This window comes from Pinus tabuliformis, chromosome 3_2, assembly GCF_031772625.1.
Source record: "Pinus tabuliformis cultivar Carrire ecotype Pingquan chromosome 3_2, CPIR1, whole genome shotgun sequence".
NCBI lineage: Eukaryota > Viridiplantae > Streptophyta > Pinopsida > Pinales > Pinaceae > Pinus > Pinus tabuliformis.
In genome coordinates this window covers 481,196,060-481,340,238 of record NC_142302.1, presented here as the reverse complement: position 1 = coordinate 481,340,238, position 144,179 = coordinate 481,196,060, and the positions used below count along the sequence as shown (strand labels likewise).

General features: G+C 40.9%; 1 protein-coding gene across 1 annotated transcript; it reads left to right on the top strand.

The window, feature by feature from the left end:
• The first annotated feature begins 35,178 nt into the window (after positions 1–35,178).
• On the top strand, positions 35,179–140,297 carry LOC149181384 (citrate synthase, mitochondrial-like). Its single transcript, XM_089416603.1, has 11 exons — positions 35,179–35,249; positions 35,368–35,445; positions 35,785–35,913; positions 36,113–36,155; positions 70,147–70,233; positions 135,470–135,571; positions 138,076–138,183; positions 138,317–138,367; positions 139,286–139,359; positions 139,636–139,687; positions 139,782–140,297. Exons 1-11 carry the CDS (start codon positions 35,185–35,187, stop codon positions 139,884–139,886), a joined length of 894 nt encoding a protein of 297 aa, XP_089272729.1. The 5' UTR covers positions 35,179–35,184; the 3' UTR covers positions 139,887–140,297.
• Positions 140,298–144,179: the final 3,882 nt, after the last annotated feature.

Below are 144,179 nucleotides of genomic sequence, written 5' to 3'. Positions count from 1 at the left end.
TGGCCTTCCAGACTACTAAGTTTGAGGCTCCGTCCAATCTGTCTTGATCTCTTACCCCATTCACTACCATTTTGCTGCTCCTCTTTCGACTCTTCCGAGTCTCTCTACTTCCCTCCTGGAAGTTCTCGGTGTGACTCCCTCTGAGCCTCGATTTCCCTCCTGGAAACCCCTCTACCAATGTCGAGATGCCCCCACTCCGATCGTTAGTGCAACTGCACCACTGATCCGGATTTCTTGGCTAGAAATCCTCGACAACAACTCCCTCCTCCTTGGTCTTGCCCTGTTAGGTACTGTTCTGACCACAGTACCCCACCAGCTTCACTCCGCAACTTACCCACAACCTCCTATGCCCCAGCAAACTGAAGGTTAGAGCCTCTAGGCTCTGCGCAATCCTGACACCAGCAAAATGCGCAACTCTTGGCCACGGGCGTCAATCTTTCCTGACTGAAAAAGATGACTGGGCATTGCGTAGGTCCAGTTTTCTCTTCTTTGCCACTGCGCTGATCCTCTTCCCATGTTGCACTGATGACGCAGGCACTGCGTCACCCCTTCCTTGTTGCTTTTCCGCTAGGAACAACTTCTGTCACTCGGGACAACTGTTTCTGCTCTGCTCGGCTGATGCCCTCAGTTATCTTGTGATCTGCAACCACCCTCTGATACCATGTTGGAATTTCTAAGTCTATCTGTTAGAAATCCTTCTTGTACTTTCTGATTTATTTCTTCCTACTTGTTTTGTTAATTAACAAGTTATTTACCATGTAAATACTGAAAATAAATACAAGTACAGTCTCAACCAATGTTACTTGGGAGCGGGAGCGAAAACGGGAGCAGGAGCGACATTTTCAAAAGCTCCCGGTTTGGGAGCGAATCCCGGAGCGTTTTTTATATAATATATATATTTTTTATATTTTTTATATTTTGCTACATATATGTCAACAAAAACATGTAGAATAATGAATTAGATATAAAAAACATAAAAAAACATAGATTGAACGATATAACAACAATCATCTAGAAGTTATAATCTTCATCAACCACGTCCACAAGTTAGTAACATGGTAACATACAACATATTGAGTCTCATGATTCATCAATCTTAAAGTTTCAAGCTTTCAAAATTCAATATATAACATTTATCATCATTGATCACCAAAGTTGTACTTGTAAGCTAAGTGTAACCATTACAACAAATAATATCTAACATGAAATGAAATGTTATAAAATGAAATGAAATGAAACAACTTTCAACTTTCATGAAGCATCATATTCATAATTCATTACTAATGAGTTATAATTGCCAACTTCAAATTTAAATTGTCATATATTGTTTAAAAAAATATCATAATAAATATGAAAGAGTCAAAAGTTATAAAATATTAAAAACTACCAGAAACGAGAAAAGAAAAGTAAATCTATTATCTATTTCTTATGCTTGGGCCTCTTGCCACCACGAGAAATGTCTAATTTTTTAGTCTTGTTGGAAAATCAGGATCTTTGTCATTAATATCACCCTCTAAGCATTAATATCTAGAGGTATCTTTGTCATTACCTCTGTATCTGTATAGGGATATTTGTCATTAATATCAGCCTCTAAGCATTAACATAAGATAGAAAAAGGATAGCATGTCAAGTCAAGATTTTGTTTGAGTGATGCGTACATTTTTAGGAGGGTCATGATAGAGGAGTTCGACAACCAATGTCACTAACATCAAGGTACATAGAGGGATTGGTGCTCTTGATTAAATACGAGTTCCATACCCTAATACATGGCAAAATTCAATGGAAACATTGCAATCCCCCAATCCTGAAATCCTAAAAAATTGATAAGATTGCTGGATTTTGAATGAAATCTAAAATTCTACTTTCTCGATATGAAATCCATTGAGGCCGGAACCACTCTCAAACATCCCGAGTCATTTCATGGTAATGTTAAAAATTTAAGTAATGCACCAATACTAGGACCATAGACTTGATCATGAAGCTGCCCCACTCAAAAATTATTTGTTTCTTTAAAAAAAAATGCGTTTCGAACATTACTATAAAAAAAAAGTTGCAAAAAGGCAAAACGCTCTTGAAAAGGCAGCGAGCGAAATTTTTTTTAGGGAGCGCCCTCCCGAAATCGCTCCCTTTTCGAGAGCAATTTCGGGAGCGCGCTCCCGCCCAGAGCGCAGATTGGGAGCGGGATCGAGGGGGGGGGGGGCGCTCCCCCGCAACTATGGTCTCAACACATGCAGATCATCAACTGAAGGAAAAACAAGCACACAAGTGACGCCATTATTTTTGGACTAATGTCCTCAGAAAAATCCAATGCGGGAAAACCAATGCAACTATCTGAGAGTTTTATTATTAAGCAGTTTTAGAGTACAATATGGGTGCCAGGAATGGCTCACCCAACAGAGAATGCCCTTAGCAGTAGTACCTCTCAGTTGGAGACAGATATCAACCCCAATCTACCCCACGAAATCTCCCAGTGTCAACCTCTAGGGTTTGCACCAGCCTCTCTGGGCTTTGCGTCTCCCACACTGGCCCTCCTCATGCTCGGCGCAGCTCCTGGCTGCCTCTGCGTGGCCTCTGGTTGCTTCTGCGTGGCCTCTGGTTGGCTCTACGTCAACCCTCTCCCGACTTATGCGCTGATGCTCCCGGTACTCTCTTTGCCTCTTTGCTACTATATTCACTGCCCCTCAGCTGCAACTCTGATCACTCCTTCGATTTCCTCAGCAAGCCCTCCCCCAGAAAATCGAATTCTTGATCAACTCGGTGTGTTCTCCAAGTGACCCTCAGGCCTCCTCTTATACTTTTCTCATTGACAATTCAACGACCGAGATTAATTCCCTAATAAACGACTAAGATTAGATCTGGCTTGATCCATGACTTTTGGACCATTCTAACTCAGTTTTATATTAATTTAGATTAATATTCTATTTTTCCTAAGTTTAGACTTAGGAACTCCATTAAAAATATTAATTATTTTAATATCTCCCAAACTGGTTAGATTTTGCCCAAACCATTTCTGGGTATTGGAGGGCTCATGTGCTTTAGCCTCGTGGCTAGAGCACATCCGATGCTACCCCAAATCAACAGGTGATGTATTTATTGGTATCAAACACATAAATATATTGGGGCATTTATAAAAGAACTAGTCTCAAGCCAACTGCTGGTATGTCATCTCATACACAAAAATTTATAGCATCATTAACAAACTCATATCAATATCGTATTAGACAATACACGATAATTTACTCCACATATATCTCCAATAATTGCATAACAAAAATATAAGAGGAGCTTGGTATGTATCGATTGTTGCAGAAGCCACCTTCCCAAAGAAATTTCCACCATATGTGAAGCAAAGCATGCTATCCCAAAATGCAGCTGCTAGTTCTGACCTTTAAATGCTGCCCATGAACTTATGGCCAACGCAACACTAAAACAATCTTTTCCTCTACTCAAAATATGAACATACAGTGAGCAGGTAAGAGCGATTAAACCTGATAGTTACGCTGTCCAGAAGGCCTGGAACACAGATACTCCAGCGAGGCTTCACACAGGTTCGAATCAGCTACAACAGTAAGTTTCCACGGTAGTTCGAAGTGATAAACTCAACCAATCAAGGATTGCGTTCTCCTCGAAGCCCGAATCTTTGTGACAGGGACACCCATATGACCAATGAGAGAAAAACTCTATTCTAGAAAATATAATGAAATCCAGCCTTCAATTAATTCCTCCAGAGGATATATTCGCCTTTCAAAAATGCCCTCGGCCTTTCTCAGCAAGACTACACAGCCATCACAACACAATCGCCCTTCAGGCAATTGTGAATGTGCATGGCCAGCCTCAGAACGCAATTCAGCGCCTCCAGATCATGCAACCATTCGACTTCTTCAATGTGCCATTCGATCTACGGGTTGGTCTTCTGCAAAGACATGCGGCCTTTCTTGTCATAATAAATAGTCGGCTCCCTTGAATTTTAATTCGATTTTATGAAAAGTTAATAAGTTTGGCTTTGATACAGCCTCAACCAATCAAGAAAATACGACCCCCAACAGTCGCAGTTAGGCCTCCAAATTTTGAGAAAGTGGGTGCTCTACCTTCCCAAAAATAAATACATTGTTCTTCGATTGAAAATTCTCCAGTAGAGACGATAGCACCCAGGTTTCGACCTTGGTGCTTCACGACAATGTAATCTCAGTCCGACGATACGGAGAATTTGGTTGCTTGCCGAATCGTGGTTCTTCCATAATCAACTTGCGACTTTGGCCAAGCAATGGTCCTCGAATCTTAATTTTTCAATGCGGTCCCCTTTTTTTAAATTTAACACGTCCTTTCCACATGTCCGCTTGAATTAATCCATATCCCAATTAATACCTTCAACGCTTTGATTACTGTCGACATTCATAATATTTGTGGCTGCTTATAAAATGATCCAAAATGGATTTTGGATAGACTCCTAAGTCTAAGTGTTCCTCACAAAGGAAAATGAAAGTCCAAGGAAGTTCCTGGACATAGTCTCATTGTAGAGATCTCCATTTTGAATCTACTGCAACTTGAATGGGCAAAAATGGACTTAGGATGCAAAAGTTATGGCAGAAAGAAGATGCCCTTTGTTTTTTGAGAAAAAGAGGCAAAATCCCCTAAAAATGGTTTAAAAACCCTTATAAAGGGAAAATCGCATTGGAGGAGGTCCAAAAGGCGGACTTAAGTGGAAAGGGGAAGCACCCCCGATCGTCGATCCCCGACATATCGGGTCGGAGGCAAGCATATGTGAAATATATATATGGAAAGACCCCTGGGCCGATGCGATATCGTGATCGCCGATATCGGCATCGGCAAATCGGCATCGGCGATGGCATGAGACAAGGGATGGACCCTTGGGCCAATGCGACTTGCGATTGCGACATATCGCATCACAACATCGCGTCGCAGCGATGTAAAGGGGCCGATGTATAGGCGATATGCGATTGTGGATCCGTGGCGTGCGATCTCAGCGGTCAGATCGGGAAAGGAATGGACAACCACGATTAAATCGGCGATCGGTAGTCGGTGATCCCCGATGGCGATAAAAAGGCCAGACCCGATAAGTTTTCAAAGCCCGATTGTATAAAATTTTAGGTCCGGGAATTCAGATTTTCACGTATTTCCCGTGTATTTGGGATTTTACCCAAAACACATATGCGATGCGATAAGCGATGAATCCGGACCCGAAAGGGTTTGTTAATGCAAATATATATTATTTCAAGTCCAGTAAAGCGAGATTTTCATGTTTTAATGTATTTTTAAATACAAAGGGAAATCACGATACAAGAGGGATTTCAAACGGGCCAAAGGTGGTAAGTGGTTTTGGCCGGGCTTCGCTCGAGCCCATACATTGGCTGCCACGTGTCCAGGGCATGGAGAGAGAAAACCACCCGTATCGGGCGGTTAACCCCCGTACGAAAGGGCTGCCCGAAATGAACCTCAGTTGTTGGATCTAGACCTCTCATATCAATGGTGGAGATGTGATAAGCAATCAAAAGGCGGATTTATGGATATTTGAAGTCCGATAGACTGCGTTTGGAGGATTTTCCCGTGTTATACAGTGTTTTTCTGTGTCAACAGGGAACGACTGTTTCTGGGGATTTCAAGCGCCGATGGTTCCTTCCGTTACAAAACAGGTGGCCACCATACCTTGGGACGTTAGCAATGATTGTTAAACGCTACAGAGGGAAGATGAAGGGACAACGACAGAGAGCCTGAGAGCTGAAACAAACAGATAAGCGACAATAGGCTTAAAAGCCGTTTAATGACAGGGACGGAGGGGTTGCTGACTCTGAGAGCACGATTGAGAGGCATAAGCAGGCAGCGCAGAGAGCTGAAGGGGCGAGAAACCCTGAGAGTGTGATTGACAGGCAGCAACGCTGCAACAAGGTCGCCAGAAGGTTGCCGAGGATTGCTTGGAGGTCAAGTGGATCACAAAGGCATGCAGACGCAGAGAGATAGAGCTAGCGCGATAACCTAAGAGCCAAAGCCAGAGCAAGAAGGCTGAGAGCTTCAGAGTTGGGGACAAAATGGCATTCTAAACCCATTGTTTTTGTGTTAAACCGTGGAGTTGAGCCAGAGAGCTTGTAAAAAGATTGTTGCCATAATCCCAGAGAGCCTAGTCGAGTTGACTAGAGCTCAAGGAGATGTAGCCCAAGAGTTTTGGGTGAACTCCTCATTAAATTGATGTCTTATGTGTGTTGTTTTATTGCTGCATTATATCTGCTGCTTTAGTTACTGTTATATGTATTTATATATCAGCTGAAGCACATTAACTTAAAACACATAAACAATCAACAATAAACATAAGCATACACCTTATTTCAAGCACATATTCAATTTTGCATTGGTTAATCATAAAGACTTGGGAACATTTAAGCTTTGGAAGTGGGAGAGGTCCTTGTAAGTTAGACAAGGAGCCTAAGTGCCCCATTTTCAGATCAGGTGGTATCAGCGCTTAAGATTGATTAACCCCACCTCCAAAGAAGGTTATATTAGAATGCTTGATGGACAGAGCAAAGATTGCTTGTCTGATTGATGTATGCTTGTTTGCAGATTGATTATTGTTTGAGTTTGCAAAGGAAAAAGGCGGGTTGTTGATAGCTCAGTCCAGGAAGGACAAGAAGGAAGAAGGGCTGAAGGCATTCTTCTATTCCAAAGGACCTAAAAGCAATCCTTGAAGCACAAGAGGTTTGTTGCAAAAGGTTGCTTAATAAAACACTTTATTAATCTTGTTTGAAGTTCTTTTGTTCATTGGTATAATGACAACTTCTACAAGTGAATCCTCAAATTCTTCCTTCATCACAAGACTCTATGATGGAGACTTGAAGCAAGACTTGTTCATCATGATGGACAAGGTGAGAGAAATGTATGAGGATGGAAGGAAGAGCAGCAAACTTAGAGAGCAGTGGAATTCCATGAAGGAAGAGAAGCAGTTGCTTTCTGACAAGCTGCAGGAAATGGAGAGGCAACTTCATATTGCAAATATGAACCTGAAAAGGATGCATGAGTTGGAGTCACAGCTCTTTGTCTCCAAAGAAGCCTTGGTCAAGTATCAACTTGGAAAAGAGGTAAACCATTCTTGTTTGTCTTCAAATTCCTCTAAGAATGCTTATATTGGTTCTTTTGAAAAACATACTAGAGGCATAGGTTCCAAGCTAATGTCCAAGATGGGCTATGAAGGAAAAGGATTGGGCAAACATGCGCAAGGTATTGTTGAGCCAATAATGATTGAGGAAAGGCCTAAGTATTTGGGTCTTGGCTATGGACAGTCTTATGGAGAGAGTTCCAAAGCTGCCATGAAGACCATTGAAATAGCTCCAAGAAGGAGTTGCATTGCAGAGTGTGAAGATTGTGTTCAGGAGGAATGTAATAGCTCGAAACATCATTTGCAGGATGCAGGTGTTCAGAAGCACACACTTGAACTAGAGAGTTGTGGAAACTCTAACAGCCTTGAAGAGATTGATGGTGTTCCAAAGGGAGCCACTTCTTCATTTGCTTCACCTCCTCATGAAGGCAATAAAGGTGAAAGAGGAAGGTATAAATCTGGTTCTAATCATCTTCCTTTTGATTTTGCAAAGCATGATAAATTTCCACATAGATATGGGAAAAGAATTGCATGTTCCTTTTGTGGTTTGGATAACCATCATGTTTCTAGATGTTGGAAGAGAATGGCCACATACAGGAAACTTTTGAAGGAAAAGAAGAAAAAAGCCAAAGGTCCAGTGGACAAGGCAAATCATGCTGTCAAGAGGATGCACATGTGTTGCACTTACTGCCATAAGCAAGGGCATCTTGCTGAAAGATGTTGGACTTTGAACCCAGCAATGCTTCCACAAAAGCTGAGGAAAGTGGAAAGAGAAGATGGCAGAACTGGAAAGGAAGTTTCCATGAATGAAGTGTCTTAGGATGATTAACATGTTGATACTGATTTGCAGACAAAGGAAAGACCTTGGAACTGGATTGGTAAGAAATGGCTAGAGTTCTTTTCCAATTAAGGATTGCATGTCTATTGATGCATCTATTTGCATTTCTTTGTTGATGAGATGTAAGTTGCAGGTTTCTACCAAGAAGGTGAATGGAAAAAGGTTGGGTAGGAGACTCCCTTTGTTGCTGCAATGGTATATTTCATTTCAGCTTCAAAAGTACAGTGTGCTTAAGTGAAAGTTGAAGGATGAAATGCATGCATGAGCATGAGATGCATGAACACAAGGATGTTGATGTTTTCTTCATTTTGAACATGTATGTGTAATTAAATTGTAGCGTTGATTGCTTTGACATGCATCTGATGCAATGTTGACTTGGGAGAAGTTAACTTGGTCTCCAAGATGGAGATAGAGATGAAATGTTTCCTCTTTTGAAAAGAGTCCTAATGGTCGTTTTTCTACATGCTTGACTTGAAGAGTCATTTGTTTAAAGGCATGTTTTGTGGGCTTGTTATCTAGTCCATCATTTGTGTGCAGATGTAAGACATAGAGGTGTTCACAAGTTGTGAAATCTGTTTCTTTTGTTGAAGCAGGAGTTTAGGCCATCCAGTTGTTGTCTGTATTTCTGTTGTTGTTAATAGTTGTTGTTGACAGCTTGTCAAACAGATATAAATGAAATTTTTGTGGAGTAGATATACTTCACATTCGTTTGAGCCACCTTGGATCAATGATCAAGGCAAAGAAGTTCAAACTACCTTCTATAACCATTTCAGCAGGAGTTCTGTAGGAAGGCAAGGGGGAAGACAGTTCTTCCCAGGAAGAACAACCCATCCAAGAAGGGAAATGGTCAGAGACTTTGGTTCAGAGGCACTATGCAAGGCAAGTGTGTGGAGGCTGAAAGAAGAGGGTGCTGTTACTCTCAGGTACTGTTTAGATCAATATATCAGTGTTTTGGAGACCAAAAGTTCTTTTAGTGGGAAAGCGTGATCCAAAATGGATTTTGGATAGACTCCTAAGTCTAAGTGTTCCTCACAAAGGAAAATGAAAGTCCAAGGAAGTTCTTGGACATAGTCTCATTGCAGAGATCTCTCCATTCTGAATCTACTGCAACTTGAATGGGCAAAAATGGACTTAGGATGCAAAAGTTAAGGCAAAAAGAAGATGCCCTTTGTTTATTGAGAAAAAGAGGCAAAATCCCCTAAAAATGGCTTAAAAATCCTTATAAAGGGAAAATCACATCGGAGGAGGTCCAAAAGGTGGACTTAAGCGGAAAGGGGAAGCACCCCCGATCGCCGATCCCCGACATATCGGGTCAGAGGCAAAAGCATATGCGAAATATATATATGGAAAGACCCCCGGGCTGATGCGATATCGCGATTGCCATTCTTCCGCCCATCCGAGCGTGGGCCAGCCCCAAGTTCTATCTATATAGTTCCCCAGGCAAGACATCCAGAGAAGGTGGTTGGGTTAGTGAGTTAGGCCAACCGAGGGATGAAAGCTGTAAGGGAGGGATGAAAGCTGTAAGGGAGTTCCATCCTTCAGGCAGGTTGAGGCTTGATTCCATCCTCGTGACTTCCGATATCGGTGTTGGCAAATTGGCATTGACAATGGCATGAGACAAGGGACGAACCCCCGGGCCAATGCGACTTGCGATTGCGACATATCGCATCGCAGCGATGTAAAGGGGCCGATGTATAGGTGATATGCGATTGCCGATCCGCGACATGCGATCTCAGTCCTCAGATCGGGAAAGGAATGGACGGCCATGATTAAATCGACGATCGGGGGTCGGCGATCCCGATGCTGATAAAAAGGCCGGACCCGATAAGTTTTCAAAGCCCGATTGTATAAAATTTCAGGTCCGGGAATTTGGATTTTCACGTATTTCCCGTGTATTTGGGATTTTACCCAAAACACATATGCGATGCGATAAGCGATGAATTCGGACCCGAAAGGGTTTGTTAATGCAAATATATATTATTTCAAGTCCGGTAGAGCAGGATTTTCATGTTTTAATGTATTTTTAAATACAAAGGGAAATCACGATACAAGCGGGATTTCGGGCAGGCCAAAGGCGGTAAGTGGTTTTGGCCGGGCTCCGCCCGAGCCCATACATTGGCTGCCACGTGTCTAGGGCATGGAGAGAGAAAACCACCCCTATCGGGCGGTTAACCCCCATACAAAAGGGCTGTCCGAAATGAACCTTAGTCGTTGGATCTAGGCCTCTCAGATCAACGGTGGAGATGTGATAAGCAATTAAAAGGCGGATTTATGGATATTTGAAGTCCGATAGACTGCATTTGGCGGATTTTCCTGTGTTTTACAGTGTTTCTCTGTGTAAACAGGGAACAACTGTTTCTGGGGATTTCAAGCGCCGATGGTTCCTTCCGTTACAAAACAGGTGGCCACCATACCTTGGGATGTTAACAATGATTGTTAAATGCTCCAGAGGGAAGATGAAGGGACAACGACAGAGAGCCCGAGAGCTGAAACGAACAGATAAGCACCGATAGGCTTAAAAGCCGTTTAATGACAGAGACAGAGGGGTTGCTGAGTCTGAGAGCATGATTGAGAGGCATAAGCAGGCAGCGCAGAGAGCTGAAGGGGCGAGAAAGCCTGAGAGTGCGATTAACAGGCAACAAAGTTGCGACAAGGTCGCCGGAAGGTTGCTGAGGATCGCTTGGAGGTCAAGTGGATCATAGAGGCACGCAGAGGCCAAGAGACAGAGCCAGCGCGAGAGCCTAAGAGCCAAAGCCAAAGCAAGAAGGCCGAGAACTTCAGAGCTGGGGACAGAATGGCATTCTAAACCCATTGTTTCTGTGTTAAACCGTGGAGTTGAGCCAGAGAGCTTGTAAAAAGCTTGCTGCCATAATCCCAGAGAGCCTAGTCAAGTTGACTAGAGCTCAAGGAGATGTAGCCTAAGAGCTTTGGGTGAACTCCTCATTAAATTGTTGTTTTATGTGTGCTGTTTTATTGCTGCTTTACTTACTGTTATATGTATTTATATATCATCTATAGCACATTAACTTAAAACACATAAACAGTTAACAATAAACATAAGCATACACCTTATTTCAAGCACATATTCAATTTCGCATTGGTTAATCATAAACCTTTGGAACATTTAAGCTTTGGAAGTGGGAGAGGTCCTTGTAAGTTAGACAAGGAGCCTAAGTGCCCCATTTTCAGATCATAAAATAATCTAAACTTTTTGGTAATTTAAATCGTGGCCTCCCTTACAACAAGATTCAGCGCCCACTACGTGCTTGGATCTCCTTTGTGCCTCTGCTCTGAGTCTCTCACCAGCGAGCCTTTGCGGCCCTTCCAGAAGCAGGTGACAATTGAGAATGTGGCTTCCCAACACGCCTGGCCAAGAATCAACTTTGTGTCTTCATAAAAAGTAATATTCCACCATAAACTGCCATAAAAGACTTTCAACTTGGATATGGACGTTGGCACATCATAAAATAATGTAAAAATAACAATCCGATGTACCACATGTAAAAGTTCGACCCACTTTAAAATAATGCGCCACTCTTTATAATAAGTCTTGGCCCCACATTTTCACTGCTACATGCGCACCACCAGCGCATTGGCCTTCAATTTGAATAATACGGGCTCGGCCTTTGAATTGATTTCGGTGGCTAATCGACCCTTCAATTGATAACTCAACTACGAGTATAGTGCTCGGCTCCTAACGGCTCTTTGCTTTGGTAGAAAATGAAGTGCTCAACCTCTCTTCAGATCAGCCAATGTGCTATCCTCCGAACATGGCCTTCAAAAATTGACGAGATGTCACAAAATTATCTTGTGGTCATTTACGGCCTCTTGATATAAACTCCACGCCTTGGAAATACAATGCAACCAAGCTTAATGCTTATGGTCCCAACAAAATTGTGCTTTAGATTTTTCGCACAGACATTATGTAGGCAACGTTTGCTCAGTCCATTTTTGTCGGTCACTTATTAAAGAGATGACAAAATTGGATCAATAACAAAAGAGTTCTTCAATGACGATTTGGCTTCTGTAACACCAATATAATCTCTGCACTAAAATTTTGATCTGGAAAAGCCCTCAATCTTCTTTTATAATAAAAACCCTTAGGTTGGCAAGAACACTAGCTTTGATACCACTATAATGTCCCAAACGAAGAAAATTTGGAACACACCCTTCACATAAAATTTCTACTCATAAACAAATGATTGCCATGTAAAATATAACAATGCAATTCTTTAACACGATAATCAGAAACAATCTCAGCTTTTTTATAATATATAAACTGGGGTTTCACATGCTGTAATAACAAAATAGTTGAGATAGCTAGCCTCAACAGATCTACAATAGTGCCTCAATGGGCCTCCCAAGACAAACTAAAAATCAAATTACTGCAACCTGTGAACCCTGAATGAATCCACCAAGAGGAGAGATGGGTGCTCGCCCACTCTCACTAAATCACCCGAGGGTTTCCATCCTAGGGCTACGACTGGAGTAGAGAATTGGGTTCTCAACCTCTCATACAAGAAACAATACCAAATCCAAGCTGCCCTCCAATTGTCTCCTCCTCCTCTTTTATAGATTTGATGGACTCCTCTAGAACCTTCTATTTTATTATTATTTTAATCATGGAGCACTTTTCCCTCTTTTATTTCAATTAAAATATTCTTTTTAATGTGGGAAAATGGTAAATTGGCCTCCATGTCTCCCCAAGTCACTGAAATTCTCATCTAACCATCCCATCATGTAGATATTCTCGTTCCGGTTTGTTGATTTGGGGTAGCATTGAATGTGCTCTAGCCACGAAAATTGGTGGAGAGGCTAAGACACATGAGATCTCCAATACCCAGAAAGGGTTTGGGCAAATTCTAAACAGTTTGGGAGATATTAAAATAATTAATTTTTTTAATGGAGTTTCTAAGTCTAGACTTAGGGAAAATAAAATATTAATGTAAATTAATATAAAACTGTGTTAGAATGGTCCAAAGGACATGGATCAAGCCAGATCTAATCTTAGTCGTTGATTAGGGACTTAATCTGAGCCGTTGATTTGTCAATGAGAAAAGTATAAGAGGAGGCTTGAGGGTCACCTGGAGAACACACCGAGTTGATTAAGATTTCGATTTTCTGGGGCAGGGTTTGCTGAGAAAGTCGAAAGAGTGATCAGAGTTGCAACTGAGGGGCCGTGAATACAGAAGCAGAGAGGCAGAGATAATACCAGGAGGATTAGAGCGCAGAAGACGAGAGAGAGGGATGCAGAGCCAGCGAGAGGTTCACGCAGAGCTAGCCAGGGCTCACGCAGAGGCAACCAGGAGCTGCGCAGTGCCTTAGAGAGCCAACATGGGTGATGCAGAGGCTCTAAGGGCTGACGCAGGGCGAGCTAGGGTGACGTTGGGCTAGAAAGCGCTGACGCAGTCCCTAGAGGCTGACGCTGGGGTTTTCGTGGGGTAGATTGTAGCTGGGAGTTGTCGGAGTGTTTATCCGGAGTTTTAGCCGAAAAATCTGTCTCCGACTGAGAGGTACTGCTGCCGAGATTATTCTCTATTGGGTGAGCCGATTTTGGCACCCAGATTGTATTCTGAAACTGCTTAATAATAAAACCCTCAGATAGCTGCACCGGTTTTCCCACATTGGGTTTTTTCGGGGACATTGGTCCAAAAACAATGGTGTCACTTGTGTGCTTGTTTTGTTTCCTTCAGTTGATGATCTGTAATGTGTTGAGCATGTACTTGTATTTATTTTCAATATTTACATGGTAAATAACTTGTTAATTAACAGAGCAAGTAGGTAGGAATAAATCAGTAAAGTGCATGAAGGGTTTCTAACGTGTCAGACTTAGAAATTCCAACATGGTATCAGAGGGTGGTTGCAGATCACAAGAAAACTGAGGACATCAATCGAACATAGCAACAACACAGAAAATCGCTGTCTCGAGTGAAAGAAGCTGTTCCCAACAGAGTAGCAGCAAGGAAGGGGTGATGCAATGCCTGCGTCATCAAGATTGAGCTAGGAAGAGGCATCACAGAGGCGGAGGGAGGCAAAGGCAGGCTCACGCAAAGGCCAGGAGGACTGAAGCAGTTGGCTGAGGAGGCTGATTCGCTGGTGCCGGGATTGCGCAGAGCCTAGGAGCTCTAACCTTCAGTTTGCTGGGGTTTAGGAGGTTGTGGGTAAGTTGCAAAGTGGAGCTAGTGGGGTACTGTAGTCAGAACAATACCTAACAGGGCAAGGCCAAGGCAGAGGGAGTTGCTGCCGAGTTGGATTTCTAGCCAAGGAAACCAGATCAGTGTTGCAGTTGCATAGACGATTGGAGTGGGGCATCTCGACATTGGCATAACGGTTTCGAGGAGGGAAATCGAGGCTCAGAGGAGTCATACTGACAACTTCTAGGAGGGAAGTAGAGGAGCAGTGAAATGGCACTACACGAAGTAAGAGACCTTGAGAGATTGGACGGAGCCTCAAACTTTATAGTCTGGAAGGCCAGAATCTTAATCGTACTAGACAAGAATCGTGTCAAGCACTTTGCCTTAAGGATGATAGCTATCACAGTTGATCCGGCTAATAACGACAGGTATGAGGATGCATTGGCGAGGGCTAAGAGTATCATCCTTGACGGGGTCAAGGATCATATAGTACCACATATTGCAGAGAAGAACACAACACAAGAGATGTGGGAGGCCCTAACCAAGTTGTATCAGCATACTTCTGTGCAGAGGAAGATGCTACTAGAAAATCAGATGCGTTCATACTAGATGATGAAGGGAGAACATATCGATCCATTCCTTGGTCGATTGAAGGAGATCCGAGATCAGCTGACTTCCATAGGGGCAATGCCGGATCCAGAATTGATGGTGAGAACAGCCCTGAATGCAGTCTCAGAAGACTGGGAGGTGTTTGTCTAGAGTATACTGGGCAGGATGAGCCTTCCAGATTGGGAGGAAGTGTGGGTTGCTTTTCGCCATGAAGAGATCAAAAGGCCAAGCAAAGCGGGAAGCAGCGGCAAGGGGATCAGAATCAAGAAGGAGGAGGAGGATGTTGCCCTAGCATCTGAGGGAAAGCAGGAGAAACGAAAGAAGAAGGACCTGTCCAAGGTCAAATGCTTCCACTGTGGGGTGCTGGGTGATTATGCGACCCAGTGTCCAAGGAAGAAGAGTAAGGGAGAGGCCTCTGAGACCAAGGCAGCGCCAGCAAGGGCAAAGAAGGAAGTGGAGACAGACGATGATTGTGCCATGAGTGCTCATGTGGCACTTCAGAATAAGTGGGGAAACATCGAGCTGTAGTCAGGCGGACTACAGGCGATGAGGGGCAGGATCCTCGAGGCACCAAGCCTCTTGGATTAGATCTTGTTACTGTAGCCCCGAAGAGGAGTAGCAGTACTGGCGATGTCAGTAGAGACAGATGCGGATGGAGCAACAAAGGGAGCTACAGTGCAGGATTCCCAAGACAGCGCGAGGCTAGCAGGCTGCAACAGTGCGAGAGGCATGAGAGTGTTGCACCAGTGCAGGATGGCACAGAGAGGTGTGCAACGATGCAAGATGCATGGAGTTGTTGGAATAGCGCAAAGGTCAGAGAGGGAGCACTTGTCAGTGACAGAGGGAGCTTGAACATCATGAGTGTTTCTAGCCTGACGGAGATCTCAGAGTTGGGAGATCAATTACTTACTTCTCAGTAACTGAGTTGCAGTGCAAAAGTTAGCAGTGGTAGTGCTTTGGGCAGCACGATGCAGCGTGATGAGAGGGGTTGCAGTGCAGATGCAGTAGTGGCAGTGGCAGGACCATGGGCAGTAGCGCGGATGAAGAGGGAGTTGCAGCAGTGGCAGTGGCAGGGCCATGGGTAGCAGTACAGGATGCAATAGTGCATAGGATGTTGGGCAGCAGGCCTAGCATCAACACAGGGACCGATGCAGGATAATCAGAGTGATGCTCAGTGATGAGTATTACTAGAGCACAATCATCGCTAAGGGGGAGTGTTGATTTGGGGTAGCATCGAATGTGCTCTAGCCACGAAAATTGGTGGAGAGGCTAAGGCACATGAGATCTCCAATATCCAGTTTGGGCAGATTCTAAACAGTTTGGGAAATGTTAAAATAATTAATATTTTTAATGGAGTTCCTAAGTCTAAACTTAGGGAAAATAAAATATTAATGTAAATTAATATAAAACTGTGTTAGAATGGTCCAAAAGACATGGATCAAGCCAGATCTAATCTTAGTCGTTGATTAGGGACTTAATCTCAGCCGTTGATTTGTCAACGAGAAAAGTATAAGAGGAGGCTTGAGGGTCACTTGGAGAACACACCGAGTTGATCAAGATCTCGATTTTTTGGGTCAGGGTTTGCTGAGGAAGTCAAAAGAGTGATCATAGTTGCAGCTGAGGGGCAGTGAATACAAAAGTAGAGAGGCAGAGATAATACCAGGAGGATCAGCGCAGAAGCCGGGAGAGAGGGATGCAGAGCCAACCAGAGGTTCACACAGAGCCAGCCAAGGCTCACGCAGAGGCAGCCAGGAGCTGCGCAGTGCCTTAGAGAGCCAGCGTGGGTGACGCAGAGGCTCTAAGGGCTGATGCAAGGTGAGCTAGGGTGATGCTGGGCAGACGTTGGGCCAGAAAGGGCTGACACAGGGTGAGCTAGGGTGACACTGGGCAGACGTTGGGCCAGAAAGGGCTGACGTAGTCCCTAGAGGCCGACGTTGGGGTTTTCATGGGGCAGATTGGAGCTGGGAGCTGTCAGAGTGTTTATCCAGGGTTTCAGCCGGAACATCTGTCTCTGACTAAGAGGTACTACTGCCAAGATTATTCTCTGTTGGGTGAGCCGGTTTTGGCACCGAGATTGTATTCTGAAACTGCTTAATAATAAAGCTGCATCGGTTTTCCCGCATTGGATTTTTTCGGGGACATTGGTCCAAAAACAACAATGTCACTTGTGTGCTTGTTTTGTTTCCTTCAGTTGATGATCTGTAATGTGTTGAGCATGTACTTGTATTTATTTTCAGTATTTACATGGTAAATAACTTGTTAATTAATCAGAACAAGGAGGCAGAAATAAATCAGAAAGTACATGAAGGGTTTCTGACGGGTTAGACTTAGAAATTCCAACATGGTTCCAACGAGCTATTACACTAAGGTGTTCTGCCACATATTCCTCCCGGAATGCCACTTCAAACGTAATTAATTGAGTCAAGCCCACTAATAACTCAGTTTTCTGAAAGTTCTCAGAATGCATCGGAGCGAAAGGTAAACTGTGTGGATGATGGAAAATACCAAGCGAATGTCGTTGGACCCCATAGAAACTCCTCAAAACTCCATTGGGACCCCTGATGACATAACCTGCTCCATGGACCTGGCCATCCCCTGCCCTGGAAATCCACCCTGGTTGTACTATAAAGAAGAATAAAAATGGGGACATGACATGTCACCTCAACTATAGCACATTGCTCTTTACAGATTTTCACCGATGGGAGGAGACTTGATATGAGGAATCACAAGGATGAATAGATCAATAAATGGGTGGAGTGTGATCCCTAGAACCTATTCACGGGAGAGACTCAATTAAACGGTTTACTTGCTTAAGAAACAAGGTGATGAGCTCTCTAGGAAGGATTAAGAGAATACTTAAGCCTAGGTTTAGAGGATGGGCCTTGACAAGGGGCTTCCTAGACCTAAGGATCCTTGTGGAGAAATGGATTCTACGTAATCCTTGTGGAATTTGAGTTGCAGATTTGTGGGATCACGAAGAGTCCAAGTGGGCCCAAACTATGTCAAGGGTATGGAGTTGATCGACCCAAGAGGGGCTTGACTTCATTGAGGAGGAGAATAGGATCAAAGGAGTAGGTTTCTTTTGAAATTTGAATGCAATGATCCAAATGAGGACACTAACTGTTAAAATTGGCACCTAGGGCCAAACTCCATGTGGGCCACCTCATTTATGGCAGTTGATATTTTTCCTAGATTCCTCTTGTCGAGAGGTGTCGGATTGATCTAAAGAACATCCGATTCTGACAAGTATTTATGGAGATATGAATTTATTTTTATTTACTTGACAAATTGTCAAGGCCGCCAGTAGTTAAATGTGTGGCACACATGCCCAGTGAATCATATAAATACAAGAGAGGTTGATTCATTTTCTCATCATCTCATTTCACTCATTCTTCTCTCTCTCCTTAGCTTTGGGTTATACAAGGAGCATCTCACACGTGGGAAGAACGAGGACGCATTAGGGCAAGGAGGACGCAAAAGCTGCTGAAGGTCTCTTTGACTTGTGTTGACCAAGCATTGACTCATCAAGGGTGCGGATTTTGTGTGGTTGCCTCTCCTAGGCAAGCCGCAAATTTTGGCACAAAAAACGAGGCAATCCGTCCACAGGTTTGACCAGCGTTGACTACCCTAGTTTTGGGCAACAGGTTGACTTCAGTGAACAACAATTTGACTGTGTTTTTGGGGCTGTTCAAAGGATGTTTCTTCAGGCTATTCGAGGGCTAGTTGATCGGAAATCGACCAAGCATATTGGAGGTCAATTTCAACTCGTTTGACCAAGTTTGACTTTGCTGATCTAGGGTTTGCTGCTGCTGTTATAAAATTACAGAATTCTGATTTTGTACTATTTCTCTCTACTGAACTATTGAAGATAAAAGAAGATTTGATCAAAGGGTTTACCCGCATTGGGGTTTGTCCCTGGTTAGCCGCTACATCTCGTGTCTTTTGTCTTGGTTTTTTGTTGTTGTTGATCGTTTAATGTTCTATCTGCGCTTTACTTGATGTATATGTGATTGCGAATCTGTGGCTAATAAGAAGAAAAGAAGTAACCTTCTCTAAGCATAGAACATACCATAATTTAACATGGTATCAGAGCTGAGGTGAAGACAAAGCCCAAGCAAGAGCAAGAGCAAGAGAAATCATTGAAGAGAAGGTTGGCAAGGCTATCCTAAAAACTTCATGGGGTTGTCAACACTCTTACCCGCTAAAGACAAGCTCCGTGAGAAGTCTGACTGTCACGGATGGAAGATGTCTCTCGATCTGACTTTAGAAGATCAGGAAGTGTTGGACCATGTGAGAGGCGATGTTGTTGCACCTCCATCAAATGCATCCGCTGTTGCCAAAAGCAAGTGGTCCAAGGGAGAAGTCAAAGCAAGGAAGATCATCTGGGACTCTATCGACAAGCACTTGGTGGCCTATGTTTTCGAGCTGACAACCTCCAAGGAAATCTATGATAGACTAGTGAGTTGATTTAAAGTTAATGATGCAAATCAAGTTCTGTTCCTTAGAAATAAGCTGAAGGAAATTAAGAAGGGAAAATATGAGAGTATGCAAGCATATTTCTTAAGGATCACCGAGATCAAGAATGATCTCCAATCTATTGGGGAAGTAGTTCCTGACAGGGAAATGACTATCACAACTCTTGGAGGATTGCCACCAGAATGGTATATATTCAGGACTATTCTTCTCAACAATAATGTCATCCTAGGATTTGAGGAATTGGTGGCTAGATGTATTCAAGAAGAGACAAGGATGGAAGAGCAAGAAATGCCTGCACTTAAAGGCCATCCCTCTGCCTTTTCTTCTTATGCTAAATGAAGAAACAATTCTGGGGCTAAAAATCCAAAGGAAAGGCTGGATCGAAGGGTGGAAGAAAAGGACGATGTTACAATTGCAATAAAATCAATGTTTTTAAAACCGGAACTGGTGACCGGACCGGTCCAACTAATGAACCGGTTTAACTGGGACTGGTTTGGTCTAAACAAACCGGTTTTAAAAAATACTTTAAATAATTAATTTTTAATGAAGCAAAACTATTTTTAAGATGTAAAACCATGGTTCCAAGCCAATAGAGACAAAATATGCAAAGTTTGCTCATTTATATACCATGTAAAGGTGAATATATCAAAATGGCACCAAGTGCAATACATATCGTCGACAAAATAGCAAAATACATAAGAAATGAGGCTCTAAATGGCCTATAAAGTCTAAAAACAATGCTGCAAGCTATGAGGCCATTGGCCTACTACAAGTCTACAGTGTACACATGATCAATCTTCAAGTTCATCACCACTACTAGACACAGGATCATCATCAGGAGCTACATAGACATCATTTGGTTCAGAGTCTGAGGATGCCCTAGCTTGATCTGCAACCTCAGTATCAATGCCACCAATGACAATAGAAATGGACCTAATGGAAGCACGAGTTTGTCGACCTGCACGACTAGTGCCTTCCATTGGTTCTTTGCCTTTCCTTGATGCCGCTACTGATCTTGGTTCTGATGCCGCCACATAATCTGCTTCATCCCCCGCTAAAGGCATGTGGATATCAAAATCAGCCTCAAACACAGGATCTTCAGTCTCCTCCACCCATTTTGATGTTGGATCAATATCGTCCAACACAATGGGATCTAGATTAGGTGTTTTGCTCATCATTGGGTTCCTCCTCAGTCGAAGGTTGTATTGCACGAAAACAAGATCATTTAACCGTTTTTGTGCCAAACAGTTTCTCTTCTTTGTGTGTATGCGCTCAAAAACAGACCAATTGCGCTCACAACCTGAAGCACTGCAAGTTTGACTGAGGACTCTAATTGCAAACCTTTGCAATTGAGGACATTGGCCACCAAATGACTCCCACCAATGCGCTGCAAAGAAAAAGACATTAATTAGTAACTTAGTTTATAATTTGAATTTTAAAGAACGTAAACAATTTTAACATGAAAAGAAAAACAAATTGGAAATTGGAATTGCTTACTTGGTTGGTCCAGACTCCACATCCCTTGCCATCTTTGCCAAGTTTTTGCCAAAAGTACCACCTGCCATATTGAAAACATTAAGCCATTTATGTATTTCCAACTGGTCTGCATGGCTAGGGACCATGTGCTCCAAGCAATCAATCAATCCAGCGCTGACCTCCCCATCATGCAGATCTTCTAGCCGATTTTTATAATGATACTTTGGGTTCAAAAAATACTCAGCTGCATGTATAGGATGATGGAGTTGATTGTTCCATCTGTTATCAATGATCTCCCATATACGGCCATATTTAGCTAACCTGTCCTTGTAAGCTGCCAGTATTTGCTCCTTTGCCTGATCCATAGCCTCATAAATGTAGCCCATGGCCAATCTTTCCCCATCCACCATCCTTAGCACCTTAACAAAGGGCTCGGTAATTTTCACAAGCTCTAGAGACATTTTCCAAAAATAAGTGTCTAACACTTTCTTTTTGGTGTCTTTTCCATCTGGTCTACGAGCCCACCGAGATTCAGACCTTTCTTCAGAGGAAAACATTTTCTGCAAGTTTTTATGTTGACCATTGAGACATTGCAACGTGAGGAAGTGAGTTGCAAATCTCGTAATTGCAGGCCTAACAAGCTCTTTGCACCCAGTGTGTTTCCTCATTAGGTTCAATACCCATGAGTGGTTGTAAATGTATTTTGTAATGCACTTGGCATGCTCTACAGTGTTTTTTACTCACTCCACTTTGGCTATATCCTCAAGCATGAGGTCTATGCAATGTGCAGCACATGGAGTCCAAAATATGGTCTTATATTTGGTCTCAAGCATCTTTCCAGCAAGAACCTAGTTTGAGGCATTATCAGTGATGACCTGCACAACATGCTGCTCCCCAACTTCCTAAATAATGTTATCCAAAAGCTCAAGTAGAAGGGTTGCATCCTTTACCTTATCAGATGCATCAACTGATTTCAAAAACATGGTTCCTTGAGGGAAAGAAACAAGGAAATTAATGATAGTGTGGTTCTTTCCATCTGTCCATCCATCTGACATGATGGAACACCCTGTTTTGAGCCATGAATATTTAAACTCAACCAAATACTCATCAATGGAAGATATCACTTTTTGCGAAAGAGCTCCCCTCAAGTCATGCATACTAAGGCCTTTGAAGCCCTTTCCTGCAGCTATAACAGAGTCCCAAATAGCTTGGTAATAAGGTGAGCGAGCAATATTAAATGGGATATCTGAATCATACCACCATCTAGCAATGTTTTGATGAGAAGTTTCTTTGCATTGTCTTTTCCAATGTTGATCCAAAGTGGGTTGAGAACTTGGCTGGGAGGAAGTGGGATTAGAAGAGGCAATGTTAGCAGAAGATGAGAAATAACTTTGGATGTTTGTTCTCTTTGTTCCTTTTGATGGTTGGCCAAAAGAAGGATGAACATAGTGAAAGGGGTCATTGGTGGAAGGGATAGAAGAGGAGTCTTGAATCTCATAATCAGCATACCCACTCTCTTTCATGGCTTCTAATAATTCCCTCTTCCTTGCAATGTCATCTTGGATGGCCTTCTCCCTAGCCTTATCCTCATAAATTTTTTCAAGCTTGGAAATGTATTCTGCCCTAATAGGACCTAACAATGCATTTGGTGCATCACATGGCTTTACTTGGCCTCTTATCCCAACCAAGTGTTGTTTCAACCTAAGAATACCCCCACCTCCAATAGATTTATGGCATAATTTGCATGTCATTTTTCCATCAATTACATCACAATGAGCCCATGCACTGTCCTTTCTTTTTGGAGCCATGTTTGCTTGAAATAATAACAATTTGCAAAGAAATTTGCCATTTAAAAAAAAAATTGCAGCTAAGCAACATGGAAAACCAAAGATAAATGTAGGAAAACAAATGCACATGCAAGCTACAAAATTTGATAGCATAGAGCTAGAGAGTTCATAGCATAGATGATAGATCATAGAAGTGAGAAGTTTATAAATTTGTAACACATAAAAAAATTAATTCATGGACAACAGTCAAATGAGGAATTTTCAAGTGCAAATCCTTACCTGGAAATGCAAACTAGCTTCCATAGCCTCCTCTTGAAGATGGCAACTCCACTGACAGCTACACACTATCTCCAAAATAGCTCCAACTTCAACTCCAAGATGACTACTTTAGCAAAAACTCAACACTCTCCAAGCTCACAAACAAACTCACAAACACTCACAAACACTCCAAATTAGTTGTGTGAGACAAATGAGAGTGAGAGGGGCCTCTTAAAGGCTTGGAGAGGGTGTTTTTGGAGGGAAAACACCCTTAGTTTGCCCCCAAAACCCCTAAAACACAGTCAACAATACGCTTTTTGGAGTTTACGGTGGGCGTGCCTCTAACCGGCCGGTTTAGGACGGAACCGACCGGTTTGATACAAATCGGTCGGTTTCGTCCTAAATCGGTCGGTTAGCACCGGTTTAGGGCAAAAATTGGCGAAATGGGCTAATGAACTGGGTTTTTTGGCCGGTTTTGACCGGTGGGCTTGCTAACCAGCCGGTTAGACCGGTAACCGATTAGCAAGACTGGTTTTTAAAACTATGAATAAAATGGGCCACTATGCAAGGGAGTGCCCTGATAAAAGGGACTCACACCATGACGATGACCAAAATCACTCTCAAGGCAATCAAAGGAATAGCAGGTCCAATGGCAGAGGTAAAAGAAATGCCGGAAATCAAGGAAGAGGAAAAACCTTCAAGAAGGCAAGAAACTTCAGGTATGAATCTAACGCTGTTAACAATAGCAAGATGCATATTGTGTACTAGCGTCCCTCTCTACTACTGCTCCCTCGGACACGCGGGGAAATTGGCTTATTGATTGTGGTGCCTCAAGGCACTTCACTGGTTTCAAAGAAGCTCTCTCTAATCTGATAGAGAAGGAGACCAACTTGGAAATTGTTCTTGGGGACAATGCAAAATATCCCATGAAAGGCATAGGGAATGTCACTCTTCAATTGAATCAAGGTAATACAATCCATTTGCAAGAAGTCCTATATGTACCTGATCTCAAAAAGAACTTGGTGTCCGTTTCGGCAATGGAAGACAAAGGCTACAAGGTAACCTTCATCGATGGCAAGGTACGTGTATGGAAAAAGAATTTTAAAGAAGCTTTCACTCTTGGGTTTCGAGTCAATTCATTATATCAGGTTGGAGGAAGTCCGCTGGGTGTCATGTCTTGTGACACATCACTTCAGTCCGAACTATGGCATCGGAGGTTTGCTCACCTTCATTATAAAGCTCTACCCAATGCAAGACAAATGGTGACAGGGATGCCCGAGTTCCAAGTAGAGCAAGAAGGTGTATGTCCGGGATGTGCTGAAGGAAAGCTCAAAAGGGGACCATTCCCCTCAAGCCTAAGCAAGACCTCTGATATATTGCAGTTGGTTCACTCAGACATATCTGGTATGATGCCTGTGAACTCCTTGGGAGGATATTTATATTACCTCACTTTTACAGATGACTATTCTCGCAAGACTTGGATATACTTCTTGAAAAAGAAGGATGAAGTGTTCACTTGGTTTCGTCACTTCAAAGCCTTGATCGAGAATCAAACCGAAAAGAAAATCAAGATCTTAAGGACTGATAATGGGACTGAGTATGAATCCAATGAGTTCCATGACTTTTGCAAAGAAGTTGGCATTAAGAGGGAGACTACAACACCATATACTCCTGAGCAGAATGGTGTGGCGGAAAGGATGAATCATACGATTGTGGAAGTTGTCCGTGCTATGCTTCACGATCAAAGACTTCCGAAGTTTCTATGGGCCAAAGCTACGAATACTGCCGTATATGTGCAAAACTGATGCCCTCATCAAACATTGGGTTCCAAGACTTCCAAAGAGATGTTCACTGGTAAGAAACCTGACGTATCTCATTTTAGAATTTTTGGAAGTTCGATATATTTTCATGTGCCAAAGGAGAGGAGGAATAAATTGGGTGCATCTGGAAAGAAAGGAATCTTCGTGGGCTATAACGAAAACACTAAGGGCTATAGAATCTATGTGGTTGGTCAAAGGGAAATCGAGATTAGCCATGATGTCACCTTTGACGAAGATACGGCTCTTAGCAAAGTTGACAATCTTCCTACTCAAAGGGGATCTAAAGAAGCTGACACCAAGGAAGCAAAGGAAAAGGAAAATGAGACGATGCCCGATGTGGAAGAACCTATGGATCCTATTGATCCACCTCCGTAAGAGCCTTCCTCTTCTAGGAAGAGGCCTTCATGGCTAAGGGGGACACTTGATGATGGTGAAGGGCACGTTGCACCTAGGGGAACCTTCTGGGAAAGTAAGAAGCTGACCAGGTATCAAGGATACTTGACCATCATGAGCACGATCATCCAAAATGAGCCTTCGTCATTCGCAGAAGCTGTCAAGCATCAAGTATGGAAGGATGCTATGACTGAGGAATATGAGTCCATCATGAAAAACGATGTCTAGGATGTGGTCCCCAGACCCCAGGACAAAGCAGTTGTCACTTCGAAATGGCTTTACAAGATAAAGCATGTAGTTGATGGAAGTGCAGAAAAGTATAAGGCTCGTTTTGTCGCTCGTGGCTTCTCTTAGAAGGAAGGTATAGACTATGACGAGATATTTGCACCTGTTGCCCGATATACCACCATCTGCTCGATCATAGCCCTTGCTGCTTCGTAAGGATGGAACCTACATCAGATGGATGTCAAGACTGCGTTCTTGCATGGTTCGATGAAAGAGGCGGTCTATGTCGAGCAACCCGAAGGATTTGAGATTCCTGATCGAGAATCTCACGTGTGCAGATAGAAGAAAGCCCTCTATGGGCTAAAGCAGGCACCCCGAGCGTGGTATGAGAGGATCGATAGCTACCCGATGAAGTTGGGATTCACTAGGAGTGAAGCTGACCCTAACCTTTACTTCAAGGTTGAAGATGACAAACCTCTCATACTACTGCTATACGTTGACGACCTCTTTCTAACAGGTGCAGACCCTCTCATTCTCAAATGTAAGAGGGAGTTGGCTTTTGAGTTCGAGATGAAAGACCTGGTACTGATGCACTATTTTCTAGGACTGGAAGTCTGGCAGAAACCAGGGCAAATTTTCCTTGTCAGGGAAAATACGTGGTGAAAATATTGGAGAGATTCGGTATGGTGGACCGCAAGCCCGTGACTACCTAGATGGAGCTTGACTTCAAGAAGTTAAGTGGTAGTGCTGTCAGACCTGTTTTACGAAATGCTACCGAGTATCATCAACTCGTCGGAGCATTGATGTTCTTGGTGAACTCCCGTCCAGATATGTGCTTTGCAGTCAACACGTTGAGTCAACATATGGTTGAACCTCACCACACACATTGGATTGGTGCCAAGAATCTGTTGAGATATCTTCGTGGCACAATGACTTATGGGTTGAGATACACTGCCGGAGATGTGAGACTACTTGGATATGCCGATGCTGATTGGACAGGCAGTGTGATGAATCGAAAGAGCACTTCCGGGTGCTGTTTCTCTTTGGTGATATAAAATGATGAGAGGGTCATCCCTGTGAGGCAGTCTGGTTGCGAAAGCTCTTCAGTGAGTTGTTTGGATTTACATTGGATACCACCGTGATCCTCTGTGACAACTAGAGCTAGATTCATTTATCAGAGAATCCCGTATTTCATGATCGCTCCAAGCATATCGATATCAGGTACCACTATATTCGGGATATGGTGCAGCGGGGAGCAATAAGGCTCCAACATATTGGTATAGATGAACAAGTCGCCGACATTTTGATGAAGTCCCTGGGAAAGGTCAAATTCTTGACTTTCCAAGAACGACTTGGTGTCGTTTAGAGACCCTCTTATGAGGGTCGAGTATGATGTATTGAGCTCTGGGAGCTCCAGGGGGCGCGGGGTACTTCTTGGAGCAACATGCGACCACAAGGTGACTCACCATCCCTTGGTGGTGCACTATGTACAAGGTGAAAGGTTCAACCTTCCCTTGTGACACCCCGTGGCGACTGTGGAACAGGTTGATTAGTTCTCCTGTGGACCAGGATGATTAGTTCTCTGTGGCGATTATGGAACAGGATGATTAGTTCTCATGTGGGTCAGGATGATTAGTTCTTCGTGGCCATTGTGGAACAGGATGATTAGTTCTCTTGTGGGCCAGGATGATTAGTTCTCCTATGGTGACTGTTGGACAGGATGATTCGTTCTCCTGTGGACAGGATGATTAGTTCTCTTGTCGAGGCATCCTACCCATGTAGTCTGGGACTCATGGGAAGTACCTCTCATCTGATCAATGAGTAGGGAAATGGGGTTAGGGACCATTAGTAGTACTATTGATGGACGCATCGTTGTATCTACCGTACTCCCTATGCTAGGATGACATCCATTGATTTGGGATCAGTGAGAGTGGTATGCCACACTCTAAGACTGACGTCGGGTCAGTGGAGGATGGTATGATACATCCTCAATCATTTCTTCTTCTTCATAGTTCGAGTAGAGCAAAGCAGGGCCAAGCAGTGTAGGGCAATGCATTTGATGGCTGGGATAGTAGCGACGGTCAGACAGATTGCAGATGGAGTTTTCCCTAGTCGAGAGGGAGTGTTAAAATTGGAAACTAGGGCCAAAATCCATGTGGTTCACCTCATTTATAGCAGCTGATATTTTTCCTAGATTCCTTTTGTCGAGAGGTGTAGGATTGATCTAAAGATCATTCGATTCTGACAAGTATTTATGGAGATATGAATTTATTTGTATTTACTTGACAAATTGTCAAGGTCGGCCAGCGTTTAAATGTGTGGCACACATGCCCAGTGAATCATATAAATACAAGAGAGGTTGATTCATTTTCTCATCATCTCATCTCACTCATTCTTCTCTCTCTCATTAGCTTTGGGTTATACAAGGAGTAGCTCACACGTGGGAAGAACGAGGATGCATTAGGGCAAGGAGGATACTGAAAGGAGAACGCAAAAGCTGTTGAAGGTCACTTTGACCTGCGTTGACTCATCAAGGGTGCAGTTTTTGTGTGGCTGCCTCTCCTAGGTAGGCCGAAAATTTTGGCACAAAAATTGAGACAATCCATCCACAGGTTTGACCAGCATTGACTGCCCTAGTTTTGGGTAGCAAGTTGACTTCAGTCAACAACAATTTGACTGTGTTTTTGGGGCTGTTCACAGGCTGTTTCTTCAGGCTGTTCGAGGGCTAGTTGACTGGAAATTAACCAAGCATATTGGAGGTCAATTTCAACTCGTTTGACCAAGTTTGACTTCACTGATCTAGGGTTTGCTGCTGCTGATATAAAATTACAGAATTCTGATTTTGTACTATTTCTCTCTGTTGAACTATTGAAGATAAAAGAAGATTTGATCAAAGGGTTTCCCCGCATTAGGGTTTGTCCCTGGCTAGCCACCACATCTTGTGTGTCTTGTCTTGGCTTGTTTTCTGTTGATCGTTTAATGTTCTATCTGCACTTTACTTAATGTATATGTGATTGCTAATCTGTGGCTAATAAGAAGAAAAGAAGTAAACTGCTCTAAGCATAGAATCCTCGAGCTACGGCTTGCAATATATCGCGAATCCACTGTTGGATTGAGCTCAAATTTGGAGGACACCTTGAGAAAACCATAGTTGTGGACCAAATTTCAAGGGTTTTGGATGGCTACAAAAGATTTCGCTTGATGCCCAAGGTGACCTAGTAGGGTTAGGCCTAGAAGGAGAAGAAAAGGCGAGAAAAATATTCTTTGAGTTGACCACCATTGGTTAGATCAGTGCCTTACCTTTGGGAGAGATGGAGTCAAGGAGATTTTATGATTCAAAGAGACTTAACCCGATTAAGGAGAACTTTAGGCAACTTCGCATGGCAAATTAGGGCATGAGAGCAACTACCAAAGGATTTTATACTTCGATGTGCAAGAATTGATGACTTATCAAGGTGTATTCAACGAAATTAAACCTCTAGGAACATTCATTTATCATACATGGCACATGTAACATATGCAACACTTAAAAAATCCAAAACTTCCACAATTTCGCATAAATTAGGGCAAATTTCAGATCTAGAGAGCGAAAATCCCATACATTATTAACATGACAAGATAAATGTAAAGAATAGACATGAAAAAGGGTACTTACATGTACAATGAGTATATCCAATCATCAAATCAAGACAAATTTGAAGCTCCAAGATCAAGAGAAAAGTATCCAAACATCAAAATTCATCCATGCAACCAAACTCGTCCTCCAATAGGAAATGTGAAATTCTCACAAGAGCTACTTTTCCAACCGAGTGATGATGAGAGGAATGAATGACCCTCTCATCAATTTATATCCTCTCTAAAGAGTTCGATTTGCCTAATTAGGCCTAATTAAGCCCCAAATAATAAAATAATGTGCAATAATAACATCCCTTGGTGACAAGCCCACCAAGATAGCTCCAAAATAGAAAGATAAGCCTCTCAAGAGGGAAAAATAGTAAACATAATGAGTTGTTGGGCCATTGAGAAGGCCTAGTGGAGTCCAAAGTGTGCCAAGGTGAGAGAATAGACTCCAAACATAGTGAACAAGGGGTTGGCCCCTTGATATCCAAGCAAGTCACATGTGGTGTCCCCAAGTGGGTGTGGGGGCACAATGACATCCTCATGGGTCTCCAAGTGGATCGATAATGCCTGTAAATAATCTATAATGGCTAGGATGATGACATACGCCCTCCCTTTGTCTCTCGCACTGAGACACGTCCTCATTTGGACCCTGGAACCTCTGCCAAGCGTGTGGTACAAGTATGAAGCCAACATGGTGATCTAGGTGCATGATCCTCATCCAAAAGGTGGAACAGGAGCAATTACTGAATGGTGTTGGGGATCCATGAAGTGCTCTCTGCTATGGTGGAGGCCGATGTCTCTCTATGTTCACCCTACAAGTGCCAATGTGGCCCTCTAGAGGGCTTGGACCCTGTATAGGAGACAAAACCCCAAATGGAGACCCACTTGCAGTCCTGCATAAGATCCAATGCGTCCCCTCGCCCTCCAATACAAGAAATCATTAGAGTAATCAAGTAAATGAGCTTACAAATCATGGAACACAAGCAGACACTTCGTAATGGCATGCCCTTCCATAGTGGGCTTTGACATGTACAAGTGTCTCCAAGCTCAATAAGGGTGTTAACCAACAACCCCATTAGGTGGTTTTAGCCTTTAAAGGGGGTGATATGTCCACGATACATCTATCAAGTGGTAGGTGGCATGTGATATAATGATGGAATGGAGTGGGGATTAGGGGAAGGCTCCAAGCCACATGCCATGGTACAAGGGTAGTTATAATAGGGGACGCTCACACTTGGGTATATGAGTGTAGGAAGTAGCAATCATGGTACAGGAGTTACCACGACCTTTGTTTTTCCACCCTTCCTCATATGCCTTTTGCCTTTGATTGATTTTTCTTCATAACTGCTTGGGGCTCCAGGGAATGAGAGCATGATGTGTAGGATACAACAGTGGTATACCCTCTTCAAGGTGGGCATTTCATTGCCCACCAGGGGTTGGGATAGTCATAGGTTCCTTAATGTGGAGGGGGCTCATGTAGGGTCCATAGGAACCAAGGTGATGGCCATAGATAAGGGGTAGAGTTCATGTTTGGTTTTTCCCCACGTGCTAAATTTGTATGTCTCGACCATATTTTGCATTTTGTGGCACATTTCCTTGTTTTAACTGGCCAAATTATGTTTTTTCATTTCTTTTTAGCGGCATCAACCTCTGAGACATCGTTCTAGACCCGACCCAAGGTGTGGGCAAGGGGAGGGGGAGGCTAACTCTTTGTGGACCTAGTGGACAAATGTGGACCAAGATGGGGAAAGTGATAAATGGGTTTAAAATGAGTGGAGATGAGTGATGTATATGGTGTCGGGAAGCGGAACCATGCATTCGAATTCAAGATTTCCCATGTTAAAATTGGCAACTAGGGCCAAACTCCAGATGGGTTATCTTATTTATGACAACTGATATTTTTCTTGAATGCCTCTCTCGGAGAGGTGTAGATTGTTCTAAAGATCATTCGATTCTGACATGTACAAATGAAGTTATGAATTTATTTTGATTATGGACAAATTGTCAAGGTCGGCTAACAAACTCATGTAGGCTCAGAAGCCGAACAGTCACGTCTATTCATCCTCAACGTTTGCTTATAAATACATGATGCCTCCTCCTCATTTGGACACAATTCACTTCTCGCACATCTCTCTCTCCTCACATGATTGGGTACGGATTTTTGGGCAGCTCTCCACACGTGCGAAGGACTGTACTTTTCTGTTCCAGCCGTTGACCAGCGTTGACCAAATTTGCAGGAGGCTATTTTGACTGTGTTGACCAAGCATTGACCTGTTTTTGGTGCGATTTTGGGTGGAGGAATTCTGTCCTAGCAGGTCGCAGATATGGGCACAAGAACCAAGGCAATCTGACCTCCTGTTTGACCAATGTTGACTGTACTAGGGCTAGCCACAAGGTTGACTTTTGTTGACCAGTTTTGATTGGACTTTTTCGGACTGTTTTGGGCTGATTAGACTTGCTTTTGGAGGCCGAAGTTGACTGGTTTGACCGCGTTGAATTGAGGAAGAAATCTGGCCTGTTGACCAGCGTTGACTTTTCTGGTTAGGGCTCTTTTGCTGCTGTTATAAATTATCAGTATTTGTAAATTGTACTATCTCTCTCTGCTGAACTATTGAAGACTAAAAGAAGATTTGATCAAGGGTTTCCCCACATTGGGGTTTGTCACTGGCTAGTGCCACATTTTGTGTCCTCTTGTCTTGGCTTGTCTTCTACTGTTTATGTTTATGTTCTATTAGCATTTTACTTACATGTTTATGCGATTGCTAAACTGAAATTGATATTGGGCTCATAAAGAAATTGAAGTAAATTTGCTTTAAAGCATAGAACATACCATTGTTGCCTAAAATTAACACATGTAGTGCCAGCCCTAAAGCTAATAGCCAGTAAAGGAGATCCCACAGAACGAGGAAACAAGGCTAACCACCAAATCAGGCAGAGGAAACAAGAGTACAGACTTAGCCCACTCTTTCCGCTGAATCCCCCCACCAGTCGATGCCCAAAAGTGTCCATGATAAGTAAACAAAATTACTCAACTATACCAATGAAAAGCCATACTTTCGGGGTTGGGATGCCCACCCTCAAACATACGAGGGTGGGGGACCACATTGCTTGCTCAGGTGGTGGAGATAGTGGCACATCTAGCAATCTGGTCGCTGCAAAGGGTCGCTGGCTGCCCGCTGAGGACCATCTAGGAGAAAATTTTCACTTATGGATACTACCCACAGGTGGTGGGTAACAAGATTTAGAGGCTGAAGAGAAGGAGAAGCTACAGCAAGGAATTACTAGTGAGAAAATTCTGAAGGGGTTGAGATAATGGAGAGAGGAAGCCGAATTTGCAGGGAAGCCAAAACTCAGCTTGGAGGGTTGGGCAAGGGGGGCGTACGACCTAGGTGAAGGGTGAGTTATTCTTCCAGTGCTGAGGCCATACAGAGCTAGGAGAGAGGAAGCCAAATTGCAGGTTGGAGATGCTGAATTTTTCCAGAGGCCAAAAATTTCCATGAGTTCGAATTTTCGGAGGGCCGAAACTTCCAGGGGGCTGAGATTTCCAGGTTCCATTTTGCTGTATAATTTCTGTTTTTCTCTGAGGGTCACTTTCCCTGTTAAGGGAGCCTTATTTTTCTTGAGCAATTTACTGAATGATAAGTTGGAGGGCAAAAATTTCTGCTGTGTTTATGATTGATTTTCCACTTGTGTTTCTGCTGCAAATATTTTTATAAGTTAAACTACCAGTGTTTTTATGTTTTTATTTTTATTGTTTTTAAATTTTTATTTTTCCTTAGGCTAACTCCCATGGGGATTTGAACTGGTGACCTATCGCAAGGAGTGCCTTAACAATGCACCCATTCACCATCAATCCGAAGCCCCATGGGCAAAATACCTGTATATTTTTATTCAGCAGTTTTCCAGAAAATAATTTACAGGGTGAACAAATTTTCTGGGAATAAAATATATTGTTAGTAATTTAAATAAGATCTGGTATTGAAAGATTAACATATTTTTGATACTTGTTAGAGATACCCATGGTATGTGAACGGAGCACAAAAAGTGTGAGGGCCCCCGCAAACCACCAGTTACAAATATCCTAGGGACTAGAGCAATGTACCCACCCTCCCTTAAGCAAGTACCAAGTTCTAAATAAAGTCTAGTGGGAAAATTCTTTACCACCACAAGCTTCTTTTAATTGTTCGAAGTTGAACATCCTTCAAAATATAAATTTGTCAAAGTGTATAATTTCCAAACAGAACCAATATCTCAACTTAACAATGCATTGGTGAACCGTGAAATGTAACCTTTGTCTTCACTCTCCCAGGCTCCCAGCCAAATCAACACTACCAACATGGCTACACTAACATTTTAACACAAACAAATAAAAGCATAATCATTATATCAAACCTGGATGGTTGATGCTCAACTTCAAATCTTCAGACCTTGGGCTTCTGCTCATGGAAGATCTCTCCATGACAGTTGCTTACTGGTGGTCTCTTTGTCATGATGGAAACTACTTTAACAAATGGTGGCTCCAACAGGGTAGCAACTCCTGTGGGGTTTGCTCTGTGATAGCTATTTTCCAGCACTTACTAAACCTCGAGGGTCTCATTCCCAGACCGACTGCCTTACAGGGTTGCAGCTTAATAACCCACATTGCGGCTTCTTATTTTGAATTTGTTGTGCATTAGTCCCACGATCTTATCATGCATAATCTTAAGAAACCCACCCTCCATGCGACACTATTTCACACATCTCTTTGCTATTTTAATATAATATCACTTTTATAAGCAAGATGCATGCCTGAAAACATCATAATCACATAACCTTAAAAATGCCTCGTCAATGACACTTATTCACCTGGGTGCAATGTACAATCTGACAGCAGTGTTGCGATCTCTATACCCCCACAACTACTGGCGACTTATCATGGTGGATGACAACATATGAACCCACAACTCGGCTTCTATTCTTTTCCTTTTACAGCTGGGCAATGCTTTATCCCAGTGGTCTGTTATCCCTGATGACTATAGCATGTGCAATCCTCGGCTTATCTTCCATGCAGCAACTGGGTTCTTCATAGATATGTTTTTCCTCAACCCTGTGGCTCTACTGTCATAACTCTCACCAATGGCAGTTCCACTTCCAATGGCTAACTACTTATCCCCAAGAGCTCACGACGCTGTCATAGAGGCAGAGGTGGGACAAATGGTGTTAGATTTTCCTGGGATCTATTTTTTATGGTGAGCTGTCTCAATTTTCTTCAGTATCATGACTAAATATTAATAGATCATGATAAAGAATAGTTCTGTTCACATAGGAATAGATCAAGGGAAGATCTGAGATCTGAGTTTCACTGAAGCTTCTCAAAACAACCACTCCAGACTATGTTTCTAAAGATACTCACCAGTCACAGCTGCTCTGGCTTTTACTCTGGCCTCCAAACTCCATTATCATCGAACACACAGCTTCCTGGGCATTTCTAGCAATATCTCGAGATGCCTGTGTCAATACAACAATGTTTCTGAAACTCACACCGTAATGAGTAACTCCGTATATCTCTTTTACAGTGCAGTCACTGAAATGACAAGCCACTGAGCTTGAAAGACGTCTCTTCCATCTTCACCAATGTCTCACAGGGCAGGGCTCTTCTGTTAGAGGTGGCAGATTGGGGCTTTCTTCTCTGGCATGTCTGCCCACTAGTGTCCTCTGTGCAGCCTTTTCAAAATGTGATTAGGTTGAAATCTTGAACCTTGGCACCAGCATCATGTCAGTGGCCTTCCACTTCCTTGCTAGAGCAGATAATCATGTGCTGATTGCATCTTGCACTCATCCATTATGACAACACCCTCAGGTCTGGCAGATTAGATCTGAGTTTCATTCTCACATATCCCTGCAAAAGATATTTTATTCCTTCAACCATTCATATGCCCAGAAAGCATCACAAATCTTAATGTGGAAAAACCTCAGGTCATTGTTTACTCCTCCTGGAACTTGGCTCTGATACCATGTTAGGATTTCATGATGAACCAAGCTATCCAAATGCAAAGATGGTTTTCAAAAACACCTATAAACAATGAAGAACATCTTCGTAAGAAGATTCCAAAGAGCACAGTGCATTGTGTGTATATTGTGCATGTCAAATGAGACTAGGGCCTTACCAATGAATGTGTTTAGATTGAACTTTTACCCCTAAAGGCCTAAAAGAGTGGGACGACAATAACCACCAAAGTGGTTAACTATATATGAAATAGTCGTAAAGTTTCAATAAACCCCTGATGTTGAATTTACATCAAATATTCTTGCAATTGAAACATCAATGCCTTACAGTGATGGGTTTGATGATTGCAACCGTGATCAGTTTTTCAGTTCTGTTAGAAGAATTATTGTCTATGCTATATGGTAAAGGATGGTATAAGCTAGATTATCAAGAAGGGCCTTCCACTAACTGCTTTTGTTCATGAATTGCATACAGGTTCAAAGCGAGTTTCAGAAGGCATATGAAAAAGGAATTCCCAAGACAAAGTGGGCATTTGTATGCTTTATTCCATATGAAAAAAAATACTCAATAGCTTTCATGATATAAAATAAAATGCTGAGCAGTCTAAGTCGATATATGATTTTATGACATGTCTGCTTTTAGGTACTGGGAGCCAACATATGAGGACTCGCTTAATCTGATAGCTCAGCTTCCTATTATAGCTTCTTACATTTACAGAAGGTGATAACCACAATTAGTAATGGTCTAGAAATGGTGATGGTTTAGTCTCATCGTTTGGAGGTTTAACATTGTTTCCAGTGATTGGCAGTCAGGTCTTCTATTGAAAAAGATCATAATTTTCTCTATAGATGAATTGAACTGTAGAATAACAAAAGATGAATACGAACAATCATTCATAACATCATACTATTTCTTTAGAGTATGCCTTTAATTCGTGTGTTGTACAATATCAAGTTTGGGCAAATCATTATGTACATTAGGCAGGTGGTGAACATTTTGATTAGTATTTCCTGTATGTTGGTAACATTGTGATCTTACTTGCCTTTCTTGATTGTGCAGGGTTTTTAAAGGTGGAAAAATTATTCCTTCAAGTGATTCGTTAGATTATGCTGCAAATTTTGCTCACATGTTAGGTTTTAATGATCCCAAAATGCATGAACTGATGAGATTGTATGTCACCATTCACAGGTTTGTGCAACCTGCTCATGATGCTTCTTTTCAAATTTCAGTTTTGCTGTTACATCGTATGTTCACAAAGTTATGCTCAATGAATGAATACTTTGCCAATAAGCTACATGCCTAATAGCTATTATATTGAACTATTTAACAGTACTCTAATTGTTGAATGAAAACATGGAAACAATTTTCTAACAATTTTTACTGTCAGTGATCATGAAGGAGGCAATGTGAGTGCCCATACAGTTCGCCTGGTAAGTGCTGGATCCTTGGTAGGCTATATGTTTTTATTTTCTTAGTATAATTGCCAATCCAAACTGCTATATTATTTTATTTTCAGCTTGAGGATTAAAGGGAAATTTGTGTTTTGTCTGATTCAGTCTTGCTAGATTTTGTTAATAATTATGGTGTGAAAGGATCTTCTTACATTTGTTGTTACATAATATGTCAAGGCTTTAGATTAGGTGGACCTGTTTAATATGTCCAAACAGTTTGTCACTACTGATTGCACTTTTGAGTTCCATTGCATTACCATTGGTCATTCATCGACATTAAGAAAGTATCTTATCTTTTACTTTTTCCAAGGAAAAAGGCACAATTTTTATTAATATATTAAGAACATTACATGTTGTATCTTCAGCATGTATGAGATGCATTCACTGGTGAAACATAACAGTTTAGTGTTCGAAACCATATATACAGATTACAGCATAAGTTGCAGAGAGTAAAATAACTAGCAGGGATAACTTAAAACAAGTAGTGTCCAAAAACTGATAATGACAAAGCAAAAAACCATGGAATGATCGGGGTGATCAGTCCGAGTGATTCCCGTTCATCTCGATGAATGGACGGTGGAAAAACTGAAAGAAAGCACCATCTCTGAATTGCTGAATTAACCATTGACCCCTGTTCCGCTGTGCGGCCTCTTTGGATAGACAATTAGCGATCTCATTCCTTTCCCTATATATATGAGAGCATACAATAAAATCAAATTGTGATTTTAAAGTAATGATATCATCTAGTGTGTCCCTGAGTGTGTGCAAGTGACAATGATATACATTGTTTATCCAATTTATAACAAGCTGTGAATCCCGAAAGATCTGAATCTTTTGACAATTTTGTTCCCGCACAAAAAGGAGGTGGTGTTTTAAACTATGTAGCTCAGCAAAATTATTTGTTCCCCTTTCAAGACCTACTTTGATTCGTAATGACAGGTGCTCATTGATGTGAAGGACAGCTCCCCCCGCAGCCCTCTGCTTGGGCAGAGCCATCAAAATAACCCCACCGGAGACTAATATTGAAGAGTTCTGGAGTGATGACCCGAGGAGATTTTCTGTCAGGGATGTCTGGAATCAGATTTAAAATGGCTACAAAGTTGATACAGGTGGCTAACCAGTTGATCGGTGCATCCTGGAAGATCTGTGGGTTCTTGTTTAACCAAATGCCCCAACAAACAATCTGGGGAAGATTTCTGGCTTTTTGGGTTGGAGCTTCAGTCCACCAACAAAACCATGCTTCCTCAAAATTTTGTCCAACCCAATTGGTCTTTATGTTGAGGGAAGAAATTATAGAGGACCAAAACTATGTCGTAACCGGGCAGAGGAGGAAGAGATGGTTTGTGTCTTCAGCATTGGATTTGCATAAGCAACATCTGGAGGGACCGTGGAAAGCCTGTTTCATGAGGTTTATTTCTGTTGGGGCTTTGTTTGTGAGAATACACCACATGAACAACTTCGACTTTGGGGGGGCTTTTAGTTTCCAAAGGTGGCACCACCACCAGCTGATTATGCCATTTTCCTGGGCTGTCATAAGAGCCGCATAGCCTGCTTTTCAGGTGTATGGCCCATGAGGGACAATGGCCCAGATGAGCTCATCCTCTTTCTCTGTTAACCTGATATTGGCTTCCTCCAGTGCCCTAATGAAGCGATTCCAGACCTTGCTCCATCTATCTAGGATGTTCAAATCTCTGTGATCTAGCCATCGCTGAGGCGCCCAAAGGTCGATTCCCGCAACAACAATTTGGGCAATCTTTGAGATACCTGTCCCTGAGAGAAATTGTCGAAGGGCCCTCGGTAGGATGTGGGAATTGCTGCAGCCTGCAACTGGCCCCGACATCAATGCCTAAACGCACCTTCTCACCGTCACCAATTTGCCATGCTAGCCCATTCTTGATAATACTTAAAGATTGAGAAATTGCCTTCCAGATGATGGAGGCACCAGTAGAAGATATACAGGGTCTGCGAATCCAATCCATAATTGAAAGGGGGTGGATGTACTTAAAATAGATTACCTCTTGCCATAGGCTTTCAGATTTGATTAATTGCTAGCCCATCTTTGTTGTGAGTGCCATTGCAAAGGATTGAAGATCTTTTATTTCCCAACCTCCTAGTGTTTTTGGCTTCCCAATCTCGTCCCAACGGACCCAGGCAAAAGTCCTCCCCACATTTTGACCCCTCCAGAGGAATCTACAACAGATTTGTTGTATCCTATTGAGAATACCTTTTGGGATCCAAGCCAGAGTCATCTAGTAAACCGGAATGGCCTCGAGCACCGATTTTATCAGAGTGAGCCTGCCCACTCTGGAGAGCCAACGTTGTTGCTAGATGTTTATTTTGCTTTCAATTTTTGCAATCAGCCACACCTAATCGGCGATGCGATACCCATTTGGTTTCAGTCTGAACCCAAGGTATTTTAGACCAGCATCCAGCTCTTGTTTGACACAAGCAAATTGTTGGGCCACATACCTTTCCTTGTTTTGGAGATAGGTCACACAAATGATTATGGATTTCCCATAGTTTGGTTCCATACCTGTTGCTTTGCAAAAGAGAGATAGTATGTTCTTGAAAACATATGAGTCACGAAAAGAACCATTTAGAAATATAAGAACATCATCAAAAACAATAGATGAGAGAGAGTCCGATATCCAGACTCCCCCCAGATCACCAGTCTCACGGGCATTTTTTATTAGTCCGCTTAGACATGGAGAGCCAACGTTGTTGGTAGATGTTTATTTTGCTTTCAATTTTCGCAATCAGCCACACCTAATCGGCGATGCGATACCCATTTGGTTTCAGTCTGAACCCTAGGTATTTTAGACCAGCATCCAGCTCTTGTTTGACACAAGCAAATTGTTGGGCCACATACCTTTCCTTGTTTTGGAGATAGGTCACACAAATGATTATGGATTTCCCATAGTTTGGTTCCATACCTGTTGCTTTGCAAAAGAGAGATAGTATGTTCTTGAAAACATATGAGTCACGAAAAGAACCATTTAGAAATATAAGAACATCATCAAAAACAATAGATGAGAGAGAGTAGTCATGTCTGATATCCAGACTCCCCCTACATCACCAGTCTCACGGGCATTTTTTATTAGTCCGCTTAGACCTTCCATGATTGAAAGAAAAAGGAGGGCGGGGAGAGGGCATCCCTGTCTCAGACCACGCTTAGCATGAAAAAAACCAGAAGCTGCCCCATTGTTAAGGATGCTATAGGAGGCAGAAGAGAAGCAACACTTAATCTAGGAGTGGGGGAAGCCGATATGAGTGAGGATGAGCTGCAAGTAGGACCAACTAGCCCAATCAAAGGCTTTGGAGAGATCTATCTTTAGAATGATGGACTTTTTGTTCTGATTCGTGATCGAGTGGAGGCCTTCCTAGGAAGTCCCTATAGCTTCATGAATTTGTCGATGACTGAGGAAAGCAAACTATTCCCTGGAGATCATCCTAGAGAGAATAGGTTTAACATAGAGGGAAATGGTTTTGGATATGATTTTGTAAATGTTGTTGCAGAGGGAGATAGGTCGATAATCATCAAAAGTAAGGGGTTTGTCAATTTTTGGGATGAGGGCCAGGAAAGTCGCATTAAACCCCTCATACATTCTGCCTGTGGTTCTGCATTCCTCAATAGCCAAGAGAAGATCTGGCCCAATTAGCTCAATGAAGGTACTGTAGAATTCCACAGGCCACCCATCCGGCCCCGAGCTTTTATCTTTGTTGAAACATTTCAACACTGCTTCAAGTTCCCCCTACGAAACCGGTGCAATTAAGGCCTCCACCTCTTCTGGCTCGACAAATCTAGGGAGTACCTCAGCAATGCGGATAATGTCAGGGAGGGTGACACCCCTTGGGGCCTTGTAGATATTTGAAAAGTGACGAACACCCATATTAGCCAGCTGATTGAAGGTGTTAGCCTCCCTGCCTTCATGATCATGCAACTCCCAAATGGTGTTGATAGACTTTCTCCCTTGGGCATATTGTTGAAAAAACTTGGAGTTTTCGTCACCCGCTTTTAGCCATAACGCTCTGCTTTTTAAAGGCCAATACTCCTCTTTTTGTCTCAAGAGTCTAGTCTTCTCCGATTCGAGATGGATTAAATGTTCCTTTGTTCCAGTCGAAGCATAACTAGTAAGCCCAAAGGCTTCCAAAATTTTGAGATCTTCTTCAATCCTTCGAAGATCAGCCTCGTCCTTTTGCTGTTTTTTCTTCACCCAACCAATGGATTTTGATTTTAGGCAGACCAAGTTATTTGCAATTACCTCGGCCAGGGATGTTCGGTCGCTTGGCCTACAATGGATCCAAGAGTCACTGACTATTTTATGGAAATCGACTTCAGAGAGCCATGTCGAGTTGAATTTAAAAGGTGACTGGGGTTTGAGATTGTCATCCCTAATCTCCAAAAAAAACTGAGAATGATCAGATATCCCGTCCGAACCCACCCACTGGCAAAAACGATCCAATTTGGATAGTAGAGGGGCCTTTATCAAAAAACGGTCTAGCCTTCTGGCCAACGCATCCTCCCTCGTCCTTCTGTTCCTCTAGGCTGGCATAAGCTTGGTCGTGTCTATGTTCATAAGGTCACAGGAATCCATCAAGATTTCAAAAAAGGCCGAAAGGGGATCACTCTGGGCTCTGCTGCGCTAGGATTCCGCCAGCCCAAGGGAGAAATTTAAATCCCCCCCCTGATGATCAAGTTTTCTGTTTGCATGAAATTAGCCTCCAGTTATCTACCCCAGAACAATTCCTTGTTGACAAGCCTAAGGGGGAGATTGAAATCCGAGGAGATAATGTCAACACCCAGGTAACCCTCGCCACCCCATACATTGTTCAATCTTATTGATCTTTTATTAAATCCCATGGCGCAGCCACCCGAATGCCCTCGAACATCCAAGAAGTGGAAAACCCAGTCCGGAAGGAATTTCATGAGCATTTTGTTTACCAGGCTCCCTTCCCCCAGAGTTTCTTGCAAAAAAATGACATCTAATCTCTCTGAGTTACATAACCTCTTTAGAGCCAGTTTTTTGTTTGAGCTGGCCAGGCCCCTGCAGTTGAAGGAGAGACACTTCATGGGGTAACCTTTTGAGGGTTGCCCTTTGCTCTAAGGACCCAGTCAATGGGGGTTTGTATGCTCGAAGCCACTTCGATGCCAACCCTCTTAATGGCTTTAGAAAGATGGGATTGTCTGCCTCTGGGGGGTTTCAAGGGGATGGAAGGGAGGGGATCCTCATCCAGTCCGAAGGACGGGGTCTAAGAGGTAGGGAGGGAGCGAAGGTAATAGCGGTGAGAACCATTAGAGGTCGGGAGTTGGAGTAGGTGGAATCGGGAAAATAGAGGGGTTTGTACTATGGGGAGGGGGAGGAGCTGATAACATAGGACAAATAGGGGAACATAGCTTGCTAACCCCAGTAACCGAACCAGACAATAACATAGATGCAGAAGCAATATCAGATATCAGACAATCATTAGAAAACAAAGGAGGAGGAGGAGGAGTACCTGAGAAAGCAGATTCTCTGGCCTGAGCTCTGGTGAGAGGTGCCGTTAAGGTCACAGAATCTGACTGCGAAGGTGATACCCCCAAATCGTCCTGTCTTACCGCCGAAGCCTGAAGAGGGTCCGCCTGCAGAACAAAATCCACCTCCAACATTTGTGTGCTTGCCGAAACCAGTGACCTCGGAGGTTCCTGCTCCTTCCCAGACAACATGGGGTAGTCTTTGTACAGATGTCCCACCTCATGACACCGCCTGCAACGAAAGGGGATGCCCTCGTAATCGAGAATCTGTCTCCTGGTGATCTCTCCCATTTGAAGTTGATAACTCTCCACCAGGCCCTCTCTGGTGTCAAGGTACACCAGAATTCTAGCTAATGCCATGCATCCAGTATCCTGGTATGCCCTATCATGGTCAAGATACACTCCCATGTCGTCTCCAATACACCGGAATATGTCCTCAGCCCAAAATTGGAGCGGAAGGCGAACCCAAATCGGACCAGCGCCCATGTTTTCTTTCTCAGTATCAAAAAGCGGTGACCACCGCTTTAGCAGAACTGGAGTCATTTTAGTATGCTAGTACCTCGTCAAGACCCAATCCACCAATTCTGGCTGCGGGAAGATGAGCGCAAACCACCCCTTAGATAGAGTGATGACACTTGGGAGTTGCACCATCAGGTTCCCCTAGACTTCCACTGTCCATTTCCTCAGGTGAGTAGGGGTGTAGTTTCTGCCGCGGACTCGGCCAACTAGGACAGTGCTCTCCGTTAGAGCCGCTTGTGCCATTGTAATACCAACCCCAAACACAAGGAGTCGATCTCGTTCCCGGACTTTTGAGTGCTTTGATTTTTTCCTTTCCCCCAATCTTTTTTGTTGGTCTGTGGGAGCTCCTTCAGCTTGAGGGTTCTCGTCCGAATCCGAGGATCTATTTTCTTCGAGACCAATATCCTGTCTGGAGATACCGTCAAAGAAGCCTGAGGGATGAGCAGTAGCAGTGATCGGGAGGGAGGAGCCCTCAGGCGCAGAACCGAGAATACCGAAATGGGGAGGCGAAGTGCCCCTCACTTCTGGGATCGAACCACTAAAACCCGCTGATGATATGTCGACACCACCTTGAGGAAAGGCAATACTTGACTGTGCCTGAGACCAGGATTGGAGTTCTGATGGAGAGGAATGGAGAGTCGGAGTCCTCGCCCAGACAAAACAACCCATCTGAAACCGCAGTGGTCGGTTGCGAATTACCCAAAACTTGGAGAGAAACCCCCATATCATCCATTAAAGAGGAGAGTTCCACCACCTGCATAGTTGGTAGAATGGTGTTCTCTAGTTCTTCCCCTGCTTTTGACGTGTGTTTGTCTTCGACCCAGATGTCTGCTGGGGTCAACGAGTCAGAGGAATAGTTAAGCATGTCCTCTTCCATTCTACCTGCATAGCGGGTAGAATGGTGTTCTCCGGTTCTTCCCCTGCTTTTTGCCAGGTTGCCTAAGGAGGAAACCGGGCAAAACCCCTTCCAGGCCACTGACCCCTATTGAAACCTCCCAAAAACCCAGAGACCGGCTGGTAAAATCCCTTTCGCCACGGTTGTAACACCTCGAACCGTCGTGGTAAGTAAACCTCAGGCAAAAACGATGTCGTTCACAACCTCAGACAGTTAGCTCGAGCGAAAACCCATGGGGGCATTAATGGATATTAAATTAAACTTGACTAGCTTAAAACAAGATAAAACGCCGTGCCCCGAGACCATGAGCAAGAAAAAAAACAAGAAAGGCTTCGGGAGGAGGGTCAAGTGCTTCACGGAGCGTAAAATAGTAAACTTGGAGACTGTGGCTACCTCAAAACACTGTGGCTCGGGTTCTGCAGTAAACTGCAAACCCTAGCCCTACCATCGAAACCCAGGGGTTCTGCGGCCATTGCCTCGTTACAAACAATGAAATTTTCTTCATGTTGTAGTTACTTGCATCATCTTATCTTTTACTATATATATGTGTGTATTTTTTTGTTTCCAAAGATCAAATCATAATATTGTTATTTCATAGAATGAAAAGTACATACTACATTTTTTACCTCCTACTAGCTATCATGACACAGCGTTACAAAGGAACAACACTGTTAAAAGACTAGAATTAGACCATATCAGGGACTGAAAGGCAATCATAGACTGCTACACCAGTATAATATCAATTAAAGGAAAGCACAAGGGGGTATTCAATGTCCACCCTTTTGTTACCCTTGATCATATGGATAAAACCAACAAGAGCTGAAACATCAAACTTTGACTACTGATCAACCTTGCAATTTGTTGGTTTTTGGGTAACTCCAAAAGTGTTTACACCATATTTGGGGTGCTTCGTGATTTTGTGGTACATGTTTTATGCTTAATGTTGGATGGTATGAGATGGATTGGCACATAGGAGATGGTCTGTGATGGATTTACACACTAGAGATAACTTGCTCAATGATTGCTTGACCTTAGTGCTTTCTTGGAATTCTTCCCTAGGGCATTAGAATTGTCTTGACTCTTGATAACTTGGGGGACATCTTTCATGATGGCCACATGGAAAGGTTTCCTTGCTTTGACTCTCGAGAACACACTACTTAGCAGGAGCATTGTGCATCTTGAAGGAGGTCAGCAGGCCCTAGATAGTATTCGTGTATGGAGGCTTGGAGTTGGCTTGATGATGCCTAGGTTGTGATAGAGTTCATACAGGGGGAGTGGACCCTATTAAGTACATGGTTTAGGAGGAACAATGGAGTCTATATGGGTTTGTGGCAGAGGAGTGTGGACACACCTTGTGTAGCTACATTATCTTGGAGCCCTTATTGTGTATGACATCACCTTGGAGCCCTTATTATGTAGGACATCACCTTGGAGCCCTTACATCACTTGGAGCTTGACATGTGTATCCTTGCAATGTAGCGCTCCAATTGTGTGAGCCTACATGTGATTATGGTTGTTTGTAAGGGCATTGACCCAAATTGTATTGTTGGCCTTCCTTACCTCCCATATATATAGAGGAGGAATAGAGTCATTTACTCATGATTTGTTCATCATTCTTTTTCACACTTGAGTAGAGATGTGACTGGTAGGAGGATACTTGTCCTCTTATCTCCCTTGTATCTTCTTCTGTACTTGGTCTCTCTCTCGAAGACTGTAAACTCACTTCTTGAAATTCTTTATTTTTTTGAGAAAATTTTCTGAGTTTTATATTGAGTTTTCAGTGATGCCTTTTGTCAAAAAGTTTAACTGTATACTGCTGTAGGTGCTTTGTCACAATTTTAACTTCAGTAAATAAACGCAGTGAACAATATGCATCCAAAATAAAGCCTTCAAAGAGTTCAAACTGATATAATTAATGCTCAGAAATTTAGATATAGCTGATATATGAATTTTTTTCCATAATGAAAACAAACTAGAGCAGCTCCCTTTATATTCACTGTGCAAATACACTGGAAATAAATGGAGTAGAGGAACCTGGTAGATTAGCTTCAGGAAGATGACGTTCGATTTATCAGTCTTTCTCAAAGAAATCAGTCATACATATCAGCTCCCTTATCGGTCATACCCAGCAGTGCCTTTCCTTCAGTAATACGACCCAGTCACATGGGAAATATATCATCAGCTACAGCGTATAACCAGCTAGAAAGGATGCACAAATACCAGACTCAAGCCAGCATATAAACTTAATCTTTATCAGCAAATATGCCCAACTTTCAATCTCAAACGTGACCAACAAAAGATGTGTGGTAATCTGTCATTAAATGGATTAGAGGAACCTGGTAGATTAGCTTCAGGAAGATGACCTTCGATTTATCAGTCTTTCTCAAAGAAATCAGTCATACATATCAGCAACCTTATCAGTCATACCCAGCAGTGCCTTTCCTTCAGTAATACGACCCAGTCACATGAGGAAATATATCATCAGCTCCAGCGTATAACCAGCTAGAAGGGATGCACAAATACCCAACTCGAACCAGCACATAAACTTGATCTTTATCGAACCAGCATATAAACTTGATCTTTATCAGCAAATACGCCCAACTTTCAATCTCAGATGTGACCAACAAAAGATGTGTGGTAATCTGTCATTAAAGATAGATTTTGAGCTCTTCTTGGACAGGGGATTCTAACCTTCTCACAGCAGTAATAAACTCGTCCTTGGACCAGAGAAAGTGTGTTTACTGAGTGCCATGAGCTCAGCTTCCTTCAGTGAAGGGAAACCCGTCCTCTTGTTTCCAATAGAACTCGGCCTTCTTGCATTAGTAAACTCGGCTAGCAGAATAGGAAACTCTGCCTCTTTCCAGTGCTAAACTCAGCTGCTCCTTCTGGATTTGACTCACTAGAAGACTGAAGTGTGATAGGGTGTGTTTAATATCCCAAACAGAAAACTTTGCAAATTCTGGGAGTTTCAACTCAACAAATGCTTCATATAAAATTTCTATTCATTTAACAAATCGTTGCCATCTAAAATCTAAAAAATAGAGTGTTATAATTCAATAACACGATGAACAGAAATAACCTCAACTTTTATTATAATAGATAACTGGGGTTTACATGCTGATACAACCAATATAGCTGAGATGGGAAAGCTGGCCTCAAGAATTTGCTCCAACACTGCCCTGGCCCTCCAAAGCTTAACTGAGATGCAACTGCTAAACTCTCCTATGAATTCGGGATAAATGCACCAAGGGGAGAGATGGGTACTCGCCCACTCTCACTGAATCACACAAGGGTTTCCATCCTCGGGCTACTGCTGAAGCTGGGAACTCCTAGTTCTCCAAACCTCTCCACAAGAAAAATACTCAACTCAAAGATGTCCCGAAATGCTCTTGTCGTCCTCTTTTATAGATCTGATGGATCCATCTAGAAGCCTTTATTTTATTATTATTTTAATCACTTGGTACTTTTTCCCTCCATTAATTTTTAGTAAAATTCTTTTTTAATTTGGGAAAATGGAAAATTGACCACCATCCCTCCTTAAGCCACTGAAAGCCACTTCCCACCATCTCATCTTGTAGATCTTCTCATTCCGGTTCCAACGAGCTATTACAATTTACACTAAGGTGTTTTGTCAAGTATCCTTCCCGGAATGCCACCTTAAGCATAATTAATTGAGTTACGCTCAATAATAACCTTGATTTTCAAAAGTTGTCGGAATGCAATGGAACAAAAGGCAAGCTGTGCAGATGATGGAATATGCCAAGCGAATGCCATCGGATCCCCTAGAAAATCCTCAAAACCCCATAAAGCCCCTTTAGAAGCCCCTGGGCCCGCTGATGGAGTTAACGTGCCCCTGTGACCTAGCTACCTCCAACTGTGGAAATCCATCCTAACCACGCCATAAGGGAAACCAGAAAAAAGGAACATGATAGTGTGGCTCCAGATTTGACTATGTTTCCAACCTGAAAGAAGATAAATGAAGTAAAACAAGTCAGAGACTCAACTGATAACACCTCTTCTAGCTCCAATTTCCTGCAAATCTTTTTCTCGTTTGAATCCCAATGGTGAAACCTGAGTGATTTCACTCCTTGAACCAGTTAGACTGTATAGTTTCAACATTGAAACTAGCTATGGTGGCTAGGGTTTCCAAACCCTAGGCTTCTCCTCCCAAAACTTTCTCCAAGGGCTCTTTTCTCAAAATATAAGCAAATGAATGAGGAGAGTCTCCTCGCTTTATTTCTTTTATAAACTCGTGGCAACTTTTGCTGCCATTTTACCTCTTTAACTTTTATAAAGTCATTTTATAATCTTTATAAAGTTAAAGTTACTTATCACTTGCCTAGGAAATGCCCACTTTTCACCCCTTAGACTTTTATAATGTTTCCTTAGACGAATTAACTTATTAAGTTCCCTTATTAAATATTTCCACGGTATTAGCTTACAGGAACCATGTTAGGCTAGCGGACTTTGTCATGTGCTTCATAAGTGGTCTGAGACATTACAAAGACACTAGGGTTTCTTGATCTTTTTGGAGTATTTTGAAGTCTAGGGCTGGGGTTTCATCCCTTGGAGATTTAAATAGTATGGTTTTGAGATGAAACTTTAAGTTGTAATTGATGATGAAGAAGAAGAGGAGGTGACATCTTGCCTTGGAGGACTAGCTTGTATGATTCATGCTTGTTGGATCTCCTTGGCCGAGCTAGGGGTTTTTATTGTTTTTAGTAGCTAGGATTTTGGAGAGCTAGAGGGTTGTACTAGCCTTGTGATAAGTCTATGATATGTACATGAACTTCATCTAATGCATATTTGATTTTAGCTGATCAATACTCGTGGAAATTTCATATTTGATTTTCGATCATCTATGTTCTCCATGGTTTGTAATTTCCATCTATATATGTGTTGTTGATTTGACATAAGTTAAGGCAATAATATTAAGTGATTTAACATTGCAATTAAAGAAGATAATGGCTGTTTTACTGCTGTATTTACCACTGTAAATATGACTTTTGAGATCTCATTTATGCATGATAAGATTTCCCTAGAGGATTGAAACTTATTGAAACACTGGTGCCTTTTCTCTTGGATGTGAAATTTCTGCTTTGCATTAGTTTCAATTGTCTAGAAATTTCACCACAATTTAGCTCACTGTAAAAATGTTTGAAGGAGATGAGGCTGAATCTTCCTTTCCAAAGAAGGACCTGACAGTCAGATGTGCAAGACTCAGACTTTGAAAGAGGAGATTGTCTATTATCCAGTCAATTATAAGTTGGGAGACAGCAAACACATAGAAAGACTCAATACCCATCTCCAAGTCAGTTCTGAGCAGAGCTGAAAGGGCATACAGTTCACCCTAGTTATTTGAGCCACACCCCAAGCATAAGTGGAAAGAGTAAGAGCAGAAGCATTTAAGAGAATTATGCTCCCAAATCACAGAAGTTGTTGCTACAGTTCCGCAGGATACAATAATAAATGTAGCGAACATAAAATACAATAATAATAATTAAAAAAATTTAAAGGACATAAACTAACTATGGGACACAATCCTTCACGTCTGTGACTAGTCAATGCATATAAGTATACAATCACAAGGCTTATTGTATCTCACTTTCATCGATTCATTATTCTATTACAATATATTATTTGTTCTATATGGATTTCAATTATCGTTCATTCCCATGTTGGATATTTTTGTGTATATAAACTATTGTTCATTACAGTGGTATCAGAGCCCAATTGGGGCTTATATTCATTGCATCACTTGATTACCTTATTGGTCAATTTTTCCTCTTTAGCTAAAGAAATTCATCTTTTCAGAGGACACCTCTAATATTATTGTTATATATTCCAGAGATATGAGATTCTAGAGACCAATTCCCTCTTCACTATATCTCTGAATCCCTTGTCATGAAGCCACTGAGGGTTAAATTTAGATAGCCCAGCAGGGTTTTGTTTATTTCCTTCAAGTTGCAAAAATATGGGGAGATGATCAAATCAACCCAATCCCAATGCATGATTTATATCTACCAACTTCTCATATGAGACCTACCTTTATTAAAAATATATCGAGTGTCTTTGCAACACCCTCCTCAGCAAGACTATCATTTCTTAATGCAGGGAAATGCTTTAAAGGCTACACATCACAAAGATTTGTTTCTTCAATCTCATGTAGGGAAAGAAATGGTAAGTGGGTCTAACCGTCTATGTTGCAATTTTCCCTCCAAACTTCCCTTTGCTTCAAGACAAAGCTCCAGTCCCCCCATTAATTACACGATCCTTTTGTACTTTTGTATGCCTTTTGACAGAAAGAAATCATCCCAGTAAGTTTGTCTGTTTTGGTATGGGCTATTTATCCATTTTTAAAGAGAAAGGTTCTATCTAGATAACAGATGGGAGCATATCAAATGTTTTCAACAAGACATGTTTATTCCATGAAATAATTAAACCTCCTGATCTACCTTTTGAGTCCTGAGACAGAATCTCCCAATTCTTTAGAAGTCTTCTCAGAAGATCAACAATATCTGTACCTTCACATATTGTCTCTTGATTTAGAATAATGTCAGGTTTGTGAAGAACTACTAGCCTGTGGATTGCAATTTTTTGAGAGAAGTACTCATACCTGTTGGATTTAGAGTCATAACAATCATTTTAACACCCTTCCTTGAGGCACACACCGCTCTAAAGTCCCCATGAATTGTCTTTTATTTTCCTGACTGGATTACCTCTCTGATTTTTGCTTTGTATGATGAATGCACAATTTCCGCCCCCCTACACTATTCCCCTAATTAGATTGAAATGGACTAGCTCCTTTATGTTCGGATATCACCTTCCCTTCTATCTTTTTCCCTAGAAGATCTTAGGTCATATGTAGGGCATTTTGATGACACCAATTTTCCATCTTTATCCTCTAGTATTGTAGGATCACCAATAAATTTTAGACCTCCAGATCCTTCTGTGACATCTGAGATTACATAATCTCTACTAGGGCCCATGCTTGGAAATTTAGGTAGACTATTGACTTCTTTATGAAAAGCAACAATCTCCTTAACACTAGGTAATTCTGTAGGTTCTTATTCATATTCTCACAACATAGATATGAAGGAGCAAAGTAAGGGTGTAATATGTTGTCCATACATTGAGAAAGACCTTGTGTAGTGGGAATTTGGGTCATTGAATAAGTCTTTGAAAAGAAACTAGGAGACTGTACCCCTTTTCTGAGCAACTATCATCTGCTCTTCCCCTTCCATGTTAAACAAAGGAACCATGCCACCTACTTCCTCAATGTTTGCTTGGGATGATTCATTACCCTTCATGGTAAGAAAGAAACACCATTTTACCATCAACATGTCCATAAAGAGTAGGATCTTTGTCCAGACCACATCCCTATTACCTTTAAAAGAGAACAATGGAAATTTTATTTTGAAAAGACCAACCCTTTCACAATAGGAGCACCTGAACAATATGTTCACCTAATCCGAAATTTGAGAAATAGCCTACTATCTATAAACAATATCCAACATATGTGTAAAACCCTCTCTCAGTTCCAACTCCACACATTGCTTGCAATATTGCGTGGGACTTTGTTCTTGGTTTGATCATTCATAGCAATGAATTTCCCTATTTGTTTCCCTACCATTTCTAAAACTAGAGGATGCCATAATTTTACTACAAGGGAGAGTAAGTTTTTTCCCATACGGGTTGTAAACTTACACTTCGGTTTATAGGGTCAAAATAGGGACTATAAGGCTTAAATGATAGGTAACAAATGCTCCAAAACTGAGCACCCTTAAGTTATTTCATAGTATTTGGCTAACTTGTAAAGGAACGTCAACCATCCTTTGAAAAAATGAAAGGATGGGCTATATCCTAACAGAGACCTCAATGACATTTAATCTAGTTTATCATAGAAATTTCAGAGATATACTTCCCATGGAACTTCCCCGTAAGGGAAAACTCTATTTATGCATGACTTTGTCCTAGTAAACGTCCTCCTTCGACACCAACCACCAACCACAACCTTTCATTATGTGCCTTAATACTTTGGGTCTTTGTTGTTTTGAAACTTATATCCCAAATGTTACTTGAAGCCCCTTACTTGAGAGTATTACAAAGATTTTTTCCCGTTTCTAATTTGTTTGAGACTATCTGAAGGGTTCTTTCACCCCTTTTTAAATGAAATTGAAGAGATAATTAACATTCGATTTGTCTTTCCTTTCAACTATGTTCTGTTCACTGATTTATTTGCTTAGGGTTTTACAAACACTGGTTTTATCCTAGGCTCCTTAGAACCCAAAAAACTTGTAATAGAATTTTAGTAGGTGATATTTTGTTTGTCAAACAATGATCTTGTGTTGAAAATGTAGCGAGTGAAGGCCTTCTGGCTTGTGCATTGGCTAGTAAAGACCACGAGTTTGTCTTTCTCTAGCATGAGTGCGAGTTCATGTGATAGACTTTAGTTACGATGGGTTTATTTCCAGTTTACTAGAATAATCATCAAGATTGCATGAGTGCGAGTTCATGAGATAGACTTTAGTTATGATGGGTTTATTTCTAGTTTACTAGAATAATCATCAAGATTGCATGCGTAGAGTCAGAGCTTCAATTACGTGGAGTCGTCTTCAATTTGACTATAGGACGAGGTGGCAATTACAAGTTCAGTTAGAACGAGTTAGTCTTTAGTGTTGATTGGAGAGAGAATGAGTTAAGACTCCAAGTGTTGATTGGAGAGAGGACGAGTAGAACTCTCAATTAACTCACAATCATAACTCAAACTTCTAAATTGAGCTAGGCCTCCCTGCATGATTGAATTGGGTCTATAAGGAGAATGATGAAGGCACAAGATCGAACAAGTTTGCGAGATCATTCTTTGTGTGTGTGTGCAAAATTGAGGAGCTTGTGCGCTAATATTTAGGAGCACAAGTGCGTTAAGGAATAGGGGCCTCTAGTGCGCTAAGAAATAGGGCTCAAGTGCACTAGGAAATAGAAGACCTAGTGCACTAGGTAATAGCGACATGATGTGCACAAGGATTTAGGAGAAGTGCACAAGGATTGTGGAGCACAAGATCAAGGATTCTTAGGGCAAGTCAAGGCTATTCAGTAGGAGAACAAGTGTGTTCTTAGAGACAGATTGCTAGCTGCAAAAAGTAGTGTGAATTGTAATAGATCCAATTGCTCAAGAACAATCAATAAAATACCACAACAAAGAAAGTGGGTTTTCCCTTTTGGGTTTCTTGGGTAAACAAGCGTGTCAATTTGTGTGAATGTGTTTTTATCTTTGATGTTTTTCTGCTGCTTATAAATTGTTAAGAAACTTTGTATCTTGGTGAAAGTAAATTTGGTTTCAGTTTTCAGTTGCCTTGTTTTTAGTAATTCATCTAAGTAGTTGCAGAGTTTCAAGAAAATTTAACATGGTATTAGAGTAGAGTTCAACATAAAGAGCAACACTAAATTGTTCAATCAATGAAGAGCACAAATTAGGCAGAAGGCTTGCGCTAGAGTTTTGAAGATCAATTTTTGGATAACAGGATGGCGTTCCAAGGATTGAGGGTAGATCACTGTTTAGAGGGAGCCTCTAACTTCTACTCATGGAAGGAGCAAATCTCAGTGGTGTTGGAAGATAATGGGGTGCTAGAATTTGTGAAGAATCAAATAGCTCCACCTCAAGATGCCCAACAGTTGATCCAACATAACAAGAATGACACCAAGGCCAATCATTGTTGAAGGGGTCAAAGACCATATTATCCCTCATCTCCATGGGAAGAAGACAACACATGAGATGTGGAAATCCATCTTAGATCTGTATCAATGTTCCATTGATGCCATGAATCTTGCTTTGAAGACAAGCTAAGAAATATCCAAATGAGCAAAGGAGAGCCCATCATTACGTATCTTTTCAAGTTCACCTAGGTTCGAGATGAGCTAGCTGGAGTGGGCAAGACTATAGCAAGCAATGACCTTGTGAATCTTGTGCTTCTAGGACTACATAAGTCTTGCGAGAGTTTTTTGGATGCAGTAAATGGCAGAGAGAATATTCCCAATTGGGAAAGGCTGTGGTCAGACTGCGTCCAAGAAGAAATCCGGAGAGGGACGAGAGTTAGAAGATCAGCTAAGATAGAGGACGAGGAGAACTTTGCCCCGACAGGCAAAGGCAACAAAGCCAAGGGAAAGAAGGGCCAAGGAAAGGCCGAGTCCAGTCAGAAGGGTGAGAAGAAGAAAGATCTGAGCAAGATCAAGTGCTTCTATTGCCATCAACTCGGGCACTATGCCACCAAGTGTCCTAACAGGAAAAAGGGGCCCATTAAGGATCATGTGGCTGCATCAGCTAAGGTAGATGAGTTTTCTTCTTAGTTCGAGAAAGATTTATTTCTCATTGATAGCTTGCATGGCAAGCTCAATAGGCAACAATATATGGTACATTGATTCTGGAGCATCCTTCCACATGACCGAGAACAAGGAGTATTTCAGCTAGCTGAAGGAGAAGGACATGTAGCTTCACATTGAGCTAGGAGATGATGGCAAGTACATGACTAGGGGAGTGGTGCTATCAACTTTGAGAGGGAGTCTGGTAGCTCTCTCCATCTCAGGGATGTCCTCTATGTTCTAGGCCTTAAGAAGAACCTTGTTTTAGTGGCTACCCTAGAGGACAAGGGTTATGATGTCATCTTCAACAGAGGTAAGGCTTACCTCAAGCACTTAACTTCTGGATCAATGAAGTAGATTGGTGTGAGGATGAAGAATCTCTACAGGTTGCAGGTTGAGACATGTGCAACCTTGAGCAACAAGGAACGAGGTGCACAGAGCAGAGTTGTGGGGGAACTTTGGCACAAATGCATTGACAATTTGCATCATGGGGTGTTGAAGATCCTTCAACAGATAGCCACAGGACTACCATAGTGCACATTCGACCAACATGATGTGTGCAAGGGGTGCACACTTGGCAAGTATGTCAAGTCATCGTTTTTAGGACGAGACAACAGAGCCAAAGGGATTTTGGAGTTGGTACATTCAAACGTATGTGGGCCCTTCTCTTCTCCATCCCTCATGAGACACAGATACTATGTCACTTTCATGGATGATTATTCTCGGAAAACATGGAGACTCTTTATGAAGAAAAAGGAAGTCTTCTCTAAGTTCATGGAATTTAAGACCTTTGTAGAAAGCCAGACGGGGAGGAAGATCAAAGCATTGAGGAGTGATAATGGTAGGGAATATGTCTCCAATTCTTCCAGGTACATGTGTGCCAAGGAAGGCATTAGGAGAGAGCTTACAACACCCCATAACCCTCAACAAAATGGGGTGGCTGAGAGGAAAAACCACAACATAGTTGGAGCGGCCATGTTGTATGACGAGAGGCTACCCATGTTCTTGTGGGCAGAGGCATGCAACACTGTAATATTTCTACAAAACAAGAGTCCACACAGAGTGCTTGGACGAGTTACACTGGAGGAGGCTTTCACAGGCAAGAAGCCTGATGTTTCTCACTTCCGCATCTTTGGCACAAAAGTTTATTGTCATGTGTCCAAAGAGAGCAGGAAGAAGCTGGAGCCCACAACTGAAAAGGGAATTTTCATGGGTTAGAGTTAGACATCTTAGTTGTATAAGGTGTATAAAGTATAAACCATCACTCAAGAAGACAATTATCAGGCAGGATGTGAGGTTTGAGGAGGACAAAGTTCTGAAGGAGTCCTTGGAGCAAGAGCGGGTTGGAGTACCTGAGGAGGAGCTACTCGCTCCCAAGCAAGAGCCTCAGCTAGTGTCACAAATTGAGTCTCAGCCAGGTGGAAAGCGAGCCGCACAACAGCATGACCAAGATTCATTGCGGGATGAGGAGTAAAGACTAGGACAAGTGGAGGCATCCACTCAGTCAGTGACTTCCAACATAGGGAGGAAGAGAGCCAAGTGGTCCGAGAGGTTAATTCAGGAGGCCCAAGAGTGAGTTGAGACTCCTAGCTTTATGTTCAGGCAAAGCAAGCAGTCACAGAGGTACACAAAGCCTTCTTGTTATGAGGAGGCAGCCTCTCAGTAGGTTTGGCAGGATGCCATGGTGGAGGAATATTCCTCCATCATGAAGAACGATGTCTGGGAGATTGTGCCACGACCAGAGGGCAAATCAATAGTAGGCTCACGCTGGGTGTACAAGGTGAAGCATGGAGCAGATGGGAGTGTGGAGAAGTACAAGGCTAGGTTTGTGGCCAAGGGCTTCTCACAGGTTGAGGGCATCGACTATGATGAGACATTCGCTCTAGTGGCACATTATTCATCCATCAGGACGATTCTGGCACTTGCAACTCAGATGGGGTGGAAGATCCACCAAATGGACATGAAGACAACATTCCTCAATAGGGTGGTTGAGGAAGAGATTTATATGGAGCAACCAGAGGGGTTTGAGACCTTCAACAGAGACACTCATGTCTGTTTGCTAAAGAGAGCTCTTTATGGGCTCAAGCAAGCACCAAGAGCATGGTACACTTGCATTGATAGCTACCTTCAGGGATTGGGCTTCACTGAGAGTGAGGTGGATGCAAACCTGCACTGCGTCACGGTTAGAGGGCTTCCACTCATTCTAGTGCTCTATGTTGATGATCTTATATTGACTGGAGCAGACAACTTGATCCAAGATTGCAAGGCAAACCTTGCAAGGGAGTTTGAGATGAAGGATATAGGGCTTATGCACTATTTCCTTGGGCTACAGGTATGGCAGGGTGATGGGGAAATCTTCTTGGGGCAAGGGAAGTACACTACAAAGATCCTCAGGAGGTTTCATATGTCGGATTGCAGGCCCATGACCATGCCTCTAATCACAAATTGGAGGAAGGTGGATGATAGCAGAGCAGAGCGAGTAGATGCTACATTGTATAGGAAAAACATCGAGTCGTTGATGTACTTAGTCAACACATGACCTAATATTTATTTTGCAGTGAACTAGTTGAGTCAGGTCATGATGGATCCTACCAGAGTTCAGTGTGTTGATGTGAAGCATGTTTTGACATATCTTAGAGGCACAATAGATTATGGATTATGGCATAGACCAGTGTGGAAAAAGTCGGGATTAAATCCCCAAAATGCGTTTTTTTTCGCTAGCCAATTAAATTGGCCGATTTTTTGCCGATTTTTTCCCAGTTGAAAAAGTCGGGAATAAATCGAAAAAGTTGAGATTAGATCGGGACTTTTTCCAAAAAATCGTGAATGAGGTAGTTTCTTTAACGATTTTTTTTTTTTTTTTTGAGAAAATCGGGATTTTATTGAAAAAGTCTAGATTTTTTTAAAATGAATATTTTTGTATTTTTTTTAATTTTGCCAACTTTTTTAAAAAACTCTCGACTTTAATGACTTTTTCAACTTCTGGACCCTTGCCGATTTAATCCCGACTTCGACTTTTTCCACATTGGTATAGACAGGCTGATGGAGTGAGGCTTGAGGGCTTCACAAATGCAGATTGGGTAGGGAGCTCCACTGATCGGAAGAGTACTTTAGGTTGCGTCTTCAACATTGGGTCAACAGTTGTTTCCTGGTTCAACAGGAAGCAAAGATCAATTGCACTCAGTTCAGTAGAGGCTGAGTACATGTCTGCTAGTTTGGTAGCATGCGAAGCTATTTGGATGAGGAAGTTGCTTGTGGGACTTTTCAAGTAGAGGATGGAGCCCACTGTGACAATCAAAGTTGCATTAAGCTCTCTGAGAATCCAGTGTTTCATGATCGCTCCAAGCATATCGAGATCAAGTATCATCATCTCAGAGATTGTGTGCAGAAAGGGATAGTGAAGCTATCGTACATTCCAACAAAGGAACAAACAACAGATATCTTGACCAAGGCATTGACAAGAGGCAGTTTTGTCTATTTCAGAGATAAGTTGGGAGTTGTACAGAATCCCTTCCTCGTCAAGGGGGAGAGTTGAAAATGTAGCAAGTGAAGGCCTTCTGGCTTGTGTCTTAGCTAGTGAAGGCCACGAGTTTGTCTTTCTCTAGCATGAGTGTGAGCTCATGAAATAGACTTTAGTTACAATGAGTTAATCATCAAGATCGCATGCGTAGAGTTGGAGCTTCAGTTACATGGAGTGTTCTTTAGTTTGACTACATGATGAGGTGGCAGTTACAAGTTCAGTTAGAATTAGTTAATCTTTAGTGTTGATTAGAGAGAGAATGCGTTAAGTCTCCAAGTGTTGATTGGAGAGAGGACGAGTAGAACTCTTAGCTAACTCACAATCAGAACTTGAATTTCTAAATTGAGCTAGGCCTCCTTGCATTATTGAATTGAGTCTATAAAGAGAAGGATGAAGGCATATGATCGAACAAGTTTGTGAGATCATTCTTTGTGTGTGTGCGTGCAAAAATGAGGAGCTTGTGCACTAAGATTTAGGAGCACAAGTGTGCTAAGAAATAGGAGCCTCTAGTGCGCTAAGAAGTAGGGCTCAAGTGTGCTAGGAAATAGGAGGCCAAGTGCGCTAGGAAATAGGAGGCTTGATGTGTGCAAGGATTTTGGAGAAGTGCGCAAGGATTGTAGAGCACAAGATCAAGGATTCTCAGTGCAAGTCAAGGCTATTCAATAGGAGAACAAGTGTGTTCTGAGAACAATCAATAAAATACCACAACAAAGAAAACATGTTTTCCCTTTTGGGTTTCCTGGGTAAACAAGCGTGTCAATTTGTGTGAATGTGTTTTTTTTCTAGTGTTTTTCCGCTGCTTATAAATTGTTAAGAAACTTTGTATCTTGGTGAAAGTAAATTTGGTTTTAGTTTTCAGTTGCCTTGTTTTCAGTAATTCATCCAAGTAGTTGCAGAGTTTCAAGAAAATTTAACATCTTGATTATTCAATAAGGATTAGTTTTAATTAGTTTTAAATTTAAATGAATTATGGTTAACTTGTAAACAGTAGAGAGATTCTTTATCATATTAATAAAAGAAGATTTAGATCTACCAAGGTTGCATGAAGCAAGAGCCTTTTTAGAATGAGAGCATTGGGAACATCATTTTCGAAAAATCCTCGGAAGTAGAGCATCCTAAAAGTGTCTAATATATATGTATGTATGGATGTATGCATTATATTGCATTTATATTAAAAAAAATCTAGAATGCAAAATTAGATATAGAATATATGAAAGCATGCATTTTTGTACATCAATGAAGATAGAAATGGTGTCCGTGGTACATTAATGATTCATTTTTCAAGCATCAACCATCTAGAATCTAGATATTCAGTTGCAAACTAACATACACATTTTTAAGTTATATAATAGAAGTAGACCTAACTTTGGAATGAAATAGGTTATCTAGCAATTGTCAACAATAACATGACCAAATAGTTATGTTTACAAAAATAGGCCATCTATACTGAAATATGAAGACCAAAATGTCCAAAACAATAAACCGAGCTAGTTGCTAAACACCTCTCTATAGAAGAAGTGTTCATCAATTATGAAAGCACCCATGTTGCCAAATGTTGTAGCTATGTGTAGCATTGTCATGCATGTTCCACCACTATGTGATGAACAATATTCCACCATCACTTATATCGAGATCCTCATCATTAGTATCTGTTAATTTTAGGTATGTTCTATGCTGATAACAAATCTACTTCAATTTTCCATATTATCTCAATATCAATTCCAAATTAACAATCACATTTAGCATGATAATAAAATGCAGATAGAACATAAACATAAATCGCAGAAGACAAGCTAAGACAAGAGGACACAAGATGTGGCGCAAGCCAGGGACAAACCCCAATGTGGGGAAACCCTTGATCAATTCTTCTTATATGTTCTTCAATAGTTCAGCAGAGAGAGAGATAGTACACATACATCATAAGTCAACATTTTGACTCATCTAAATAAATGTTTTAAAACTCCGACTCGGCCAAGGGTCGACTCCGATTCCGACTCCGACTCGGTCGGCTCGATTTCAATGACTCGGTCGTTGTAAAAAGTATATTAAATTTTTTTATTTATAAAAAACATAATTTTAAAGATTTTCATTCATGTTTCCAAACACACAGCATTAAAATGTAGATAGAAGACAACATATGATCAAAGTAGGCTCATGAATATATCCATTATATCAAAATGGCACCCAGTGCACTGTACTAAACTTTAAACAAGCAACTAATCATAATTTGACTAATAACCACAGACTTGCCATGTCCTTTTATTCTTGTTTTGTATTGCGTTCAGAGATTCCAAGTGTCACAATAATGCAAGGGAATGGTTGATTATGTTCAACTAGATTGAATCAATCATTGCAAATTTAAAGATACTAAAGTTGAATTCCAAAGCATGATCTATGGTGCTATACTGCTATGCTTCATGCTTGTTTATTTTTGGTAATTATTCTCCATAGATTGCAGTTATTCTGGAGTGAATCTTGGGAGATTAGTATGTACTGTTTACAAAGAGTGATGGCTTGGGCTGATTTAGGCACTAATCCTTCATCATCTCATAGCTGATTTAGGCACTAATCTGTTAGCTTCTATATTGAATCTGAAATAGATGTAGTATTATAATGTACCTTCACAATCCCATTAGCCAATTTTAGCTACTAATCGATATTCATATAATTCTTCTATCATACTTTTTTCCTATTAATTATATGTGGAACAGTGGGGGTTTATATTTATATGTGTACTTTTTATCATGATTTTGAAGGCTGTAAAAGTAACACATTGAAATGACAATCTATTTATCTTGGCCTTTTTGAGATCAGAATTCAGTCGAAAGTCACCTAAAATGTATCTTATTGACAAACAACACATGATAAAACTATTTTCACAAGTTCGAAAACTAAAAACAAAGAATGGAATGTCAAGTAAAAGACTGAAAGAGTGCTCATGAGAAGTTGTTGGACAACTTCTTGGATGCCCACCATGCTTGGACAAAGAATATTGCAGCAATATGTAGGACAAAGAAAAGGTTGCACTGCTCATAGCATGCAAGGAGCTGCTGTGCTCTGTTAACCAGCCATCTATGCACATATTGTATATATTAGGAGTGTGTTAAGAGCCTAGTATGCAACTCGGCCGAGTTATTACGGACTCGACCAAGCCGGCCGGGTTAATACCAAGTCGGCCGAGTTGTTAGACAACCCGGCCGGTCGAACCGTTTCCTAGGCAGGGTCATCGCTAGGGGGTCTGGCTCAGACCACCTCGGCCGAGTCTGTTCTGAGCCGACCTTTTATGAAAACACTGATCTAAATAAGAGTATAGATCTTCTCTAAGAAGATGTCACATGAGATCGCTGATCTAGACACAGGTGATTCCATCACCTAGTTGTACCTATTTGTGTTGCACCTCACTGTGCTGCACCCAATCATCATGCTGGACCTCATTACTATGTTGCACACATCATACCATGTGCATCATCACTATGTTGCACCATGCTGCACCATCACTAAGTTGTACCTCGTCATTGTGCACTACGATGCACTACTCATAGCTATCTCTAACACCATGCAGCATCCAACTGCTGAATCTAAAACATGTTGCTCCATGCACCTTACAGCACCATGCTGCTGCAATATACCATGTTGCATCCATCACATCATGTTGCACCCCTTTTGAGGTATTCAACACTCCATGTTAACCCAACACGTGGCTCCCACAGGCTGCTCCAAATCTGATCCAAATCTGGTCAATATCCTAGACCCAAAGCACCTCTCACACTGCTCCAAATTTGCTTGACACTTTGTTGTTCCTGACTGTTCTGGTTAGGCCACTTGGGCATATTGCTGCAGCCCTAAACTCCTCTCAACATTTCTCGAACAACCCTCCAAAAACTACGGACTAGGCAAGGAAAGATGCTCCTCCTCCACGCTAAAGGTAAGGGCTCAAGACAACCCTCAAATCTGCCCATGCTAGATTAGTAGTATTGTTGTCCTAGTTAGGGCAAGTGCATGCTGCAACTTCCCTTCATAAACCGACTTGACAACCCTCTCTTTGCTGCGACATAGGCCAGGAGGTACACCTTCTTTGTGGGCTGCTGTTTTGGGAAACCATCCCTTAACAACTCAAATTTAGGCCTGTTTTGGGAGACTAGGCCTGCGACCTACCTCAGCTGGCTACAACTCACCAAAACAACCCTCATACTAGCCCTAAAACAGTCTGCAATACTATCAGTAGTCTCGACCTTCCTCCAAGAGACCTCGACCCCTCTCCCAGCAACTTGGAATGTTGTTCCTTCCTCATTATTGTTGCGGCTAGGGCACAAGAGAATCGTCCTCCAACTAGTCTTTCTTTTGAGAACCATGACTGCGGTTAGGGCTTCTTCATGGGGCAGCGTTAAGGCTTCTTGAGGCTGAGATAAGGGTTGTGTCCTCCATGACATCATAGAGCTTTCTCATCTCCTAAGATAACATAGAGCCTTCTCCATTTGGGCAATGTTGACTCTTAGGATCTCTCGTCCCACCAAAACCCAAAAACAAGTGGAGAGGAAGAGATCACAAGTAGAGTGTCTACAAATGACTAGCAAGCCACCTCTTTTTATACTAAAACGTTGAGCACATGTGGGGGCAATTTGGTTGTTGGCCGGCCTTGACGAATTGTCCCATAACACAAATAAATTCATATCTCCATGAATACATGTCGGAATCGGATGATCTTTAGATCAATCCTACACCTCTCGACGAGAGGAATACAAGAAAAATATTAGCTGCCATAAATAAGATGACCCACATGGAGTTTAGCCCTAGTTTCCCATTTTAACAATATCATCATCCTTCATTCTTTTCCATTTTCCTAATCTTTGCTTCTACCTTTTTTTCTTTAGGGACATGAGTTGACACTAGCCAATTTTGATGAAATTGCTATTAAAAGGCTTACAATATGGTGGAAAAAGATTAACATGCTCGATCAATGATTTTTGGTTGAAGTGAAGGGTACATTTTTGCTAAGGCCATGGAGTTCAACAATCAATACTACAAAGACTAGGGTACATATAGGGTTTGGTGCTGTTGATTAAATGTCATTCACATACTCTCATATGTAATAGAATCCAATGAAATGTTGCAATCCCATGATCGTAAAATCCTAAAATCTATTAAGTCTGTTGAATGTGATATGAAATTCTATTCTCTCCATATGAAGTCCGATGGGGTTGGAACCACTCTTAAACATCCTGAAACAACTAATGGTATTGTTAAAAAATTAAGTAAAAGGAACATTAAGAATTTAATATTACCGTTAGGGAGTGTCTAGGAAGTGTTTAGGGAGGGTCAAGGGAGCACCGTGTGAAAATTCTAAACAGAAATTCTATTACTGCAACAATTGATTTATTTTACCTACTTATTTCTCAATAAGTTATTTATGAAATCCCTTCAATAAATATTAAAATAAATTTTACTGCAGATATCACACCATTATACATAAACAAATATATGCACAAGAATCAAACAATTCAACACAGTTATTTTTAGACAATTGTCCCCAGAAAAACCCAATGAGGGAAAGCTGGTGCAACATAGGAGTGTTTTATTAATCTTCAACAAAAATCGCTTTTACAGAAAATTTTTGCATAGACACTGGGAGAAAACACCTGAGACTTCTCTCTGAGACTTTCTGACACCTTGGAGGACTTCCTTTCCTTACTGCGTCAGCCCTGAGTCATCCTGCGTGGCTTTGTGCTACTCTTTCCTGCACTGCGTCATCCATTGCGTCTTTATGATTTGCGTCTCCCTCTGCGCTGTCTCTTAGAGTCCCTGCGTCACCTCTTTTGAGCTCCCTGACTACTGCTAATCACCCCATCTTCCTTCACCTTGCAACTCTCCCTTTGAAATTGATTTCACTCTCTCTGAAAATCGATTTTCCTTGGGATACTGAGTATCTGCTGGTGTGTCTCCAAATGACCCTCAAGTCTTCTCTTATACTTTTCCTATTGATGAATCAACGACCGAGATTAAGTCTCTAATCAACGGCTAAGATTAAAATAGACTTGATCCTCGCCTCTTAGAAGCTTCTCATCCTTATCTTTATTAATACCCATTAATATTTTATTTTCCTAAGTTTAGACTTTGGAACCCATTAAAAATATTAATTATTTTAATAACTCCTCATCCGGATGGAATTTCCCAAAACGATTTATGGGTTTTGGAGATCTCATGTGCTTTAGCCTCTCCACCAATTTTCATGGGTAGAGCACATCCGAGGCTACCACAAATAAACACTCCCTCTTAGTGAGGAATGTGCTCTAGTAATGCTCCACCACTAAACATCACACTGATCCTTCTGCAGTGGTGCCTGTGTTGATGCTAGGCTTGCTGCCCTACATCCATTGCACCACTGCCTCTTGCATTGCTGCCCTACATCCACTGCACTGCTGCCTCCGCAATGCTGCCCATGGCTCTGCCGCTGCTACATTTGTACTGCAGCTCCCTTTGCATTCGTGCTGCTGTTGGTCCTTCCTCCCAACACTGCATCTACATTGCAACATCTGACACAGAATCCATTTCTGCTACTCAAATGGATTCTTTACCATCCCCATCTTCTCCCTGAAATAAACGAACTTTGTTCTTCCAAGGGCCTTGGTAAGGATGTCCACCACCTGTTCTCCTGTAGGAGTGTAGCTCAATAGTACAAGTCCTCGTTGGACATAGTCTCTGATAAAGTGACACTGAATATCAGTATGCTTTGACCGATCATGAAATACTGGATTCTGAGAGAGCTTGATGCAACTCTGATTATCACACATGATTCTGGTCGCCTCCATCCTTCTTCTAAATAGGTTCACAAAAAATTTTCTAAGCCATATGGCTTCGCACGAAATTGTGCTAGCGGCCATATATTCTTCTTCAGCTAAGCTCATAGCTACGGGTTTCTGTTTCCTATTGCACCAAGAGGTCATCCCCGATCTAATGTTGAAACAGTACCCAGAGGTACTTCTCCGATCTACTGAACTTCCAACCCAATCTGTATCAGTAAACCCACTCAGTCTGATATTATTACTTCTGGTGTACAATAGTCCATACTCGATTATTCCCTATATATATCTAAGAACATGTTTGGCTACTGCCCAATGTGTCCTCCCAGGTTCCACCATGAACTGACTGAGGGTGTTGAGAACGTAGCAAATGTCTAGCCTGGTATTGACCAAATACATCAGGGACCCTATGAGCTGCCAGCATAAGGTGGGATCAACATCTTTGTCTTCTGATGCATCAATTTTCTTCCAGTCGGTGATCATTGGAGTAGCCATAGGCCTACAGTCCTGCATCCTAAATCTCTTCAGGATCTCTGTAGCATATCTCCCTTGTCCATGGAAGATTTCCCCCTTTTGCTGCCAAACTTCCAACCCCAGGAAATAATGCAGTTGTCCTAAATCCTTCATGTCGAATTCTGTGGCTAGATTCTTCTTACAGTCCTCAATGAGCCTGGATGATTCTGTCAGGAAGAGATCATCCACATATAATACTAGGACTAGAGGCTCATTCTCTACAACCAGATAGTAGAGATTGGGATCTGCATCACTCTTAACGAACCCCATCTTCTGCAAGTAGCCATCAATTTGACCATACCATGCTCTAGGCACCTGTTTGAGCCCATACAAGGCTTTCTTCAATCTGCATACATGAGATTTCTTCTCATGTGTCTCAAAGCCTTCTGGCTGTTCAATGTATACTTCCTTTTCTATCACCCCGTTCAAGAATGTCGTCTTGACATCCATCTGATGAATCTCCCACCCCATCTGTATTGCAAGATATATCACAGTTCTAATAGATGTATACCTGGCTACTGGGGCGAAGGTTTCTTTGTAGTCTATTCCTTCCTTTTGAGCATACCCCTTAGCCACAAACCTGGCTTTGTATTTTTGCACACTGTGGTCTGCAACATATTTGATCTTGTAAATCCACCTCGAACCTACCACTGATTTGTCCTAAGGCCTAGGTACTACTTCCCAGACATCATTCACCATTATAGAGTTGCATTCCTCCACCCTCGCATCCATCCAAACTTGATGTTGAACGGCCTCCTGAAAACTGTAGGTTCCCCAACCTGAGCTACTATGGCCTGATATCTGTCGGGTTGTCTTCGCTCCCTTTTACTATTCCTGGGGGCACCAACGAAATCTTCTGCATCCCGTAGAATCTGTCGGAGTTCCCGCTCGTTCTTTCTCTGGTAGTAGGCACATATGTTGGCTCTTCGTCTTCCTGTGATTCCTCCTGTTTTGTAGGAGAAATTCTGGTACTGGCTTCTGCTGGTTGAAGTGGTTTGACCAACAGTTCATCTTTTGACTACTCCTTGGAAGGCATTTCTCGAGATTTTCTGAAGGTCCTATCCTCTATGAACTTCACATCTTGTCGAACTACGACCTTCCTGCTCCCTGGAAGATAGATTCTCTATGCCTTAGCATTCTCGCTATATGCCACAAGATATCCTTTCTCTACAGTTTGATCTAATTTCTTCCTCTTCTCCTCGGGTTTACAACAATATGCTAAACTCCCAGATATCCTAAAATGACTAACTTTAGGGTTCTTCCCAGTGAAGATGTGCCTTGGAGTAATCGTGCCCAATGCTCTATGAGGAGTTCTATTCTGGACATAGACTGTCGTGCTGCATGCTTTTGCCCACAGGAATTTTGGCATATCCTAACCATACATCATTGCCCTAGCTGCTTCCACAATAGCCTTGTTCTTCCTTTCCACTACTCCATTCTGCTCCAGATTGTAGGGAGTTGTCCACTCTCTTCTGATGCCCTCCCTAACGCAAAAATCGGTGAAGTCCTTGTCAACATACTCTCCACCATTGTCTAAGCGCAACACTTTTATTTTCTTTCCTGTCAGATTCTCCACTAGAGCCTTGAACTCTTTAAATCGACAGAAAACCTCATCCTTGGTTTTCAAAAAATAAATCCAAGTCTTCCTGGAATGGTCATCAATGAAGGTGACGAAGTATTCGGCACCACTAAGAGCTTTTGTGGACATCGGTCCGCAGATATCTGAGTGTATCAATCCTAGTACACTCTTGGCCCTATTGCTACTTCTAGGAAATGTTGCTTTGGCATATTTGCCTAGAGCACACCCTCTGCATACATCATCTCGTTCAGTACTAAGATCTGGAACTCCTGTTACAGTTTTCCTGAGAATTCTCAGAGCCCCATGGTGCAAATGTCCCATCCTTTTGTGCCATAGTTCATTCAAATCCTTGTCTCCATTACTGCCTATCAGTGCCATTGGTGATTCTAGCTGCAACCTTTATAACATGTTACTTCTGATTTCGATTTGTACCTTCCTTTTTCAACTCGGGTGTTTGACATATACTTTCTCCTTAATGAAGAAAACATCATAGCCCTTGCTTTGAAGTTGAGATACGGAAAGTAAGTTCATCCCCAATCCCGGCACTTGCAACACATTAGTAGCTCAGAATCACTCTCCTGTTTTTGTTTGAAAAATTATAGTACCCTTCCCTACTGGAGTACACTTTGACTTATTCCCCATGTTGATATGAAAATTCGTTCTTTCCTCCTGATAATCTGAGAAACGTTCCCGAATCCCTATCATATGCCAGGAGGCTCCTTTGTCTATATACCATACCCCTGATGATGTAGAGCTTGCTACGCAAGCAACTTCTTCTTCCAATCTGGAAGCCAACATAGAGAAATCAAAATTTCTATCTCTAGTGCATTCTTCTGAAAATCGGCACGAGTCTTCTGACGTGGATGCCTTTGCATCATGCCCTTGACCCATAATTGATTTTCCCTGCTTGTCTCCGAATCTTTGCTCTGATACCATGTGAAAATTTCTAAACAAAAATTCTATTATTGCAACAACTGATTTATTTTACCTACTTATTTCTCAATAAGTTATTTATGAAATCCCTTCAGTAAATATTAAAATAAATTCTACTGCAAATATCACATCATTATACAAAAACAAATATATGCACAAGAATCAATCACATCAACACAATTATTTTTGGACAATTGTCCCCGGAAAAACCCAATGCAGGAAAACCGGTGCAGTAGAGGAGGGTTTTATTAATCTTCATCAACGATCGCTTTTATAGAAAATTTTTGCATAGACGCTAGGAGAAAACACACTTCTCTCCGAGACTTTCTGACACCCTGGAGGACTTCCTTTCCTTACTGCGTCATCCTGTGTGGCTCTACGCTGCTCTGTCCTACACTGCGTCATCCAGTGCGTCTCTATGTTCTGTGTCTCCCTCTGTGCTGTCTCTCAGAGTCCTTGCGTCACCTTTGCTGAGCTCCCTGACTGCTGCTAATCACCCCCTCTTCCTTCACCCTACAACTCTCCCTCTGAAATCGTTTTCACTCTCTCTGAAAATCGATTTTCCTTGGGATACTGAGTATCTGCTGGTGTGTCTCCAAATGACCCTCAAGTCTTCTCTTATACTTTTCCTGTTGATGAATCAACGACCGAGATTAAGTCCCTAATCAACAACTAAGATTAAAATAGACTTGATCCTCACCTCTTAGAAGCTTCTCTTCCTTATCTTTATTAATACCCATTAATAATTAATATTGAGTAAAATAAGTCATTTGTCACCCCCACACCAAGTCATCCCTTATTTGATCAAGTTGGTGTACATGAGGGTAATTCAACCTCCAGAAAAGAGTATATATACAAGCAATTCGATTCATTTGGAGGACACACGTTTACAAGTTCTATATCCAAGAAGAGGAAGCAAAAAAGGTGCGAGGTTGCAGGAGGAGGCAATTTGCTGGAAGAAGGAAGATCGAAGTTTATGGGTTTGTCTCTCTCTCACTCGTGTGGATTTATTGGGCTATTTGCTGGAAGGATGAAGTTTCTGTTGGGTCGAAGTTTTTGTTGGGCTACTGCTGGGTCGAAGTTCTGCTAGGTCGAAGTCCTGTTGCTACATCTAGGTCAAAGTTGTTGCTGGAAGGTTATCATCTACAGAAGAAGGTAAGGGCTGACTTGGTGGTTGGAGGAACTTTGTGTCTAGGTCAAGGAGTTTTGGATCATCTTGTGAAATTATTAAGAAAGAGTTGTTCACTGGGTTTTCCCCTAGATAGGGGTTTTGCCCTGATTGTCCACCTATATCTGGTGTCTTTGATCTTTGTGTTATTGTTATTGGTAATTGCTTGATGAACTAAGATAAAAGAAGAATTCAAGAAAGTTAATAAGAACATAAGAGTATCACAAGTGATTATCAACATAAAGAAAATCTTTCTGCTTTTCTGATTTTCTAACAAGGGGGTGAGTGGTTCTTGCAACAATGAGATATACATTTGTAAAAAAAATTGTGAGTTGATGTCAAAATTAGCACGATCTGCCCCCTCCTCAAAGCATGCAAAGGAGAAGTAATGAGCTTTTTTTATTATCCAACCTTTATTTTCATTTTATGGGAATGTGATTTAGAGAGTACCCTAGGCAATCAACACTATTGCAACCAAATTGTAGTAGATGGCATTTGATGATTGGAAATTTGTAAGAGATAGAAGTGGACCTCTCAAATCATGGGGAAAATGTGGGTGTCATATAAGCATTGAGTTTAGTGCTTCCATAGCTCAATTCAAAATAAAAAAGTCATAGAAGTTTATGTAATTGTCCTTGCTAAAGTAATTAAATAAATTTAGGATCTCAAAAATAAAATGTTCCATGCATATATTGATGATTACAGTAACATGACGTGATTAGTAATAGAATAGTAACTATGATAAGAAAAAAATGTAGTGCAATTTAGGTGATAATATGAATAGTCATATGAACTAATATTGAAGTATTGTTTAGCAGTTGTAGCTTTTTGCTTTATATAATAATATTGTAAGAGATATCATTTTCAGGATTATTTGCATGAGCAAGTCATAAATGTATGACCCATATCCATGAATATTAGTCACAATTGACCAATTTCTCATGATTTTGAATGGTCCACTTAGCATTTATTGCATTAGGCGATGCTCACAGGGGTGAAGAAGTGGGATTGGAATTAGTGAATAATTGCATAATGTCAATCATCACCCTCTTCGAGGCTTGCACGCGATAATTGAGACTTCTTGGGAGGTCACCCATCCCAAGACTTATCTAGGTCAAGCATACTTAGCTGTGGAGTTTTCCCTGCAATCAAGCCCACTTAGCTTGCTTCCATGTTTGCTAAACCTTAGCAAGTATCGAACCTTATGAACAGTGAACTATTCAGTTAGAGCTCTATTGACTCTTTTATTTAAACATTGGGTGGTTGCTGCAATCCAACATATGAGATGTCATTTTTGTGATTATGTGCCTAAGTAATTAACTAATGTTTAAATGATATTGTAGTTAACCATGCTTTATAATAATATTGTAGTTATCAATTTTTATTAATAAATTATATTGTATAGAAAATGTATTATTGATTACTAAATCATTTTTAGTAGTAGTAGGTTTTTGATACATTTATTCAAACACTCCAAATGATATATGTCAACATACACATGCATTGTGATTTTATTCTTCTCCTATATGCAATAGTCATAATAAATTGAAGTAATTAAGTTCTATCTTTTTCATGATCTGTATATATTATCTTTATATATCCATAGATTTTTCTTGTACACATTCTCCTTGTGTATAAAACTATGGTGTTTTATAAACTGGAAAATAAATCAATGTAGTAATATCTTACTGAGTTAGCATATAAACCTTGTTCAGAATAAAGAATTTGACATTTTAATCTCTGGTGCGATCGAGTGAAAATTTATTCTAAAGTAATGGTTATTCATAGTGATTTTGTTGGGAGCCTAGCTCAATTTATAATAAAAGCATTTTCAACTATTGTTTTAAATTGTGTACATGATTTGTATATATTATCTTTAATAAGTCCATAGATTTTTTTGGTTCATATTCTCTTTACATATATAACCATGGTCTTTTTTATAGTCTAGAAAATAATAAATGTGGTACTATTAGACTTTAGTTAGTATATAAATCTTGTTTAGAATAATGAATTCGATGTTTTTATCTCTTGTGCAATTGAGTGAAAATTTATTCTCAAGCAATGGGTATTCATAGTGATTGAAAACCTAGCTCAAATTATAATTATAAAGTTTTTAACTATTTTGCTTAAATATTTGTAATTTTGTGTTTATGCCCTTTGAGATGGATGGTTATCTAGGTTGGAAGTCCACTTTCGGACCCATATCTCGCATTTGCAGCTGGTATGAATGGCTTAGCGGGTCCTCTCCATGGTTTAGCAAACCAGGTATTGTAAAGTTGCTTGTTTTTCAGGGCAATATTTTTTAAATAAGCCATTGATGTCCATATTAATGGATTAAACAAGAAAGTATTTGTAAACTCTATTTATGTTTAAGTTTGTTCGGTTTGTTAGTTTTAATTTTATATAACCATCTTATCAAGTCATTTATATTTTGTATTTACCTTTTCTTGCGTCACTGTTGATATCTTAATTAATTCTTAATTAATTTGTCAGCACAATTGATTTTATTATGTTTTTTAACTATATTCCTTAAAATAAAATACCTTCAAGCTTCCGCTTAAGATGGATTTGGTTATGCTCACCATATATTAGTTGGGTTGTGTTAACTTTAAATTTTTTGTAAGCATATTCAGTCTTAGAATTGAGCATGTTTGTGAGTACATTTTCTGGTTTTAGTGTTAGATTAGGTCAAGTTCTATTTTTAGAGTCATATGAGGGACATGATTTAATAAATTTGATGGTCGTTGCACAGAGCTTTCATAAATAAAAGACAAATTTTGAAATATCTGTTAGGATAATATACATGTGTAAAAGATATGATGCATAATGATACTTTTGAACCTAATTTTTCTTTATATAGTGCTTGAAGAGATGGGGTACAAATGAATGGTTGTGACCTTTATGGTTTAATCTATATAATTGGGTTTATTTATTTATTTTATATTATTTAATAATAGGTATATAACATGCCACCCCTCCTTGAATGCTTTGTCCTTGTAGCACTGGAAGAAATCCAATGAAAATATGTTTGGAACTGTAGGTGAATCTATCCTGTTTAGGTTGATCTTCTCTGGAACTGTTTTTTTACGAGGAATGGATGGAAGTTCTTGGATTGTGTTATAGGACAATTGAGATTTTGACATCAAGTTGCTTTTAAATTGAGATTCTTTGCAGTGTAGGTGGAAGATTATCTTTGCTTTTAATGATGCTGATAATTTGATTGGTTGATATGATGACTCCTGTGATTGGGATGTCTATATGGAAATCTTGTAACCTAATTCTTCTTGATCTTGAGTTTAGTGTTATCCTGATTTTTGGTTTAGGTTTTATATCTTCATCATAAACCTTTGTCATTTTGTCAATCTTTGATATTCCATCAATGACGACACTTGGACTTTTATATCTTGGATTCAAATTGTTGAGGCTTATATATTCATAGTATGTGCATCAATGTTTGAAAATTTCCCTTATTCAATGGGATCTATTGTTGTTTCTTTGTCAACAACTTGTACTTCCATTTTTTCTTTTCCATCTTTTCAACCTTTTTTTGTTTAACTTATGAGAAAGCTACAATTATACACTTCTAAATGAAAATTTTCATCAAATTTTCCTTTCAAAACCATGTGAAAATTTTGGAATGTTTTCCTTTGATCTTGTTGAATTCTTGACAAGATGTTACATAGAGGCACCACACAATATAGACAAAGTGTAGGATATCCATAAGGACGAATATATTTAAAAGATATGATGAATGATGATATAATTTAACATAATTAGGTTTTTATATGTTGCTTGAAGAGATGGTCATGACCTTTAGGGTTTGATCTATGTAACCAATTTTGTTTCTTTTTATATGATATAATATTAGGTATGTTACAAACCATAGTCGATGTTTAGTTCAAATTTCAGTTCTGCTTTTAGCAAGGCTCCTGTTACCCACCACCAGTGGGTGACCCCTATAGGAGAAATTTTCTACCAGGTTTGTCTTCAGCCGACAACCAACAACCCCTTGCCAGCCACCTAATAGCTTTGATGTGCTACTTTTCTCCACCACCTGAGCTAGCTATTGTGTACCTTCGCTCATTTTTCATGATCGCGTGTTTGAAGGTGGGCCATCCAATCTCAAAGGTATGATTTTTCATTATGTAATTAGGTATTTATGCTTGTTTTTCTTAGGCACACTTGGGCATGGATTGGTGGGTGACTTGGAAGAAGGAAGGGCTTTGATTGTACTCTTGTTCCCTTACCTCAACTAGGGGGGGGGGGGGGTTAATCCTGAATCCTAGTCTCGTGGGATCTCCTTTATTGGCTATTAGCTTTAGGAATGGCACTACATGGGAAATCTTGATTTTGGTGGCATGGTCCCGCTTCTCGATACCATATATCTCACTTCCCTCCACTCATTACAAGCCCTTTCCACATTTTCCCTAATTGGGTCCACATTTGTCCATTGAATCCACAAGGTGTTATCCTCCCCTTCCCCTTGTCCACACCTTGGGTCAAGCCTAGAATGATGCCCCAGAGGTTGATGTAGCTAAAAAAAAGATAAGAGCATAATATGGCCACATAGAAAAGGAAATGTACTTCAAAAGGCAAACAATGGTTGAGACAGTAAATTTTAGCGCGTGGGAAAAAACCAAACATGAGCTCTACCCCCTATTATTATGGTCATCACCCTAGTTCCTATGGCCCCTATGAGTGCCCCTTGCATCATTAAGGAACCCATGATTGTCCCAACCCCTGGTGGGCGATAAAATGCCCCACTGTAAGGGGTAATTGTTGAGAAATCTAGGGCAGCTAGATTAGGTGATTTCTCTTACTTTGATAACTGCTTGTGATGTTTTTTTACTTAACTTAATTAACTTCTTTCTCTTGATTATATTTAGTGTCCTTATCATCAAACAACTATCAAGAACAATGAGAGAAGAGGACACAATATGTAGGCGATCAGCCAGGGCCAAAACCTCTCCTCTTGAGAGGAAAACCCACAAGAATCCTTCTCTTCTTATAGAATCTTCAAATGACGAATTCCAAGACCTAAGACCCTTAACAAAGACCCCTCCAAGACCAAGTCAAACCTTTCGTCCTTGATGAGTTTTCCTTCCAGCAACTTCGACCTCAACAACTTCTGCAATTTCGAACCCCCTGTAGATTCTTTTGCAACTTCGACCTCCAGTAGTTTCTTTTGCAGAAACCCTAGGTGACACGTGTGAGAGAATGATAGTGATTTTGTCCTTCTTTCTCCTTCGCTTGAGATGAATCCTTCTCCTTATCAACTTGGCTTGCAAGGGAGACTTCCTTTGACCCAAAACTCGACTCTCTTGGAGTGACTGCAATTCGGTACTTCGCAGGTGTGAGAAAGGTGGCTCAAAAACAGTCCCAAAAACTCGATTTATTTTGCTAACTTTCACCTCTTCTTCCTCGCTCCTTCTAGGTCTCTTTCTTATCTTGATCAAACTTCTTTGTTGCTAGATGAGTGTGTCCTTGAATGAGGCTGAGTGCTCCTATATATATAGGCTTCCTTGAGTCCTCAATAAGGTTGAATTGTCCTTCTAGATAGGCCGACTTGCTCTTTTGAAGGATGACTTGTTGCTTGCACCATGAGAAGGTCTTGGAGGGTCTTTGACTCTAGTTTGACTCATAAATTTTTCTTTACAATATGTAACATGCACAAATGGGTGTTCAATACATGACAATGTCTCAGATGACCTAGAAGCACTCAATGGGTGCTTGACCTAAAAATAAATTTCCCTTGAGCATGAAACCCATGCCTCGAGAGCAACAATAATAAATTTATTTTTTTCTTTACATTAAATACATGAAATCATGATTACATATCTCATTTTGATGACTGAACCTATTTACATATTTCAACAGTAATCATTGTTATATCTTACACATCAAATGAAGAAAAATCAATAAAAGGTAAAAGGAAATTGAAGAAGGGTGGAAAAATAAAGGTTGAGGTAACTCATGTACCACAATTGCTCCCTCCTACATTCATATACCCAGTCTATGGGCTTTCCTCATCATAACTACCCTTGTACTATGGCATGTGGCTTGGAGCCTTCCCTTTGTCCCCACTCCATTCCATCATTATTTCACATGACACCTGCCACTTGAAGGGTTTAACTTGTGTTGAGAAATCTAGGGTAGAATAGTAGTTAGGGTTCTTTGACTTCTCTTTAACTTTGACACTTTCTTGTGATATTAAATTAGTGCATCATTATTATTATAATGATCAATTAATCATCAAGGTAAATGCCAAAAAAAGGATCACAATGCAAACAAAGAACACCAGAAATAGGCTCCAAGCCAGGGTAAAAGCCACAAGGGGAAAACCTAGAAACTACTCCTTATAGAATCAATTCAATGAAGACCTCCAAGACCTTGACCCAAGACCAACCACCAAAAGATAAGTCAGCCACCCACCAATCAGTTCTCTGCAATTCTGGTCCTGAGGAAACCCTAGTTTCCTCCAAGAAACTCACACGTGTGACCTTGTAGAGATGCCAAAACATAAATTTTGCTCCTCCTTTTCTTCGCTGCTTCTTTCTAGTTATTTCGTTCCTCTTTCTTGTTCTAGATCAGATCAGAAACTTGTTGCTTGATGTGTCACTAAATGAGGTCGAGCTCCTCCTTTTATAGGCTTCTTGAGGGCTAGATTAGGCCTCTTCTAGGTCGACTTGAAGGGTTGGCTGACTCATCTTTTGGTGGGCTTCTAGACTCATCTTTACAAAATATAATTTTTCTTTTCTTGTTTCTTGAGCCACAAGTGGCCTATTACATCATGACTTTGACCTTTTGACATGACTCAACAAATCCTAAAGCACACAATGGGTGCTTGACCTACAATGGGCAAGAAACATAAATAATTTTCTTTTTACAAAAGTATTTTTTCTTTCTTTTTCCTTTTGACAAATACAACAATAATCAAGTCATGACTCATATACAATTATGAAGACTGACACTAGTTACATTTCAACACTCCCTCTTAACTAGGGAGGTATTCATAATTGACTAATGGTACAAGGACAATGCTTTCATTGAATTATTCTCATAAGAAGAGTCAGATTGGTAAGCCATCTTGAGCATCAACATTATGATCAATATACAACCAGCATTGTCAACATAGCAAGGCCTTGACTAACAAGCTCTATCTCTCAACAGATCAGAGCACAATGCTAGGAGGCTTTACGTGGGACACCACACTACCTCTTAAGGCACATATCCCATCCGAATGTTTACAAGTTATGTCCTTCTAGGACTATTCTTTTCTTGGATTCCTAATCCTCAAAGAATATCGGTCCTCTTCGACCACTCTTGTCTTGGATACCTTGTCAGATCCTCAAAGAGTGTCGGTCACTAGACTACTTCCGATCTTGGATTCTGAATCCTCAAGCAGTTCAGTCTCAGATGCTTACCCAATCCTCCATACCACATTCTCTCCTCATGGCCTTCACTAAGACTTACGACTGTTAATCTTGGTCTAGTGCATGACACATGAAGCAGAGAACTATATTTGTCACTCCCCCTCAACTAGGTAGGAGCTCCCTCTCAACTAGGGAGAAGTGTCCATCATCAACTACGTGATCTCCATGATCAAGATATTGGCTCTTAGGACTCTATTATCACACGTGCGAGCTTTGACCTTTCGGTACATCATCACTTTCCATGTCATCAACCTTCACCAGTTGCATCTTCACAAACCAATCATCATAGAGCTTCGAACATGGCTCCCTCTGAACATCAGGAACGTGATCTTCCAGGACATGATCATTGAACCATCTGCAATTTGCTACCATATTTTTCAACGTGGTGTACTTTAACTTCTTGGAACAAATGCCTAAGGCATCAACCCAATTCATATAGTTGAGTCATCAACATATCATGTCTATCACATATTCTTCCTAAGACAAATCTTCTTCATGTAGCAAGATCATGCAAAATTATCAGAATATCATGTCGTTGTCTTCATCAACATCATGGTTCTTCCTTTAATCATCATCATTAGTCTTTAGCGGAACATAAACTTCATCGGATTCCATACCTCAACCAGTCATGTAGCCTTTTCCAAATTGTTCCTCATCTCCAAGATGAGATCTATCATGCTACAACTGAACCAACAAGCTTCTAAGAAGCCTGCTCTAAAACATAGAGAGTAGACAATAACAGTGATACCATCATGGTCATTCTTCCCAAGATGAAGAAATCACTCCATGACATCACTAAGGAGGATCTTAAATGAACCTTTCACATCATTATTTGGCTTGCAACATAATTTCAGTACCTGCTAGATGACTGCCAAAACATATAAATGAAATCTTCAAATGCTACATGCTACAAACCATGATTCCATGCATTCTACCAATGCAATTACATGCCCTACTCCTACTGTACAAATATCATCAAGATGGAGTAGCTTCAAAAGAAGAGATCCCTAGGATCTTCTTCCTTCGACTTCTTCTTCTCAGATTCTTTGACTTCTTCGGCTGCATGTGCTTCATCTTTCCTTTTTGTACCTTTCTTTTGATTAAATTCCTTTGAGAGTTTTGGGCAATCCCTTCTGAAGTGACCAAGCTCATTACATTCAAAGCATCTTATATTTGACATATCATTCTTCTTCTACGAATGACGAGACCTTCCAAATTTTCCTTCACTCAATGTCTTCATCCTTGCTGCATATGCTTGAGATTTTCCAAGAGGATCAGTTTCCTCCTTGGCCTTCAATTGAGATTCTTCCATTACACATTGAGACCAAAGTTCATCGAAGTTGGAAGTCTCCTTTCTCGAATATATGCTAGTCACAAACGAATTCCACTCTGGAGGCAGAGCATTGAGAACACAGGTTGTCATTTCTGAATCAGAAATTGTCTCACCAAGGGCATGCAACTGATCTCTTAATTGAGACATCTTCACAAGATGGATTGCAATGTCTTCTTCAAATGGTATCCTTATCTTGTACACTTTGCTCCTCAAGGAAGCCCCAAGGGTTAGCTCAACTGGTCGATCTCTGTTGTTAAGTACCTCGTCGATCGGGAGGTCATAGGGTCAATTCTCCTTGACGCCCTTGGGGTTAGGCCCTTCTAGTCTGGCCGATGAGCTTTAAAAGATCCTCTTCGGGGTTGATTTGCCCAGATTTTCCTATGGGAAAATTTTTTTTCTCCTCAAGGCAATTTTCTAACCTGAGGTGCTCACTAAGTACAACTTGTTCAATTTGTCATAGATGTCCTTGGCCTTGTTCAACTCTGCCACAAATGGTATTAGATGATCTTTGATTGATTCAATCAAGATCCTTTGAGCTCTTATCTCATTCTTGAAATACTTGTTCCATTCATTGGCATCCTTCTTATTTGGTTCTGTAACATTGCCTTTTACATAGTCTATGACATCATTCTCAAGGAGAATAAGGTCAATCCTCTTCTTCCACCCTTGGTAGTTAGAGGTTCCATCGAGCTTGTTGCTCTCCTTGCAGAACGAAGACATATTGGATGCTTGAGACAAAAATGAAAGATCAATACTTACTTGAGATAAGGTTGCCTTTAGACTGCTTCATCTTCAAATTGCTTTAGGGTGTGGTTGCTCTACTAATAAATTTGTGATGCACAAGTCCCAAAGAATTGGCTGCTATAGATGTAATGATATCCCTTTCCCAAGATGTGACAATTCTTTAAAGTCTTTTATTATCAGGATGTTGGCAAACTTTGAAGACTTCAATGATAGGTTGTCACCAACAAAACTTTTCTTGCACTGATTCCAAGGAGATATCCTTGTTGACACTTTCAATGACAAGAGAGAAGGTTCCAAGGTCGACTCATTGTTATTTAGGCTCGCACTGTGTATATATATGCCACGAATAGTGGTTGTCAATCTCGTCCATGTAGAACACAACTTCGTGGATCCTATACCACAAGTTCTTGTCTTCTATGTCATTCCACAGGTCTGCGAATTATGTCTTGAACAAGGTGATTGTAGCTTGATGATTACCCTTCCAAGATAGGCCTAATGTGCCTCCAATCAATTCAATCTAGGTCTCTTTCATGCACAGAATTAAAGTAGGAATCTCGGTTCCTTTTGCTTGGTGGCTAAGGCTTCAATTCAAGTCCTTTGAAATGCACTTATGCTCAAAATAAGAGCGGGTCTCAACTCCTTCCTTTCAAGATGACTATAGCCTTCCAATTAGGCCTACAACTCGGATTTTTCTTGAGTCTATTGCTTGCAAGATGACTAGGCCTAATGCCTCTTCAGTCAATTCGGACTTGAGTTCCTTTTATATACAAGTATATAGAATAGGTCTTGATCCTTTTTCAACAAGGCTTATGCTCAGAATGACCCTTCCAACGAAGCCTACAATTCCCTTAACAAACTCAGTCTTGAACCTTTTGGGACAAACTGGAGGAAGGTAGACACCAACAGAGCATAGCAAGTTGATGCCACTCTCTACAGACAACTTATAGGGTTGTTGATGTTATCTCGTGAACACACGACCAAACCTTTGCTATGCAGTGAACCAATTAAGTCAGTTCATGTTAGAGCCTCCTAGAGTACACTGGGTTGCTGCTAAACATATTCTTAGATACCTCAGAGGCATGGTGGATTATGGGTTGATGTATAGACAGGTTGATGGAGTGAAGCTCTAAGGCTTCACAAATGCAGATTGGGCAGGGGTTCCTTAGACAGGAAGAGTACTTCAATTTGTGTGTTCAGTGTTGGGTCAACAACTATTTCTTGGTTCAACTGGAAGCAAAGATCAGTGGCACTAAGCTCAACAAATGCTGAATACATGTTTGCCAGCATGGCAACTTGTGAGGCCATCTGTGATAATCCAAGTTGCATTAAGCTCTCTAACAATCTAGTGTTTCATGGTTGTTCCAAGCACATTAAGATCAAGTACCATCATATCAGAGGCTGTGTTCAGAGGGGCAAGATCAGACTTCAGTAAATTCCTACAACATAGCAGACAACAAATATATCGACTAAGGCTTTACCTAGAGGGAGCTTTGTCAATTTCAAGGACAAACTGGGTGTAGTTCAGAACACCTTCCACTCTAAGAGGGAGTGTTAAATGAAGTTAGAGGAGGAAGGGTTTTGTCAGATTTAACAAGCGCACTAAATTTGGCGAAGGGACCCACAAGTGGGGCCAAGGCGGAAAATTTACTTTTTCTTTTGTTTTTTGAGCTAGGAAAATTTAAGTTTTCCTACCCACAAGTGGGGACAAGGCACATAAATTACTTTTTCTTTTGTTTTTGACGTAGGAAAATTTAAGTTTTCCCATAGTAAAAATTAGGTCGATCTCAACCGTCCAAGATATTTGATCTCAACCATTCGTGGCAGTGGTGGGCCCAAGTCGACTTCTAAGAGGGAAAAGGGCACAAAACTTGGTCATTATGCACTAAAACATCTTGGTGTTCAGCCCAGTGAAGAAGAGGAGAATTCACCTCAATGCCAAGGTTTTAGATCAATGAATTAGAGAGAGAAGAGTGGTTGATTCAGCGTTCGATCACTTCTAACAATTCATGGACTTCTTCAAAGGCCGAAATCAGTGAGTAGAGGAGGTCGTACAGGGTGTACGAGTTCGTATAGGGGTGCAAAAGTGAGGTCGAGTTTGTGAGTAGGGCACAAACCAGTGTGCAGAGGGTTTGCAGAGGCAAAGGGAAGTTTTTCCCCCAAGGTTGTAATCTCTTTTTGAATGTTTGTTGAGCTAAATAATATAGAAACACCAAGATTGCAAGTTTTCCCCAATTGGGGTTTCCTTGGTAAATTTGTGTGTATTGTTCACTTGTGTGTTTGTCTTCAATTGTTCCTTATTTCCACTGCATGATAGTTAGGAAACTCAACATATTTGTGAATTAAAGTTAAAGTTCATTTTCAACTTTTTACTTAGTAAAAATTTGCAAATTAGCTAGTGGGGTTTTATAAAACTAACAATTTTTATGTCAGTTTGTGACCTAGTAGTCTTGATGAACATTTAAAGAAAACTTTTAGGGCTTTCATTGTAAAATAAGAGTAATTTGACTTGGTTACCTTCATATAAATAGAGGGGAGTCAAACTCTCTTGGATGATTGTCACACGCAGTCATCATTTTGTTGATTTCTGGTAGCATCAGATGTTCTCTAAGTCTCAAAATTTGCAAGGAGGCTTAGACACATGCATTCTCCAATACCTAGAAATTGTTTTGGGAAATTCCACCCAAGACAGCTTTATTAAAATAATTAATTATTTTTAATGGGACCCTAAGTCTAAACTTGGGAAATTAAAATAATTAAAGTGTATTAAACTAAATGTGGGTGAAACTTCTAGAAGAAGACGAGGATCAAGCCAAAATGATCTAAGCCCCATTGATTAGAAGTTAATTTGGGTTGTTGGTTGTCCAACAGAAAGATATAAGAAGAGGCTTGAGGGGCACTTGGAGAACACATCGAGTAAAGATCAGAAGATCGAATTTTTTAAGAAGAGCAGCTATCGAAGAGAAATTCGAAGTGATCTTTTGCAGTGAGGGGCAGGGATAGTTTCAATTGGAGATTTCTTGGATATTTCTCTTGATCCAGGAATACTCAGCAGAGGAGTCAGAGAGAGATCTGAGAGACGCAATGCAGAGCCAAAAGAGGTTGACGCAAGGCCACGCAAAGGCAGCGTAGGTTGACGCGAAGGCAACACAGAGCCTTGAGGAGGTCCACAAATTTGCTGGAGGAATCAATTTCAGAGGCCAGAAGCCGGGGTGTGAGATCGAGAGGTGAAAATTGAAGTTCCTGGGCAACAAATCGATTAGCAGAAGGAGTGACACAGACCCTAGAGGCTGTGACGCTGGGTTGACGCAGAGGCAGCTAGGGGATTTCATTCAGTCGCTGGATCAGTGAGATCTCTAGTGATAGTGTGAGGTAGTCTCACTTATCTCTTTGTCATTGATATTCTCTGTATTGAATAGCCAGGTGGGCCTCCAGAGATTGTATTCAGAAATTACTATTGCATAAATAAAGCCCTCAAATGTTGCACTGGTTTTCCAACACTAGGTTTTTCCAGGGACATTTGTCCAAAAATAACTGTGTAGATGTGTTGTGCATTTCTTTCTTGTTCAGTTTCTTGTTTCCACATTTTATTTAAATGGTGCAGGTTGCATTGTATTAGTTTCGGTGTTTATTGTCGGAAACAATAAATAATTTTGTTTAGTAATTAACGAATAGAAGAAACATAATCAGTTGTTGCAGTAGAAATTTGGGCATCTGAATTTTCACATGGTATTGGAGCTGCAGGTGAAATAAGAAAGCAGTGCCGAAATAGCTCAGTGTTAAAGGGAGTTCGAAATTTCTGCAGAGGCAACAATTCGAATCCCTAGAAGGATTGTGCAGTTCAACCGAGTAGGGAAAGATTTTCGTGGTAAATCTCTCTCTGAGTCAGTCGACAGATGTAGGATTTCCAGATCGAAATTTGTCATTGGCAGAGGGAGTAGCACATCAGAAGCTTCAGTGAAGAGGGTTTTCTGGTGTGACACAGTTTTTTGCAAGCAGTTGCCGGGCAGAAAGATGTCATAGGGAAGAAGAGACACTTGAGGGAATTTCTTCCTTGGAGAATTCCTAGCCAAGGAATTCGAATTCTCATTTGCTGAGCAGCAACAGGAGAGAGGAGGTCATTCAACTTTTTCGATTGGCAGAGATGGAAGCCAGTGGATTGAGAGATCAGGATTGGTTGGATGGTGCATCCAACTATGTGATCTGGAAGGCAAGGATGTCGTGCCTCCTAAATGAGCATTTTCTCAAGATCTACGTCGACAATGTGGTAGCTAAGCCCGCAGATCTAGATCCACTCAAGAAGTACAAGGGAGAAATGGTGAAGACTACGAGAATGATTCTAGATGGAGTGAAGGATCATATAGTCTATCACATTGTTGGCAGAGACACTACCAAGGAGATGTGCGATGCTTTGTTGACGCTATATTAGGGATCTTCTGAGCAGTGGAAGATGTACTTGGAGCAGAAGATGAGATCTATATAGATGCAGAAGGGGGAACACATTGATTCGTTCCTTACTAAGCTTCAGGAGACTCGAGACGAGCTGGCAGCTGTGGGGTCAACACCTCAAGGTTCTGAGATGGTAAGATTGGCCTTGAATTCAGTTTCTGAGGAATGGCAATTTTTTGTCTAGAGCATCCTGGGCAGGGCGACTTTGCCAGACTGTAATGGAATGTGGGCAACTTTTAAGCAAGAGGAGCTGAGGAGAGACTTGGTCAAGTGTAAACTTGACGGAAGCAACAATAGTGGGTCGAAGCCCAAGGAGGAGGAAGAGAATGCAACTCTCGCATCCAAGGGGCAGCGGAAGAAGAAGAAAGGTGTTTCGAAGATCGAATGCTTCAGGTGTGGTGAATTCGGTCACTACGCAACACAGTGTCCTCTCAGGAAGAAGGACAAAGATGAGAAGCATGATTTGAAGGTTGCAGTTGCGAAGATCGAGGAGGAGGAGTTCACCATGACAACCCAAACATCTACAGGAGGGAGGTGGGGAGATTTAGAGTTGTAGTTCGAAAGGACTGCAGTTGGGCAGGATCCTTGAGGAGCCTACCTCTCGGATTAATTCCTTGCTACAGGAGCCCAGATTAGAAGTAGCAGGATGGACCGGGTCAGTCGATGCACAGGAGTGTCAGAGTGACAATTGCAGTGGCTAGGAGCGCTGAGACTGAGTAGCGCAAAGCAGAGTTGGCAACAGTGTAGTTGGCACAGAGCAAAGGTCAGTAGCAACGCAGAGGCTTTAGAGGGTCAACATAAAGACTAGCAGCAACCAAAACTCCAACAATGAGATGCATCATACTGAACACCAGTTCAGTAATTTGGGATGTTTTTTCGTTGCTGATGCAATAACAGCAACAACTGGAGAAGGTTGTAGTGCAGATGCAGTGTTGGCAGTGGCAGTGCCAGTAGCAGCACAGATGCAGAATTGAGAGGGAGTTGCAGTACAGAAGCAGTGTTGACAGTGGAAGTGTCAGCAGCAGTACAGATGCAGAATTTGCTCAATAGTTGGTGGATAGGATGTCAGACATCAGCGATGCAAAAGGAGATGTTATAGAACAAAGTGATGCTTCAGGAGGGTGCATTGCTAGAGCACATTCCTCACTAAGAGGGAGTGTTGATTTTTGGTAGCATCAGATGTGCTCCAATTCCTAGAAATAGTTTTGGGAAATTCCACCCAGAGACAGTTTTATTAAAATAATTAATTATTTTTATGGGAACCTAAGTCTGAACTTAGGAAATTAAAATAATTAAAGGGTATTAATCTAACTGTGGATGAAACTTCTAAAAGAAGACGAGGATCAAGCCAAAATGATCTAAGTCATTGATTAGAATTTAATTTGAGTCATTGGTTGTCCAACAGAAAGATATAAGAAGAGGCTTGGGAGGCACTTGGAGAACACATCGAGTAAAGATCAAAAGATCGAATTTCTGAAGCAGAGCAATTGCCGAAGAGAAATTCGAAGCGATCTTTTGCAATCAGGGCAGGGATAGTTCTGGTTGGAGATTTCTCCTGATCCGGGAATACTCAGTAGAGGAGGCAGAGAGAAATCCAGGAGAGGCATCGCAGAGCTAGAAGAGGCTGACGCAGGGCCACGCAAAGGCAGCGTAGGCTGACGCAAATGCAGCGCAGAGCCTTCAAGAGGTCCGGAAATTTGCTGGAGGAATCGATTTCAGAGGCCAGAAGCCCGGGTGTGACAGGGGGAGGTGAAAATCGAAGCTCCTGGACAACAAATCGATCAGCAGAAGGGGTGACACAGTCCATAGAGGTTGTGACGTTGTGCTGACACAGTGACAATGCAGAGGCGGCCAGGGGCCATCCATTCAATGGCTGGATCAATCAAATCTCCAGTGATAGTGTGAGGTATTCTCACTTATCTCTCTGTCAATGATATTCTCTCTACTAGATAGCCAGGAGGACATCCATAGATTGTATTCAGAAATTACTACTACATAATAATAAAACCCTCAATTGTTGCACTGATTTTCCCACACTGGGTTTTTTCGGGGACATGTCCAAAAATAACTGTGTATATGTGTTGTGTATTTCTTTCTTGTTCAGTTTCTTGTTTCCACATTTTATTTAAATGGTGAAGGCTGCAGTGTATTAGTTTCGGTGTTTACTGTAGGAAACAGTAAATAATTTTGTTCAGTAATTAACAAATAGAAGAAACGTAATCAGTTGCCGCAGTAGAAATTTGGGCATCCAAATTTTCACACATTTCTCTCTTGAATGAGTGGGCACTAGTGAATTCTTCTTTTCTCTTGGATGCAACAACAAAGTAGAGTGAGAATTGTCATGGGAAGGATATGTTTTGCATGGATAGGATTTCTTTGGATTGATGAATTGATGCTTCCTTGAATGGTGTAAGTTTAATGCTATTATCTTTCATTTTGCATGAATTTTCAGAAATTAGGGTTTGTCATATGCCATATTAAGAACTGCAATATCTTTGGTGAACTCTTATTTCTATGTATTTATGAAAAAAATGTCATCAACTATCCATCAAATAAACTAGTTTCTTGCATCCTTTAACCTTAAATCTCTGATACAAGAAAGTCAGTAGGGTTTCTAAGGTGAAACGAAGTGTCTTGTACCCTCTCTATCCAAGGTACGTCTATATTTAGTTTTAAAACATTGAGTACACATAGAACACCACTTTGGGAGATCACTCTCTAGTACATGGGTAGTCAATTTATGCCCTAGTGCATGATTGAGCCTCCTTAGTTAGTGCCCTGAGATATTGCGTCGGGCATCACTATTGGACCCCACTCATATATCAGAGATCTATAGCAATTGACACTCCCTTTTCCTCAAGAGTCAATAACCAATGAGCTTATTAATAAACCACCGCATACCATCAACCCAAACAATATGCCCACCTTCTCTATTATCGATAGGTTGGACCACTTGGACACTCAATAAAGACATCTTAATGACCAATTTCAGCAAATACAATAGACCATAAGTAGTTGGGATTAGAAGTTTTATGAGGAGTTTGATACGAAGTTGGATGAGAAGAAGTTGGCACCTATGCTAACTCAATGCATATTAGAAGAACTCGATAATTCTCAACACATTGAGCCATATTAGGAAGAAACTTCTAGTAGGACTATTTATTCGCCAACATCCCTCTTCAAGTCCTCACAACCACAAGCTAGTGGATAATAACATATGGCACCATTTTCCTAAGGTGGACTTCAACAAATTTGATGGTTTCGAGTCATCAAGATGCACATCCAAATGGAACATTACTTTACCCACCATGGCATTACTATTGACATGACAAAACATAGGGTGTTGGTCTTATATCTTGATCTATAACAATTGAAATGGTGGGAATGTCATAGAGAAGCCTATGTGAGTTATATCACATGGAGTTTGTTTGTTAAAGCTATCCATCAATGTTTCTAGAGAGATGCTTACTGTTTGTGTTGGCTTATGAAGTCACATCAAACAAACTTAGTTGCATACTTTATGGTAGCCTTTGAGAAATTAGACATCCATATAAGAAATTCCTTTTATAAAGAATGTATCATAAGTGGTTTCAAGGTGGAGATCTAAGCACAACTCAAAATGCAGTGTCTGTTACATGGTTGGAAGTATCTTTAGAGGATGTAAAAGCAAAGATAGTGAGTAGTGCATAAACTAATTCCCCAAGCATAACCCCTACACATCCCTTGAAAGTACAAAGGTTGTATCAAACACAAATGGAAAACCACCATAGATGTGGACTCTTTTTTAATTGTGATGAAAAATATGCTCTAGGTCCTAGGTGTAAAGAACATAAATTGTTCCAAATTAATATGACCACTCTGGCCATAATAGAAGACATAACTATTGAAGTAACAATGGAGTTGCTTGTTGAAGACCCCAACACTCCTACTCAAGTAGTTAGTGAGCCTCGTTTTCCTCCAAAAGAACTTCTAATCTCCCTGTTGCCACATAAGCTCTCTCCTAGAGGGAAAAGTCCTATGGCCAAATGGAAAGCCAAGAGGCAACTCTAGACAAGCCACCCACAGTCACCTTAGTGGCCTCGCCCCACTCTTTAAACTATAGGAGAGGGATCTAAGTCAACATGGGAGTCCTTAAGTGCCAAGCTAACCTAGGTTATTAGGTAAAGAAGGGAGTTTCTAAGACTTTGGAAAATTGGCACCACTCATTCTCCAAGATAAAATGACATGAGATAAGATAGGACAATTTTATTAATGTTTGACCAATGACCCAAAAGTAGGTCAAAGAGACTACTGAGTACAATGATGTCATTACAAAGCAGGAGTACTAAAAGGAATCCTATAAAAGGAAAGATGCAAAAAATAAAGTAAGGGAAGGAGTACTAAAAGGACTCCTGTAAAAGGCAAGATGTAGAAAATAAAGTAAGGTAGAGTAGAGAGTGAGATCTAAGCTGAGGAATGAACAATCCTCAACTCCAAGCCCAGAAACTCACTCTGGGGTGGAGATATATAGGAGGAGAAGATGCAGGAACAAGAAGAACTAGAAGTAATGAGGTAGGTCTATCATGGAACAAATCCATCTCTCCTAACATCCAAAGCCCAATGAAGAAAGCATCATTATAGCATGATGCCCAAATGGGAGAACTTGTGGGAAGCCTAAATTGTCCACTACGTTGTTGTTTGGAGGAGGTAGTTCGTCACTATTGCCTAGGGTATTTTGTTTGTCTCCTAGGGGTATCTGATTTGGTCATGTTGCTGAAATCTTGTGGGGTGGGGACGGATCCCATAGGTCTGCATTGATCTAGAATCAAGAGATATGCAAATTTATATTTGTTGTTTAGTGCACCTTCTTGAGGGTAGCACCATGAAGAAAGAAGTGATCTGCTATGTACAGTTTGATCTAGTAGGAGGTTGAAGAATATGGGCTTGGATCTTGAGGATCTTCTACATGTATAAGGCTAAGCATCTCTGGTAAGAATATTTCAAGAAGCCACCCAGTGTTGTTTGATTCCCCTTGAATAGGCAATGGAACCTCCTCCCCCTAATCTTATAGTAGATAGGGCAATGGAAAATGAAGTTCTCCTTAGTGTTGATGCACTGTAGATGGCATTGTTGGCAAATCCTATTTAATTGAATGATCTAGTGGTTTGTCTCTACACAAAGTCAAAATTGGAAACTAGGGCCAAACTTCACCTTGCACAACGCATATGATGCAGCTGATATTTTTATTGGATTCCTCTCTCCGAGAGGTGTAGGATTGATCTAAAGATCATCTCATTCTGACATGTACAAATGGAATTATGAATTTATTTTGTTTATGGACAAATTGTCAAGGTCAGCCAACAAAATAATGTAGGCTCTGAAGCCCAACAGTGACGTCTATTCATCCTCAACGTTTGCATACAAATACAAGTTGCCTCCTCCTCATTTAGACACTTCACTTACTCACATATCTCTCTCTCCTTCATTGATTGGATACGGATTTCTGAGGCAACTCTCCACACGTGTGAAGAAACCCAGTTCTGTTCCTGCGTTGACTAAAGTTGTAGGAAGGGTTTTTTACAAGCGTTGACTAGCAACGTTGATTTGTTTCACTGCAGTTTTGTGAGGGTTATCTCTGTTTGAGCAGGCCGCATTTCTAGGCACAGAAAATGAGGCAGACCTACTGTTTGACCAATGTTGATTGCAGTAGGATTTGATTGCAACATTGACTTTTGTTGACTAGGTTTGACTGGATATTTTCATACTTTTTTTGGGCTGATTTGATTTGTTGTTGGAGGCCGAGTTGACCAAGTTTGACTGAGCTGTTTTGGAGGTCAAATTCTTCCTTGTTGACCAGCGTTGACTTTCTGGTTAGGGCTTTCTGTAGCTGTTGTTTGTTGGGACAGATTTCACTGTGATTGGGCAAGTGAATATTGCATATTGTACTCTCTCTCTCTGTTGAACTTTTGAAGAATAATAAGAAGAATTGATCAAAGGGTTTCCCCACATTGGGGTTTGTCCCTGGCTGGTGCCATATCTTGTGTCCTCTTGTCTTGGCTTGTCTTCTACTATTATTGTTTATGTTCTATCTGCATTTTACTGTCATGTTGATGTGATTGCTAATTTGGATATTGATATTGGGCTAATAAGAAAATTGAAGTAAAATTGCTCTTAAGCATAGAACATACCATTGTTATCTAAAATTAACATGGTATTAGAGTTGAGGTGAAGACAAAGCCCAAGCAAGAGTGAAAAGAGCAATCACTAAGATCCTTTGATCAAGGACAAGATTCAATGGCCTCCACATCCTACTTCAAGTCTGATGACAAGCTTCATGATAAGTCTGATTATCATGCATGGAAGATGTCTCTTGATTTGACTTTAGAAGAGCAAGATGTTATGGACTATGTGTAGGGAAAGATTTTGGAACCTCCTTCTAATGCACCAGCTGTTGCTAAGACAAAGTACAAGAAGGGTGAAGTCAAAGCAAAGAAGATCATCAAGGATTCTATTCATAAGCATTTAGTTGCTTACATCTCCAATTTGAACACATCAAAGGATATCTATGACAAGTTGGTTGGCATGTTCAAATCTAGCAATGAAAACCAAGTTCTCTTTCTCAAAAACAAGCTGAAGGATATAAAGAAGGGAAGAAATGAAGACATTCAATCCTACTTCATGAGGATTACTAAGATAAAAAATGATCTTCTTTTGATTGGAGAAGCTATTGCTGATAGGGAGCTTACTCCCATTTCCCTTGGAGGACTCCCTCCTGAATAGCACGTGTTCAACACCACTATTTTTAACAATGACAGGATTCCAGGTTTTGAAGAATTGTTGACTAGATGTTCTCAAGAAGAAACAAGGATGATGGAACTAACTATGCCTTCAAATAGGAATGATCCTACTGCATTCTCCGCTCATGCTAAAAGGAAGAACAATGCAGATTCAAAGAAGCAATGTCAAGGAAGGCTGGGTTTCAAAAATGGAAGGAAGGGAAGATGCTTTATTTGCAACAAGTTTGGCCACTATGCTAGGGAGTGTCCTAATAGAAGTGATACACCTCATGATGATGACAATCACAACAACAACAATTACAGAGTCAACAACAATCAAAGGAATGGCAAATTCAACAACCAAGGAAAAAGGAATGCTCCCACTCCTCATCAAGGAAATGGTCGCCCTCCCAAGAGATCTAGAAACACCAGGTTTGATGAATCTAATTTTGTCGGTAACAAGCGAAAATAATTTTATCTTATATCTGCCCTCTCCACTGCATCTCCTCCAAAGACTTTGGGAAATTGGTTGATTGATAGTGGTGCTTCAAGGCACTTCACTGGGTATAATGAAGCTCTTTCAAATCTGATTGAAAAGGATACAAATTTGGAAATTATCCTTGGAGACAATGCCACCTATCCCGTGAAGGGAGTTGGGAATGTTACTCTTCAATAGAATCAAGGTAACACCATTCATCTACAAGAAGTACTATATGTACCCAATATAAAGAAGAACCTGGTATCCATTTCGGCGATGGAGGACAAAGGATTCAAGGTGGCATTCATCGATGGAAAGGTATGTGCGTGGAACAAAAATTTCAAAGATGCATTTACACTTGGATTCAAGGTTGATAGCTTATATCAAGTGGGAGGAAGTCCATAGGGAGCTATGTCTTGCGACTCATCACTTCAATCCGAATTATGGCATCGAAGGTTTGCTCATCTACATTATAAGGCTCTACCTGATGTGAGGAAGATGTTGATAGGTATGCCCGAATTTAAAGTAGAGCATGAAGGTGTTTGTCAGGGATGTGCCGAAGGAAAGCATACAAGGGGACCATTCCCCTCAAGTGATAACAAGACTACCGACATATTGTAATTGGTTCATTCTGATCTATCTGGTATGATGCTTGTGAACTCATTGGGAGGATATTTATATTATTCTATCTTTATGGATGATTTCTCTTGCAAGACTTGGATATATTTCTTGAAGAAGGACGAAGTATTCTCATGGTTCCGTTCTTTCAAAGCTTTGGTCGAAAATCAAACCGGGAAGAAGATCAAAATATTAAGGACCGATAATGGAACCGAATATGAATCAAATGAGTTCAATAATTATTGTAGAGAAGCTGGCATTAAGAGGGAGACTACTACCGCATATACTCCTAAGCAAAATGGTGTTGCTAAAAGGAAGAACCGTTCTATCGTAGAAGCCACTCGTGCCATGCTTCATGATCAAAGCCTTCTGAAGTTCTTATGGGCCGAAGCTGCAAACACTGCCGTGTATGTTCAAAATAGATGCCCTCATCAAGCGTTGGACTCCAAAACTCCCGAAGAAGTTTTCACTGGTAAGAAACCTGATGTTTCTCACTTTAGAATTTTTGGTAGCCCTGTATATTTTCATGTGCCAAAAGAAAAGAGAAGCAAATTGGATGCTTCTGGGAAGAAAGGAACATTTGTGGGCTATAGTGAAACTTCTAAGGCATATAGAATCTATGTGCCTGGTCAAAGAGAAGTGGAGATAAGTCATGATGTCACCTTCGATGAGGATGTTGCCCTTGGGAAGATTAGTAACCTTCCTCTTCCATGGAAGGACTAAGAAGTAGATTCAGAAAAGCAGGGAGAACCGCAGGATGAGTTGATGCTCAATGTTGAAGGACCAATGGATCCCATTGATCCACCCCCTCATGAGCCCACCTCCTCAAAAAGGAGACCCTCATGGCTTAGGGAGACTCTTGAAGATGCCGAGAGACATGTTGCACTTAGGGGGACATTTCATGTAAGCAAGAACCCAAATAGGTACCAAGGGTACTTAATTGCAATGAGCACCATTGTTCAATCTAAGCCTTGCACATTCGAAGAGGTTGTAAAGCACCAAGTTTGGAAGGATGCAATGAATGAAGAGTATGAGTCGATTATGAAGAATGATGTCTGGGATGTGGTCCCTAGACCCAAGGAAAAATCCATTGTCACCTCGAAATGGCTCTACAAGATCAAGCATGGCGTTGATGGAAGTGCTGAAAAGTTCAAGGCTAGATTTGTTGCTCGAGGCTTCTCTCAAAAGGTAGGTATAGATTATGATGAGATATTTGCACCAATTGCCCGCTACACCACCATCCATTTGATCATAACCCTTGCTGCCTCGCAAGGATGGAATCTGCACCAGATGGATGTCAAGACTGCCTTCTTGCATGGTTCACTAAAGGAGGAAGCCTCTGTAGAACAACCTGAGGGGTTCAAAGTTCAAGATCGTCAGACACATGTATGCAGCTTGAAGAAATCCCTTTATGGATGGAAGCAACCTCCTCGGGCTTGGTATGAGAGGATCAACAACTATTTGATGAAGCTGGGATTTACAAGAAGTGAAGCTGATCTGAACCTTTACTTTAAGGTTGAGAATGATAGACCTCTCATCATGGTACTCTATGTGGACGATCTCTTTCTGACAGGTGCAAACCCTCTTATCCATCAATGTAAGAGGGAGTTGGCTTCCGAATTTGAAATGAAGGACCTAGGACTGATGCATTACTTCCTAGGGTTGGATGTTTGGCAAAAGCCAGGTGAGATTTTCCTTTCTCAAGGAAAATACATTGTGAAGCTACTTGAAAGATTTGGGATGATGGATTGCAAGTCTGTGACTACTCCGATGGAACTTAACTTCAAGATGTTATGCAGAAGTGCTGCTGGGCCCGATTTGGGAAATCCTTCGAAGTATCATCAACTCGTGGGAGTCCTGATGTTCTTGGTAAACTCCTGTCCGAACATATGTTTTGCAGTGAATACATTGAGTCAGTTTGTGGTCGAGCATCATCACATACATTGGATTGCTGCCAAGAATCTCTTGAGATATCTTTGAGGCACAATCACTTATGGACTGAGAAACATTATCGAGGATATGAGGCTCAATGGTTACTCTGATAAGGATTGGGCTGGCAGTGTTGTGGATCGCAAAAGCACATCTGGATGTTGCTTCTCTCTAGGTTCTGCTACAATATCATGGATGAGCAGGAAGCAGAAATCGGTTGCCTTGAGCACCACTAAGGCTGAATACATTGTTGCTATTATGGCCTCCTGTGAAGTTGTTTCATTGAGGAAGCTCTTTAGTGAGTTGTTTGGACATGTGCTGGATACCACCGCAATCTTCTGCAACAACCAGAGCGGGATTCGTCTTTTCGAGGATCCCGTGTTTCATAACCGCTCCAAGCATATTGATATCAAGTACCAATTTATCCGGGATATGGTACAATGGGGATCAGTAAGGCTCCAACACATTGGGAATGATGATCAGGTCGCCGATATTCTTACGAAGCCCCTGGGGAAGGTCAAATTCTTAACCTTCCGTGAACGACTTGGAGTCGTGGAGAGACCCTCTTATGAGGGTCCCGTATGAAATGGATGTTGAGCTCTGGGAGCTCCGCGGGGGCTTGGGGTACTTCTTAGAGCGATGAGCGACCATAGGGTGAGTGGTGCAACTTCCCCTAATGGTGCGCGATGTACGGGGTGAGTGGTTCACCTAACCTTGTGATACCCCATGTTGAGATATGCATAGGATGAGTGGTTTACCTTCTCCTATGGAAAATGCGCAGGATGAGTGGTTCACCTTCTCATGTCAGCACATCCTACCCATGCAGTTCAGGACCCATGGGAAGTACCTCTCATCTGGCTAATGAGTAGGGAAATGAGGGTAGGAACCATAATACTACCGATGGACGCATCGTGCACTATCGTACTCCCTATGATAGGATGTTTGATATTGATCTGGGATCAATGGAAACTGACTTCGGGTCAGTTAAGAGTGGTATGACACACTCTCGACTCTTGGAGGCTGACTTCGGGTCAATGGAGAATGGTATGATACATTTCTTCTTTCTTCATGGTTCAGCAAAGCAGAGCAGAGCAGAGACAAGGATGGTACAAATTGTTAGACTGTTTGGCAGGTGAAGTTCTCCCTAGTTGAGAGGGAGTGTTAAATTTGGCAACTAGGGCCAAACTTCACCTTGGACAACTCATATGATGCAACTGATATTTTTATTGGTTTCCTCTCTCCGAGATGTCTAGGATTGATCTAAAGATCATCTCATTCTGACATGTACAAATGGAATTATGAATTTATTTTGTTTATGGACAAATTGTCAAGGTCGGCCATCAAACTAATGTAGGCTCTAAAGCCTAACAATCACGTCTATTCATCCTCAACGTTTGCATATAAATATAAGGTGCCTCCTCATTTAGACACTTCACTCACTCACATATCTCTCTCTCCTTCATTGATTGGGTACAAATTTCTGAGGCAGCTCTCCACATGTGTGAAGAAGGGCAGTTATGGTCCTGCGTTGACCGAAGTTGCAAGAAGGGTTTTTGACCAGCGTTGACCAGCAGCGTTGATCTGTTTGACTATAGTTTTGTGAGGGTTATCTCTGTTTGGGAAGGCCACATTTCTAGGCACAGAAAACGACGTAGAACGTACTATTTGATAAGCGTTGACTGCAACATTGACTTTCGTTGACCAGGTTTGATTGGATATTTTCGAACTATTTTTGGGCTGATTTGATTTGTTGTTGGAGGCCGAGTTGACCAAGTTTGACCGAGCTGTTTTGGAGGTCAAATTCTGCCCTGTTGACCAGCGTTGACTTTCTGGTTAGGGCTTTTTGTAGCTGCTGTTTGTTGGGACAGATTTCACTTTGATTGGGCAAGTGAATATTGCATATTGTACTCTCTCTCTCTGCTGAACTTTTGAAGAATAATAAGAAGAATTGATCAAAGGGTTTCCCCACATTGGGGTTTGTCACTGGCTGGTGCCATATCTTGTGTCTTCTTGTCTTGGTTTGTCTTCTACTGTTATGTTTATGTTCTATCTGCATTTTACTGTCATGTTGATGTCATTGCTAATCTGGATATCGATATTGGGGTAGTAAGAAAATTGAAGTAAAATTGATCTTAAGCATAGAACATACCATTGTCATCTAAAATTAACACAAAGTGTATACAATTTTCAAACAATGAGTCCCTCTATAAGTTCCAAGAACTAATCAACTTCGAAGGCCATCTTTGGGTGTAATTAATCTTGAGGGGTAACACAAGTGCTCTGGATAAATTGCCTACAAATGTCAACTTTGATGATCCTGTTCAACTATTGTTTGGAAGGTAGGATACACCTAGGTCCATCTAAGGAATATATAAACATAGGGAGGTGGTCCATCTAAATGCCCATGGACTCCAAAAGATCTAAACCCCCCCAAAACAACCTCGAGCTCGACCTAAATGGCTAGAGAGTGCAATGGTCTCTGAAAGACAATAGGCTAGGTATTATTAGTGGTATCACCACTTAGATGTTGATTTGGGGTAGCATCGGATGTGCTCTAGCCATGAAAATTGGTGGAGAGGCTAAAGCATATGAGATCTCCAAGACCCAGAAATGGTTTGGGCAAATTCTTCCCCGTTTGGGAGATATTAAAATAATTAATATTTTTAATGGAGTTCCTAAGTCTAAATTTAGGAAAAATAAAATATTAATGGGTATTAATATAAAACTCGGTTAGAAGGTTCTAAATGACATGGATCAAACCAAATCTAATCTTTAGCCAATGATTAGAGATGTAATCTCAGTCGTTGAAGGACCAACGAGAAAAGTATAAGAAGACGCTTGAGGGTCAGTTGGAGAATACACCATAGTGATCAGTGATTCATTTTGCTAGACCCGAGTTGCTAAGCAAAAGTGAATCAGTGATCAGCAGCGAGGGGTAGTGTGTATTGGGCAGAGAGGCAGAGACAATACTGAGAGACCAACGCAGAAGCAGGGGGAGCGAGAGCAACAGCCAGTTCAGGCCACGCAAAGCCCAGCAGAGACAACGCAGAGGCCGGAGGGACTGCATCATCCACACAGAGGCTGCTGGAGTGACGCAGAGGATCCCTGAGGCTGCGCAGTGCCTCAAAGGGCTGACGCAGGTCAGCAAGAGGCTGACGCAGAGGCCAGAAGGGCCAGCACTGAGCTTCAGTTGTGCCGGAGAGGGTTTTGTGGGACATGTTTTCTAAATACCTGTTTCCGAATATAGAGGTATTGTTGCCGTGTATTTTTTCTCTGTCGGGTGAGCCAGTTAGGCACCCAGTTGTACTCGAGGAAATACTGCATAATAATAAACCCTCTAAATAGTTGCACCGATTTTCCCACATTGGTTTTTCAGGGGACATTTGTCCAAAAATAACGGTCTCACTTGTGTGCTTGTTTTCTTTCAGTTGATGATCTGTAGATGTTGTGACTGTATTGTGTTTATTTCGGTATTTAAAATGTTTTAAATAACTTGTTCAGAATTTACAAGTAGAAGAAATAAACCAGCAAAATACAAATTAACTTTCTAACGGATAGACTTAGAAAATTCAACATGGTAAAAGAGCATGGTTGCAGATCACAGGAGAGTTGAAGGCATCAATTGAGCAGAGCATTTGCAGTAGAATCAAATGTCTCGAGTGACAGTAGTTGATCCTTGCAGAAGCAACAGAAGAAGGATTGACGCAGAGGGGTTGCGTCATCAATCTGGGCCAGAGAGAGGCCAACGCAGAGGCTGAGGAGGGCAGAGAGAGGCTCACGCAGAGCCACGTAGAGGTTAGGAGGGCTGACATAGTTGGTTGAGGGAGTTGTTTTGTCGGTGTCGGGATTGCGCAGAGGAGCCAAGAGGCTCAATCCTTTAATTGCTGTGGCGAAGGACGCTGTGGGCAGTTTGCAAGAGTGAAGTTGGTCGAGTATTGTGTTGAGAACAATACCTAACAGGAAAAGACCAAGGTAGAGGATGTTGCTGTCGAGGCAAATTTCTAGCCAAGGAATCCGAATTAATTTTGCAATTGCACAGACGATTGGAGAGGGGCTACTTGACGGTTGGCAGAAAGATTTCCAGGAGGGAAATCAGGACTCAGAGGGAGTCCAGAAGAGAACTTCCATGCGGGAAGTAGAGAGACTTAGTGGGAGTTGAACCGAGAACTTCCAGACTGGAAGTAGAGAGACTTAGCAGGAGTCGAACCTAGAACTTCCAGGCGGGAAGTAGAGAGACTCAGAGGAGTCGACAAAAGAGCAGCGAGATGGTCGTGAATGGGCTGAGAGATCAGGACAGGCTGGATGGAGCGTCCAACTTTGTGGTCTGGAAGGCCAGGATCTTGTCCATTCTAGATAGACATTGTATCAAGGGCTTTGCCTTGAGAGTGATGACTTTCCCAGTTGACCCGGTAGCTAATGAAAGGTACGAGGAGGCAATGGCTAAGGCAAAGTGTATCATCCTTGATGGGGTCAAGGATCATGTGGTCCCACATATTGCCGAGAAGGAAACAGAAAAGGAAATGCGGGACACTTTGAAGACACTGTACCAACATACTTCCATGCAGAGGAAGATGCTCCTGGAGAATCAGCGAAGGTCATACCAGATGCAGAAGGGATAGCAGATAGATGTCTTCCTCGGTCGGTTGAAGGAGATCCGTGACCAACTGACTTCCATAGGGGTCACGCTAGATCAGGAGTTGATGGTACAGACCGCACTTCATGCAGTCTCTGAGGATTGGGAGACATTTGTCCAGAGCATACTGGGCAGGGCGAGTCTTCCGGATTGGGAAGAACTGTGGGCAGCTCTTCGTCAAGAAGAGATCAGACAGCGAACCAAGACAGGGAGTAGCAGCAAATGGGTCAGGATCAAGAAGGAAGAGGAAGAGGATGCGGCTTTGGCATCTCTACAGGAAAGAAAGAGAAGAGGAAGAAGAAGGACCTCTCCAAGGTCAAGTGCTTCCATTGTGGGGAACTGGGTCACTATGCGAACCAGTGTCCAAGGAAGAAGAGTAAGGGAGAGGCTTCTGACTCGAAGGCAACGCCAGCGAAGGCGGAGAAAGAAGTCGAGGAGGATGATGATTGTGCCATGAGTGCTCATGTGTCACTTGAGAAGAAGTGGGGAGACATCGAGCTGTAGTTGGGTGCCTCTGCGATCCTTGAGGTACCCAACCTCTTGGATTATACCTTGCTACGGGAGCCACGAAGAGGAGTAGCGGGACTGGCAGATGTCAGTAGAGACGAATGTGAATGAAGCGACAGAGAGTGCTACAATGCAGGAGTCCCCGGGCAGCGCGAGGCTAGTAGGCTGCAACAGTGCGAGAGGCTCGAGAGTGTTGCACTAGTGCAGGATGGCACAGAGAGGTGTGCAACAGTGCGAGATGCAGGGATTTGTTGTAGCAGCGCAGAGGCCAGTAGAGGGAGCACTTGTTAGTGGCAAAGAGATTCAGCATCAGGAGTGTTTATAGCCTGACAGGGATGTCAGAAGTTGGGTGGATCAGTTACTTACTTCTTAGTAGCTGAGTTGCAGTGTAGTAGCAGTATGCAGTAGCATGATGAGAGGATGATGCAGTGTTGGGAGGATGGACCAGCAGCAGCACGGATGCAAAGGGAGCTGTCGTGCGGATGCAACAATGGCAGTGGCATAGCCATGGGCAGCAGTACAAGATGCAACAATGTAAAGGATGTTGGGCGGCGAGGCCTAGCATCAGCACAGGTACCAGTGTCTTATAATCAGAGTGATGCTCAGTTGGAGTATTACTAGAGCACAGTCCTCGCTAAGAGGGAGTGTTGATTTGGGGTAGCATCAGATGTGCTCTAGCCATGAAAATTGCTAAAGAGGCTAAACAATATGAGATCTCCAAGACCTAGAAATGGTTTGGGAAGATTCTACCTAGTTTGGGAGATATTGAAATAATTAATATTTTTAATGGAGTTCCTAAGTCTAAACTTAGGAAAAATAAAATATTAATGGGTATTAATATAAAACTGGGTTAGAAGTTCTAAATGACATGGATAAAGTCAAATCTATCTTAGCCGTTGATTAGAGATGTAATCTCGGTCGTTGAAGGACCAACGAGAAAAGTATAAGAAGAGGCTTTAGGGTCAGTTGGAGAATACACCAGAGTGATAAGTCATTCATTTTGCTAGAGCGGGGTTGCTAAGAAAAAGTGAATCAGTGATCGGCAGCGAGGGGCAGTGAGTACTGGGCAGAGAGGCAGAGACAGTATTGAGAGACCAGCGCAAAAACAGGGATTGTGAGAGCAGTAGCCAATTCAGGCCACACAGAGCACAACAGAGACAACGCAGAGGCCAAAGGGACCGTGTCATCCATGCACAGGCTGCTGGAGTGATGCAGAGGGTCCCAGAGCGCTGAGGCTGAGCTTCAGTTGTGTCGAAGAGGGTTTCGTGGGACAGGTTTTCTGAATACCTGTTTCCAAATACAGAGGTATTGTTGCCATGTATTTTTTCTATGTCGGGTGAGCCGGTTAGGCACCCAATTGTACTCGAGGAAATTACTCATAAGAATAAACCCTCTGAATAGCTGCACTGGTTTTCCCGCATTGGGTTTTTCCAGGGACATTTGTCCAAAAATAACGGTGTCACTTGTGTCCTTGTTTTCTTTTGGTTGATGATCTGTAGATGTTGTGACTGCATTGTGTTTATTTCAGTATTTAAAATGTTTTAAATAACTTGTTCAGAATTTACAAGTAGAAGAAATAAACCAGCAGAATACAGATTAATTTTCTAACGGATAGACTTAGAAAATTCAACATTTTGATGTGTCATTGAAGCTCTCGATGTGATGCTGAGGGATTGCTTTCTTGCGTGTACGCCGAAGAAGGAGGTTTTGGACACTCTCAGTTGAGGCCCAATCAGATTCAGGTAAAGAAGGCCACTAAATCTACGAGTTGTAGAGAACATTTGGTCAGAGAAATGAGTCCATGATGGACATCTTGAATGACATGTCTTGAAAATGGTGTCGAAGGCACTGTCTTCCAAGAAGACTAAGGATCCATAGCCATTGTTGATTTGAGGCTGAAGGATCAGTGGCAAGTTGGAGTGGGGTCTTGAGAATCACATCCCCCAAGTATGTGTAAGTGCTAGTGATATTGATCTCCTCCCCTTGAAGAAGAGATGAAGGTATGAAGTCTTCTTCAACTTGTTGAAGATCATAATCTTGATTTTACCCAAGTTGACTAGAGGTTGCTAAAGAGAGCTAAGGCATCCAACTATCTTTGTAACCCCTCTAGAGATGAAGCTAGGAGGATTGTGTCATCAACAAAGTGTAGGATGGATATTAGAACATGGTGGAGGAGGCACCCATCATTGTCATGGATATGCTCGTGAAGAAAGGTCCCCAACTCATCAATGCAAATCTCGAAGAACGTGGGGGTTAGGGGCAAACTTTGTTTAACCCCAATGGTACTCATGATGAAGTCAGACATCTCATGAACTATGTAGAGACGACCAAAGAAAAATTCATATAGGCACATGATGACAATCAGTGGGATCTGTGAGCTGCCTGTTATCCACACGTACTGCATGGTTAACCATAGTTGAGAATTATTTCTCCTAGGTGTAGATTGCTAGCCAACAACCTCACCTGCCCCATAGATAGCAGCCTCATATGTCTCTCATTCATCAGGCACATTAACCATTTTTACATGGAAGTGCTTTCATTTCATGTTTTCAGCATTTAAGTATGGTTCATGGGTTGATGTTAGATAATAGATCATGATGCTTAGAGATTATGCTTTTTGCCTTATTTCACCTTAGTGGTTATCATTTGCTTCAAGTCCACTTTAAATTCCCTGGGGTTTTACTTTCACTATCTAGGACGGACAAGAATTGGTGGCTTGGATTGAGGTAGCTTGTCCATGTTTTACCATGCTTAACACCTTCCATTTTACTTGTTGGACAAATTTTGGCTTTAATTCCAAGTACATAAACCTGTTCTGCAGATTTAGCACTTATATTTCAAATTTCAGTCTATAGATAGACTTGTTTTTCTGATGAAAAGCTCCAGAATCTGCATCTGTAGGGAAATCTTATCTGAGAGCACTTTCCACACAGTTTTGGTTGTTTAACCTGCAAAGGCACTGCAATTAAATGTAGTAACAATTTTTGTAAGATACTTGGTTTTCAACTTTTGGTTCTTGCGAATAAGATGACCAAATGCTAGTTTGTGGTCAAAGACTCTTTTCAACCTAAGGGAAGAGTTAAAATTGACGAAGTGAGAAACCAAAACACTTTTTAGAAAGTTACAAAGCCGTTATATTTTGCAATTTAAGTTCAATTAAAAAGGGTTTTCTGAAAAGAAAAACATTATATGATGGAAATATATTTCTTAAGAGAGGAAAAGCAAGAGTATCCAAGCCTTATTATAATCTAAGTTACCAGGAAATGGAAATGGACAGGGATCCAGATTCAGATCTGGATACAGATCCACCAGATTTTTGAAAAGTCGGGATCCAGATGTGGTGGAGAAACACCACGCATGAAAAATACAATAATATTTTTTTAATTTTAAAAAACATATTCAAAGTTAAAAATCAAAACCATTCATGAATCACAACATTAGAATTGAAATCATTAGATAATTCATAAATCTGAATATTGAAATCATGATGCATCATGCTTTATACAAAAAGGATAACTGTAAATACAAAATTGAGTTTCTCATCAATGAAGGAAAGCATATTTTAATAAGATGAAGGAAAGAAGATTGTATAATAAAGGGGGGGTTTTCATGTCGTGTACTGTTTACATTAAAGGGGGGTTTTCAAGGAAAAGAGATAAACATTGTTATCAGCATGAACCATAAGGAAAATCATATTAATATTGATTTGGCAAATCAATTATTAGTCCCAGAGCCAAAGATAATTGAGAAAGAAGATAGCTTTTGCAAGAAACAATATCAAAATAAGGGCTTTCAATTGACAATTGATGATTATGAATGCATATTTTAATTTATTGTTGCACCTATGTATAGAGAAGAGATCGACATAATTCTTGGTTTACCCTAGTTTGGAACACTGGGTACCTTCATATTAAACATGGAGAAAATGTTTTTGACATTTCCATATAAGAAGGAGAAGATGACACTTCAAGACATTAAAATGAAGTCAGATTTGATAGTGTCTTCATCAAAAGACTTGAAAGATATATCAAAGTTGATCATTTAGGAAAATCAAAGGTTAATATCAGAGATGCAAAAAGAAATTGAAAAAGTTATTGCATATAAAAGTGAAGAAATTTCCCGCCTCAAGAATCACTGTTAGAACTTGATCGCATAGATTAAGAAGTTAAAAGGTGAAAATAAGCTGATGGGAGACAAGTTAGAACAATTTATCAAGAAGGAAACATCGAAGTCTTAAGGTGAACAAATCCAAGTTGAAGAGAAAGAAACAAATATTGATCCACTTGATATCACGACTCAAGAAGATGCCAAACCAGTGGAAATAAAAACATATTTAGATGTTGAAGTACAAACAATGGAAACCCTAAGTGAAGATACAACAATCAACAAAGAAACATCAATGCATGAAGAAGATTATACACCAAAGGTAAGTCAAGAAAGCACTACAAGTATAATAAGGGGAAGTCATGCTACAAAGACACCTTATCGACATCCCAATCATAAGAGTAGATATCTTAACCAATCATTATATCAACATCACTCAGGAAGGAAACAATTAATCTATCTCTTGGAGAATATTGATACCAATATCATTAAGTCACATATTAACCATTCTTCTTGGAAATCCGATAAGCACAATATTTTGCAGAAGATTGAACTACGGTTGTCAAATCCTTTTATGGTTTGACAATTTTTCTCAACAATTATAGGTGCATATCGTTTGGTATCATCAACTATGACAACTCCAAGAATAGAGAATGATGTGAAGACATTACGAGCCAGGGAAAAAGACATCAAACCCTTCCATAAATATGCTTTGAAGACAAAGCATTTCTAAAGGGGAAGGCAATGTAATGAATATAAATATATATAAATACAAATAATAATAATAATTAGTGAAGAAACACTTCCTAATGAACGGACACATCTTAATTAAAGGACATGACTTTTAATGAAAGGGCACCCCACCTAGGTATTTATATGGGGTCTCATTGTATTATCATATTTTATATCATTTTCTCATAAATTTTATATATAGTTATTGTCCTTATGTATTTCTATATTCCAAATATTTTGTATATTTAATTAGTGAGCTAGATTGGCTAGCACGTGGACAAGGGTTATTTTGAGGTAAATCGTGGCTATCCTTGGAGTGCCTTCCTTTTTTGGCACATATTTTGAGTCATGCATGCACTCTAATACTATTTTATGGCTTGAAAAGGGCATACTTCTCTAGGGTGCACCTTTTTCTATTAGATGTGATAATTTGGTATATGGAGGAATATTATATGATTTATTGATGAGGAGTGTAACTAGCCTTGTACACTTCCCTGAGTTGGCCTCCTTTAGCGCTCATGGGTTTGAAAATCAGCTCGTTGTTTTGGCTCATGGTTTGAAGATGATTATTTATGGAACCAAGAAACTTGGCACACTTCACTAGGGCATACTCTTCTTTGGGATTACTTTATTATTTGTTGGAGGAAGTTACAAGAAGCTTAGCACATAACTATAGGATGTAAATCACATCTTTGTTGCTTCACAACTTCTTGTAGCAGCTATAACCACGCTCCAAAATTTTGGCTCGCATGCAAATTTCGGAGCCTACCTTGGATCCTGTGATCAATCACCCTTGGTTACTTGTTGGTAAGATGATGATTTCAAGCTCCCCTCCTTGATCTTAAGAGTTGTCTGTGTTTTCATCTTTATGAAGCTTGTGTCATCTTTGGGCATAGGGGTTATTGTTTGTCATGCAAAAGGAATGTTGTTTTGCTTCAAGGGAAAGCATGTGTGCATGAGTGGTTGTCATCGCATAGACATGTTTCACACTCACTTCACGCACTCTTGTCACGAAGGTTGTTGCATCAAGCAAAGTATGTCTTATGCATTTTGGATGGTCTATGTTGTGACACTAAGTGTCTGTGTCCGATCACAATCAAGTCCTATCACTGCTTACATATGTTTCACTGATCTCACACTTAGCCATTTTCTCGAGCAACCTAGCCTCATCCAGCTTCCCTGAACTGTGCGCTTTGCTTCTGCAACCATCAAGCTTCCTCCCTTGCCTGCTGAAACCCTGCAGCCCATAGAGACCCCAACCAACACTACTCTCCAAAAATGCGCAGAATAGTCAGGAAACCATCACTGCTCTCCAGAAATGTACAAAGTTGTCTAGTTGCACTGCACTCAAACACTGCGCAGAGTTGTCCTCTCAGGATCCCCATCCTACAACAGTGTCTTGTGCCTCAAAACTGTGCAATGTTGTCCAAGTTGCCTTGTCTGTCTTGCATGTAGAAACTGCGCAAACGAGACTCCCAGGGCCACATTCCGGCAGCAGTCACTGTTCGCTGAAATTGCGCAAATCTACCTTTCAGTGACTAGAGGAAAAGGTGACATGCTAAAATTTCTTCCAAGGAGTTGAGGAGAAGGACCAAGGAACCAAGTAATGGAAAAGATCAGGACTGCATGCAAACTCTGTCGGATGCATGATCATATTAAGGGTAAGTATGGTAAGTAAAGAACACCTTTCGAAGTACACCTCTTAGTTAAGTCTGCAGGACTGCTTGTCATTGTCATATCATCTTGTCCTTGGTAACATGCATGTGCGCAAACACGAAAAGTCATTTCATGTGTTTATCTACATGTCTTGCTTCCTTTTAACTTGTTTGACCAAATGTCGTCTTCGGCATTTTGATTTCTATGTCATGCTTGTGACCCTGATGTTGAAGGTTGTGTTTGAGTTGTGCTCGCTATGTAAACATCTATCACACTGACACACGATGTTGTAAGCACTGTTGCGCAAGTGTCGTTGCGGTCGTTCAATGATCTATCACAAGTGTTGCGCTTATCGCTCGCACCCGTCGGTCAGTCACACTTAGTGTATGTTGTCTTGATGGTTCGAGGTGTCTTGTCGTCAAGTCATGTTGAGTGTGTGTTCATAAGGTCATGCATGTACGAAGTCACTCGTTCACACACATAGTCATTTTGTGAAACTCCGTCGACCGGAGCACACTGCAACAACCAGACCCTCGTTGAGATGCACTGCGCAGTCTTAGCTCTCAGTGATCATGTACTACTACCCAAAATTGTGCAGAGCTTGAGGCTGCCTCCCAGGCAGCCTGCATTGCCCAATCCTGGAGTCGACTCGACTGACTATCACCTAGAATAGCGCAAAAGTTTCTCAGCAAGCCATCTCAATCTGCGTTGCCCACAAGCAAAGCCATCAAGCCTCTAGTTGGTCAACCGAAGAGTTTGACCAGGCAGTGACCCCGGGCCTCAATCCAAAAAATTGCGCAAAAGTTGCCAAGCATGCTGGCCTCTTCTGAGTGAAGAAATTGTTAGACATGCCAGACAGACACCCGCTGCCTGTCACTGAATTATCCATGAAATTTGCACAGTTCTATCAGTTAACAACCCTAACAGCCAACATGTTGCTCCTCCTGAAAACTGCGCAGTTTTCATGGCTTTCCTCCCAACTACCCAACATCCCATTCAACGCAGAAACTGCGCAGGGATGGCCAGCAGGCCTTCCTCCCAACTCTGCGCAGTTTTGGCCAGCAGCCTCCCGCAGCCCGCTGCCAGTTGTTAGAGTCGGTCTTGAGCCCTCCATCGGCGATCAAAACTCTTTGCATTTGCATAGGTAGGTGTCTCATCAGTGTCAATTTTTGCATCCCATTAGGCATGCCATAACCCTGATGGAGGAACTGGTGTCTTTGTCCCCCTCTTGGCATCGCTGGATCAAGTCATTGCAGTCCTTAGTCACTTTCAAGCTTGTCTTGTTTTGTCTTGAGGTCAAATTCCTAGGTCTAGGGTTTTGGTCAAGATGGTTTACAAAGTCATGTCTCTGAAGGTCAAATGGTGCCCAGCAAGCCAGAGGGATGATTTTAAAAGTGTTTCTTTGCAAATTTCAATCTTGTACAGTAAATTTTCACCTTGGATTTAAAAACTCTGTTTTTAAAGCCAAGGTCATTTTTCAAATTTTTGTAAAAAGTGATGAAATTTCAAAAAAGTTTCCAAGGACAGTATGAAACCCTGGCTCCCTTGCCAAGATCCCTCAGATGCTATCCCTGCAAAAAGAATTGAGCAAAAGCATTAAATCAGTCAATTTCAGGACAAAGGAAACCAAGAAAAGTCAGTTTTATAAAGTGTCAAAGCAAAACATTATAAAGTGGGTTTGGGCATGAAATTTATTCAAATGAAAGCTATAAAAGCCCAATCTCCCTCCATTTACCCTCATTATGCATTCAAGACATTTGCAAGAGAGTTTGGGCGAGTGATTGAGTGAAAGTCGAGCGAATTCGGGAGTTTGACAGGCGCGCGACCCGTCAGGCTAGGTGCGCGACCCGTCAGAGGCGCGCGACCCGTCCAGCGCGTTCCCACAGTTCATTTCTTCAACGGGCGCGACCCGTTAGTGGCGCGCGACCCGTTGGGTGAGGTGCGCGACCCGTCAGCGCCCTGCTTACCAAACCAATTGCAAATTTACCCAAGGAGCTATCAAATCACCGATTTGCTTGAGGTAGGCCCTCCAAACTCAAAATTGGTTGCTTGTTATGTTTGAAGGACATCATGAATGTGTTTTTAAAGATCAAATTGTGCAAGAGAGAAAGCTCCATATGGCTGCATATTAAACTTGTAAAAATTTGCTAGGGTTTTATGTTGTTTCAATGGTTTTTCCCTTGTAATCATTTCTCCTCATTCCCATTTCATTTTCCTTATATCTCCATGAAAGTTTTCCTTTTAAATTTGTAATGAAGAAAATAAACCCTACCCCTTTTCCTTTAAAAGTAAAAAACAAAATCAAGCCCTAACCCTACCCCTCATAATTCACATGTAAACACATGTATTTAGTGATGCATATGCAGTGATGTTTGCAGTGTTTTTCCCTAAATTCCCTGTTGTAATACATGTATTCCCATTTTCCTTTTAAAAATTGTCCCTCCCCTAACATTCCCCTCATGTTCCTTGTCCCCTTGAAACAACATATAAATCAGCAGTTTATAAAGCAGAAGCAACAATACATTTTGTCCACTCTGCTCCTTAAACAATGTCAGAAACCGAAACCTATGAGCAGAGTGATGACCAGGCATCAGCTTCAGAGATTGAGATACAGAGGAGGTCTCATAAGGGTGGAAAGGGTGGCCATCACAGGAGAGAGGAGCCCACTTCTTTGACAAGTTTACAAGCTTGTCCTATGGCAGTCTCATGTTTCCAGTACATGTCCTGTTATGAGTTTTGTGAGAGGATCTCTCGGATTCAGCACCACTGAGAGTTGGCTCGCCTCTTTGTTTTACACTTGCATGATAGACATGTCAACCTTGCCGGGGTGGACTTCACTTTCACACCTGAGGTGACTGCACAGGCTACAGGGATACCAAATGTCGGGGAGATATGGAATAAGCGCAAGGTGCTGGACAGTGTTCATTTTGAGCCTTTTGTTAGACCAGCACTCATGAGACACTTGACAGGAGTGTTTCCCTTCAGATTTCTCAGGAGTGAGTATGCTCCCATCATAAGGCTCATCATGCTCTATTTTACCTGTGAGGGCAGATTTTCACAGGTGTATTCATACCATATTCGCCTCTTGATGCACTTCACCCCAGTGAGGATGATGAACATCCCTGTTTTCTTCTATCAGAACATTAAGAAGATGGTGTCCATGATGCAGAGGAAGAGCCCGGCACAGCAGTACAGGAGCCTTTACCATTATGGTTTGATTCAGCTAGTGGTGTTACATCAGTTGGCTCAGCAGGGCATCTCATGGGAGGAGTTCATCTCTCGTGAGTTTTTCACAGCACCATCATCACCACATCCTGAGGTTATTCATGAGGAGGGAGGACCTTCACAGCAGCATGACATCCCCGTCACCAGACATGTCAGCTCCTCACCTATGGTTACTTATCAGAGAGGCCAGAGGGCCTTATTTGCAGCAGCTCGGCGAGTACTTTCTCCACAGCATGTGGAAGGGGTCTCGCCTTCTTCATCGACTCAGCGAGTGTTATCTCCACATCAGGTGGAAGGGGCCTCGCTTTCTTCACCAGCACAGGTACCAGGGAGGGGCAAACAGCCCAAGATTGATGAGGGACCATCAGGTGCTCCGGACATAGAGTTTATTGATCTTGATGTTAGTTCTCCTAGTCGAGAGTCAAAGGAGATCATTCAGCACCTTAGAGCTGAAAATGATGCCTTGCAGAGGAGATTAGAAGGGGCACAATGGACCATCACATATCTTGAGCAGTGCAACAAACAATTGGAGAATGAACAAGCTCTTAATGAGCTGTGGAGGATTCGTAGTGACCGCATTTTGAACCGGAGGAGACCCGGTGATCTATTGCCCGTTGAGCGAGAGTCCATGCTCATCCGGGTAAATGCACACTTGGAGAGGCTGTTGGCTAGGGCCAACCAAGAGAAGAGGTTGCTGAAGAACATGAAGAACCATTATTGGGCAAGAATGCACGTGTGCAAGGCAAAAATGAAGATGTTCCAAAGGCGGTTGGCGAAGGCACAAAAAGGGAGAAAGAGGCCTGATCCCCTTCATATCTTGGCCGAGGCATCACTGAAAGACCAAGGCACTAAATAACTCAGCCTCAGCACAAATCCCAAAAAATTTTGAGCATTTTGGGCAAATTTTGATTTTTCAGGCAATTTACAGGTTTTTCCCCATTAACGGGTCTCACCCCCCGCGCGACCCTACATCATGGCAACTCCATTTTGCAAAAACTCAGCATTTCCAGATTTGTCATGATAAGTTACATATGCTCATTAATGGATTTGAGATTTTATGAAGTTTTGGGCCTCCAGAAAGTCAAAAAACAAGCAAAATTTGACTTTCTGCCACATTTTTGAGTTGCAGAAAGCAGTCTTGGGAGATTGCAATTTTGGAGGGGCAAATGACCACCAAATTCAAAAATTCCAGTTGGGTTGGAAAGTAGACTCACAGACCTTTCCAACAAGCCTACTTTTGCTCAATTTGGCCACCTACAAGTGCCCCAAAAGTGGCTCCAAAGGCGCGCGACCCGCGACCCGTGAGGCAGATTTTTCCAAAATGCACTGTACAGCTCAGAAAAACGCAGTTTGACCCAGTTTGACTTTTTGGGGTGAATTATGATTATCTTTGATGTAATTATTGTACTTGAAAGACACTTTTACTCTTATGTAACACTTCTAGAAGATTCATTCATGAAAAGGGTAAATATTAAATGAATGAATTGGTTTCCTAGCTTATAGAGGCAAGTTGTTTTGACTGCCTAGTTTGTAGTGCTTAGTTTAGAAGTGGTTGAAACAGCTCCTAGGATAGTGAGCTCGACCCATGGAGGCAGGGAAAGAGGTTAGATCATCTATATTATGTACTTTCTTGCTCATTTTCATGGTTGGACTCTTGAGGGAGAAGCTATCATTGTATTATTTCACTGTATCTCTGCAATTTTTGGCTAAGGAAGACCAGGGTTTTGCAGTCCTTTTTGGGATTCTTGTGGACTCATGTGTTGATGGTGTGTTTCTAAATGTTCTTGTAAGTGTGTTATGTGAATCATTTCCTTTCTTTTACTTCTGCACATTAAACAAATGAAGTGTTAAAGTAAGAATTCATGCTTGCCATGCTCTGCTTTTAAATTTGTTTAATTTCAATGTTTTCTATTGTCTAAGGGGAATTCAAAGTTATTGTTTGCTCTCCTTGGCTCCTCACCTGTCATTCCTGATCATCCACCTCAATCAAAGGCATCAATACTGTCTCCTACCTCGCCCCAAAGAATCCCCTACAGAAACTGTGTCCAATCCCCTCACCCAAAATTGCCATCCCCTCAATTTGCCACCAAAAACCCTAAAAATCCCAAATCAACCTTTTTGATCAGTTTACTAGCCTAAAATCAGCATTACCATATTGGTCATCTCATCCATTGAAGATTTTCCGAGAGATAGACCGGAGAGAGCCTTCTCCTGCCCCGTAGGGCTAGCTACGAGGCTAAATGGTTTGATGTTGCCTTGAGGTTTACCTTTCTCAGCCTGAGGTGAAATTTCAAGCGCTAACACCAGCCTTCCCGGAGAATTTGCGCAGTTTCCACTACCAGTGTCCCCTTGCTGCCTGCAATGTCTCCCTGGAAAAATTGCACAGATTTGCCCTCCAACCGAGCCAAATCCCGCAGACAGTCACTGCTCATCCGAGCCTCCTAGTGACCTCTACGTAATTATCATTGACAGTGACCGAAGCCCGCATCCCGGCCTGAAATGTGCTTTTCGTAGTTTCAAAGCTTTGTTCTCTCTCTCGGTCACCTACATCCAAAAACGAAAGATGATGCATCATGGTAGACTAGGATATTTCTGGATTTGATGTCATCTCGTCATGAGTGATTGCAGACACAGGTACATGGATGAGACATGGCACGACGACAAACGAGATGAACAAAGAGCGCATGCTAGGAGACTTGTTCGCAAACGGACAAACACATGGAGCATGCCAAGTACAAGCGAACACCAAGACCATTGAAGACTGCACACACCTTGCTATGAAGAGGTGAAGCTATGATACACCAAGAGCACATTCATCACTCAGCGACACTGCAGCTCGACATGGACACCATCAGCAGCATGAACACACCAGCATTGTCGTGTCGAGTCATGTCATGAATCATTTTGGCCACATCACTATTGTGGGCCATACTGTTGTAATCAATGTAATACACATGGAAGTCCAAGAGACCCACATGTAAAGTTGAAGGGTCATGTAATTCAAATAGTCATGGGGGAAGTTGAATAATCACAAGGGTCAGTCTCACCCTTGGCTATATATACCCCTCATTTGTACATGCAAAGGACTTTTCACCTTGGCTCCTCCCACATAGCCTTGAGAGTCTGTAATCTTTTCTTTGAGGAGCGAGCAGTGGCTCCAATGCCCCGCTATCGGGGTTAGTGATGCAATGGTGTACGGATGTGTCTTGGAAGTTTCGCTTAATTCAGAAGCTTGTTAACAGGCCAAAACGTTTTCACACATGTATTGTATCCGTTTGTAAGACTATTCTTTGGACGCTTGTAATGCATGTTGTTTTAAACTGTACTAAGACAATTGAACTATTTCGGTTGTTTTAGTACATACGCTATTGGAAATGTGTTGTATCAATTTCTAACATTGTCTCGCCCGTTTGTGCTATCCCGTTGGACACTCGACAAATTCATTCTTGTAAACTTGTTATAATACCCGTTGCACTCATGTGGACTATTCCCTTGGGTGTTGTAAGTGCTATATGTTCACCTTGTGTTTGTGATTGCCGCATCCATGTGGACTACTACACCAGACGATGCGCATGTCCTGTTGTTTTGTGTGTCTCTAGCAAAGTTGGGACTATTCCCTTTCAACCTGAGACTCACTTCCACCCGTTCCCTTTGCAGTGTAAGAACTTTGAACAAGTGACACTAAGCACTCACCAGGCACGTGAACCTTGATGTTCGAAGACTAAGTGAGCCATTCTCATGCGCTAACAAGCAAGAACTAAGGCATATCTTTAAGATAATGGCGACCGGTCCATCATACTAGATGGGACTCCTACACCAAACGGTGTGAGGTCTAGTTGGGACTTCATACCGGGGAAATCCCCTGAATGTTGACCGGTCCAGCACCGTCAACATTTCTAGCAATAGAAGGAGGGCCAGATGACAAGCTGAGCCTTCACAATTTGTTTTGAATCTTCGCACATCTATCATGGAGTTTGTTATAGTTCACCCTCTGAAATGTCTGTCCAACGAACATATCTTTCACGTCGAGAGGGAGTTCTGGGATGACTTGTCAGAAATCACGTATGATGGTGAAGGCGAAGTGGCCTGGCCTGAGCACTTAGATGACTTCCATGCGCTCATGGAGAACGTGGAAGGTTTTAATGAAACAGAGGTTTGTTCGCTGCTCGCACACAACCTTGATGATGTAGCATATTGCCTCATAACTCCATGCACTCATTCAAGCAATTCAGTGATCTAATAGAATTTGTTTTTCACCATTTTGATCCTGAAGCACTTGATAAAAAAATGTTACAACAACGGAAGCGCCCACATGAATCTCTAGAGGAATTTTGGGGGCGCTTCCATCTACTCATGTTTGAAGCTCCAAAAATTTAGATGAAATTCCAATATCACATGGACAGATTTGAATATTGCCTTCACAAATCAATCTATCCCAATGAGAAGAAAAAGTTCAAACCCCACTCAGCATACTTCGGTGATGGAGCTCCACCCCCGCAGAGTAATGTGGCAGATTGTGCACACACATCTGTTCAATTGTCACATCCTCGTACCCACTTGCTCTTGATATCTGCGCAGATTTGGCTTGCAAGCCTGTTGGTTGTCACGTGGATTTGTTCCCTCAAACAACGTCTCCGTGTTCCATTGATCCTCCGTATTACAATGATTCTTCTAATGCATGATAACAATTTTTGAAGTATTTAAACAATTTATATTAGCTTGATCTTTCATTCATTATTAGTGTGTGTTTTCACTTCATCAAACTGCTACCAAAAAAAACGAGACAAGAACACAAATATTTGGCTTTCTGCCAGGGCCAAAACCTCTCCCTCTTGGAGAGGAAAACCCATGCAAAATTCTTCTTATAGAGATTTCATTGACAAATACCAAGACCATGACCCTTGATACAATCTGCCTCTCCAAGACCAAGACATCAATCCTCTTGCTCGAACACTACTGAGATCATCATCACTGTTGTGCTACTGCATCACTGATATCTTCATTACTTCATTGCTGCACCATGACTACCCCTTGAAATTGTTGCAGAGGTGATCTCTGCCTTTTCAACAAGGTCATGATCTTACACTAACTAGATCATGACTTTGTCACTGATCATCCTTGATGCATCTTCCTCCATAATGCCAAGAATGTAATGATCCGAATTGGATCCATAAAGATTATCAAGGTGCCATGACTGTATCAAATCAGGACAGACTTCAAATTTATGCAAAGAGCGATCAGTAAAACCTCTTGACAGTGGCAGTTTGCAGCCAACGAGGAACGAAGAGGACCTTGGTCAAAGCGCGCTGACCGAGGCCCATGGAGACCGCGCAGGAGGCAAAACTGGCACTTGGGAAGCCCGGATCGGGAAATAGAGGGCATTTCTAATGCTCGAAAAGGAAAAGCCCCGAAGCGCTTGGTCGCATGGGAAGCTGAGAAACCGTGGGAAAGTGCTAAGGCGAAAGGCGAGACCCGCGCTCCGAAAACCGGCAGTATATATCGGAGGCATCCTTGGGCGGTAAGCAGATTTGGAGAAAAACGAGCGATTCCATTTAGCACCCGACGTGTGTCCAGCAAATGAGAGAGAAAACCGGTGATCATCGCATGCTAACAGTCGAGCAAGTCAACCGCGCGAAATGAGCGGATGTCGTAGGATCTGGGGGCTTTAGATCTGACGGTGGAGATTGCGTCCGATGGAGGAACTGGATTTGACAGGGGATTAAGTCACGACATAGAGAAGTTTGACATTCGGTTTGATCGCTGAGTTGGTGAATGAGTCATTCCACAACGTAACCGAAAATACTAAACCGTCAAGGAAGAGCTAGTGCAGTTCATGAGAGGACAAGTGGCCACTCCCTATGAGACGCTGGCGATGACGCAGAGGCAGGGAACTCCAAACGAACAACAGCAAGTGAACTGAAGGGGCGGAAGAGGAACCGAAAAGTCGAGGACAGATTGGCTTTAAGCCATGAACAGACACAGAACAAACGATAGAAGACCAAGAGAGAAGAAGGAAGAACCAGAGAGGAAGAACAGTTGAAGCAAGAAGCAGAAAAACAAAAAGCCGAGCTAACCCACAGTGTAAGGCAACATCAAGCAAACAAGTAATCCCTGTGAAGATCTGTCAGGAATTGAGCACCACATTGGGCTCCTCCCATTAAAGACCAGAGAGGTCAAGATTTCGAAAGGAAAAAAGTTTGTGCACTCTAGTGGCTTGGGGAATCCAAGAACCACCCTACCAACATCCTCTGTTTCACGAGACTCAAATTGAGCTCCTCATTGAAACCCTCTGCTTTAAAGACACAATAAAAGAAGGCCACCGCTAAGAGCTGGACCGGAGATGTAGCCCTGGAGAATAGGGTGAACTCCTTATTAATTGTTGTGTTCTTACATTTGCTTACTGTGTTTTTCCTTATTGTTTTCCATTTTCCAGTGTCTATGTATTTTACAATCTGATCGATCCGTTGCCTAAAATAACATAGACACACACCAGCACATGAGTCTGTAATACCTTCATTCATTAATTATCTAACTGAGGTCACTCACGAGTGAATTTCAGATCAAGTGGTATCAGAGCTTGAGGCTATAAGGTTAGACAAGATTGTGTTGGTTTAGCTGTTGAATTCTAACTAGATCAAAGCTCAAATTAGGAGGAGAGTTGGTCGAAACCAATCCTGAAGTTGGGAGAGTCTATCCTCAGAAGACAATGTCAGAGGAAGTTTCTATGGGACCAGACCCTCAATTCATAGATAGCTTCCTAGCCATAAAATCCATGGTAGAGGAAATGTATAAAGACTTTAGAAAGCATAAGGATGAAGATTCATCAGGCTCTAAACAAAGCAAAGGAGAGGATGAGTCACATTTCCATGACCACTCAAAAGGCAAGGGGAAAGAAGAAAGCTTCCTCACACCTCCTAATAGCCCTATACATAACAAGAAAGCATCTTTGATTAAACTAGATGTTAAATTTGATTTACCTATATATGATGGAGAGTTGAATGCAGAAAAGTTGGACAATTGGATTAGGCAAATTGATGTTTATTGCAGAGTGCACAGTATTGAATCAGACAAAAGCAAGATTCAGTTGGCAAGCCTACGCCTTGGAGGCACTGCCTTGGTTTGGTGGGAAGGCAGGGCCCAAGCTGACATAAAGAGACATGGTAAGACTATCTCTGTCTGGAGTGAATTTGTTTCTACAATCAAAAAGCAATTCTATCCATTGGCCTACATGCAGCAAGCCATGACGAGCTGGCAAACTCTTCGACAGTTGAAAGGGAAAAGTGTGCAAGGGTACACTCAAGAATTTAGAAAGAGAGCATTGATTCTAGGAATCTCATTAGACTCACCTGAGACTCTGTTGAAGTACATTGGTGGTCTACATAGCTACATGAGGCACACTATACTCATGTTTAATCCCACTAGTATAGATGAGGTATCTGTACAAGCTACTCATCTAGAAGCTAGAGGAAAGAATGGAAGTCCAGAAGTTGGGGGATCATCCCAACCCACTGCAAGCAAGAATAAGGAGAAAAGAAAGCATAAATGGAAAGCAAGGAAGGCTAACACTGCACAAAAGAGCAAAGCTTCATGCACTCACTGTAAAAAGGATGGGCATGATGATGAGCATTGTTGGATTCTGCATCCAGAGCTGAGACCTAAGAAGTTTGAGGGCAAAAAGAAGAAGACTACTGCAGCTATTCAGAAATATTTTGGGTCAGACTCAGGAGATGAAACAACTATTGCAGCCACAAGTATAAAGGGTAAGAATTTTGAAGCATCTACTAGTAATTCTGCACAATCTACTATTGATGAAGAAAATGAGAGAAAAAGGCATGAGCTTTGCCATATTCGAGTCATTTCCAATCATCAAAAGATTGATACTTTGTTTGATAGTGGCTCACACGTAAATTTAATTTCTGAAGCAATTGTAAAGAAGTTGGGATTAATAACTACACCTCATAAGAAACCATACCCATTAGGATGGTTGAATGATAAAGCACAACTACAAGTGACTAGACAGTGCAAACTCAAGTTTTCTTTTGGGTCGGCATTTGTAGATGAGGTTGAGTTAGACATAATTCCTTTGGATATATGTGGAGTTGTTTTAGGAAGTCTTTACTTGTATGATAAAAAAGCTATTTTCTATAGAGCTGAGAACAAGTATCTACTTGTTAGAGATGGAATCGAATACTTTGTAAGAGCTCATAAGCTCAAGAATAATTATACTCTCATAAACTCAGGGCAAATGAAAAGAATGATAAATTCATGCAAACAATTCTTACTAATGGTTGTAAAGGAAAATAAACCTGATAAAACCAATGTATTTGAAGGCTATAATGTTGAACAACAAGCTAATGTAGAAAAGGTTGTTTCAGAGTATGATATCTTGTTTCAAGAACCTAAAGGTCTGCCACGCAAAAAGGAAATAATACATGATATTATTTTGCAGCAAGATGCTCCTTTGCCTAACATTGGAATGTACACGTTGTCTGCTTTAGAGAATGCTGAAATCAAGAAGTAGGTGCAGGAGTTGCTTGAGAAAGGGTTCATCAAACCTAGAACATCACCATGTGGGTCACCAATCGTTTTGGTGAGAAAGAAAGATGGCTCGTGGAGAATGTGCATTGATTACCAAGCACTGAATAAGATAACAATCAAAAATCGTTATCCCCTTCCTCGCATAGATGATCTTCTGGATCAATTGAAAGAAGCTATTTATTTTTCCAAGTTAGACTTGCATAGTGGATACCATCAGGGCAGAGTTGCAGAACAAGATGCATGGAAGACAACTTTCAAGACAAAGAAGAGATTGTATGAGTGGCTGGTTGTGCCTTTTGGCTTAACTAATGCTCCTGCTACTTTCATGAGATTAATGAATGATGTACTCAGACCTTTTCTTGATGATTTTGTTATTGTGTCTCTGGATGACATTTTGATATTTAGCAAAACATGGGAAGAACACTTAAAGCATGATAAGCAGACACTAGATGTTTTGAAAAGAGAAAAATTTTATGTGTGAATTTGGAAAAACATCTCTGAATTATTTGGGTCATATAGTAGGGGGTGGTGAATTAAAGATAGATCCCTCTAAAGTGGCAGTCATTGTGAACTGACCTAAACCCAAATCTGCTATAGAAGTTAGAAGCTTCTTAGGAGCAGCACAATATTGGAGAAAGTTTATTTCTAACTTTTCCCTAATTGCAGCTCCCTTACATGCTTTAACAATTTTGAACAAGGTGTTTCAGTGGGGAGGCAAACAATAGAAAGCCTTCGACACCTTGAAAGAAAAGATTAGTACAACACCTGTACTAGCACTGCCTAATCTTCAAAAACCATTTGAGATCCAAACGGATGCTAGTGACTATGCCATGGGAGCAGTGTTGACACAGCACAGTAAACCCATATGTTATCATTCTGAGACATTTAATTCTGCAGTAGTTAACTATCCCACATGATAAAGAATTGTATGCATTAGTATAGTGTGAAAAAGTGAAAACATTACTTAATGGGCAAAGAGACAGTAATACAAATTGATCATCAGCCACTTCAATATCTACACTCTCAAATTAAGTTGCAGCAATCAAGACACTATAGATGGATGGGGTTTCTACAACAGTTTCATTTAGTCATCAGATATAAAAAGGGCATACATAATAAAGTTGCAGATATGTTATCTAGACCCATTATAAATGCATCTACTATACTTAAGCATAATTTTGTGTTACATGAGCGCTACATTGAACAATATGCTCAAGATATAGACTTTAAAGATGTATATGCAACTTTAAGTCAAGGCAAAAGAGTAGAAGAATTGGACTATCGTGTAAAGGACCGACTCTTATACCATTGTGGGAACTTATGCATTCCACGTAAAAATAATTCGAGAAGCACACACTTCTCTAATATCAGGGCACTTTGGGGTAAGTAAAATGGTTGCACAACTGCAAAGATTTTGTTATTGGCCAAAAATGAATGAGACAGTTTCTAGGTATGTAAGAGGGTGTACTATGTGTGCTAAAAGCAAGCCCAGCAACAGAAAACTAGGCATGTACACTCAATTACCACTTTCTTCTCACCCTTGGGAAAGTGTTTCCATGGATTTTGTTGGAGGACTACCTAAATCTAGGAAACGCCATGATTATCTATATGTTGTTGTAGATAGGTTCAGCAAAATGTGTATTTTGATATCTTGTAATAAACAGGGTACGGCTGAACAAACTACAAAACTATTTTTTGAACATGTATGTGTTCATTTTGGATTATCCACTTCCATAGTATCTGATCGAGACACCCAATTTGTGGGGAAGTTTTGGTCAAGTCTGTGGGAACTAATGGACACCAAACTGAAGAAAAGCACAGCTTTTCATCCACAAACTGATGGCCAAACAGAAGTAGTTAACAAGACAGTGATCCAGTTACTCAGAGGATATTGCAGCAAACATCCTAAGTTGTGGGATGAACATTTGTGTTATGTGCAGCATGCTTACAACAGAGCAAAACATTATTCTACACAGAGATCTCCTTTTGAGACCTATTTTGGTTTCACACCAAGGTATCCTTTGGATTTTGTCTTTGGTAAAGACACCACAGTTGAGGGACACAGTGATGTGGACAGGGCAACTAGGTTCATTGAACAAATCCAAGAGATCCACCAGGCAGTACAGGAACAGCTAGAAAAGAGCCAAGCCAAATACAAGACAAGGCATGACAAGCATCAGATGGAGCATAGTTTCCAATTTGGTGTCCAAGTCTAGCTGTACATCAGCAAGGACAGGATGCAAGGTAAAGGTAAAAAGCTAAAGGCTATTAGGTATGGACCCTTCAAGATACTTGAGAAGATTGGTGAAAATGCTTTGCGCCTTGATCTACCAGCTTATTTGCACATCTACTCAATCGTAAATGCAGATTGCTTGAGATTATTTGAACCCTCACTAATTGAGGATCCCGAAGAGCAGAGTCAATTGCCTTCTATTGAAGACCTGCTACCTAAATATCTTAATGAATTGCAGGAAGACACAGTTCTAGACAGGAAGGTGAGGACGACGCGCAGAGGAAATGTTGAGTACCTCAGAGTTGGGCTCAAGGGTTCAAAGCCGAGCAGTGCAAAGTGGATAGAGATTGGACAAGTGAGACAATTGTACCCTCACTTAGTCGATGCTTGAAAACCAACTTTTGGTGGTCCAAAAGATTTTTCAGTGGGAAGGTCGTGATCCGAATTGGATCCATAAAGATTATCAAGATGCCATGACTGTATCAAATCAGGACAGACTTCAAATTTATGCAAAGAGCAATCAGGAAAACCTCTGGACAGTGGCAGTTTGCAGCCAGCGAGGAACGACGAGGACCTTGGTCAAAGTGCGCTGACCGAGGCCCATGGAGACCACGTAGGAGGCAAAACTGGCACTTGGGAAGCCCAGATCGAGAAACAGAGGGAATTTTTGATGCTCGAAAAGGAAAAGCCCCGAAGCGCTCGGTTGCATGGGAAGCCGGGAAATCGTGGGGAAAGCTAAGGTGAAAGGCGGGACCTGCGGTCCGAAAACCGACGGTATATATTGGAGGCATCCTTGGGCGGTAAGCGAATTTGGAGAAAAACGAGCGATTCCATTCAGCACCCGATGCGTGTCCGGCGGATGAGAGAAAACACCGCCGCTCATCGCGCGCCAACGGTCGAGCAAGTCAACCATGCGAAATGAGCAAATGGCGTAGGATCTGGGGGCTCCAGATCTGACGGTGGAGATTGCGTCCGATGGAGGAACTGGATTTGACAGGGGATTAAGCCGCGGCATAGAGAAGTTTGACGTCCAATTTGACTGCTGAGTTGGCGAATGAGTCATTCCACAACGTAACCGAAAATACCGAACCGTCAAGTAAGAGCTGGCGCAGTTCATGAGAGGACAACTGGCCACTTCCTGTGAGACGTTGACGATGACGCAGAGGCATGGAACTCCAAACGAACCGAAGGGGCGGAAAAGGAAACAAACGGTCGAGGATAGATTGGCTTTAAGCCATGAAAAGACACAAAACAGACGAGAGAAGACCGACAGAGAAGAAGGAAGAACCAGAGAGGAAGAACAGTGAAGCAAGAAGCAAAAAAACAGAAAGCCGAGCTGACTTGCAGTGTAAGGCAGCATCGAGCAGACAAGTAATCCCTGTGAGGATCTGTCGGGAATTGAGCACCACATTGGTCTCCTCCCATTAAAGACTAGAGCGGTCAAGATTTGGAAAGGAAAAAAGACTGTGCACTCTAGTGGCTTGGGGAATCCAAGAACCACCCTACCAACATCCTCTGTTTAAGAGACTCAAATTGAGCTCCTCATTGTAACCCTCTGCTTTAAAGACACAATAAAAGAAGGCCACCACTGAGAGCTGGACAGAAGATGTAGCCCTGGAGAATAGGGTGAACTCCTTATTCATTGTTGTGTTCTTGCATTTGCTTACTGTGTTTTACTGATTTCCATTTTCCAGTGTCTGTGTATTTTGCAATTTGATCGATCTGTTGCCTAAAATAACATAGACACACACCAGCGCATGAGTCCGTGATACCTTCATTAATTAATTATCTAACTGAGGTCACTCACGAGTGAATTTCAGATTAAGTGGTATCAGAGCTTGAGGTTGTAAGGTTAGACAAGCTTGTGTTGGTTTAGTTGTTGAATGCTAACTAGATCAAAGCTCAAATTAGGAGAAGGAGAGTTGGTCGAAACCAATCCTGAAATTGGGAGAGTCTATCCTCAAAAGACAATGTCAGAGGATGGTTCTATAGGACCAGACCCTCAATTCATAGATAGTTTCCTAGCCATAAAATCCATGGTAGAGGAAATGTATAAAGACTTTAGAAAGCATAAGGATGAAGATTCATCAAGCTCTAAATAAGACAAAGGAGAAGATGAGTCACATTTCCATGACCACTCAAAAGGCAAGGGGAAAGAAGAAAGCTTCCTCACACCTCCTAATAGCCCTATACATAACAAGAAAGCATCTTTGATTAAACTAGATGTTAAATTTGATTTACCTATATATGATGGAGAGTTGAATGCAGAAAAGTTGGACAATTGGATTAGGCAAATTGATGTTTATTGCAGAGTGTTGAATCAGACAAGAGCAAGATTCAGCTGGCAAGCCTACGCCTTGGAGGCACTACCTTGGTTTGGTGGGAAGGCAGGACCCAAGCTAACATAAAGAGACATGGTAAGACTATCTCTGTCTGGAGTGAATTTGTTTCTGCAATCCAAAGGCAGTTCTATCCATTGGCCTACATGCAGCAAGCCATGATGAGCTAGCAAACTCTTCGACAGTTGAAAGGGCAAAGTGTGCAAGGGTACACTCAAGAATTTAGAAAGAGAGCATTGATTCTAGGAATCTCATTAGGCTCACCTGAGACTCTGTTGAAGTACATTGGTGATCTACACAGCTACATGAGGCACACTATCCTCATGTTTAATCTCACTAGTATAGATGAGGTATCTGTACAAGCTACTCATCTAGAAGCTAGAGGAAAGAATGGAAGTCCAGAAGTTGGGGGATCATCCCAACCCACTGCAAGAAAAAATAAGGAGAAGAGAAAGCAGAAATGGAAAGCAAGGAAGGCTAACACTGCACAGAAGAGCAAAGCTTCATGCACTCACTGTAAAAAGGATGGGCATGATGATGAGCACTGTTGGATTCTGCATCCAAAGCTGAGGCCTAAGAAGTTCGAGGGCAAGAAGAAGAAGACTACTGCAGCTATTCAGAAAGATTTGGGGTCAGACTCAGGAGATAAAACAACTATTGCAGCCACAGGTATAAAAGTTAAGAATTTTGAAGCATCTACTAGTAATTCTGCACAATCTACTATTGATGAAGAAAATTAGAGAAAAAGACATGAGCTTTTCCATATTCGAGTCATTTCCAAACATCAAAAGATTGACACTTTGTTTGATAGTGGCTCACAAGTAAATTTAATTTCTGAAGCAATTGTAAAGAAGTTGGGATTAGTAACTACACCTCATAAGAAACCATACCCATTAGGATGGTTGAATGATAAGGCACAACTACAAGTGACTAGACAGTGCAAACTCAAGTTTTCTTTTGGGTCAACATTTGTAGATGAGGTTGAGTTAGACATAATTCCTTTGGTTATATGTGGAATTGTTTTAGGAAGTCATTACTTGTATGATAGAAAAGCTATTTTCTATAGAGTTGAGAACAAGTATCTACTTGTTAATGATGGAATCGAATACTTTGTAAGAGCTCATAAGCTCAAGAATAATTATACTCTCATAAACTCAGGGCAAATGAAAAGAATGATAAATTCATGCAAACAATTCTTACTAATTGTTGTAATGGAAAAGAAACCTGATAAAACCAATGTATTTGAAGGCTGTAATGCTGAACAAGAAGCTAATTTAGAAAATGTTGTTTTAGAGTATGATATCTTGTTTCAAGAACCTAAAGGTCTGCAACCCAAAAAGGAAATAGTACATGATATTAGTTTGCAGCAAGATGCTCCATTGCCTAACATTGGAATGTATAGGTTGTCTGCTTTAGAAAATGCTGAAATCAAGAAGCAGGTGCAAGAGTTGCTCAAGAAAGGGTTCATCAAACCTAGCACATCACCATGTGGGTCACCAATCGTTTTGGTGAGAATGAAAAGATGGCTCATGAAGAATGTGCATTGATTACCGAGCACTGAATAAGATAACAATCAAAAATCGTTATCCCCTTCCTCGCATAGATGATCTTTTGGATCAATTGAAAGAAGATGTTTATTTTTCCAAGTTAGACTTGCATAGTGGATACCATCAGGTCAAAGTTGCAGAACAAGATACATGGAAGACTGCTTTCAAGACAAAGCAAGGATTGTATGAGTGGTTGGTTATGCCTTTTGGCTTAACTAATGCTCCTGCTACTTTCATGAGATTAATGAATGATGTACTCAGACCTTTTCTTGATGATTTTGTTATTGTGTATCTGGATGACATTCTGATATTTAGCAAAACATGGGAAGAACACTTAAAGCATGTTAAGCAAACACTAGATGTTTTGAAAAGAGAAAAACTTTATGTTAAACTCTCAAAATGTGAATTTGGCAAAACATCTCTGAATTATTTGGGTCATATAGTAGGGGGTGGTGAATTGAAGATAGATCCCTCTAAAGTGGCAGTGATTTTGAACTAGCCTAAACCCAAATCTGCTACAGAAGTTAGAAGCTTCTTAGGAGCAGCACAATATTGGAGAAAGTCCGTTTCTAACTTTTGCTTAATTGCAGCTCCCTTACATGCTTTAACGGGATTGAACAAGGTGTTTCAGTGGGGAGGCAAACAGCAGAAAGCCTTCGACACCTTGAAAGAAAAGATTAGTACAACACCTGTACTAGCACTGCTTGATCTTCAAAAACCATTTGAGATCCAAACGGATGCCAGTGACTATGCCATGGGAGCAGTGTTGACACGGCACGATAAACCCATATGTTATCATTCTGAGACATTTAATTCTGTAGTAGTTAACTATCCTACATATGATAAAGAATTGTATGCATTAGTACAGAGTGTGAAAAAGTGGAAACATTACTTAATGGGCAAAGAGACAGTAATACATACTGATCATCAGCCACTTCAATATCTACACTCTCAAACTAAGTTGCAGCAATCAAGACACTATAGATGGATGGGGTTTCTACAACAGTTTCATTTAGTCATCAGATATAAAAAGGGCATACATAATAAAGTTGCAGATATGTTATCTGGACCCATTATAAATGCATCTACTATACTTAAGCATAATTCTATGTTACATGAGAGCTACATTGAACAATATGCTCAAGATATAGACTTTAAAGATGTATATGCAACTTTAAGTCAAGGCAAAAGAGTAGAAGAATTGGACTATCATGTAAAGGACCGACTCTTATACCATTGTGGGAAGTTATGCATTCCACAAACTAAAAGAATAAAGATAATTCGAGAAGCACACACTTCTCTAATATTAGGTCACTTTGGGGTAAGTAAAACAGTTGCACAACTGCAAAGATTTTGTTATTGGCCAAAAATGAATGAGACAGTTTCTAGGTATGTAAGAGGGTGTAGTATGTGTGCTAAAAGCAAGCCCAACAACAGAAAATTAGGCTTGTACACTCCACTACCAGTTCCTTCCCACCCTTGGGAAAGTGTTTCCATGGATTTTGTTGGAGGACTGCCTAAATCTAGGAAAGGTCATGATTATCTGTATGTTGTTGTGGATAGGTTCAGCAAATTGTGTATTTTGATACCTTGTAATAAACAGGTTACGACTGAACAAACTGCAAAACTATTTTTTGAACATGTATGGGTTCATTTTGGATTACCCACTTCCATAGTATCTGATCGAGACACCCGATTTGTGGGGAAGTTTTGGTCAAGTCTGTGGGAACTAATGGACACCAAACTGATGGCCAGACAAAAGTAGTTAACAGGACAGTGATCCAGTTACTCAGAGCATATTGCAGCAAACAACCTAAGTTGTGGGATGAACATTTGTGTTTTGTGCAACATGCTTACAACAGAGCAAAACATTCTTCTACACAGAGATCTCCTTTTGAGACCTATTTTGGTTTCACACCAAGGTATCCTTTGGATTTTGTCTTTGGTAAAGACACCACAGTTGAGGGACACAGTGATGTGGACAGGGCAACTAGGTTCATTGAACAAATCCAAGAGATCCACCAGGCAGTACAGGAACAGCTGGAAAAGAGCCAAGCCAAATACAAGGCAAGGCATGACAAGCATCGGATGGAGCATAGTTTCCAAGTTGGTGACCAAGTCTGGTTGTACATCAGCAAGGACAGGATGCAAGGTGAAGGTAAAAAGCTAAAGCCTATCAGGTATGGACCCTTCAAGATACTTGAGAAGATTGGTGAAAATGCTTTTCGCCTTGATCTACCAACTTACATGCACATCTACTCAGTCGTAAATGCAGATTGCTTGAGATTATTTGAACCCTCACTAATTGAGGATCCCGAAGAGCAGAGTCAATTGCCTTCTATTGATGACCTGCTACCTGAATATCTTAATGAATTGTAGGAAGACACAGTTCTGGACAAGAAGGTGAGGACGACGCGTAGAGGAGATGTTGAGTACCTCAGAGTTGGGCTCAAAGGTTCAAAGCCGAGCAGTGCAAAGTGGATAGAGATTGGACAAGTGAGACAATTGTACCCTCACTTAGTCGATGCTTGAAAACCAACTTTTGGTGGTCCAAAAGCTTTTTCAGTGGGAAGGCCGTGATCCGAATTGGATCCATAAAGATTATCAAGGTGCCATGACTGTATCAAATCAGGACAGACTTCAAATTTATGCAAAGAGCGATCAGGAAAACCTCTGGACAGTAGCAGTTTGCAGCCAGCGAGGAACGACAAGGACCTTGGTCAAAGCGCGTTGATCGAGGCCCATGGAAATCGCGCAGGAGGCAAAACTGGCACTTGGGAAGCTCGGATCGGGAAACAGAGGGCATTTCTGATGCTCGAAAAGGAAAAGCCCCGAAGCGCTCGGTCGCATGGGAAGCCGGGAAATCGTGGAGAAAGTGTTAAGGCGAAAGGCGGGACCCGCGCTCCGAAAACCGGCGGTATATATTGGAGGCATCCTTGGGCGGTAAGCGGATTTGGAGAAAAACGAGCGATTCCATTCAGCGCCCGACGCGTGTCCGACGGATGAGAGAGAAAACCGCCGCTCATCGCGCGCTAACGGTCGAGCAAGTCAACCGTGCGAAATGAGTGAATGTCGTAGGATCTGGGGGCTCCAGATCTGACAGTGGAGATTGTGTCCGATGGAGGAATTGGATTTGACAGGGGATTAAGCCGCGGCATAAAGAAGTTTGACATCCGATTTGACCACTGAGTTGGCGGATGAGTCATTCCACAACGTAACCGAAAATACCGAACCGTCAAGGAAGAGTTGGCGCAGTTCATGAGAGGACAAGTGGCCACTCCCTGTGAGACATTGGCGATGATGCAGAGGCAGGGAACTCCAAACGAACAGCAGCAGGCAAACTGAATGGGCGTAAGAGGAAACAAACAGTCGAGGACAGATTGGCTTTAAGCCATGAACAGACGAGAAAAGACCGAGAAAGAAGAAGGAAGAACCATAGAGGAAGAACAGTGAAGCAAGAAGCAGAAAAACAAAAAGTCGAGTTGACCCGCAGTGTAAGGCAGCATCGAGCAGACAAGTAATCCCTATGAGGATCTATCGGGAATTGAGCACCACATTGGGCTCCTCCCATTAAAGACCAGAGAGGTCAAGATTTGGAAAGGAAAAGAGTCTATGCACTCTAGTGGCTTGGGGAATCCAAGAACCACCCTACCAACATCCTCTGTTTCAGGAGACTCAAATTGAGCTCCTCATTATAACCCTCTGCTTTAAAGACACAATAAAAGAAGGCCACCACTGAGAGCTGAACCGAAGATGTAGCCCTGGAGAATAGGGTGAACTCCTTATTCATTGTTGTGTTCTTGCATTTGCTTACTATGTTTTTCCATACTTGTTTTCCATTTTCCAGTGTTTGTGTATTTTGCAATCTGATCGATCCGTTGCTTAAAATAACATAGACACACACCAGCACATGAGTCTGTAATACCTTCATTCATTAATTATCTAACTGAGGTCACTCACGAGTGAATTTCAGATCATGTAACCAACACTGTCATTACTGCAGCAGTACTTGACACTGCTTGAAAACCTCGCCACTGCTTCTCATAGTGCTCAGACTTCCAGATATTTCCGAAATTCTCGTTAAATTTAATTACGCAAGATACATGAGACTGAGGTTGCACCTTTAGGACAATAAGGGTTCCAAGATCCTCATGCTTATGAAGCAGATCCACTGAGATTATTAACCCAGATTTCATGCCAATACTGTGATCTTATACGCAGTCCTCTCTCCATCATCCATCTGAGATCTATTAGTATAAGATCTCTACTTCATCTCTTCGAGATCCAGTTGGATGCATCTATAAGTATGTCGAGAATATGTTCCATAACTTAAGATCATGCTGTGTCCTCATCCAAGACTTGATTATCCTTGTTGTTGCTGCGGCTCATCAAGACTGTGGCACGAGACAGTGAGATTATTGCTCCATTCGCAGTCCTTTCATTCATCCGAGATCTGGTCTTGATTGTATCATTCATAGGTATGTCGAAGTCCTGTCTGCTCCTCTATTCATAGCTTGCCTGCAACTTAAACCCATAGAAGGTGCAGTGAAGCCCTTATCCGAATACATGCCTGTAGTGCAGATTTATTCCTCCATTCAAAATGCGAAATTTCAAAGAGAGAAACCCGAGATCTGTGTCTTCTAATTGCAGATACCCTAGATGGGTATTTATAGTAGTGAGCCTACTATATTTGAGCCGACTTGAGTGTGTGAGAGGATGTGTCTATTGCCCAAGCCGACATGACTTTTAATTATGCATTCTAATTCATATTGAAGATGACATGAAGAATTCTTTCTCTTTTTCGCTTGCAAACTTCTAGGAGGATTATGCTTGGTCTTTGGAGGGCTTCTTCATAACTTTGTTGACTTGTTTACATTTACGTAAACTCATGAAGAGTTTCTATACACATGACATGACTCTGACATATAAATAAATCCTAAAAACATCAAGAAGTCTTTCACCTAGTGACACTTCTTTCTCATGAGACCCATGTAGCAAGGCATATAAAAATAATTTATTTCCTTTTATTACATTGTTTACAAAGATCATGTCATTATGAAGACCGAACCTAGTTACACTTTCTTCAACACCCTCAACCTCTGTCGTCGCGTTCCATTGATCCTCCGGATTGTACTGTCTTGTGTTCTTCTGTATCAGACTCCACACGTGTTGTGAACGAGGATCGAGCTATCGACGGAGTTGATGTTGTGCAGCCAACCTGTGCTATCATTCATGATGAGTGTGTGCAGGAATCTAAACATGAACCCGCGGTAAAGGATGACCTCCTTTTGTCCGCACCTCCTCCGCTTTTTCTTGACATCTCTGGTGATTCTGCTATCTCTGATTTCCCTTGTGTAAATCCATCCACGGATGCAGCTACTTCCGACCATTCGCGGAACACACCTAATGTCAGTCCATCATTTGATAGCAAAGAGGACAAATCTTTCATTGAGAATCGACTTTGACGTTTCATCTACTTTTTCCAGAAACGCAGAGGGTGAACAATCTTGCTTCTCATTTACCGCTCAGTATGATTCATCAAATCATGAGGATGCCGACAAACATCCTAAATTTTCTAATCATGGTTGTCGTGATCTTTGTACTGCTTCATTTGATCACGATGTGGATTCACTCCTTGTTAATTTGTCTATGCCACTGGTCTCTGATGATCTATCTATTGACGAAGTGGAAACCCCGCAAGCTGTCGAGGCACTTTAGCCTGAGCTGATGGTTATGTCAGGCCCTCGCTGTCTTGAGGTTAGTTCCACTTCCGATCAGAAATTTGTGAAACACCCAAGGCTCCTCATCACTCATCTGTATGCACTGAAGATCAATCCAACACACAGATTTCACTTCCTCCACCGGAATCACATGATCCCATTGCTTACGCACTAGAGGAATCATTCACAACAAGCACACTTGCAAGGCGTAAGTTGTCTCTTTTTCTCATGTTTGCTTGTCTGTCACAGTCAAGAGAGTGCATATGCTTATCATCTGTACGTAGTGTGTCACAGCACCATGGTAAGTCCACAAAGTGTTTGTCTTGTGCTTTCACTTTTTTCTTTTTTGTGGACGCATTTAAACTCAGAGTGTGTTGGTCTTCATTGTTATATCTTTCATGTTTGCTGGTTTGCTTGACTGTGCTTCTCGCGAACCATGCCTTCACCAACATGGGCCATCCAATGCGTCAGTGGCTGCATTGGAAATATCACTTCACGTGAGTAGGCCCATGCATTGTTTAGCGTAGGAGTAGAGTAGTCTTTGCTTCTTGCTTTGGTTTGCTTTCTGGTTTGCATATTTGTTTGCTTGCTTACTTGGTTTGTTTTGCTTGCTTGCTCTTGAGACAAGCTGGGCAAATCTAAGAGGACTTGTACAGCTATCAACATCTGGTTATGTGTTGTCCTCTCTCTTTATGAAGAAATTTTTGTCTTTAGTCGATGATGCCTTGATGGAAAATACGTTTTGTTCAGAGTGAGGCTTGGTGAAAACACAACGCTTGCACTGTTAACTATTACCGCCTACTCTAATCGGTTCTTTTGGGTTAACACTTGTCAACTCAGTCAAGTAGAGTAAGGTGAGGGGGGAAACCTTAACAAGTATGTCAAAGGTATACATAACATACTTCTCTGAAGGAGCAACCTTTTATGCTTTCAATAAATCGGGATCCCTCTTTCGCCTCTGAAATAAATAAGTGCCTACGCACAGGTTTTTGAAAAAAAAATGAATGAAAAATGAATAAGGCGAAAGAAGAGAAAGGCTTCCTGCGTAGAGAGGTGATGCAAGTAACTCCGTCGGGGTACTGATCAGGCTTGCTGGTAGCGGAGCGATGCTTGTGTTCCTGCGTGACTCCGTCGGGGTACTGTCCAAGCTTGCTACCAGTGGAGCAACACCAGAGATGAAACTTAAACTCTGACAGTCATATTACTCGTGCACCAATATACCCCTCATCCCCAATCTAAACAACTGGGGTTGACTTGGCCTGGAATGTGTGCTGACCGATCAAGAGAATGGTAGGGACTACATCTTTCACACAAGCTAGTGTGGAAAACACGATGATCAAAGAATTGAACAATACTTCCGGAAAGGTTAGACTTGCTTTTCACAAAACAAGGTCCATTTAGAGCGCTGGAGTTCTACCAGTGTGTCGCCAAGTGTTCAAATAAAATATTATATATATTCTATATCATCAAATTACAAATAATTGAAGTATTATAAAAAAATTTAAACATTAAGATTTTATAATTAAATATTTATATTTTATATCTTTATATTGATTAATTTATTTTATTTTATTTATCGTAAAATTTACAATTTTTTATTATTTAATTTTATTTAGTTGATAGGTGTGTTTATTTTGGATTGGAGTTTTTAAAATTTTAATTTAGTTATGAATAATTATTAAGTGGATGGCGAATATTTAACTTCCATAGAACATTATAAAATATACTTAATAGTATTTATAAATCAAAGATTGAAATTTATCTTTAAATAAATTTTGTGAACTAGTGTGATATAAAATGTGTAATGGTTTTTTGAGCATGTGGTATTGATAAGCCATGATATTGTAACAAATCTTATTTATCTATTAAAATTCTCTCTGATCACATCAATGAATATCCATGATTGAGAATCTTATTATATATATATATATAATTTTTTGTAATTAAAATAATAATAATAATTTTATAATATTTTATTTATTTTAATAATGTATTATAAAACAAACTACTCTCCAAACTTTTGGCTCGCATGCAAATTTCGGATCTTACCTTGGATCCTGCGATCAATCACCCTTGGTCACTTGTTGGTAAGATGATGATTTCAAGCTCTCGACCTTGATCTTAAGAGTTGTCTGTGTTCTCATCTTTATGCAACCTGTGTCATCTTTGGGCATAGGGGTTATTGTTTGTCATGCAAAGGGAATGTTGTTTTGCTTCAAGGGAAAGCATGTGCGCATGAGTAGTTGTCATCACATAGACATGTTTCACACTCACTTAACTCACTCTTGTCACGAAGGTTGTTGCATCAAGCAAAGTATGTCTTATGCATTCTGGATGGTCTACGTTGTGACACTAAGTGTCCATCTGCGATCACAGTCGAGTCCTATCACTGCTTACATATGTTTCATTGATCTCACACTTAGCCATTTTCTCGAGCAACCTAGCCTCATCCAGCTTCCCTAAACTGTGTGCTTTGCTTCTGCAACCACAAAGCTTCCTCCCTTGCCTGTTGAAACTCCGCAACCCGCAGAGACACCAACCTCCCTTGCCTGTTGAAACCCTATACCCCGCAAAGACTCCAGCCAACACTGCTCTCCAAAAATACGCAGAACAGTCAGGCAGCCAGCGCTGCTCTCCAGAAATACGCAGAGCAGTCTAGCTGCACTAAACTCAGAAATTGCAAGGAGGTGTCCTCCCAAAACCCCCATCCTGCAACAGTGTCTTGTGCCACAAAACTGCGCCTCAAAACTATGGAATTTTGTCCAAGCTGCCCTGTCTGTCTTGCATGCAGAAACTGCGCAGACGGGCCTACCAGGGCCTCATTCTGACAGCAGTCGCTATCTGTTGAAATTGCGCAGATCTAGCTCTTAGTGACTACAAGAAAAGGTGACATGCTAAAATCGCTTCCAAGGAGTCGAGGAGAAGGACCAAGGAACCAAGTAATGGAAAAGATCAGGACCGCATGCAAGCTCCGTCGGATGCATGATCATCTTGAGGGTAAGTATGGCAAGTAAAGAACACCTTTCGAAATACACCTCTTAGTTGAGTTTGCAGGACTGCTTGTCATTGTCATATCATCTTGTCCTCAGTAACATGCATGTGTGCAAACACGAAAAGTCATTTTATGTGTTTCTTCTACATGTCTTGCTTCCTTTTCACTTGTTTGACCAACTGTCATCTTTGGCATGTTGATTGTTATGTCATGCTTGCGACCTCGTTCTGGTGATGTTGAAGGTTTTGTTTGAGTTGTGCTCGCTATGTAAACATCTATCACACTCACACACAATGTTGTAAACACTGTCGCGCAAGTGTCATCGCGGTCGTTCAACGATCTATCACAAGTGTCACTCGCACCCGTTGGTCAGTCACATTGAGTGTATGTTGTCTTGATGGTTCGAGGTGTCTTGTCGTCAAGTCATGTTGAGTGTGTGTTCGCAAGGTCATGCATGTACGAAGTCACTCGTTCACACACTTAGTCATTTTGTTGAAACTTTGTCGACTGGACCACCCTCCAACAACTAGACCCTCGTTGAGCTACACTACGCAATCTCAGCTCTCAATGATCATGTACTGCTACCCAGAATTGTGTAGAGCTTGAGGTTGCCTCCCAAGCAGCCTGCATTGCGCAATCCTGGTGTCGACCCAACTGACTGTCACCCAAAAACACATAAGTTTCTCAGCGAGCCATCTCAATCTATGTTTCCCGCAAACAAAGCCATCAAGCCTCTAGCTAATCAACCAGAGAGTTTGACCGGGCAGTGACCCCAGGCTTCACTCCAAAAAATTGCGCAAAAGATACCAAACATGCCCACCTCTATTGACTAAAGAAATTGCGCAGACATGTCAGATAGACACTTGCTGCCTATCACTGCATTGTCCTCGAAATTTGTGCAGTTCTGTCAGCCAGCCACCTTGATAGTCGGCCTGCTGCTCCTCCTTAAAACTGCATAGTTTTCATGGGCTACCTCCCAGCTGCCCTGCATCTCGCTTAGCCTAGAAACTGCGTAGGGATGTCCTGCAGGCCTGCCTCCCAGCTCTGCGCAGTTTTGGCCAGCAGCCTCCCGCAACTCGCTGCCAACCTCCCCAGAGAATTTGTGAAATTTTCACTGCCAGTGTCCCCTTGCTGCCTGCACTGTCTCCCTGGAAAACTTGCGCAGATCTGCCCTCCAGCCGAGCCAGATCCCATAGATAATCACTGTTGATCTGGACTGCTCATCCCAGCCTACCAGTGACCTCTGTGCAATTTTCATTGACAGTGCCCGGAGCCCACATCTCGTCTTGAAATGTGCTTTGTGTAGTTTCAGAGCCTTGTCCTCTCTCTTGGTCACCTGCATCCGAAAACGAAAGATGATGCAACATGGTAGACTAGAAGATTTCTGGATTTGATATCGTCTCATCATGAGTGATTACAGATACAGGTACATGGATGAGACATAGCGTGACGACGAACAGGATGAACAAGGAGCGCATGCTAGGAGACTCATTCGCGAACGGACAAACACATGGAGCATGCCAAGTACAAGCGAAGGAGAGACATGCACGTGCAACATCAAGCAAAAACCAAGACCCTTGAAGACTGCGCACACCTTGCTATGAGGAGTTGAAGCTATGATACACCAAGAGCACATTCATCACTCAGCAGCACTGCAGCTTGACATGGACACCATCAGCAACATGAACATACCAGCACTATTGTGTCGAGTCATGTCATGAGTCATCCCGACCACATAACTATTGTGGGCTATACTGTTGTAATCAATGTAATATACGTGGAAGTCCAAGAGACCCACATGTAAAGTTGAAGAATCATGTAAGTCAAACAATCATGGGGGAAGTGGAACAGCCACAAAGGTCAGTTTCACCCTTGGCTATATATAGCCCTCATTTGTACATGCAAAGGACTTTTCACCTTGGATCCTCCCACATAGCCTTGAGAGTCTGTAATATTTTCTTTGAGGAGCGAGCAGTGGCTCCAACGCCCCGCTATCAAGGTTAGTGATGTAATGGTGTATGGATGTGTCTTGGAACTTTTACTTAATTCAAAAGCCTGTTAACGAGCCAGCACATTTTTACACATGTATTGTATTCGTTTGTAAGACTATTCTTTGAACGCTTGTAATGCATGTTGCTTTAACCTGTATTAAGACAATTGAACTATTTCGGTTGTTTTAGTACATACGCTATTGGAATGTGTTGTATCAATTTCTAACGTTGTCTTGCCCATGTGGGCTATCTCGCCGGACACTCAACAGATTCATTCTTGTAAACTTGTTATAACGCCTATCGCACCCATGTGGACTATTCTGTTGGGTGTTGTACGTGCTATCTATTCACCTTGTGTTTGTGACTGTCGGATCCGTGTGGACTACTCCACCGGAAGTTGCTTATGTTTTGTTGTGTTGTCTGTATCTAGCAGAGTTGGGACTATTCCCTTTCAACCTGAGACTCACTTCCACCCGTTCCCTCTGTAGTGAAAGAACTTTGACACAAGCGACACTAAGCACTCACCAGGCACGCGAACCTCGTTGTTCGAAGACTAAGTGAAACACTCTCATGTGCTAACAAGCAAGAGCTAAGGCATATCTTTAAGATAATGGCAATCGGGCCATCGTACTGGATGGGACTCCTCGTTGTTCGAAGACTAAGTGAAACACTCTCATGTGCTAACAAGCAAGAGCTAAGGCATATCTTTAAGATAATGGCAATCGGGCCATCGTACTGGATGGGACTCCTACACCAAATGGTGTGAGGTTTAGTTGAAACTTCATACCAGGGAGATCCCCTGAATGTTGGCGGGTCCAGCACCGTCAACACAACCTCACCCTTTTTAACCTCGCTATTGCCACCGACCAAGTTAATATACTTACTTACTACTCTCCAAATGTTATCACCAATTAGATTGGGAGTTTCTCTATTGTCAAATTCTAAAGCTGCAACATATGCCAAATGTTTAAGTGTTGTTGTCAACCAAATTAGGAGTTTTACTTTGTCAATTTCCATTTTTGACAATGCCAAATGTTGAGAATCAATATGCCATTGTTACAAGTTTTGAAATGACAACAAAACAATTAATTATGAAACAATACATGCGCGCGCCACTTAAATAAATGAGATAAAGAAAGAATAATCTTAATATCAAGCTTGGAAACCCATTGAACTCACATACGAGTAATAGATATGGACGTATGTCACATATGATTCAATGTTGTTGGTTGTGCTTGTGATCGGGTTCATTGGGCCAAGCTATCTGACCGGTAGAAAAAGTAGTTTTAATTTCTGCAGGCTAGGGATTTGGGGTCTTATTGGCCATAAACCAGTCGGTTTATTACCAAGCTGACTGGAAGGCGGTTTTGTGCTTTTTGAAGCTGTTTTGTGACTAGGGGTTGTTTCCCTCCAAAAACAGCCCCTTCAAGCCTTTAAAAGGATGTATACCCTCTCATTTGCCTCACACATCTCATTTGGAGTTTTTGTCAGCTTCATTGTGAGCTTGGAGAGTGTTGAGTTTTTGCCAAAGTAGTGGAACGACTAAGAGTTTGGGTTGAGTAGTAGCCACCATGCCTCCAAAAGCCAAGAATATTGCATGGGCTCATTGTGATATGATTGATGGCAAAATGATATGTAAATATTGCCAAAAATCTATTGAAGGAGAGGATATTTACAGTTTCAAACAACACTTGGCTGGGATAGGAGGCCATGTAAAGCCATTTAGAGCACCAAATGAAATAATAGGGCATATTAGGGCAGAATACTTCATAAGTTTGAGAGTCAAGTCACTCAACCAGTTGAGAAGTTTGTGACTCAAGTAGTTGAAAAGTTTGAGAGTCGAGACTCAACCAATAAGCTTGATCATGACGAGAAGTGATCATGTTGATCACTGATATGTAGAATTGTAGTAGGCTAGTGGCCCCATAGCTTGTAGCATTGTTTTTGGACTCTAGAGGCCATTTAGAGCATTGTTGATTATGTATTTTGTTGCTGATATGTATTGCGCTCGGTGCCATTTTGATATATTGCCAAAAATCTATTGAAAGACTGGGTATTTACAATTTCAAACAAGTGGCTGGAATAGGACACCATGTAAAGCCATGTAGAGCACCAAATGAAGTATTAGGGCATAATACCTTCATAAGTTTGAGAGTCAAGTCACTCAACTAGCTGAGAAGTTTGTGACTCAAGCAGTTGAAAAGTTTGAGAGTCGAGACTCAACCAAGTTTGATCATGATGAGAAGTGATCATGTTGATCACTGATATGTAGAATTGTAGTGGGTCGGTGGCCCCATAGCTTGTAGCATTGTTTTTGGACTCTAGAGGCCTCTTAGAGTGTCATTGATTATGTATTTTGTTACTGATAAGTGATATATATTGCACTTGGTGCCATTTTGATATAGTCACCTTTACATGGTATATAGATGAACAAACTTTTCATATTTTGTCTCTATTGGTTTGGAATCATGGTTTTAAATCTTAAAAATAGTTTTTTTCATTAAAAATTAATTATTTCATGTATTTTTTTAAAGAATGGTTCATTGAGATTTGACCAGTCCCAGTTTGAAACCCTGTTTGATAAATGGACCAGTCCGATCACCGGTTCTAGTTTTGAATACTATGCATTGTGACGATAATTCAAAATAGGGATCTCTTTATACATGAGGTCCTATGTACATGATGGTTGCGGAGTACACTGATTGGGACTTTCTAACAAGAGAAATATGAGAACTATAAGCCTTGTATTATAGTTAAAAAATAAATTATTTGATGTATTTATTCATTTTCATTGTTCCATAGTTTAGAAATAATTTATTTCTGGATGTTGCATATAACCCCCAGGGGTTCTTCCACCTTCTCAATTTGATACGATAAGGCCATTTATTGCTAAATGTTAGGTGCAATTAAATTATCATTTCAATGGATTACTTTATCGCACCAATTTATGATTCTTTTATTATCTGCTGCAATGATTTGCTTGATGTGCATGATAAATCATTAGCTTCGAGTATTAGACATTGATTGATTGAAGTTGCTATTCTTAAGTAGTATTTTGAACACTCTGGCATATATGCCATCTTCTGAAAAGTTTGACTGCGCACCTTTTATGACATTTTTGCAGCGTCAAGATGCTCATGATTTATAATTGACTGTGTCCATGACATGATTTTTCTTTTTAATAATTACTGAGTCTTTGAATTGAGTGTAGTTGTGGTATTGAATATTCTTTGTTCTGATGGATGAAAGGTTCCAAATTATATCCAAAAACTAATAGGATCATGGATTTAGTTTATGCTAACTCTTATTAATAGGAGAAGGAATTATAAGTTCCCAGTATTTTTGCATTTTAAAGTATTGTCCGTCTTTGAGATTGAGTTAAATGACATAAGATGGTTCTTAATAATATCAAATCTTTGTTTTAGTATCCTCCACCAGTACTTTCTTATGCACATTGAACATACACAACATATTTAAATATATTTGAGATATATTTACTAGATGTACCTCTATCATGTTCTTATTATTGATATTTACTTTTGTGGCAGGAGGTTTTACGTTGGATTAAATCTGTTGTTGTGGAAGTTGGAAAAGACGTAACCACTGATCAACTCAAGGAATATGTTTGGAAGACATTAAAAAGTGGACAGGTGACAATCTTCAAATTTATAAAATGGTCGGGATTTTAGTTGACTTGCTGATTTTTGAAACTTATGATAGTATTTGTTGTACCCTAATTTTTGTGTTTGTTGAAACTTATGATTGTATTTGTTGTATCCTATTTTTTTGAAAATTGGAGGTTTTTGTTCATAACATACCCAAAAACAATAACCTCTCTCAGTTTTTGAATATACTTTATGATTTGAGAGATATGCCCAAAATACAAGTTGCTGCAAGAGAGTCATTGCGCTTCTGACTCTATTTTTACCATCATTTTCAAAAGAGATTTATGACCAAATGGAGATGAACTTTGAAAAAGTGAAAGAGGTTTTTGTCAAGCATGAACTAAATAACAAAAACCTCTCTGTTTCTGCACAGTTGTCATGGTTTGGGAAATATGCAATGATCTTTGGGGCTTATTTTCAAAAAATCAAATTCTGCATTTGTTTTCTTGTTTTAGTCATGTTTTCTTGGCACGCTTTTCTAATATCTGGAAGGGAATTTTGAGAAACCCAAGAAGGTTTTTGTCAAGCACGAGCCAAGTAACAAAAACCTACTTCGGTTTTTGCACAGGTGTTATGGTTAAAGAGATATCAGTTCGTCTTTGACCCCAATGTTTCGCTGCTTTTCTAGACACTTAGTTTTGAGATCAAGTTTGAGGAGGTCAAAATCATGTTTTTGGATGACTTAAGGGCCCCAGGGTGTAGAGGACATCCTCAGCTTTCCATCCATGTCTTTTGCAGCAAAAAATTCATCCGGGAAGGTCTCCAAATCATCTTGCAAAGAGTTGTTGCGCCTCTGTGAATTAAGTTGTTTTACTGCATGTAATGGTGAAAGGTCAATTAGGTTGATGTAAATGGTTGTTACATAACTTTTTCTGATGTAAATGGGTTTGTTAGTGGTTACTATAGTAAAGAATCTTGTAATTAATGCCTTGAGAGATAAGCTCAATCAGTTAGCTAATTGGGGAAGGTTGTTTTTGATTCCCCTAGGATTTGGTAGTAGTTAGAGAGGATCATGAAATCAGTTCCTATAGAGCAGGATTCGACCCCTTAGAGGGGAAATCTTGTTTTTCATCTATATGTAGTCAGAATCAAGTCATTGGGGAGGGTTGGATACTAGAAGTAGATACATTTTGGAACTGGTGTACTTGATTTTTGGCAGAATTAATATACAATTGCAGCTATTTTTCTGGGATTCATGTGTTGTGGTCAGTGGCACTGTTTTTCTCATGTTTTCTTATATAATTGATTATTTGATCTTTCTAGCAGCCATCTACACTTCTTCTTATGCTTTATCTCTTAAGTTTTTAAACGGAAATCATTATCTAAATGTTTTGTTTTGTTTGAGATTAGCATTTAAATGTTTTCCTTCTAGATAAGTGAATTCATGCATCTGCTCACTTAACTCCTTCTATATGATTTCCTCCTCACCACACTACAATGACAAATCACTTGTGTCACTGGTTGCACCTATCTTGCCCCAAGTTCAACTGATCTTTTGGAATACTTGGCCTAGTTCCTAAACCTAGTGTTCTTTGTCCAGCAAACCCTAAACTAAAACCCTACTGAGCTGATAACTAGACTAAAACCCTAGTATGTTCCAGTCACTTCCATTGGTTGTGAGGTCGATTTAGAGAGAGCCCTCTCTAATTTTGCAGGGCTAGCTACCATGTCAAAAGTTGGTCTGTGGTTACCTCTTTGGTTTCCTTTCTCAGCCTTGGGAAAACTAAGGAGTGCTAACAACTGGTATGGCACTTGGTGCGGCATTTCCTGCTACAAAGCATTACTGTACTCAACAATTTGTGGTCATCAGTGTGACACTAATCTATCATGTTGAATTTGGAAAAGTTCTTATCATGACTTATGACTTTGATGAGTATCAAATGACTCATGATTTCATAAACTATATTGTTTTAAATGTTACGGGTTCACATTTTCTACATATTTCATCTATGTGTGTGATATGACACACTCAAGTGATCCAGATTTCAAAAATGGCATCCTTCTACCTGCAGCTGCTCACGAATCTTGCATACTTGTTTGGAAATGATAGAAATGGGAAGTATAAAGTTTGTTACTTCCATTATTATTTTCTTTGTGAATATAATAAATTTCCATATCCTCGTCAAAATCCTTTTTGACTATGTAATTTTCCAATGGCTTATCATTTTCTTATTCAGCGATTTTTTTTACAAATAGCAGAATTAGTCAGTGGAGCATTACAATTCTGATATTGGATATTACTTTATTTGGAAGCACATTTTCAGATTATTCCTCGTGTTTTAACTTTTGTGAGTCCTATCTTGAAACACTTGTAGGTGTATTCTTTTCTGAGGTCATATTCCTTTTTTTGCCATTGAAAATATTTTTATAATGATGTTGTTAAGATTACTTAATGATTATGATCTCAAATTAGTGCTGTTAATAGCTTTGTTTTTCCCACATTATTATCAATTTTGTCTTTATATACCCTTTTGGAACTGTGGTTACAGGTTGTTCCAGGTTTTGGGCATGGGGTCCTACGGAAAACAGATCCAAGATACACATGCCAAAGGGAATTTGCTTTGAAATACATGCCCGATGATCCCTTGTTTAAAGTGGTGAGAAGTTTATACCTTTCATGTGTCATGTATTCACTTCCATATTGCTTGTGTTGTCTCGACTTTGTTTTGAAGAAAATAATGCTTGAAATTGTACTTTTTTGTGTTAATGGTTTAAAATGGTTATTTACAGGTCTCTCAGTTGTTTGAGGTGGTTCCACCAATTCTCTTAGAACTGGGCAAGGTAGGGTACTCATTTTGTCTCAAAGTAGTTATCTAATTTCTTTGTAGATAATTGACATGAGGTTATGAATGCTAAGGAATTAAGATATTAATCTTTGTTTCTTTCTTTTTGCTTATTTTTTAATTATTCCTTTTAATTTCCTTGAGACTGGAGAGTAAGAGACCAGAGGAATATTGCATGTAGAAGTAGATCTTTTTGAAACATTTTGAGAGCAAACTATTAGCTGTACAACAGCTTTTCCCACTTAGATATAGAAAATACTGTCTTTAGATACTTGCATACTTTCAATATAGGCTACAGCATTCAGGATATTGCTTTTGTGCAAGCTATTTGTTTCATGGTTTGGATGCATTAATGGTTTTATTTAAATATGATTTTACCACACTTTTCTTATCGTACAATTTCTTTTAACAGGAAGTACTTTGTGAATATAATTTTTTGTTCTCTTTACTCTTATTCTCTTTATATTAAGCAGTTCATGAAGTATGCAAACTTCAATTTTGTTTGTACTATGCTAGCAGTTAAGCCTCTGCACTGAGCAGTAGAGTCAATGTTGCGGTTTTGGATTAAATGTCTTGTTTTGAACATCTTAATTTGTTTGGATAAATTATTTGAATACCTCTAAGAGTGTTCTGTTTTTAGATAATAACGATAAGAATAATTTTATTAATGTACACAAATGACCAAGTATAGGTCAGTGGGACTAGAGATTATAACCAGTGGCCGCTAAACAGTGGGAGTGTCTTAGGAACTATGAATTAAAACATGGTTGGAGCTGCATATTGTTGAAATTCTTAAAATTTTCCAGTTATCTTGTGTATAGATAGCAAAACTATATTTCAAAGTAGAGGTCGTCTTCTTTACATTGACATCCTACTTGATTATTCATCATATGATGGTTTGCTGGATATTTTACAGGTGAAGAATCCATGGCCTAATGTTGATGCGCATAGTGGGGTGTTGTTAAATCATTTCGGCTTATCTGAGGACAGGTCAGAGATCTGGCTTTGATATATTCAAGTCTGTTGATTTTGTAGTAATTATAGTATGGTGTATAAGCTCTAGAATCACATCATACCTAAATATTTATGCGTTGAGAGAGTTTTTCCAGTTCATGCATACCTGGCTGGTTAAGTTGGTTGAATTACATACCTTCAATTTCAAATTCTTGTTGCAGAGTTTGTATCTTGAATTCATTCTTTAAGAATTGATTAATTCGCTCTTTTTTCAACTCAGGTAATGAGCTTACACTGTTTCTATTTTTACAGATTTTTTACCGTACTTTTTGGGGTGTCCCGATCACTTGGTACCTTATCTCAGGTATTATTATTCAATATTCAATTTTTCAAGTCACTGCATTTGTGAGCTCTTCACAAAATTTTCAATATTTTAATATCAATGATGGTGTGCACAGCTCATTTGGGATCGCGCTCTTGGATTACCCCTTGAGAGGCCTAAAAGTGTTACAATGGATTGGCTTGAGAGCTATTGCAATAAAGCAGCTGCAGTAGGTGCTTGATCATTCATTGTATGAGCATTCAGTTGTCTGAGAGATTAGTAAGAAATTGGTCAATATGAGCAGTTGAGATACCTACAGCTCTACAGTTTTGGCATATTTTTTCTTCCGGAGTGGTAGTCATTTGTCCAATATTTTTGCTTTGACTATTTCATAATATACTATACAGCCTATCTGGAATGAAATTTCTATAAGAATGCTCTGAAATGTTGCACGGTATTATTATTCACTTTTTTGGCCAGGCCCTTCGTCTCTAAATATGGAACATACTAAATAAAGAGAATTTTGATAACTGAGAAGAACACGAGGACCCTGCCATGAACAATGCAGGAGTTGCTCTGTAACACGTCTTTATAGTTTTAGTTATTGATTCTTACAAAATGGAATACAAAATTCTATATTGATCTTTGATAAGTAGAAGAGGGGCTCCTTTTGGGAATGCCAGTGAATTGCCTAGAAATATTAAATTTATCTCAGGAGCTTTGGATTAGGATTAGCTAGATCTGATTCTATAGGTGGTTTTGATTGAAGACTAACTATTAACTGAATAGTAAAGAAGGTTCGGTAAGTCATCTAACATTTGTTTGTTAAAATTTTCAGCGGATGGCCACAGATTCTAAAACTATAACAGCTAGATTACTTTGAACTACTATCAAAACTGCAGTTTGATCAATATACTGAAAAACTGAACGCATCACACTGAAAAAGTACAAACAGCAAAAGTAAAAGTATCTGTACCTGCTACTTCTTTTTCGTTAAATCTGAAAATGATATATGCTACAGCAAACTCAGAAAATCGCTTCACTACTTGAAGCCCACAAAATTGAATACTCAACTCCACTCCCACGCACTGCTTTAATAACGGAAGTGAAGGGTCATGGGTTACAATCAAGTTAGACTAAATCTGCTCCAATGCTTGGACTCCATGAAAAATCGTGTTAGAGGAGGAAATAAGCTACAAAGGACAGCCATGCTAAGTCGCCTGGTTTGCGTTCGTTTTCGAATCCGACAGCAATAATATAATTCGATAAAAGTTCATCACGAACTCGACAGCAATAATATAATTCCATAAAAGTTCGATGAAGTAAGTTTTCATATATATAAAAGAGTAGTCTCTAAGTGTGACTTTTTGGAGTTTCTGGCAGATTGTTGGCCAGAATATAGCGAAAAAATGTGGCCAAATCTTGATTTGTTTTGTTTAAACTGGTTTTTTTTACTGCATATATGGATTCAACACTCTCCAAAATCTCTGGGTTATTTCGATAGTGAAGAGTTCACTTGTCAAACTTGTGATATGAATCCTATCATATTCTAGATAAATTAGATTGGAAAATAAACCAGAAAACTTTCAAAAAATAATGCTTAAAAACTACTTTTATATATATATATATATATATAAACAGTCATATTCTAAATAAACTGGATCGGAAAATAAGATAAATTGGATCAGAAAATAAATCAGAAAACTTAAAAACTATAACTATATATATTAACTGTCAGATTCTAGATAAAAGGGATACAAAATAAATTAGAAATTTCTTTTAAAAAGTAATACTTAAAAACTACTATATTTATATATATATATAAACTTTTTAAATCCAAATTCAGCTGCCAGCAGCCAACCCTGTTGGCCATATATATATGATTTAACGTTTTAAATCCAAAATCAGTTGCCAACAGCCAATCCTGTTTGACCTAAAATTCGCTTTGTTGTGTAAAATATAAATTGTATGCATGCACGAGTCTGCACAACCACATTTGAGGATCGAAAGAAAACGTCGACGATGGCTGGCCCTGTTCACTGTAATTTCCATCGATGTTCTGTAAATTTCAAATTTTATTCGCTGTAAGCTGCAAACTCATAATCACTTAGGAACCTGCACAAAATTACGATATTGAAGCCTTCAGACTGAAAATTCTGAGGGAATTAGGTTGGACTCCTTGTTCCGACATCGAACCTCCCTGATTTGACAGTTACAGTGAATAATGATTTCTTCTGCATGTTAACCCTTGAACACATTCCAAATTTTTATAGAAGTTCACCGAATCTAACCCAGTTTTAAGTTCCCCTGAATTTGAATTTCAAGCTTCAAATACAGTGAGCCCAGTGACTTAGCTGCCATGTACTTTCCCTTGGTGATCTAAGTACCATTGAGGATTGCTTCTTGCTAGATGAAGATATAACCTTTGAATCCAAATTGAAACGACGTACTCTTCCTATACCCTACATCTCTTGCAAAGTGAGAATCAACGACTCAATGCCACAAGAAGTCGCCATCTCTCTCTCATACCTTAGACCATACTACAAAGTGAACTTTATACCTTAAAATATCTGAGTTACTGTTTTGCAACCGTCCAATGAATTTGTCGAGGCTTAGTCCAGGGTTAAAAAAAAAACACATTTGTTTTCCCCTTGCGATATACTATCGAAACTGGCAGACAGGGTTAGGATTCATCAATCTTGTTACTACATTATTTCTTTTTCCCACACCATTTCACTATGCCAGTGTTGATAATATATTTTACGGTGACAACAAATATGTTTTTTTTTTTTAATGTGTTTACTATAAAACAAACATTAGACCGGGTATTCACTAGATATATAAGTGAACAAATTTCACTATGCCACTTTTGATAATATATTTTAAGGTGACAACAAATATGTTTTCCTTTTTAATGTTTTTACTATAAAACAAACATTAAACCGGCTTTTCACTAGATATATAAGGGAACAGATCAATTATTTATAACCAAGGAACAAATTAATTATTTATAACTTTATAATTATAACTTTCGAATCTAATGTATTTTTTTTATTCGTGAGAATCAATGTAAGAAAAGTCACAATTTTTCTCAAACTTAGATCTATCTTAACTCCAGATCTACCAAGCGTGGATAAGGATCAAATCTTTTGAGATGTAAACATCTTTTAGAGTGAAAATAGATTTGATCCCTCTCAGAGGTTGATAGATCACGTGTTAAGATGGATTTAGGATGATATAATAAATATGTAGTTGACATTGAAATATTTTATTTATAATTCATTTTCTCCACATTAAAATGTTAAAATATGTTCTCTCATATTTTTCTCTAATTATTTTTATTATTAATATTTTCTAGAATATTACATATCAAATCTGTATTAAGTACTGAAAGAATTACAAATATTCCTCGTACATTGAACTAGAAAGTGACTATTAATTGTATAAGAATTCTCTCAATCTTTGTCTCTCTATATGTGTTTCATGTTAAAATATTTTAGTCACTTAAAATGTCCTGCGCACTTCCCATGCACCAACCATTTTCGTCTTGCTCGATGTGTGTTGAAAAACTTTGAAGTGAGTTAGTTTCTTCAACTGATGCAGACACGGGTGGATTCAAAATACCCATTCATGTGGAGGGCCAACCCATTGAATATGTGAATGAAAGGTAGCCCACCCGATCTATCCTTTATTTACCAGGTGGGCCTACCTACTCTTTCCTTCAAAAGAACGCGCCATAGGAGGAGCCCCCTCTTTGGACACTTGAAATTTCGTATATTAATAATGATAAGAAAGTTCTTATTGAAATATTTTATTTATAACCCACATTAAATTTTTTATAATCTTGTATATCAACTCCCTTTTAGAAAATAAAATAAATTACACATCTCCCTAGTTATGGAAGGTGAAAATATAAGAAATTTTTTAATTTTAATTATTTTACTTTTCTCTATATAAAGTAGATATAAAATTATGTTATTTATTTACTTCTGGGTGATAGTAAAAGATTTTTTGTTATTCATATATTTTTGTTTTAAATATCACATGTAAGTTGAATGTAAAATGAATTACACATTATATAATATCAATAATATTATTTATTGTCATCTCCATATTAAGTAATGAAGAAATTACATTTGTTCCTCATATTAAAAAGTAAATTAATTTTCTTTTATTCTCCTCCATATTAAGTAGTGAAGAAATTACATTTTTACCACATGTTAAAATGCAACTTATTTATTTTTTTACTTTTGGTTATTTTAATCTATATATAAAGTTATATAAAATTAAGGTGCAAATTGTAGTATTTTCATTATGGCTAACATTAATTTTTTTGTTATTATTATTTTAAATTTGTCAATTTAAATTATTATTTTATTATTTTTGAATGTAACGTTACGTGACAACATCTCTCCCATGTGTGGAGCGCCTCTCGACGCAACCACACTACAAAGACTTTATGCCCTTAAAGTATTTAAGTTGTGTTTTGCACTCCTCCAATGAATTTGTCATGGCGTAATCATACACTGGCTCA

Excerpts from the sequence above, each read along its gene's own strand:
- LOC149181384 (XM_089416603.1), top strand. The coding sequence starts at position 35,185 with ATGAATTGCATACAGGTTCAAAGCGAGTTTCAGAAGGCATATGAAAAA. Across the intron at positions 70,234-135,469 it reads TCCATGGTTTAGCAAACCAG|GAGGTTTTACGTTGGATTAA; the intron begins GTATTGTAAAGT and ends CTTTTGTGGCAG. Across the intron at positions 139,360-139,635 it reads TTCGGCTTATCTGAGGACAG|ATTTTTTACCGTACTTTTTG; the intron begins GTCAGAGATCTG and ends CTATTTTTACAG.